The 144,179-nt window shown below is 35.4% G+C and overlaps 1 protein-coding gene across 1 annotated transcript; it reads right to left on the reverse strand.

Moving 5' to 3' along the window:
• Positions 1 to 6,268: 6,268 nt before the first annotated feature.
• LOC138706534 (uncharacterized) lies at positions 6,269 to 118,969 on the reverse strand. Its single transcript, XM_069835932.1, has 6 exons — positions 118,822 to 118,969; positions 69,975 to 70,137; positions 21,045 to 21,222; positions 17,403 to 17,504; positions 9,921 to 10,125; positions 6,269 to 6,830 (listed from the first exon to the last, which is right to left on the reverse strand). Exons 1-6 carry the CDS (start codon positions 118,842 to 118,844, stop codon positions 6,770 to 6,772), a joined length of 732 nt encoding a protein of 243 aa, XP_069692033.1. The 5' UTR covers positions 118,845 to 118,969; the 3' UTR covers positions 6,269 to 6,769.
• Between the last annotated feature and the right edge of the window lie 25,210 nt (positions 118,970 to 144,179).

The raw sequence follows: 144,179 nt of genomic DNA on the forward strand, positions 1-144,179 counted from the left end.
TTGGCGTAGGCTTCCGCGGCCGATGTTCATGGGTTGTAGATTTCTTGCCGCGTCGTCATTAGTTTCTACTGTGTGAACAGTATAGAGCAGAACAGGTTACACAGCTCGCGTGACCTGAGTCCCCCACCTCCGCGAGCATAGCCGGCCGACCGTAAAACCTGTTCTGCTCTAGACTGTTCACCCAGTAGAAACTAATGACGACGCGGCAGAGACCCGGAAACTAGCGAATAGGGATTATAAAGAAAGGACACTGAGCGAATTTTCCTGTGTTTTGTTTCTCTGTGCACCGGTGTTTAGTTCCACTTTCAAGCGCTAGAGGTTAGTGTAATCGAGCATACGCTAAGATAATAATTGAGTATAGAGTTGAGACACGGGATCCAAACATCGCCTACCTTATTGCATCATCCAGTAACGCTTTGCTTCAAATAAATTCAAGTTAACAGCTTTTCCTTATTTCTCAGTGACAAACTAGTTCTAATAATATTGTTTTATATTTCAGATATAATAAATTATATTATAAAATAATATAATACATTATAAAATTATGTATCAAATTCGTTTAATATTTGTATATAATATAATATAGGTATATGGTTTTACTTCTCATAAGAGTTTTGTTTTTCCATTATTGTTGAAAAATAGAGGTATATATATATATATATATATATGATTTATATTAATATAAATCTAAATTATTAGTATATATATATATATATTACTTATATAAAAATATATATTTGTTAAATCTATTTATCAATAATTGGTTATTTAAAATAGGACAGAATTGTTAATAATCGGTATAACTATTATATTATTAACAATAATTCAATGATGACGAGATATTGTACGAGAACTGCTATCAAATCATTACATATTTTAATTGTTGTTGGGGTCAACGTCTCAACTCTCATTATAAAGGAACTTTAGAGTTTAGACATTACAGTTAATGACGGATTTATTATTTTATGGATCCAATTTATTTTATTTGAATACATAATGTACCTAGATGTATTAATTATATGTGTTATATTTCCGCTGTGTCGACTGCTAGTTGGTGTGATGTCAGCGCCAACTCTAGAGAGAAAGCAGAATCTCACGCTCTAGCTGACTTGGTCATTGAAATCAGTCCGGCTACATCAAAGGTATCGACGCGAAGTGTCCATAATTAATTACCTATACGCTGCGCAAACCTACAACCAACGTTAAATAATAAGCCTTGAGTACGGCAGGTCTAACGGATTTATTTTCCCTACTTCTTTATCAACGGCTACTTCTCACTGTTAAGACGACACTATGGAGTTTGTTAAAACTGTTTTCCTATTGGGTTAATTTTAACGAGATTTTCAGGACAAGTTTAGAGTACGCTATATTGAGAAATAAGACAGTGTATCAAGTTTCGAGCTTCATAATGACTGATAATAGAGAATTGTTGGGATGTCATAGGGAAATTGGAGTACCCGGAGAAAACCTTGTGTTGTCTGCATCACAAGCTTGCCCAACAGAATTAACGAGGAGCAAAGTTTCAAAACCTAACATGTCCATTTTCAGAAAATACACTTCAGATGCAAAAGAATTATATCTCTGCAATGAACAAAATATTTTCAGTGGTCAAATATTAAACATTATTTTCTTTGCTATAGAGTCATATAAAATTTCACAATAGAAATATGTTCGTTTATTACAGGTACACATATTTATAGCATTTTCTGAAAATGGACATGTCACGTTTTGAAAGTTTGCTTCTCAGTTTTAAAATTCAGGGTCGATCAATCGGGATTTTAACTCGAGCTGCTGGACTTATAAGTCCAGCGTGCTAGAAAAAGCGATTGCTTTAGGAGTCTTGGCGATACTTTTCTCTGTATCACATGAAAAAGTGAATAGGTACACTGAAGTTCAAAGGTATCCGATTTACAATTTTATGATCGTGTAAGCGAACTTCCCAACCACGGGATAAGTCAGAACCAAAGATATAAAAAAAATTGACAAACTTTGAAAGAGTTCCGCTAGTTCTCAATAGATGGCACCATTATTGCGAGCCGCTAAAAATGTCAGGGAAAATGATTATGTAGATTAAGCATAAATTAGTCTTCTAATAGACAATATCAGCGGTTTCCAGTGAAACTCAGTGTTGTTTTACAATCAGTATCGTGGGATGAAAAATTGAATTCTATAACACGGGTATATTTATCTACTATTGGCAACAGTGACTATTATCTTCGCCATCTATTCATAGAAGTAATAACTACAGAATCCACACTTACACCAACAAATTATCGTCAGTGTACATTTGGTTTCTGCGCATGCGCTTTTCTCATCCTCTTAGCCCTTGTTGCTGGTATGCTATAAAATTTAAACTTTTAATGAGCTACAAGGTTTTCTTGGCATTTTTTTTCATTTCTGCCACTAAACTAATGGTCAACCAGAACTACATAGCAAAGTTTTTCTCTCAAATCAATATGGACACGGGATTCAGTTATTTGCTTGATACGTGTGTGAGGATACAAAACTGTACACAGATAATTCTCATTGTTTTCATCTTATTTCAATATCCGTAAAATGTTCGTCTATTCACAATAAATATTCACAATTCAAACATTATTATACAGTGTTTTCCTTTATATTCGCAAATTAGTGACACCGTATATAGGGTATAAATAAATTGAGGTTATCACCTGCACAGACATATATCGTAAGTATCCGTTAGCTAACTGGTCCCGAATACACTGTACCCTATTGGTTTATCGTGCTTGCCCACATACCTGTAATTTCTACTTAATTTTCTATGTAGTTCACCAGCGATGTAAACGCAGTCTGAACGAAATATAGACCTGCAAAGACATATTCTGTTTACAAAGTAGAGAAATTCATGAGCGAGAAATAATGGTGTATTTCGCTTGCAACCATCGCACTCAGAGAAAGTTTATTTTAAAGGTAAAGGTAGTGTGCCCTAATATATCGTCGGTTTACAAGCAGAATACATGAAATAAAAAATATTACTTCTGAGAGAGAAAAAGGCGCTTATAATGCACACAATGTATGTGTGTAAACTTAGAGTTGGGAAATGAAATACACATAAAGAGAAACAACTTACTAAAAATTATATTTTGTTAAGGATTCCGTTTTGTCAAGAACTTTCAAACGCCTTTTTCTCAGAAGTAATATTTTCTACTTAATGTGTTTTGCTTGTAAACCGACGATATGCTGCTGAGGCTTACAAGCAAACATTCTGATGGGGGCAGATAAAAAGGTTGCATGATAAGGGGACACTTCACTAAAAATAACAACTTTTACCTAATATTTTTTTTCAACCAAATTTTGAGAGTATGTTCACTATGTAAAGGACTAAAAAAATCCAAATTTTGAATTCCTAAATGTTCTTGGCTTTTTATTTTTAATTATTTTCTAGAAGTATTTCCAAGTCCAAGTTTTTAGTACATCATCTCAATTTGTAAGCTTCCTTTTTCTTTGGTTACATTCACAAGACAGAAAAACATTTCAATGTATTCATTTTATTAAATATTTCATTTATTGACTTTAAAAATTATTTTTTAAATCTTTAAAGTGTTATTTTTTCTATAATTCATAAAAAAATATTAATAAAATAAATTAGCATCATTTCTTATACAATAAATGCGTAGAAACATGCAGCTACCTCGTAAATACTTGTAGTAAAAATTTCATCCAGATTGATTAAAATTTGGCATAAAAAAGTTAATGCTGAATCAAGAAAAATAAATTTGCGTAAAACTGGATTTGAAAGAAAAATGAATATTTATACAACACGTACCTATTTTCTCCTTCGCTACATTCATCTAGTAACTTCAGCGAGCCAACTTTAGAACAAAAAGTTACTAGATCTGCAAACAGAAATTTGAAAAAAAAAATGAGAAAATAATTTTGACATCTCTTTAAATGCCACGCCCTCTACAGCCTTTATTTAAAAAAGAAATTAAACATATTTGCAATCAGAATTGAACTGAATCCATTTGAGTTATGAAAATATACATTCTAAAGAAGTAAAATAGCCGATACATTTTTTTTTTTAATTTTAATGATTTTCAGTGTAGTCCCCCCCTTAATGATGTCAAAAGAAGTACTTATACAAATTTTGGCCACTCCACCGCAATTGCGAGGGCCGTAAAAATAAGTTCGCCAGGGGCCGTTAACAGAAAGAAAACACAATTTCATTGGAAAAATTTATTGGAACAGACACAGCAATTGTTGAGCTTTTTTTTTAAACATATTCCCCACCGGAATTCAGACATTTGTCGTATCATGGGATCGACAGAGAGGTGCAGACAGCTGTCAAACGCTGGTTCCGATCCCAGGCCGCTAATTTCTACGAAATAAGGATACAAAAATTGATACCATGGTATGACAAATGTCTCAATTCCAGTGGGGGATATGTTGACAAATAGCGCAACAATTTCTACATCTATTTCAATAAATCTCTCCATGCAAATGTGCTTTTTTTTCTGTTAACGGCCCCTCGAAAAATCACTTTCTGGACGGCCTCGTAATTCTGGTCGAGTGGCCAAAATTGGTATAAACACTTCTTTTGACATTATTAACATGGTGGGGAAAAAAATTAACTTTTTTTTTTATCTGCCCCCATCAGAATGTTCGCTTGTTAGTCCATAGGAGGCGAAAAGGAATAGTTTTCTTTGTTTCTTGATCTCGGCACTAGAAGCTAGAAGAAGGTGACGTTAACATCACGTTTCGTCGCCTTTTACTTCCGACAAAGATATGGAAATTATGACAAAATGAAAAATCCCCCTAGTCACTTGGTTTTGTACTCGGGCTTTCTGTCTGCAGTTTGTGTGTCTATGCATGCAGCTGACTTGGCTTCCAATGTTCCAGCAAATCTGGGAAACGAAACTCCCATCTTCACTGTCTTTCTGAAAAAAAAGTCATTCGATGAATTTTTATAGTCTCATAGAATATACTGAGGAAAGCTCTGTTTGTACAAAGATAATGTATAATCACATTTAAATACAAAAACACACATTAACTTCTAATAATGAAGTATCAAAAACACAAAACGTTTTTAGGTAGTATGGTTGGTGGTTGTAAGTATGCTCTACATAATGTAAAGTACTTAACTACAAATTGCGAGGTATTATTCGGCCATAATACATTTCTTGCTTCTTTCTACTAGTCACAGTTATATTTGACTGACATGTCTCCAATAAAATCAGGAAATACGAAATTTAAAGGTTAGGTGTCCCATGTCATGTATGAAATCAGTTTGACGCAATAAATGAATATGAAAAACAAAATCATGTTTATCAGTTTTAAACATTCCATTTTAATTTAACGTTTTGTAGACGCAAATAACTGAGTAATAGTGAATTCAATTAACATCTATAAGAAAAAATTAGAAAATTAGAGATTTTCTCATCTTTGGTCCTTTGGAAAGAGAAATTTTGCTGAAATCTTTATTTTTCAAAATTATGTGTTCAATAAAACTAGAAAAATTACGATTTTACTACATGATGTACAAAAGTAACATTATGTCTATGTGAGATAGACAGCACTTCGGGGAAAGTTTGTGCTTTATTAACATTCTCATTATCTATTTTCAATCCGAAATGTATTTTCATTTATGGACACAAATAACGTATCATACTGAATTAATTTTAAATCAAGATGAGAAAAATTTAAGTTTTCCTCAGCAGTGACTGTATTCCAAACATTTTTCTAATTATTATGTTTCATTAGAATTCAAGACACGAAGAAGTGAATAATTATAGCCTATTCAAATAGGCCTATATAAATTATAAATTAGTGTCTTTTAATTGTAAAATAATCAGCATTTTACGGAAAATTGTGAATGCTTCGTTTTAAATCCAAAGCGCCTCGATATTAGTGTTTATAGTGAAAAAGAAATCTGTAATACTGAATTTAATAGAAACCGAGAAGAATTAAAAAAAAAGATCATCCTTAGCACATAAGAAAATGCGACGTTACAGGAAAACAGCTCAGAAGCTGTGTATTACATTCAAGAATGACCAGTTTATAAAAAAAAAAAAATGAAAGGAAAACCATTCTTGATTTTGAAAAACTGCGTTAAAAGTTGCTGAAACAAAAGGCCTATATAAAACAAAGTTCAATTAAAATTAAATACATATCGAAAAATTTGTATTCTTAGTCAGTAGTTAGGCCTACTTCTGTTAAGAAAATAGATTTCAAAATTCTTCATTATCTTGGTAAAGCGACTTGTCTTGTTTGATTCCACGCCCCAATAGGCTACCCATGGCTTTTGTGCCAATTCCAGGCCGTCTCTTAGATACTTGCTCCCTTGAACGTTCATTGTGAGGATTACAAGAGTTGGTCTCTTAAAGATGATATGGTATAGTTGTTCCTTGTTGGTACAGCACCAGTAATAACGGTCGCTTGAATTACGGTGGCAGCTGAAACGGGAGATATTTCGAGTGAACCTGCCGTAACAGTCTTCATCCACCACAAATAAAATTACACTTAAATCACCGGGTTATGAATTCTGGTTATTATCACGGAAACTGACGGTATAATCGTTCTGTTTCACACGTTGAAAGGATTTGCAGTGTTGTGTCTTCAACAAAGTCGAGGATGTAGGAAACTGCAGAGCTATATACAAAAAAGATTACAAAAAAGTGGTCTATTCCAAGTCTGTAAACACACACGAATATACAAAAGGCCCCATAGCGGCAGTGATCTGTTGGCAGTCTCTATTTCGATCCAGACTAGATGCAAGGCAGTAAGACGACTCCAGACAGTAGCTCTTTCCTCATCTCTGGGTCAGATTTATCTGCGATACTTCGCAAGACACTCCACCTTTGTCGCAGAAGCTGTAAACAGAATACCGGTATTAAATTTTAAATTGTTTAAGTACTACATGTAGCAGATAAACATTTAATAATAATAATAATAATAATAATAATAATAATAATAATAATAATAATAATAATAATAATAATAATAATAATGTAAAATAGAAAAATTGAAGAAATTTGGAATATAAAAAAATGCTTTAGACAAAAAACAGGCAAATATAGAAAAAACAGTTTAGAAGTATAGTCAAAAGCATACACAGACAGACAGATAGACAGAGCTAAATATAGAAAAGTAAGAGACAGGCAAATATAGAAAGAACAGCCTAGAAGTACAGTCAAAGGCAGACATAGAGAGAGATAAATATATACAGGTAAAAGATATGCAAATATAGAAAAAAACAGTCTAGAATTACAGTCAAAGGCGAACACAGATAGACAGAGATAAATATAGAAAGGTGAGAGAGATAGGCTAGTATAGAAAAACAGCCTAGAAGTACAATCAAAGGCAGATACAGACAGACAGACAGACAGACAGACAGACAGACAGACAGACAGACAGACAGACAGAAATAAATATAGACAAGTAAGAGACAGGCAAATATAGAAAAACAGCCTAGAAGTACAATCAAAGGCAGATACAGATAGACAGACAGAGATAAATATAGACAAGTAAGAGACAGGCAAATATAGAAAAACAGCCTAGAAGTACAATCAAAGGCAGATACAGACAGACAGACAGACAGAGATAAATATAGACAAGTAAGAGACAGGTAAATATAGAAAAACAGCCTAGAAATACAGTCAAAGGCAGACACAGACAGACAGACAGACAGACAGACAGACAGAGATAAATATAGACAAGTAAGAGACAGGCAAATATAGAAAAACAGCCTAGAAATACAGTCAAAGGCAGACACAGACAGACAGACAGACAGACAGACAGAGATAAATATAGACAAGTAAGAGACAGGCAAATATAGAAAAACAGCCTAGAAATACAGTCAAAGGCAGACACAGACAGAGATAAATATAGACAAGTAAGAGACAGGCAAATATAGAAAAACAGCCTAGAAATACAGTCAAAGGCAGACACAGACAGACAGACAGAGATAAATATAGACAAGTAAGAGACAGGCAAATATAGAAAAACAGCCTAGAAACACAGTCAAAGGCAGACACAGACAGACAGACAGACAGACAGACAGAGATAAATATAGACAAGTAAGAGATAGGTAAATATAGAAAAACAGCCTAGAAATACAGTCAAAGGCAGATACAGACAGACAGACAGAGATAAATATAGACAAGTAAGAGACAGGCAAATATAGAAAAACAGCCTAGAAATACAGTCAAAGGCAGACACAGACAGACAGACAGACAGAGATAAATAGAGACAAGTAAGAGACAGGTAAATATAGAAAAACGGCCTAAAAGTACTGTCAAAGGCAGACACAGACAGACAGAGATAAATATAGACAAGTAAGAGACAGGTAAATATAGAAAAACGGCCTAAAAGTACTGTCAAAGGCAGACACAGACAGACAGAGATAAATACAGACAAGTAAGAGACAGGCAAATATAGAAAGAACAGCCTAGAAGTACTATCAAAGGCAGACACAGACAGAGATAAATACAGACAAGTACGAGACAGGCAAATATAAAAAAAACAGAAGTACAGTCAAAGGTAGACACTGACAGACAATCAGAGATAAATATAGACAGGCAAGAGTCTGGCAAATGTAGAACAACAACCTGAAAGTACTGCCAAAAACGGACACAGTCAGACAGTCAGAGATTTTTTTCTAGACAGGTAAGAAATAGGCAAATGTAGAGAAATAGCGTAGAAGTACAGTCAAGACTAACAAAGAGAGACAGAGACAAACGCACACAGGCAAGAGACAGGCAAATAGAGAAAAAATGCCTAGAATTACTGTCAAAGGCAGAAAAAGAGAGACAGACAAGAGACAAATATAGATAGGCAAGAGATCGGAGAATATAGAAAAGCAACCCTGAAGTACAAACAAATGCAGACACAGACAGAGAGTCGGAGATAAACGTAGTCCAGCGAGAGACAGGTAAATAGAGTAAAACAGCTGAGATGTGCGGTCAAAAGCAGACATGTGCAGCCAAAAGCAAACATAGACAGAAAGAGACAAAAATATGTAAGGCAAGAGATAGGCGAATAGTGTTCAACAGCTGAGATGTGCAGCCAAATGCAGACATAGACAGACAGAGACAAAAATATGTAAAGCAAGAGATAGGCGAATAGAGAAAAACAGCTGAGATGTGCAGCCAAATGCAGACATAGACAGACAGAGACAAAAATATGTAAAGCAAGAGATAGGCGAATAGAATACAACAGCTGAGATGTGCAGCCAAATGCAGACATAGACAGACAGAGGCAAAAATATGTAAAGCAAGAGATAGGCGAATAGAGTACAACAGCTGAGATGTGCAGCCAAATGCAGACATAGACAGACAGAGACAAAAATATGTAAAGCAAGAGATAGGCGAATAGAGTACAACAGCTGAGATGTGCAGCCAAATGCAGACATAGACAGACAGAGACAAAAATATGTAAAGCAAGAGATAGGCGAATAGAGAAAAACAGCCTAGAAATACAAAGGCAAACATATACAGACAAGCAGTCAAAGATAAATAAATACCTATATACAGGTAAGAGACATATAGGGTAAAACAGCCAAGAAATGGAGTCAAAGACAGACACAGAGAGCCAATCGGAAACATATATAGACAAGGAAGAGACAGAGAATTGCGGGTATAGCCAGGGAAAGTCAGAAACAGACTGATAGATGGAGACAAATATAGACAGGAAAGAAACATAATTATAAAAACAACGAGAAATGCACATATACACAGACAAGAGCGGCAGGAAGGGAAGACTCATACTGAAACAGGCATATAAAAAGTAGACAGAAAGAGAGAGGCAGCTGATAACAGTCAGAGAATAAAGACAAAGACACGAGACAGGCAGACGAAATGGAGTCGGTGAGAGACACACAGGATATGACAAGACATAATAAGTCATAATTTAACATAAGTAAGTTGTAAACAATGACTAATAAATGTGTGGTCACAACGTACCATCTGTTAACGTGCACACTCTTCCGGAAGCCCTCAAGCTCCTTGTACTGATTGGCTGTGAGGACGCAGCCCCCTGGCAGGGCGATCATCTCGGGCAGTATACGTGCGTGTAACTGCAGGGGCAAAGACGACGCACCCTCTCGAACCCCAACCATCTCGTTCTCTCGACCTTCATTCGCCCGGAATTCTTCGAGCCAGTCATAAGCTGAAATCATACCATATGAATTCTTATCGTTGTGTAACAATGCTTCAACGGACATGAAACAAACATTTCTGCTAGGATTGGGAACAAGATCTTTGTTTCCATTGTCAGTAAATGACTGGTAAAGGAAATCAATTCCGTAGCAAGTTTAAAATAACTGAGATAACCTAGAAAATTAAAGAGCACACTTAGAAACACGATATGAACTCTGTCGCAGCTATAGGCTAATCCTATCTACCCGCCTCAATTTTTGGTCTTTCTTATACACAAACATTTCGCCAAACCTGACATTAATTTTTCAGCGTTGAAAACCTATTCAGAGAATATCCCACTATAGGAATGTGTAACATAAAACGCTCTCGGGGCTACGCGTCACACGCAACTGCCTGTCACCTAAGCAATCCCCCATTAAACTCTCTTCAACCCTGTCACAAACCTTGGCATATCAGTATCATTAGATAATGCTATAATTCTCTTTTCATTCACTCTTATCATCTTTCAGTTGTCACTATTACTATTAATCCTATTACGACGAATCTTAGAGGGAGTCTCTACAACTCATGTGACGACTACAAATCGTCCAAAATAAATTATCTAATACTCATGTTGTGATTACTTCTGATTGAGGTTCTGGCGTTCAAAGATATCTGACCTCCAATTTTCTGATCGTGTAAGCGAACTTTCTAACCACGGGATAAGTCAGAACCAAAGATACAGACTAACAAATTGACAAACTTTGAAATAGTTTCGCTAGTTCTCAATAAGTGACCCTATTATTGGGAAGGGTAAAAAAGTATTTGGGAAAATGTTGATGTAGACTAAGTATAAATTATTCTCATAATAGACAGTATCATCAGTTTCTCGCTACAATCATTAGAGAGGAGAATGACATTTTGAATGCTATAATACGGATATATTTATGTACTATTGGTGACACCGATTGTTGTCTTCACCATCTATTCAGAAATAATAACTAAAGAAGCCACACTTACACGAACAAATTATCGCTCACGATCGATTAGTAGGGGTCAGGTATCTTTGAACGTTAGTGTACATCTGTCAGGCAGTACATCTCACTTGACGATGTCAGAGGAATAAGTACTGTTTGTATACATACATCTGAACTAATATGTGTATTATATTAGTCGGCGATAAATACAATGAAGGGGGAAAGGAACTGACCACCCTACACCTTTATTTCCTGACTTAGTTGCATCATGAGTGAAGCCTTATTGGTGTCACTTATGAAGTTCAAACATGTGTTCGGACAGTTGACTAAATAACAGTAACAACATGTTGTGGTGGACATTTGTGATGTTGAATAATTTCGAGGGAAAAATTGTTCCGGGGCCGGGTATGTTGTGATGTTGCTCTGAAATTCTTTAATTGTACGAGTATTTTTGGGATGAGGGAACCTGTTTGCAGGAATTCACTAGCTCCGATGATAAGATGATAGGCGAATATGACGACTAACAGAATTAATTGAATCGGTGAGTGGAAAAGGGGTAACATTCCAAAAAATGCGAAAATAAACTGAGATAGCAAAGTTGTTCATATATCATAGTCCTACCCATTGAGCAGAAAAAGAGTAATATTCCTATCATCCTAATGCCAATGGCATGACCGTGTTTTGCAGTTGAGTAGAAGAACGGTAACATTCCAGGAATGTTATTTTTATTCCACTCAATAGTGGAGCACTATTAGTACTTTGTTATTACAGGTGTTGCAGGTTATGTTTGATCATTCTTTTTTTTAGTAGATTATTTTAGGACGCTTTATCAACATCTAGGTTATTTAGCGTCTGAATGAGATGAAGGTGATAATGCCGGTGAAATGAGTCCGGGATCCAACACCGAAAGTTACCCAGCATTTGCTCATATTGGGTTGAGGGAAACCCCCGGAAAAAACCTCAACCAGATAACTCGTCCCAACCGGGAATCGAACCCGGGTTTTCCGGCCAGACGCGCTAGCCGTTACTCCACAGGTGTGGACTGTTTGATCATCAGTATTCTGTCTGCAAGATTTGGAAAATAGTTTTTGAAGTTAGTGTCTTCGAGTAAAAAACAACAATGTCAGAAGAGGAAGATAATGAATCAAGATGAAAGAAAGTAAAGGTGAACAAGAATATACATTACAAAAGAAATGGAGAAAATATCTAGGAGTAGGGGAGAAGAGTTTGTAACCTACAAAGGTGTGTTAGTCGAGACCAAAAAAACAACATTGTAACACCGTTTTTATGATTGTTTCTTTTTCCACATTGGAAAAAAGTATTTGTACACTTTTTTACGATAGTTACGCTATAAAGAAAACTTACTAATTGTTCAAAATATTTCTGTTCATTTTAACCAATATTCCATTTGACTGGAAAAAGAGTAACATTCCCAAACTTTAAACAATCAAATCTAAAAAACCAATTTATATATTAAAAAACAAATATAAAGGCTAAGATACTTGTAACTAGTAGTAAATGTGACCCATTATAAGTTTTTTGATTAAATTAAAAATAAAGTCACAAAACAGTTTTCTTTTATTATCTCGAAAGCATGATTTTGGAATGTTACCACTTTTCCACTCATCGATTCAATTGTGGTGCGATGGATAATTTTCGACTGCAGCCCTCTCGTTTAGGGGTGTCATATCGAAATCAGTCATGGAAGTTATTTTGGCAAACATTTTAGATTTCCTTTTACTACAAAATTTTCTCTTTTCACTCGAATTTTCCTCAACGTAATATCTGTCCACAATAAGAACAAAATGGACCTATGGATTCGCTTTCCCTTATAATGGGGATGATAATATGTATCCCCGGAATTTTGGACGTTTCTGCATCCATGACACTGTGCAAATACAGAGACATCTCGCAGTAAGGTTTTATCAAATTGCACATATACTGACAAAAATTTGTAATGATACCCTACTCAGGTCACCAGAGACATACGCAGTCTGAACGAAACACAGATCTGCAAAGAAAATTTGAAGACAAAGCGGGAAGAAGCTTCATGTCACATGTTCTGTGGTGTTGAGATAGTCACAGATATTACTTAGACATGAAGCATTCTTCCCCCTGGTGGCCAACTTTAAAAGCGATTTCATACGACTCGGATCGTTTTACCCAAGGGCTGGGCACATTACATGATTCTGAGAAATGAGCGCTGTGTGCTTTAAAGAGCCGGTCTTGCGAGCGCTGTGACGTATGCATACTGTACGTCATTCAGTTTCGGTGCAGTGGTGACTCTGCAGTGTGACTGCGAACTTTGAAGACGGAGCTTCCGCTCATACACTAAAGCGTCCCGCTACTCCCAATGCTTGTAATGTATCATGGGAGGAGGAGTTCTTTTTGGTAGAGAGCAGTGGATTAGCAAAGTGTTTAATTTGGCATAAAACACTCCAACTGATTAAGAAGTTCAATATCCAACGGCAATATTCTTTACAACATGCTACTGAATATGACAAATATGTTGGTAATGAACACCATAAATTAATACAACTTAAAGAAAATGTTTCTCAGGTATATTATATCAGAGTATCTATTTGATATTTGCATTGCATTATAAGTTATTATACATTTAGTAATATATAATTTTAAATTATACAAATATTATGATATATCATAGCATAGTATATTACAGTTTATGATATATAATATGAGATATATATATGTATATATATTACTAAATGTACTATAATAACTTATAATGGAATATAAATATCGAATAGATACTCTAATACATATAATGTACCTGAGAAACATTTTCTTTAAGTTGTATTAATTTATGGTCGTATATTATATTATATTATATTATATTATATTATATTATATTATATTATATTATATTATATTATATTATATATTAACAGGATGATAATAATGCAATTAGTGAATCGGTTATGAGAATTAGCTACAAAATTTGCCACGAAATTGCAAAGGAATTGAAAACATTCAACGAAGGTGAATTCATCAAGCGATGTTTAATTATATTGGCAGATGAACTCTGTCCACAGCAAGTAGGGGAAGTGGAAGCCATACGCCTTCTCGTAGAACCGTGGTGAGGAGATTGCAGTATGTGCGTATGGGTTATGTAAATAAGCCTAATGATTTGTGTGTGTGCATAGAGCGAAGTTTATTTCATTAAATTAATAAGAGTGTTATAAATTCTGTAATGTACAATGGATTGATGTAATGTCCTTATAAACTATTATGTACTGACAGACTGAATGACTAGAACAACCGTGGCTCTTGTTACATTAATGCAGGGAAGGTAGCTGTAATGCGAGTCCGCCACTGCGTGAGCGTTCTGCTCTGGCTTGGAATTGAAGTGCCTTGCGGAGCGAGAGCAGCTCTGGCCGGCTAAATAGAGCCGCTCTCATGCCCGGCCCTGTTTTACCCTTTCGTGCTTTGGGCAAGTGATAGTGTTCATGCTAAGACACTAGATGGCAGCGTCAGTTCGTTTTGCACCTAAACTGGGTATGAAGCTATTCTCCCTCTTGGTCGTCATTTGTATTTGTATATAAACTTTAAGATTCTTTCATTGCTTTGCTAAGCATCCTGAGACTTTAGTTTCAAGAGCTGTTAACATGTTGAAAAATAGTAATAAATTCATTGCACTAAAATTTTGTTCAGATTTTCAACTTGGTTTGTGTGATTTTGTAAGAGTGATGTATCTTTAATTTTTAACTTTTAACTTATTTTTTTTAACTTCTCTGAATTAAAAAGAATTTAAACATTTTGCTAGTTACTTTTTCTATAAAACGATGACAAAATTTCCCGCGAAAAAGAGCAATTACCCCCGAATTTTTATCACTGCTCTACGCTCGCCTGACTTGAATCTTGTTTTAAGTTTCATGGAAATTAATAAAAACCAATATGGATACCTGTATACGTCACAAGAACTGAACTCGGAATCTTTGAAAGCGTGCGTGTTAATTTTCACTCGAAACAGAGTTGTCTCTCCATGAACGTGTAGGGAGAACCAGACAATGAAAACGCTACTACTGTTTGTTTTCTTCATACAATACAATAGTACTGGAAGAGTGCCCACGACAGTTAAAATGTAAATGACTGTATCTTGTTTGTGTAAGGTTCGTAGAGTGTACAGAATGTTTGAAAATTGTCGCTCGAGAACAGCATAGCAGGACAGAAAGCATAATATCGCTGCTCTTCCATCCAGGAAGTTTGGATTCGATTCCAGGCCTGGTCGTGATGGAATTTGTGATGAACAAAAACTAAGTTGCAGAGAATTTTTCTCAGGTTATTCTCACTCTTTCAATCCACCAACACCCTCACCCTCTCTCATTTCACCTACCATTTGCAACAGTTAAAAATAGGTTTGGGTGAAAGTCTTTAGTGATGGTACGGGTTTCGATGTTGATGTAGTAGGTTCTAAGACTAAGGGATTGAGGCTTCAGGCCCAGAGTTTCTCAGGTATCGTCAGAGTATGGCACCTGATTCTGTCATGGCTGAGGAAGAATGGTCCGCTGTCAGCGTCATATTCATCAATGTCACCCGGGTTACCTGTCATACTTCGGGAACAATCATCGCATATAGAGCGCACAATGGGCAGCTGTGAGCCTCGAAAATCCAGCCGGCCACGACCAACAGGGCCTAATTAATTTAAGTAACTTAGTAGTCCCTCGTGACGAAGATATCATAATTGTTATCAGTCAGTCAAATTAAACATAATCTTGAAACACGTAAAAATGTATTAACAACGCATACATTTTCTTAACTATTCCGTCAGTTCAGACCGAAGAATGAGTTAAATTGACTATTACACTTTTAATATGTCATACTACTTTTGACCAATAAAACGGTACGAAAGGACTCTTTCAACCAATCATGGCTGCTTATCGCACAATTTTATCGATTCCCTAATATTTGTTTAATTTTATCGCTTCCCTAGCATTTGCTTGTTTTTATCACTACCCTAGCATTTGTTTCTTTGTTTGCCAACATTTCGAACTGAAAATTCTTTACGGTACTATAAAACATGCTTTGCGATCGTCATTTGTTTACAGCATAGACAGTCAACTGAAAATGGCAACTCTGTTCAAACGTTTTGGTGAAGTTAACATTAGCGAAGTAAAATTTAAGTAAGTCAATATTTTATTGTATTAGAGTACTTTATTTCTTCTAATGTTTATATACTTTCTTCTAATCGTGTAAATCCCACTCGAGTTTTGATTTTCTCTAGATAAATCAAAACCTGTAGTGACATTACTGCTGATAAAGCACTAACAATGTGTGGAAAATTGAAATTTCTACATCGATACATGATGTGATAATGTACCGAAAGGAAGATGAATAATCAATCTGTAAGAAAAATACCATAAACAATCAAGAAAGTACAGTATGTTAGACTTTTCAGTACGCATTTCCACATACTGTAGAAAGAAAATCTACATAAAAACACAGATGGTGTTCATAACAACGAGAGAAAGGGACCTGGCACACAAAAGCGAAATCCTAGGACGTGTTAGACTGTACCCAAAGACAAGTGAATTGAAAGTTGCAAATATGGAGTTGAAACGATTAGGAAATGAAGTTCTCCCAGCACAAATGTGATCAGAAAAGTGTAGTAAATGTCGAATAGCAAGGAAGAAAGCATAATGAGCAATAGAAATAAAAAAGAAACGTTTGTTTCGAAGTTTCCAAGGAACATCAACCCCAAAGTTTTTGGGACACTATAATGTTTCCAATGAGGATGAAAACAGTATTTTTAGACTTCTTACTGTAACTTTCCGACAACAATTGGATATAATATGTAATGTCAAGTATTTCGCTGTTACTTTGAGACAATTGGATGTAATAGGTACTGTAAAATATTTAATTGTTACTTTGACATAAAAATGTTGGATATTTTACTGTTACTCTGGGATAACAACAGCTGAATATGTTACAAAATATTTAGACATTTTGCTGTAACTTTGCAACAACTGGCTATATGTAATGCTATATATTTCACTGTTACTTTGAGACAACTGGTAATAAGTAAAGGAAAATGCTCCACAATTACTTTGACGAGACATGTTAGATATTTCACTGTTACTTTAGGGTAACAACTGCATATACGACGAAATTTTAGACATCTTGTTGTTACTTCGGAACAACAATTCGATATAATTATATGTAATGTAAAATATTTCACTGTTACTTTGGGATACCAAATAATGTCAAATGAAGAATGACCCTTCTGTTACTGTTACAGATGCTCATGAAGTTTTACAAAAAAAATCTGTACATGAGCGTCTGATAATATAATTTGAAAACATGAGTTCCTCACCAATGGGTGGCTCTAGTTTCTTGGTACAGGTGTGGATACAGCCGTTGTAACAGCAAGCATCAGTGTTTGTCTCGTTCTCTCCTGCTCCGGACCCTTCCGTCCCTGCCAAAAACAGCAAACACAACCATAATCAAATATACTACACTTGATTAAAACAAAAACCCGAGTGGAGGTCAGACCGTCTTGGATATCACAATAATAATTAGCTAATCAAAATTACATAAAACAGATCCAAAACATAACAAACTAGTGCCAGACCTTGAGACTATGTAGGGAAACAAGGTTGAGTTTCATGCATTCTTAACCTACTTTATTCCATTCTATACTACACCATCTCATCCCATTTTCATCTCACTCAAACCAATTCATCTCACTGCAATTTTAACGTACACTAGTCCACACCTGTGGAGTAACGGTCAGCGCGTCTGGCTGCGAAACCAGGTGGCCCGGGTTCGAATCCCGGTAGGGGCAAGTTGCCTGGTTGAGTTTTTTTCGGAGTTTTCCCTCAACCCAATACGAGCAAATGCTGGGTAACTTTCGGTGCTGGACCCCGGACTCATTTCACCGGGATTATCACTTTCATTTCATTCAGACGCTAAATAACCTAGATGTTGATACAGCGTCGTAAAATAGCCCAATAAAAAACGTACACTATACCATCCCGCTACTAGCCCAACACTTTCCATTCGCTGTCGTCCATCCCTTACCATACTACCCTGTAACGCAGCGGTGACCAAAGCGGGTGTACTGAAGGCAAGCAGTGGCGGTATCATGTCGCTCTACAAACTCTGTCTCTACAAGCAGTAAGAGGTGTTTTCGTAAAGAATGAGAAGGAGAACTTTTTTTGTTGTTCTGTCGAACAAAATGTAACGGTTCAATTAGGAGTATATAGAAATATTAATTGCCATCTGAATAATTTATTATTATTATTATTATTATTATTATTATTATTATTATTATTATTATTACTGACCATTAAGTATGTTTTTCTATAATTCTTCTGTACGTGCATGAATATCGATATTTTTAGATCTTTTCCCTAGAAGGATAAAATTATTAGGTTTTATCTCAATTTTAATCTTTAGATGAAGGTAACTATTTATTAATTATTCATTTAATAATAATATTGTAGAAAAACTAATTTAATATTATATGCCAACGAACTGTTAAACGCCAGAAATTGGCATATCTTAAATCATAGCCAGGAAGAGAAAGATGAGATAAATAAATGTAAGGAAGTCAGCTACCTAATGGGGTTTGAAATATCTCGTGCTCTAAAAGCCATTTAATAGAAAAGAATTTCTCAAAAGAGTAATGATTAAAATAGCTTAAATAACTTGTGCATAAGAAGTTTTTAATTTTGAAAAACTAAGAATTTCTCGACCAAGTATCGAGAGAAGAATTTAGAAAATTCCTGATTATATTCAAGAGGAAGGTTAAAAAAAAGAAGCAAGAAAAATCGTATATTATTCACTGGCTCTTGATGACAGCAGTGGCATTACTGATACAACAAAGCTTGAAATTTTTATCCGCGGAATTGATCAAGATGTCAGTGCAGCAACCACCACTGGTTGTAGTTTTCATGCCAAGTACCTTTCCTCCGTCTCCTTACTTCATAGGCTGTTTGTCGCATGTAATCAACTGCAGTTCGAGTTTTGGTCACCGGTGCTGTAATGTAACACCACATGCCATATTTTCGTTTCATACCGACAAGTAATCAAACATTATCCTTGTCTTCCATCGTGGCGACCCGGGTTCGATTCCCTTCTAAGTCATGAAGGAATTTTTTGTAGGTAAAGCGGGCGCCAGGTGTTTCTCGGGGTTCTCCTGTTTTCCATAATTTCTCCAATACTCCACAATCATCCTCACTCTGCGAGATCCGAGCCAGACCGCCAGAACAAATAAAAAATGGCTGAAAGTTGTACACATTTTATGTTTAATAAACACTATTAATGCATGTCATATAAGATGTCATATTGTGGCACATCCTATCACATACTACACGATAATATCATCTGCTACTTGAGTAGGTAGTTTCTTCTCAGTTAGTGATCCAACCAATTTCTTTTTCTCTTCCTGATCAGTTTCAGCATCATTCTTTCTTCACTCACTTTTTCCAACACAACTTCGTTTCTTATTCTGTCTGTCCACTTCACACTCTCCATCCCTCTCCATATCCATATTTCAAATGCTTCTAGTCCCTTCTCTTCACTTCGTCGTAATGTCCATGTTTCTGCTCCACATAATGACACACTCCACACAAAGCACTACACTAGTCTCTTCCTTATTTATTTTTCCAGAGGTCCGCAGAAGATGCTCTTTTTTCTATTATAAGCTTCCTTTGCCACTTCCATTCTCCTTTTGACTTCCTGCCAGTAGCTCTGCCTGATAGGTACATCTACAGGCAGTATATTATCTCACTTGATGATGTATCAGAGAAAGAACAACTGAAGGGCATGGTGGAAGAAGGACCTAACCAGTTTTTTGTTTTGAAAAATATGGTAGTAGAGACTATCTAATATGAACGAGTTGACGAGTTTTTTTGTTATGAGATAAGCCTAACCTTCTTATTTTTATTGCTGAGTATGAGCATATGAGCAGCATAAATCACTGCTTGCCTTCATAGTAGAAGAAGAGTCTTTTTTTCTCAAAAGTTTACAAACGTGGGATATGTCCTTCTTCCACCAATCCCTTTAATTGTTTGTATACATCTGAAGTCTGATCAATGTAATTTGTAACTAGTCAGCGATGTATGCAATGAAAGGGAAAAGGAACTGGTCACTCTACGCTATTATTTTCTGGCTTAGTTGCCTCATAAGCGATGCGTTATTTGTGCCACTTGTGAGGTTCAAACAAGTTGAGTAAACAACAACATATTCTCCAGCGAAAAACCTGTCACAGCGACAAAATCACAGATCTTCAAATCACACCCCACCACTTTAAATTACATAAATTCTTACTTAACAAATTATTTGCTGATTAATATTTATTACATTTAATGAAACTAACATCTGTCCATTCTTATTATTATCATTAATTTATCTAAATAGATTTACAAAACCTCTAATGGCAATTACATTAATATTCTCGTTATAGAAATATATATATATATTTTTTTCTCCCTGTAACATAGTTCTAGTAAGCTTATATTAAATTAATTTTCATCATTTTACTAGCTATCTAAAATATCAAATTAATTATAATTGATTGAATTAAATTAGCTCATAAATTAAGTTACTACTTTACCTTATAGGTTTATCTAAATTTAAATAAATATGTAGTCTACTAGTCGTTAAAATTTAACTGAAGAATATTGCTGGAGAACCTTTTAAGTGTAGTGTAAATATTCGTAATTTAAATACGTATTGTATTGATTAAGGCTGGTTGAGTGGAAGAGAAGGCCTTATGGCCTTAATTCTGCCGGCAAAAATAAAACATTATTATTATTATTATTATTATTATTATTATTATTATTATTATTATTATTATTATTATTATTATTATTATACCATATCGAGTATTAACATACCATCACTTTCCAACCTATACATCCACGCAATACAAATACCGTAACCTATACTACAGTACTACACCGTACTACCAAACTATTGACAGTCCTTGAACCACATGCCACTAGCTCACCTGGATCCAGGACGCAATCCGAATCTTGTTGACAGACAGGTTCGTCGCACAGCGTCGGGTCTATGTGGTGCAGGCTTGGGGGCGGACACAGCGGGTGGGCTCCGCCATTGGGCCTCCATATCGCTATGTCGTCCGAATCGTGCTCCACGAGCCAGCTGGATAACGACTTGAGCTCTTCCTGCACACAACACAGAAATATCACTGTTAAGTTTCTATTATAGCGACTGGATGAATTATTTAATGACATATCTCTGCTATTAATAAGATCAAAATTATTTTGGTAAGAATAAGAATTGGTAATTTCCTGGTGTACCTACGCCCGGTAGTTCGTCACTACCAGCCGAAGGTTACCTAGGGTTAAGGGTTAGTGACCAAGACGCTATCCTTTCATTTTAGTGTATCTAACCTAAGGTCACTATGTCCTCATCGAACCCTATACCTCTACCTCCCTCAGCGACTTCTGACAGCTCAGTAGACCTAATGTCTATTTTCTAAGCTCTCATCAGCTCACCGGATCCGTTAGCCAATGGGAACTAGATTCGTCATTCGTCTTCTGGTGCCCTACAGGAAGTGAAGAAGATTACAAACAATAAAGATGAGGAGGAAGATTATAAACAATGCAAATGAGAAGGAAGATTACAAAATGAAGGTGAGGAAGAAGATTATAAAAATGAAGATTAGAAGGAAGATTGTAAATATGAAGATGAAAAAGATTTAAAAAATGAAGATGAAGACGATTACAAATATGAAGATGTGGAGGAAGATCACAAAAATGAAGATCAGGAGGAAGATCACAAATATGAAGATGAGAAAGATTAGAAAAATGAAGATGAGAAGGAAGATTGTAAATATAAAGATGAGAAAGATTAAAAAAGGAAGATAAAGACGATTACAAATATGAAGATGACGAGGAAGATCACAAAAATGAAGATCAGGAGGACGATCACAAATATGAAGATGAGGAGGATTACAAAAATGAAGATACAGAGGAAGATTACAAATATGAAGAAGAGGATTACAAAAATTAGGATGAGGAAGATTGCAAATATGAAGATGAAGAGGTAGATTGCAAATATGAAGATAAGGTGAAAGGTTACAAAATCGAAGATGAGGAAGATTTCAAAAATGAAGATGAGGAGAAAGATTACAAAAATGAAGATGAAAAGGAAGATTACAAATCTGAAGAAGATCAGGAAGATTACAAAAATGAAGATGAGGAGGATGATTACAAAATGAAGATGTGGAGTAAGATTACAAATATGAACGTGAATATGAAGATTACGAAAATGATGAGGAGAAAAATTACAAAAATGAAGATAAGGAGAAAAATTACAAATATGAAGATGAGGAAGATTGCAAAATTGAAGATGAGGAGGAAGATTACAAAAGTGAAGATGAGGAGGAAGATTCAAAAGTGAAGATGAGGAAGATTACAAAAATGAAGAGGAGAAGAATTACAAAAATCAAGATAAGGAAGAAGATTACAAATATGAAGATGAGGGAGATTATAAAAATGAAGAGGAGGAGGAAGATTACAAAAATGAAGATAGGTACGGTGGGTAGGGGCGGGTTTAAGACGACCCTTTGCACGTCGGCCATACTGAGACATATTGTGCACCTCGAATTTATGAGTTGAATGAGAATGAGAATGATATGTACCAGCCCACCGGCCGCATGTAGCCCTCACCCGCTCAACCAATGGGACCGCCTACCCCCCCCCCAAGCTCATACCGCCAAGGTGACCAAGAAGCACAGGATTCATTCCAACGGCCCTTCCAAGGTGTCGAAACACCCTTGGAAGTGCTGCCAGAAATATTGCGGAAGGCTGGGAACCCAGGAACAGTTGCGGAGAAGACGCAAGCAGACGAAGACATTTGTCTTGATCTGAATATGTCTATGGAATGAGATGAAGATGAAAGATATGAAATCTAAATTCTTTTTCTTCTCGGGAGGAGAAGGGAAATGGACTACGGCAATGAAAATTCCAACCCGGCATTTGCCTAACTGTTAAAAACCATGGAAAAACCACAGTCAAGTTGGTTGGTCCGGGAATCGAACCACGGACCTTCCGAATGCGAGTCCCATGCGAAACGCATGAGCCACCTTGCTCGGTTCCATATATTTTTCTAAATTATAGACATCAGCTCAAAGAATTTGAGTGACCACAAGGGTCCTGAATACAATAAACATGTACAAATGTGATGTGATACATTAAAGAAAAAAAAAGTTTAATTTCTGCATATTTAAAGGGAAAAATTAAAATCCTTTCAATCATATATCATCATAATACACTGCTCTCTTAAATTGACTGAGCATATTGGGAATTAAATCAATGGCTTTTCCAAAACACGCTATAAAGTGTTTCATATAAAACAATTTTTATCTCGAAAAGGAAGCAAACAGGAGCAAAACCGCTTTTTTTTTGTTTGAAATATCTCAAAGAATAACCCCTTGAAATTAATGACATTATATACAGTTCACGCTGTATACCACATTTTTAAACGATGTCAACGTCACTGTTGCATTAGTTTTCCTTGTTTCTGTTTTTTAGACTTAGACAGGAATGCTTAATGGGGCTGCTGTCTGTTAATTTATAGGTGCGAATCGCATTTTCATAATGAAAGCACTGGATCACGATATCTCTCCAGGAGACCGCGTTTGAATTGGTCTGATGAAAAATGAGATTATGTACTATGATTTAAGTGGGGAATTAACAGTGCCTGAAAGTGAGTAAGTGAACAAATATTTATAACTTGCGAGTTCGACTCGGCCAGTTGGCAAGCGCTGAGAATCAGATGGTCTTCAGTAACGACTGACACGCCTTCTTCTACGAGAAAGAAGGTCCTATGGACATTAAGTGTCATTGAAGTGAAATCATTGCCGGAAATGACGTACCTAACTGTCTAGGTAGCCTACAGTGTTGACGTCAAGTGGAAGTACAGTCCCCTTCTTTTCTTGAATTTTGGTACAGAATTGCTTTTGACTCATGCACACAACTTTTATGTCGCATTTATGACGATTAAGTGAATCTACAAAACACAAACTAAGTGTATTTCCATTTTCTACAGGCCGTCCGATAAATAACTCTGGAGTTTTCAATTAAATTGATTTTATGACCCTTTGAAGCAGAAATGTATGTAGGATATATTTTCAAAGTACAATGTATTTAAACTTTAGTTTACGAGCATTTTAAAAATAGCATTTACAACTTAAGAACAATTTTACTTTCTTGTTATCCGAAACATAAATAAAAAGTAATGTGACGCTGTTAAATATCCAATTAGACATTTTTGCGGAAACACAAGTTTTTAGCATTCCTCATACAGAAAAAAAGTGGTTTCGGCAAACCGTCTGATTGTGTGTAGCGATTTGTTCTGTAGTCAGGGCCGGGTATTTATGAAGATCGCGAAAATCATGACAATATATATATATATATATATATATATATATATATATATATAATAGATTTTTACTAATCTTTACGAATTAAGTGATTCTGAATAACAATATGCAGATAAAACAATCGCGACAAATCGCGAAATAGAATTCTGATAGTCAAATATGAACACATTCGCGAATTATTACTACTGCGTCATTTTATAGCGAATTTCATATTGAGTTTTTTTTTCGGATTTTTTTTTCAATTGAATTTGTTATATATCCAAGTAGCTACAGTACATGGTATTCCAGGTATTCTGATTACATTATTGAACTAAAAAAGGCGGAGAATTCAACATTTTACTAATAATTTGAAGACTGCAAGTTTTTTTCGTTTTTAATGAATATGTGTTAAATACAGTCCCAATCCAACAGATATTGTCTATTGGCCATACCGCAGCTTTACCAGAATCCAACGAACCTTTAATGTTAATTATTTGGAAAGTAATATTCATACCGAGTTAATACTCCAATTCTAAAATAATTGTATTTTCCAAAATTTCCATTAATCTCCACCAAGAGTAAAAATCAATTTCCAACAATCTCCGCCGACACCAAAATTAAAAAAACACAAATGATAGAATTAATCTCCATAAATATCTGCCCCTGCCAATAGTAATGGAAAAAAATCATACTAACTGTCAGTTAATTCGGGAATGCTGCATATGATATAAAATATCTAGAAAATTGATAGGTCTTTATTATAAATCTAAAACAATAAAAGAATACATTTTTCGTAACATCTTCAAGCAATAATAGATACAGTAAAACTTCGATAAAACGTACCGTTCATTTTCCCAGGTCCCTTGGCTCATCATAGAACGAATTATTTTAAAATATGTCGCATAAAACGATGCCGCTACTAACACTTTGTTATTTTGTGTTATTTTTTAGGTGTTTATTTACTTTAGCGGCACCAATTGTGGCCAGGTATGGGCCGTGACTTCAGATGAGATCACTCTCTTTCAGGGGAGTGCTACAATTTTGTTTATTCATAATTTCATTGTATTATATTTTTCTGGCAATAAATATTATTATTATTATTATTATTATTATTATTATTATTATTATTATTATTATTATTTCATTTCCATCTTTCTTGGATGAACTGACTCGTATTCAGGGTGTCCCATTTATCTTGTGCACATATTCTAACTTTTTTGTTTGGATAGGTATTGGAATTTTCGTTTTTGAGAGTTATGTTAGAACGAGGGCCTAACATGAGTGTAGAGATTTGGTGCATGTAACTACATTATGGTACAAGATACACGTGACATCATCAATTTTTCAAATAGCACTACATACTTTAATCATGTTACATTGATTACACACATTAAGACGAGTTCAAAAATGTATCACAATGTCACCTTCCCAATCAATAACAACAACAAAACTCAAAATGAATGCCATCAGAATGTGCCGTTTGTTGTGATGCCCCATTCATCTTATGCATTAACTTCCACAAAACTAAAGACGACCGACGTCCGTACACGTCGTGTGTTGTGTGTTTGCTGTCTTAACATGTAAACAAACCACAACTGTCGAAGCCACAATCCACGTAGTGGCCTGCACGTTCTCCGGACCTGTCGCCACTTGACTACTTCCTGTGAGGAACTGCAAAGGACAGTGTGTACCAGAACATTTTGACAACACCAGACGACATGCAGCAACGCATTCGACAGGCTTGTGTGTCCATTCAGCCAGCAACATGCTGGGCAGTCATACGGTCTTTTGGGGAACGCCTTCGAATGTGCATTGTGAATGGTCACCATTTGGAATATCTTCTGTGACTCTAAAAGCATAAAATTATCACATTGGGAGTACAGTTTTGTTTCGTTTTGTTGTTATTGATTAGGAAGGTGACATTGTGATACATTTTTGAACTCGTCTTAATGTATGTAATCAATGTAACATGATTAAAGTATGTAGTGCTACTTGAAAAATTGATGATGTCACGTGTATCTTGTACCATAATGTAGTTACATGCACCAAATTCCCACACTCATGTTAGCCCTTCGTTCTAACATAACGCTCAAAAATAAACATTCAAATACGTACCCAAACAAAAAAGTTATAATAGGTGCATAAGATAAATGGGACACCCTGTATACTGAATATGAACAGAAATACTTCCAATAGCGTGAAAGAAAATTCTCTTACACATACGAATAGTGAATAGATAGACGCATGCCGAAAATTATTTTTCAGTATGAGGAATCTCACACATATTCCCTTTTACAAAAGCTACGAAAAAGTTTTTTTAGTGCAATAATACTTTTCTTATACTTTGTGTCTTGAGAAATAAATAGACTTGTAATATTTTATGTGAAAAAATCATCATAATTAATTATTATTTTCATCGTTCTCATCTAGTCACGTAGGCTTACTTGCAGACATGCGTGTCTTGAACCACAGCTTGAACTGCGGCAAATGTCGAGCAGTTAAACCCAACGACCCTCTCCAAGGCCGTGTCTTGTGGTTTTAGGATAAATTTAACACTTTTATAAAGTGCTGGCTGCCGACACAATGCACACAAAATGCAGAAGTGGCCCAAGAAACCTTCAGAAGCAAAGGAACACAAATTTTATTGTCTGACCTCATTTCTATTAGTAGTGAACCAGAACAAAGTCTGAAAGAAATAATAATATTTTGTTATTACATGAATTTTGAAATAAATTTATCATCACAAAATCTTGTAGGAGGAAAGTAATATGTTTAATATACTATTTTGTATTCAAATTGAGTCAAAATTGAAGTGTAACGGACTTCTTTTGTTTTATAAGATCTGTAGGAGTAAAAATGATCCTTTTCCTTCTTTTTTTACTTGGTTATTTCCAGAAGTAAGTGTAAGTTAAACCAACATAAATTGAATAGTTATATGATAGAAAATTTGTTATTAAATTGTATATTTATTGTGTATAATCACTATTTGTGCATATACTTACTTACTTACTTACAAATGGCTTTTAAGGAACCCGAAGGTTCATTGCCGCCCTCACATAAGCCCGCCATCGGTCTCTATCCTGTGCAAGATTAATCCAGTCTCTATCATCATACCCCAGCTCCCTCAAATCCATTTTAATATTATCCTCCCATCTACGTCTCGGCCTCCCTAAAGGTCTTTTTCCCTCCGGTCTCCCAACTAACACTCTATATGCATTTCAGGATTCGCCCATACGTGCTACATGCCCTGCCAATCTCAAACGTCTGGATTTTAAGTTCCTAATTATGTCAGGTGAAGAATACAATGCGTGCAGTTCTGTGTTGTGTAACTTTCTCCACTCTCCTGCAACTTCATCCCGCTTAGCCCCAAATATTTTCCTAAGCACCTTATTCTCAAACACCCTTAACCTATGTTCCTCTCTCAAAGTGAGAGTCCAAGTTTCACAACCATACAGAAGAACCGGTAATATAATTTTTGTGCATATATCAGTTTTAATTATTAATTTTATGTACTTTTGAACTATTAATTAATAAATAATAATAATACTAAATAATAACAATAATAATAATAATAACAATAATAATAATAACAATAATAATAATAATAATAATAATAATAATAATAATAATACTTGGTTATTTAACGGTGCTGTATCAACTGATGGGTTATTTAGAGTCGATGGAATAAAACATGTAGAATTTAAGAACGAAGAAATTATTAATTACTGAAGTAGCAGTTAAACGTAAAATAATATTATATGGAATGAAATGACTGGTGAATGAAGTATGTTATGCTAAAATAAGATAACTATTCACAAAGAGAACAGAACAAATAACGGCACTACATTAAATTTAAATTGAATCAAGGTTCGAATGAGGGAAATAAATTTTTTGTTCACACCGGCTAACGTGCCAAATCTTAATATGTTGACACTCTGTTACAGTGGGGGGGGGGGACATAATATAACGTTGAGCTACATTATAACACCACGCATGCTCAAATATATAATAACACTGTTGGAGATGAGCGTATGCAACTATAGGCATCCAACAAACAAAACTGAGTGCGCAGAAACCAGCGGGCGTGACTGTCTCGCGCAGGTGACGTATGCTCCCTTTCCCATCATGCTCCCCGTCTCCAATCACACCACCGACACTATGCGCATGCGCACGTATTATCTTCTTGTGCTGAACTGAACACGTGTTATTGCTACAGAGTCAGGGAGTCACATAGCGTTTTATATTAAATATTAATTTAATTTAAATATTTAAAATTTAAACATGAGGGCAGTTCCAGTGAAAATAGATACCGATTGTGACTTAGAAAGAGACGATGTTGACACCTTGCAATGTTATATTCACTTAATTGGTTATTGTTACAGCTGCTTTTTGGGTGCACATGTCCGCAACCGTAGCCGTTATAGCTATACCAGTAGCCGCTTATCAAAGAACCCGCCTACTGCAGGGGGGAGGGGGTGAGAGGGATACAGCATGCGCGGCGCGAGGAGTCTGAGCTGAGTTTTACTTGTAGGATACCTATAATAGAAATGTTGACGCAATCCGTCGTCAATGAGGTAAGTTGTTCTAGGAAAGTAAATTATTGTTTCAGACATTTCCCTGCTTATTGCAAAAAACAGAAAACAAAACATGTAAGGAAATAATAAACATACAATATTGTATATTATATATTGTATGTTTATTATCTAACCCATGAACACTGTTTAATTGACCTTACATGTGTGAGTTAAATATGTAAGGAAATATATAAAGCAAAATCATAATAGCATTTCGTTGTGTAGATAATGTAAATATATTTGTGTCTAATTTGAAAAGACAAATTGAAATTAAGAATTAAATATTATTGTCAAAAAACAAAAAAGAAATTGCATAAAGCAAAAGATTTTGTTGTTTAGATAATGTAATAGTAATATACATTACAAGAGCGGTATGTTGAAGTTTTCATGGTCGAGGAAAAGATTGAAAAAGCGAAACGTAGTTGAGCTTTTTTAATTTCCGAGAACATGAAAACAAACATACCGCTCGTGTATCGTACATTATTTTGTGCGAATATCGTTTATTACATACCTGAAAGACGAATTTCTAATTAGTTGCAATGAAATCTCCATCTTGGTTTCTGTTCAATGACGGCAACTTTTAAAAACTAAAATATCTATCTTCAACATTGTTGCTATAAAATGTTTTCTGTGTTTACTATACTCCAGTAGGCCGTGATATACGTCTGTCTTTTTTTCCCCCAGTCTATAAATGCGAACTTAAAACAAACGGTAAGGTTATGTAATGATTTATTTTTCATTTTAATATTTTAACAATATTATTTATATAACATATTGCAGTAATAACATCGGCATCTGGAATCTTGTTGATTTTTTCACGGCTTCCTTAATGTTACTTGTATCAGGAATGCAATAAGTTTAGTGGAGTAGTAGACTTTACTTAATTTTTGCAAATATTTAAAAACAATAATTAACATTGGAATTTAGGTGAAATTGCAGTGATAAGTTTCCAATTTATAATTATTACTATGTTAAACGTCTCTAAAAATAATATGTTAAAAGCCTAAAACAGTAAAATGAATGTCGCGCTTAAGCGGTAAGAAGAGGGGAATTGTTATGTGTGTTACGTTGGGAATACTGAATGTGGAATTTCACACTTACCGCGTATTGGTTCTGTGCGGAAAATAAGCAAATACACACGATCTCGCACAAAAAAACATATAATATAACGTAGAGCTACATTACAATACCAGGCACGCTCAAACATATAATAATGCTGTTGAAGATGAGCGTACGCAACTAATAGAAATGTTGTTGTTGTTGTTGGTATTATTATTATTATTATTATTATTATTATTATTATTATTATTATTGGGTTATTTTACGACGCTGTATCAACATCTAGGTTATTTAGCGTCTGAATGATATGAAGGTGATAATGCCGGTGAAATGAATCCGGGGTCCAACACCGAAAGTTACCCAGCATTTGTTCGTATTGGGTTGAGGGAAAACCCCGAAAAAAACCTCAACCAGATAACTTGCCCCGACCGGGATTCGAACCCGGGCCACCTGGTTTCACGGCCAGACGCGCTGACCGTTACTCCACAGGTGTGGACTAGAAATGTTAACGCAATCCGTCGCCAATGAGGTAAGTTGTTCTAGGAAAGTAAATTATTGTTTCAGACATTTCCCTGCTTATTGCAAAACACAGAAAATAAAACATATAAGGAAATATATATAAAGCAAAATCATAGTAGCATTTCGTTGTGTAGATAATGTAGGCTAAATATATTGGTATCTAATTTGAAAAGACAAATTGAAATTAAGTAATTAAATATTGTTGTCAAAAACGAAAAAAGAAATTGCATAACGGAAACATTTTGTTGTTTAGATAATGTAAATATATTATAAATACAACTCTCCAATTTTAAAAGACATAATACTGAAATAAAACGATAAAATACACTACTGTGCAAAAGTCTTAGGCATCCTATGCAATACGTATATATTATGTTCTAGTTCCTATAATTGAGAATGAAAGTGGTCTAAAACAAGTTAGAATGAAGTCTTACTTGTGAAATAAGTACAAGAATTCGTCAAAGTCACCAAAACAAAGCTTCATGTAAAACAATGAAAACACCACATTCCTTTACAGATCCATCACACAACCCTCGCTCGGGTATATTGAGTGCTGTGTTTAAAATTGCATATATACAGAATAAGTTGTAGTCAGTGCTGTGTATTAGATGAAATGAATGTGTTTCTTTAAGAATAGAACAACATTGAAGTTAGTAATAGACTGAATCTCTTCTTGGCAGGTTGAACAAAAACTAAAGCACCTATGGTAAAAATTTCAGTTGAAATGAGATACAAAATTTGCGTTTTTAGTGAGCAGTATCATTGTCAAGCAAGTATTGCACTACAAACTGGTGTATCGCGTTGCGCAGTACAGGAGATTCTGAGGGAAAAGCTACAGTTAGGGACAGTAGATGATCGAAAGTGGACTGGCAGGCCCAAGAAATTGACTGCTAGGGATGAACAATATCTGAAAGTGACACCCTGAGAAATAGAGCAGCTTCAAGTGCACAGCTGGCAGCAGAACTTTCTGAAAACAGTAATACTACAGTACATGTATCTACAGTATGACGGTCACTCATCAAAAATGATCTTCATTGACGTGTTACTGCAAAAAAAAAAACCCTTCTTACGGAAGGATAATAGGACATAGCGATTATCATTCGCAAGAGAACAAACTATAGGGAGCCAATAATGGAAACAAGTCCTTTGGAGCGACGAATCAAAATTTAAAATCTTCGGAAGTCATCGAAGGCAGTATGTCAGGCGGACGAAAGGAGAACGATTAAAGGAGGCATGTCTGCAACCAACTATGAAACACGGGGATTGTAGTGTGCAAATATGAAGTTAATGGAGTGGGCGATTTAATAAGAATTGAAGGTAAGTTGACATCTGTTAAATACAAACAAATATTGATTCATCATGCAATGCTTTCAGGTTTGCGATCAAATGGAAGAGATTTTGTCTTTCAAAAGGCAATGATCCGAAGCACACAGAAAATATAGTGAAAACCTACTTGCAGCAAAAACAAGGTAGAGGAGATGTTCACCTGTTGGACTGGCCTCCTCATAGTCCATATTTAAATATTATCGAGTGTCTTTGGGATTATCTGGGCAAAGAGAAGGTGAAAAAACAGCCGAAGTCTGCAGCTACATTGTGGCAGGTGGAGGAATATTCCTGCCACAGTTCTCCAGAAATTGCAAGAAAGTATAGGCATACCTAAGAGAATTCAAGAGATATGGTTGGGTAAAGGTGGTCACACATCATATTAGTGTCATGAACCTACTTAGTGACTCTTGTGTGTGATATTGTTTTTTTTCTGTGTTTTCTAAATACTTTGGTGATGAATACTTTATTTTTCATAGTATTTTTGTTCTTCTTTTTTACAATTTTTATTACCTGCCTAAGACTTTTGCACAGTAGTATATATCTGTTAAGGACAGAAGTTCTTGAGCCACGGACTCCTTAGAAAATCTGGTGGAAGCTATACACTCTCCCTAGAAAAATTAAAAAAAAAATAAGTGAGGTACAATTTTAGATATGCTTCTGCATTTTACGTTGAAATAGTATATTGAATATACATGTTAATCTTTTATGTGACTTTCACGGAGCTCTTGAAACCCATCCAAGAACTTCCAAGAGATCCATGGACCAGCTAAGAACCCTTTCACTAGGAGATTAGCGACTGAGTGGCCGCCACTGAACTCCTTGTCAGCCCAGTACATGCCCACCTCGCCCAGTGCACGCCTGATTCCTGCCCAAGGTGAGCACCTCTGGTGTAGGCTGTAGGGGAGTTCGGAGGCGGCGCGAGCGGGATCTGCGCGCGGGGGGTTAGGGCAGGCATGTCAAAACCCTGCACATTGTGCAGTAGTCTGTGTGCACTGTGCGTTTCCTATTCCCCTACCTGGAGGCAGTGAATCGGCGTGGAGGGGAGCGCGACAGGGCTGTACAGTACGGTACCTGCAGTAGCAGATAAGTTATCGTTCCAGGAACACAGTATATCCTGCAACCCAGAAAAACGAAAATCCTCCAGGCGATTCAATTCCGATTGGCGCTATATATTTCTCAGTGCAGAATATCGTAGAGATGCACAGTGTTTAGTCTCCAAGAAACAAATTATTAAAATTACATTTTGATTACATATGCTGGTTTCCCTTAAATTTATAAATTTTCTTGCATTTTCTTTCCTTATTATTATTAACCATTTTTCAACTTGTTTATGTAGCTAAGTTTTATAAAATTATAAAATCACCTCTTATTCTGATAGGTGGATGAATTATTTGCTACTCAAACACTACCATTTAGTCAATGCGTACTTTTGTATTACACTCGCTCAAAAAACTGTACACGCGCAATTCAAGAGCGATCAGGATTTGAAAATAATTAATTTTCTTAGAAAATCACAAACCACATTGAGTACAATGTAGAACTTTACACTTCTTTTGAGTATGGTGAATGATTGACCTGTGAATGTAAACGGGTTACGAAAAATAAAGTGAGTCCGCAGACATAAAGAAGACGAGAACTCAGGAATCATAGAAAATAATTATTAATTTTTCCTGAATCAAATATAGCTAATAATTATTTTAAAACGGTAGGATTTCATCAGCCCATATCAAGCTAATAATGTTGTGACAGTTTAGATTAGATTAGTAAAGTTTTCAGAATATATTCGACAACGCTTATTTCTTAATCAGTAAGCCTATTGTCAAGGCAAGACAAACGTGAGTTTCTTCTCATAATGCCGTCAAAGGCTAAACGGCTTACGACTTCCGTTTTGATAAGCTGTTAAGTTATGAAACTACTGAGCGAGGAATAACTGTAAGGCTCTTGAGGTTGTAAGGGAGCAAGGAAAAAAACTATTTGCAAAGGCGGAAACATTTTGTGGAAAAATATAATGGCAAATTTTCCATGTCACGCCACTGTATCATGTTGATATACTTCCAGTAATTTATCTTTAATTTTTAATCCAACACCAGAAGCGCAGAATAGATTCTTGTACACCCCTCCAGCTAAGAACTGGTAAGAACAGCGCCTGAATGACGCAATCTGCACAGACAGGCGATCACGCGCACATATACTGCACATTCAGTGCCTCGTTTCTGACATGCCTGCCTTAGGGCATGCACACCATTCCATCCTGGGTAGTACAATGGGCCCATCCGAGCGGTCTGAGTGCGAGGACAGTCCCAGTCCGTGCCTTTTAGAAGTGTGGCAATGGATATGTGATATTGAAGGAGAGTATTTTTGAAAAACGTAAGTAGGTTTTGTCCGTTGTAAATATATATAGAGGGCCAAAAGAAAAAAGGCACAACATTTAAATGGTTATATTCCAGTAGCTAATGATTTCACTTCAAAATTTATTTCACAGGCAAATTTCACAGTCCTTGTAACCGGGAATGTACTGTAATACTTAATTTTTTACCATTTATTAAACATGTTTTATTTTTTGTAAGGCAGTGCAAAATCGATCGTTTATGCCGAACTAACCATTACGGTCCTACGAGTTCAGCAGGCCAAGCCGTTTGTTGTGCTATCATCATTTGTTTTCTTCCGTTTTGAGTTCTCATTTTGTGTCGCTTAACGAACGAAGACAAGATTTTCATTAAACATTTGCACCAATATGATAATTTATCTGCCCGTCAAATTGTAAGGAACTACGCTCAGCAAGAATGGTCTGTTTCAAGTGTACAACGATTGATTAGCAAGATACGAACATGATATCCCTCCTGAGAGATTATTGCGTGAAAGATCGCATTTCTCAGATTCTCTGATAGTTTCCGATGGAGTTTCAAACGAGATCTTAATGCTGTGGACTATTTTGTATGGATTCAACCGCAAAAAGCAGTTTACTACAATATAAGAATTCGTAATATTGAACATTTAAGACAACGCCTTCTTGAGTGTTGGGACCGGTTTGATCAACTACAGATATCCAGTGCTATTGGACAATGGAGAAGACGTCTACAAATGGCTGTGCGTGCAAATGGCGGTCACATAAAGCATCATTTTTAATTTTATTTGAAAGATCATGAATTATTTTTAATTTTACCAACATTCAGTTTCTGCATTTTGAAGTAATAAATTGTCTTCAAAACCCATTTTTCGCATCATTGTATATTGACCTCAATAAGATTTTAATTGAGCTCAAAAAACACAATAAAAAGTCCTGCTCATCTTTAAAGTCTACTCTTTCCAACAGTGTATTCATTATAAATTAATATTATGTATTTCCGAAAAGAGTAGAAATATTGGAGACCTGCGTAACTTCTGTACTGTTATATGGGTGCCAGACGTGGTCTCTTACTGCCAAACTTCGTAACAGTCTCCAAATATGCCAAAGAAAGATGCTGAGAAAGATACTAGGCTTATCACTGAGGGACAGAGTTCCAAACGAAGTGCTACAAAAGATGGCAGCAATTAAAGATCCAGCACTGCAAGCCACCAACACCAAATGGAAGTGGGGAGGCCATGTTGCACGACTTAGAGACGAAAGATGGACGCAGAAAGTCACACTATGGGATCCCCGCATTGGCAAGAGATCACCCGGAAGACCAAGACGAAGATGGGCCGACCTCTTCAGTGAACGAGTAGGAAGCCATTGGTCAAGCAGAGCAAGACATAGGGAAGACTGGAGAAACATAAGAAGACAAGTGAACAGCGACTAAAACCAGTGCGACAGAAACAAGCGAACGATACCAAAGTGTGCAGAATGTGAACCAAGTGAACAATTCCACTCTTACGCGGAGTAGCTCACCGCGTGAGACAAATAGAGCTCTCCCTCTATAGGCGGAGGCCTTTGCCCTTAACGGGACATTTTTTAGGCTAATCATTTCATTTCATTTCCGAAAATAGAGTATTTCTAATTTTGTGCCTTTTTTTTTTGGCCCTCTGTGTGTAAGTTTTGTTCTTAATTGAAGTGTTGCAACTCATTTTCGAATGACCCATGTACAACCAAATTAAATAAAACATTTTGTAAGAGGGGGAAAAAAAGAGTAAAGAGTCTGGGAACTCCGCTTATCTGAGAAATCTAATATCGGAAGTGTTCGGACTTGGATCGCTGCTGCACTGAAGACGAGGTACACAAGAACAACAAATGTGTTGTTCTGTTTGGCAACGGGTGCAGCGAGCTATTAGCGGACATGCAGGGCACTGCACATCCCAATACGTCGGTGGTCAACAAGACAAGGGCATTAGCGCAGACAAAGCATAGCTGCCGAATTGTGAGCATAGCAACAGAGTTATTGACACGCTCGCTAGTTGCTACGGCGACCCAGCATCTTGTTTGGAAAATCTTCGAGTTCCCCACAGTTTTCGAGCTGGAACAAATCCCATTACGACATGTAAATATTTGGACAAGAGGTGGGACTTCTTGAAGTGAAGTCGATACGTTAAAATTCTCCAATTCCGTCTATTATTATTATTATTATTATTATTATTATTATTACTATTACTATGAGGGTTACCATGAGAGGAAATTCTATAGGAGGACATGGAATCTAAAATAAGAGGACATTGCTGAAAAAAGAGGACCTTTTAAAAATTGGTATGAATAAAATTAAAGATAAAAGGGCATACTGGAATTGGTTCCCAAATCTGTGAATCGGTTCCCAGTTAGTTCAAGAGCTATACTCGAGTTGGTTCCAGGTTGATTTCATCTGGTTCCCGCGCTAGACCAAGGCAGAAAAAATTTCCCTTCCCATTTTGTACAGGCTTAGGACTGCCAACTACTATCTACGCCACGGTAGTAGATAGATTAAAAATGATTTTGTGCTTGGCAGACACGCTGCGTCGAATAATTTAATAATGTTATTTCTTTACTGGTAAAAATTTGTAACAAACGTGTCCTGTACTTTCACTGCCACTACTCTGCTAATCACTGTAACTTGTGATCGGTATTTATATTTTAACGTACCCATACGTCTGTATGAAGCCAAGGCTTTCCTGTACTTCCACTGCCATTAATCTGCTAATCACTGAAACTTATGATCGGTATTTGTATTTCAACATAGATAGAGCCACGGTTCATGATCGATTATTGTAGGTGGCATTATAGTCAATAACAACTACTTGATCTCCGTTGTTGATATTTGAACACTGCCACTACTGTGCTACGTGATCAATTGACATCCTGCCTTGGGACCAACTCGCGTTGTTGATATTTGATAGGCAACATGTTACATCCAACCTTTTTCCACAGAGGTACTTACTCATTTGAGCATGAGGAACCTACTCACGTTGTTGATGTTTTGTTTGGGAACCAACTGAAGAACAGCGAGATAAAACAATGGCTCACCTTAGTCAGTTTTCTCAATACTTGCTAGATCAGTATTACATCTGTACCCTACTTATCGGTGGAGCCCACTTTGTGCACAAGAGCCTGAAGAGACAAACTTATATCTTGTACCAAATAACTATGGAACTGTTCACAGGACATGTCCTTGAAATTATATTTCACCATCATGATACCTCTGACTGTCTCCGTTAGCATGCGATTTCGTTCTTTTGTCCACTGAGCAGATATTAGGGAAAATACTCCATTGTGACTTGGGATAGAGAAATAGAATTGACATATTTTTAAGAGTTCTGAGAAAGTTTCAGTGCTCGCAGAACTATTGGAATTGAAGAATTTGCACCATCGTTTATCTGAGCTTAAATCTTTGTCCAAATTAACTTGATTGGCATATCTTTGTATATTGCAGAATAAAATTAATAAAATAGCTTACAATCATGAATAGTGACATTTTTAAAGTGTAAAAATTCAATGAATGTCAATAGGTCATCATAATTTATGTTTTTTCATGTGCTCCAACTTCAACTATTCAAAGCAGTTAAATTCTTTCATAGGTTTTCACCATTTGTTTAGATAATCTATGCATAATATCGTACATTTTTCAATATTTATATTAATTCTAGTTGAAATGTGAAATGCCGGACATTTCAGGACATTTCAATTTTTTTTAAATGCCTGCCGGACAGGATAAAATTATTAAAAAAGAGGACATGTCCTCCTTTGCCGGGCAGATGGTAACCCTAATTCTTCTTCTTCTTCTTCTTCTTCTTCTTATTATTATTATTATTATCATTATTATTATTATTATTATTATTATTATTACAGGCTGATCCGTTTGGGTATGGATAATATTAATGTATTATTATAAAGCTGTTATGATAGTATGAGAAATTTCTTGCTGGTAATATTATACTTAAAAGATGGGAGTTTCCGTACATGGCAAGAATGAAAATCAGCAATGCATATTATGAAATGAAAATCGTAGATGATTTAAATGCCTACTACAAATTAACAGCGGGCACAAATGGCTATTTACAGATGAAGCAACTTTCAATGTCAGCTGGAGAGTAAACAAACACAATACATTATTTGGGCAAGAGAAAATCCACATGTCTCCTACGAGCTTGAAAGATCAAGTTAACGAACGGTGTGGAGTGAGTCGCAATAAAGAGTATGGACCATTCTTCTTTGCAGAAAATACAATACGCAATGGATCTTACTTGGATATGTTGCAGTTGTTTGTGTTGCCACAACTTGAGGCAGACAACAATATGAACATTATATTCTAGCAAGAAGGTGCACCCCCTCACTGGGCAAGGGAGGTTCGTCATTTTCTAGATAGAATTTAGACAAGTATGAATTTCAATTGGACCAATTTTCTACACAGCAAGGAATTTAATCACAGTCCTTTTGTTTCACACGGATATCGGAAACATCAACCGTTTTGAACAGCTATTGTTTCGCTTTTTTGTAATGTATCGCATTGTCGCTCCGTACGATGAAAGTAGATATATCTTGTGGTCACTAATTGAAAACCGCAACATGATGGATCGTCAGGTTTAAAGAAAAAAAAAAGGGGGCATCACTTTCTTACCAACCCACTATGATTGAACATGGTTGCATGAGTTGCATGGGCTGAGAGTCCCCGTACTACAGTTCTTGTATTTTTCATTAGGATCGTCAAAACATGAAAAAAGTAAATGTTAAATTTACAGTTTGCCAAATTATTTATGGTTGTCATTTTCTAAAGAAAAAAAATATAAAAAAAAATGGGAAAAATATATATTTTTATCCGCTTTAACATCTGTGGTCATATCGCGTGTTTAGGATGTATGGATATACCAGTAGGCTGTTGTTACTACTGTTGAGTTGCTGTTTCTGTTGTAGATGGCTTGTGGTCAAGTAACTGATTTTAAATTTTGTTAAAGTCTGTGATATTGATGATTGAGGCGGCGATGAATCATGGTATGAAAATTTACAAACCGGCATTTGCCTTTGTGACTGAGGGAAACCATGGAAAATCGCAAGTCAGATTGGCCGGCCACGTGGTTTGAACCCGGGACCTCCCGAATGCGAGTCTCAAACGTTACCGTCTGAACCGACACGCTCGGTAAAAAATATAGTTGTTTAATTATATACACTGTAGCTGAAACACACACACAGCTTGATATCTACAATAAAATTAATGCTGATGTTGCTTGATTTCTTCGAAAACTAATGTTGAAATTTTATAAAAAGTATGATGTTAACCCTTTGAAGCACAGAACTCTTAACTAACTAATTTGGGGTGGATATTGGCCAAATGAAATAAAATACATAAAATAGAGATGAAATTAGCAAACAATTTGTATTTTCACAAATTTGCATACAAATTAAGTGACTTTAATTGAAGCCACTGTGGCACAACTTCACGACTTTAAAACAATTCAGACTTTAATCACAGTCTAGTATATACAGTCACGAAGCTTGAGTTGTGAGGGTGCTAGGAACAATAGACTGTGCAGGTACTATTTCGCATTGTCTGTAATGAGGCGATAGTAGCGATCCTAGTGGTTAACAACTATCTATGGATGCATATGGGCTATTCCATATGAAATCGATCAGTAAAAAACCTCGCATTTTTTATACTCTAATTTTTTCCCTATTTATACAAGGCGCTGTGGAGAGTGCATTTGCAAAAATATACTATCGAAAGTCAAACGGTTTTCGTATTCTTGAGCGACAAATTTAGCGTATTTTAGAAAAACAGGCCTCTTTCAGCGCTCAGAACTCTGGAACCATTTACTGCAGAACATTGAACGAGAGCTCATTGTGAAGCTGACATTTGGTAGGTTATGATAAGAAGTAATACTTATTTTTATTGTATACAGAGAGACAGATAATCTGATTTTACTTACTTTTAGGCTTTTTGCCCATTTGTAAAAATGTAAAAAAATATTGACAAAAAACTTGCATTATTAAGAGGGATTCGGCATTGTTTGCTTGGTGTCACGGCAATAAGTTTCGAGGGTATTAAATAAATTATTTTCACACGCCTAGACTTGAAAGGCGCAACACAGCACGGACTGGCCGAGAGATGAAGATAAGGGAGCGCTAGGCGTCATTTTACTCCTGTGTTTATGAAAACCTGCGATAAAGCTAGCCCAGCTATGCGCTACTAGACGAAACATCACGTGTTTATGTCTCCTGGCCTTGCTTGCCTAGGCTAGCTCCCGCCTCACAGTCAGCTGGTTAGCTCACGCGCGTACTATTTATTTTCTTTATTTGATTTTTCAATACTTTCTTATCAACGTTGCATCAGTAAAAATACGTGTTTATTTGTACTTTCAATGCGGAATCTAACCATATATTTTAAAAATATTTTTTCGTGAGCAAAGGTGTCTTAATTAAGAAAAATCTAAATTTCTCCATTTCCATAAAGTAAGAAAAACTGTTTACATGTCAATATAAACTTTAACTTTTCAGCATCAAAATAAACCATGATTTTGATCATTGGGTGAAAAGGTTTCGGAGCCACAACAGTTTAAAGTTGCTAATTTTATGAAAATACGATAAATTAAAATATTTTTAATTTAAACACTATGAAGTTCTGATGCCTCAGACTTCGCACAAAGCATCGTACCATAGTTGTCTACGGACAGAGAAAGTTTCATTGTATTTAAAAATTACAAGGTCAATTTTCTCTATATTTCGGTCGATTTGAGATGGAATAGCCCATATGTACTACGTAGGCCTATTGAGCTTCGTGATTGTATATACTAGACTATGCTTTTACCTAGAAACAATACCAGTACTATTATTGGTAAAGATTTATTCAAATGAAGCCACTATGCCTCAAAGGGTTAACTAGTTTCAAACAGACTGTCGCTCGAATGTGTACTAAGCTTTCTGTAATGTATTCACGTTTGTCAAGCGGCTGGTGACGAAGGCGGCCAAGAAAATTAAATGCCGTTTTCATGTTCAGAATGTCTATTTCTAATTCAGAACTGCACGAGTTTGTGTCAACAGGCGGGCACGGCACTTGGTTCATATGCAAGTCTACAAGCTACTAATGGATGTCAGCGAAATGCTGCCAATTACCTACAAAACCCGAATGTGAGGATCCCACGTTAATGGGGGCTGGTTAAGGTAATATTCACTCCGATACGAGTGTGTGCTCACAGGTATAACAACATTTCCTTTCTTTCCTGTACTTGGATTTCATATGCTGATGATACGACCTTCTTTGTCACTGACAAAGACCTGCTTATGGTTAAAAAATCTTGCAATACGGGTAAACTGAACATATAATCATTTCTTTAAATTCTGTAATTAGTTTTAATGACGCTGATACATATAGAAAAGTTAAATTGCTGGGTCTAACGTTCGACAGTACACTACATTAGGAAAAAAACATGTTGATGAAATTTGTAAGAAATTATGCAGAGTAATTTTATACTAAAAACTAAGAACTACTGTTACTCGCGATATATTACAAACTCCATTTTAGGTTACCAGACATAAAGTCCAGGATTATAATGTCCATACGTCAAAATGTCCATGGAATAATGTCCATGTTAAATCGTCCAGAGTCATAATGTCCATAGTTCTATAATGTACACTATATCCATTGTTCAAGGTAGTTATAGTAATCTATGTAAAAATTTCCAAGTACAGTACTAACCAGAACTGAATTTTTTAAGATGGAACGAAATCCCCAGTTAGTGCCATCACAGAAGGGTAAGCCACTTCTTTCTTTTCGTGGGTAACTTTACCAAAGCCATGACTTTAATAGAGATAGGACAAAAATATATTGGCGATGCAGGGAAAGAAAATTTGTAATGCTGCAATGAAACTAACATCAACATGGATAACATTCGGGGATGGCAACAGATAAGCATTTACACATTGCCGATGAAGCAGGTATAGAAGTAAAGTGCATCTTGAACCGTGTTAAGGCAAGAGCAAGAGCGTTGGCTGTACATCATCCATCCAATTGGCGATTTATTCAGTGCCTAAAGAGGGAGGGAAATGGAATTTGGAGACAAATATTGCAAGAAAGAGGGGGGCATACACAAATTAAAGAGCCGGTGAATAAAACGTATTTGACGAATCAAAGAGAAATTCTCCAGATTGTGATAAACTACAACAGGTACAAAGAGAATTGAGAAATTCTCATATAGCAACCTTAAAAGTATTGGTTACCATCTTAAAAGTGGGGCTCCTGTTCCCGATGATTAATAATACTTATTTGTACGAGTTATGGAATAATATTTATTGTGTTCTATTCCAGCAGAATTTTCCTTTGAACTTGGACATTATGGATGTTTGACACTTTGGATATTTTCACCTTACGAACATTTTATCATATGGGCTTTATGCCGTATAGACATTTAGTATATGGACATTTTCACCGTATGGACATTTTGACAATATGGACATTTTGACCTTATGGAGGTTTTATCATATGGACGTTCTGTAGTATGGACTATATACGGTGGAAGCCCATATTATGATTTTTTCACTCAATTTTAATTTATGGTATGAGAGGTAGGAGAAATTCACCTACTGCGGTGAAAGCTTTTATATGGCAAAACAAAGCTATAAGATGTACTCAACGAGATTCTTGTAGAGGGAGTTTTATTTCTTTACAAATTATGACATTGCTTTCCTTTTTCATTTATTGTAATTTGGTTTACGTCTTGGACCATAAACAAGACTTTTTTGACCGTTCTTTTTATCATGGTAATTATGGTACTAGAAATGAGCATTAAATATATCGCAGTTAAGGTTAAGTAAGACAGCAAACAGTCATAAACATTTACAAGTTAAATGCTTTAATAGTCTTCCACAAACTATAACAGAATTACCTTTGAAGTCATTTAGTAAAATAACTTTCAAATGCTTAAAAACAAAATTTTATTATACTGTAAATCAATTTCTGTAATCCTAAGTATCTATTTATTTAATTGATTTATTTCTACTGGCAGAGTTAAGGCCATAAAACCTTCTCAAACTTACTGATTTAAAAAAAGAAAGAGAAATTGTAATGTTTTCATGTGTTACTGAACATTCCTAATTCTTAACCATGTATATGATTAATGGCACAAATAAATTTTATCTTATCTCACTTTATCTTCTTTCTTTTCTTCCTTTCTTTGTTTCTTTCTTATATTTCGTCCTTTCTTTATCTTCCCTTCTTCCTTTCTTTGTTTCTTTCTTACATTTCTTCCTTCCTTTCTTTTTCTTTTCTCTTTTCTTTTTTTTTCCATTTCTTCGTTCCTTTCTTTTTCTTCCCTTCTTCCTCTCTTTGTTTCTTTCTTTTTCTTCCCTTCTCCCTTTCTTCTTTTCTGTCTTTTTCTTCCTTCCTCTTCTTTTCTTTTTTTAATTTCTTCCTTCCTTTCTTTTCCTTCTTTTCTCCCTTTCTTCCTTCCTTTCTTTTTCTTCCTTTCTCTTCTTTTCTTTTTTTCATTTCTTCCTTCCTTTCTTTTCTTTCCTTTCTCCCTCTCTTCCTTCCTTTTTTTTCTTCCTTTCTCTTCTTTTTTCATTTCTTCCATCCTTTCTTTTCCTTCCTTTCTCCTCTCTTCCTTCCTTTCTTTTTCTTCCTTTCTCTTCTTTTCTTTTTTCATTTCTTCCTTCCTTTCTTTTCCTTCCTTTCTCCCTTTCTTTTTCTTCCTTTCTCTCCTTTTCTTTTTTTCATTTCTTCCTTTCTCCCTTTCTTCCTTCCTTCCTTTCTCCCTTTCTTCCTTCCTTTCTTTTTCTTCCTTTGTCTTCTTTTCTTTTTTCATTTCTTCCTTCCTTTCTCTGCTTTTCTTTTTTTCATTTCTTCCTTCCTTTCTCCCTTTCTTCCTTCCTTTTTCTTCCTTTCTCTTCTTTTCTTTTTTTCATTTCTTCCTTTCTTTTCCTTCCTTTCTCTCTTTCTTCCTTCCTTTCTTTTTCTTCCTTTCCCTTCTTTTCTTTTTTCATTTCTTCCTTCCTTTCTTTTTCTTCCCTTCTTCCTTCAATTACTTTGCAAAGTCAATAAGCTAATAACGTTACGAAAATTTTTCCTCAGATTTTTCCGATTTAAAATTTTCGGAAAACGTTTACACTATTTGTAAGTACAGGTCTGGGATTCTTGTGTCAACAGGGCCGCGGCACAGAGGGTGCAGCATGATCAGGCAGCTGGCAGATCCTTTTATATCTACGACGGACAAAGCATCTTTGGGGCCGTTTCTTTTTTCGTGTGAGACTTCATTTTTGCCAGCCATTCACATCATAAAATAATCCATTATCACCACATCACCATCGTATCATATCTGAAGAGCCTCCACAGTTCGAAAGATAAGCAATTACGTCGGCAGTGGTTGGTGTCGTTACAGAGATGCGTGGTTAGGGCGCGCTATAAAACGGACGGTCGACGGGTGATTTATTTGGTGCTGCAGATGGGAGGTCATGACATGAGCAGCGAGACACAAATAAACAATATCCAGCATCCACTTGGCTATTCAACTGCTTTTATGGATTCTCAGAACAAGTAGAGGCATCAGCGTCGAGAAATTCATGTGCGAACCTTATTTCTTGCCGACATCTGCAATTATACAGAAAAACATCGAGAACAAGATAGAGGAGACAGAGAAGAAATTTACAAATAAAACGAGATGTCCACATACACAGATACGTCGACGAAGAGAAAAAGCAAAGACATGAAGAAAACACGTAAGAATAGGAAGAAGGTCCGTCGCTGTTGAGTAATGGTTAGCACGTCTGATCGTGAAACTAGCGGGCCCGGGTTCAAATCCTGGTTGCGACAAGTTACAGTATAGGATATACATACAGTACATGCATAGTGTTCTGCCAAAGGGCAGGTCTTTCATTGCAAATCCAGCTTTCTCCAGTCTTTCCTATTTTCTGCCTTCCTATTAGTCTCCTCATATGATCCATACATCTTAATGTCGTCTATCATCTGATATCTTCTTCTGCCCCGAACTCTTCTCCCGTTTACCATTCCTTATATGTATGTATATTATGTTCCTATTCACTAATCCCCTACAAATAGCTAAAATTAACAAATTAGGTCTACACCGAAACAAACCGAAATAAATGGAATCAATCACTGCATTCCACTGCACCCAGACACCTACTGGCACTTTTGCCAGAAATAGTTTCATATGTGTGTGTGTGTGTGTGTGTGTGTGTGTGTGTGTGTGTGTGTGTGTGTGTGTGTGTGTGAGCCGTTGCGAGCAGAAGTGGGTAAGTGAAAAATGGGTAATGAGGGTTAAAGTAAACATTCTGTAAAATACAGCGCAAAGTAGCAATTGATATTCAATTTATTTAAACTACTAGCCGTACCCGTGCGCTCCGCTGCACTCGTTAGAAATAAATATAAAGTAATTACATAATTAAAATAGGACATTTGATCCAGGGAACATTCGTGTTTGAAAGAAGGATAAATCGTTTAATATGTTACTTAATTTAAATTGTATTTAAATAATTAAAATGAGATCATTATGGTCCAGAGACCACTCATTTGGTGCAATGACAATTCCTTTAACATGTTTCTTAATTGTTATTACATGCATCCATACTTTAATGAAGACTGACATATAATTTAGATTTAATGTGTATACTTTATTTTACTTGCTATATGTTTCCATTGAATTATGATAATAACTTAATTTTAACCCTTGTTTTCTACGTATTCAGTAAATGGCGCTTGGGCCACTATGGTTCTGAACCCTTCAAATAACTTAAATAACTCAAATTATACTATATTATATAATATAATATAATATAATATAATATAATATAATATAATATAATATTATATTATATTATATTATATTATATTATATTATATTATATTATATTATATTATATTATATATAAAAATGTGTTGATAACCGATGTACACCGATAAGTAAGTTTTTAATTTCTTATGGGGGCTCGAATCTCAGGAGGAACAAATTTTATTTTACAATAGCGCAACATAATCTGCTTGGCTCATTACCCAATTTTTTTGCATTGCATTTATTGCATATGTATTTTATGTATTTTAACACGATTCAATTGAGCATAGTTAAAATTTGGATTATAAAATAATGGAATGCTAAGCTAACATATTATTACTGGATACTAAATCAATACACTCTCGTGGTTCGTTAATTCTCTGAGATAAACATTATTTTAAGAAATACAGGAAACGAATACGGTACACAGAAGAACCTATCAAGTTGTTTGTGCATAAGAAGCTTATTTTAATCTTACCTGTCCTCAATTCACTCCGAAGTTACTGTAATAACATTATAGCATTATGTCCATATAGAGAAACTACACTTTCCAATGGTGAAATAATAATTAATTACACAAATCGGTTAATTTAGCTTCCGATATTACTTCATACAAACACAGAAAACATTCTCTGTAGGCTATCTTTCATAGCTTTCGATTGTTGCTGTCCAAGGCCCCTTATAGACGAAGTCATTTGTTTTTTAATTCATTACACGGCCTTAGATGGCAGTTATTTTAATTTTCAAACTAATTTATCTCATTAAATATCAGTCCTATCAAAATTTTTCAAAGAATAAAACTTATCTAAAATGATGTTTAAATAAAGTTTTGTTATATAACATTTTTCATAAAAAGCAATAATAAGCGAGATATTTCGATTTATTTAATTCAGACCCCCTTATAACCCCCCTTTTAAATAATGTATTTTGAATGCCATATAACCTAAAATCTAAGTTACAACGAACTTAATTTATATTCCAATTTTCATCGAAATCGGTTCAGCCATTATCGCGTGAAAAGGTAACAAACATACAGACAGACAGACATACATACAAACAAAAATTTCAAAAAAAGCGATTTTCGTTTTCAGGGTGGTTAATTATATATGTTAGGACCAATTATTTTTGGAAAATCGAAAATTACCAGAAAAATTTCGGCTACAGATTTATTATTAGTATAGATTAGTAGTCAGTGGATAGCACGAAGGTACATATTAATTACTACTTTGCGCTGTATTTTACAGAATTTTTACTTTAAACCTCATCATCCAATTTCGACTTACACCACTTATGCTCTGAACGGCTGTGTGTGTGTGTGTGTTTTAGTTGGTTATTTAACGACACTGTATCAACTACTGGGTTATTTAGCGTCGACGGAATTGGTGATAGCGAGATGGTATTTGGCGAGATAAAGTAGTGGATTCGCCATAGATTACCTGACATTCGCCTTACGGTTGGAGAAAACCTCCGAAAAATCAAACCAGGTAATCAGCCCAAGCCGGAATCGAACCCGCGCCCAAGCGCAACTTCAGATCGGCAGGCAAGCGCATCAACCGACTAAGTTACGCCGGTGGTTTATATATTTATTGCTATTTATACTTCTGACTGAGGTTTTGGCTGATATGTACCTCTATTATCAGGCAGTATTAATACATCTCACTTGACGATATGTGTCAGAGGAAGAACAATTGTTTGTATGCATCTGAAGTCTGATTTTTGGAATATGTAGCTAACGGGCGATGTATGCATTGGAGGGGGAAAGGAACTGGCCACCCTACCCAATTATCTCCTGGCCTAGTTGTCTCATGAGTGATGCCTTATTGATGTTATTTACGAGGTTGAAACCTGTCTTCGGAAAGTTGACTAAATAACAACATATTACTATTAATGTACAATGGATGGAAAGGGCGCTGCGTGTGTAAGATACTAAAACGACCTTTGGCTCAAAATCAGAAATGTCAATAAATAGCAACAAAAACAACAGCAGATCTGTCCTGTGACCGTATCATGTACCGTGGCCATATCACCAATGGGTATGGATGAGGAAGATAGGTTTTAGTCTGAGATGAACTTCCGTGTTGGTAGATTCATATAATATTAACCATCATGAAACAAACTCTCTTTCTGATAGCTTATTCTTTCCCCTTTCGCACAGCTAATTTGCCAGGTCTCGCCTCCTCATCTGTACCTGGTTGATGTTTTTTCCGGGGTTTTTCCTAAACTCATTAAGAACAAATGCTGGGTAACTTTCAGCGCTGGACCCTGGACTCATTTCGCCGGCATTATAATCGTCATCTCATTCAGACGCTAGATAACTACAGCAGTTGGAAAAGAGTCGTAAAATAACCAACTAAAAAGGCAGGAAGACGAAGGCGGCGAAGAAAGTAGGAAGGACGAGGAGACGGAAAATACAAACATGAAGGACAAAGAAGGGGAGAAGGAGAAAGGAAGAGACGAAGAAGACGAGGTAAAAGACGAAGACAAGTAGGAAAAAATAAATAAGAATGACAAAGATAAAGGCGAAGAAGAGGCAGACGACGACAAAAATCTGTATTCGAAGACGTACACGAATAATAAGAGAAAAACGACATAGCCTACCTAATAGCAGGAATCAGGCGATTTTTATACTAGAATTTGATTCTCATGATACTATAACTTCATCCTGCCACGCTACGGACCTTCAAGGACCAACGTCTGACGAGTAATATTTTATTGAACGAAATCCTTTCTATAGACACGTTTTCTCCAACCTCTAATTCTCAACTCTTTAATATTTTCTAATTCTTCCAACCATCTTCCTCGGTCTTTCCACATATCTCTTCTCGCCTATACAATACGTATCAGATTGTAGAAACAATCAGCATGGATGAATACAATCGGATACGAAACTTATTGACTTTGTCCGTCGAGTTATGAAGCGTCTGCCTCCAGATTAGCCGGCTAGGGTTCGGCGGTATCAGAAATTTTCATGTAAAATTCCTACCTCGGCACTAGGAGAGATGGCGGTGCACAACTTCTAGTCACTACATTGTGCACCAATATGCCTGGGTTAAATCCCAAATCTCTCCGCAGTGCATATGAAGAGAGAGCATATGTCACTGTTGATAGTGATTCGTCCGTCGGACGGAGACAGTAAGCCTGGCCGCTCCCTTGGTGCTATTCGACAGGAGTACGCTACGTGCCGGCATCGGGTTTCCCCTTCTCCCTTCCTAATCTTCATTATCATCACTCATTCCAGAACTACACTTACACATACACTCACCCTAGTACACGACATAACTCTCCACAGATAAGCATCATGTACAGTGTGGTCCGCCGAAGTGGTGTACAACTAGAAAAATGAGTCATAGTCCTGCCATTTATCCGCAATATACGGTACCCGAATCACGTAAAGTCAAGTGGGTAGGCATTGGATACATACGTATTGACTTAACCGTTTCAAACGCTAGAGGCGCTAATGTAGACACTGATCTTGCTGCCATCTATTTTTCTAAGGACAACTAATTACTCAAGGGCGCCCGCAGAATCAAATCTCAGTGGTAGCAAGATGGTTAGAAATGTAGAGGAAGTGGATTGACGAGGAGAGAGAAAATTTAACATGAAAAATAGGCAGTTCTGAAATCTAAACTAACTTGTCTGTATTCTGTTCTTTAATTTTTTGTTAAACTTTCACTGCTTGTATACTTTGTGACCTTGTAAAGTGTAAGAGAAGGCCTTACGGCCTTAACTCTGTCAGTATAAATAAAGAATAATAATAATAATAATAATAATTATTATTATTATTATTATTATTAACTTGCGCACACATCCATAGTTAAAGCACTCGCTTTTGTGGAATTGTTTACCGAGGATTTGAGAAAACATTTATGGAGCACGTAGAAAAAATAAAAAAAACGCGTAAAAAATAAAAATCTCCCCTGTGGCTTCCCATGTGGGCGCCCTTGTAATTACTTCATATATCTAGCAGCACACCAACTGGCGAAAATAATAACTAATTATTCCATGCATCTAGCAGCGCACCAGGTGGTGAAAAGTTTAACTATGTGCATAAAATGTAAAACATGTAATCTGTAATCCCCTCTTATTTTGAAACCACCTACATTAAAATTTTTATTACTCACATCATCTTCTACTGAAAATTCATATTCAAGCTAACAGGAAGATGAAAGAGACGATCTATTTTGCACTACCTTCTAACACAACTAATTAAAATAGAAACAAATAGGGGCAGAAAAGAAAACAAAAGATTACATAATTGAAATTGTATTCTTTGGATATTTAGTGTACAGGAAAAGTCAGCAAAAACTATTTACATATTTGAAATTATCATATTACTACCTACTATTTTACAATACATTCAACAACACTATTTTTACAAAGTCCATAAACATCACTGACTAACATACGGGCTCTAACGGATAAATGAAGAACTCTGGCGAACCAACCCATCTGATGTTCACCACCTAACGTCATAGGGCGCTGGTCTCGTTACTTCGTCTGCGAAATGTTAGATGGAGCTGACCTTAGTTTCGAATACTCTTAAATTCATTCGTACTATCAGTGTGATCCCAGTATCTCTAGTGTTTTTCAGCAGTCCTATTGCGTTCTGATATATTTAATCTCAGATATCTGAAACTATCTGTTCTTTGAAAATTATATACTCTGATTTGCATTTTCGTAACACACTGTGACTAAAACGTTAATAAAATTTTTAGCTACAGAATCGGCGGACCATGGTTCGAATCCTGGCTGTATAGAAGATATTTATCTCGTTTCCACATGCCTCGAATATGTCTGTCTTGTATATTTCTTTTGTCTTTAGAGATGGCATTGTGCCAAGCTGAAAACATGACCGGCAGTCAGTCCACTACGAGTATTTATTTATTTTATTTATTTAACCTAGTAGAGATAAGGCCATCAGGCCTTCTCTTCCCCTCTACCAGAGGATTACAACTACAATATTAAGACTACAATTACAATTATAATTACAATTAATATTGAATTTACAAATACAATAAAAATCAAAGTAGGCCTACTAAAAGATTAACAGACTAATAAAAGCTAGACAGTTCATTGTAAAAATTAAGAAGAGAGAATTTTTTTTTTATTAACTAAGTAAAAATTAAACCTACTCTACGCAGTAGGAAAATGTTCAATAAGTTTGCTTTTGAACGCTACTAAATTCCGACAGTCTCTGATGTCACTGGATAGGGTATTCCACAAGCGCGAAAGCGAGATTGTGTATGATGATGAATACGATGATGTCTTATGTGTTGGTATGGCTAGTATGAGGCTATTTTGCGTGCGTGTGAGAAGTTATGATATGATGACAGGTAACTGAAACGGGAGGCAAGGTAGGTAGGTGTAGAGGTGTGAAGGACTTGGAAAAGGAGAACAAGAGAATGAAAATTTCTACGTTCGTTAAGCCGTAGCCAGTTTAGAGTTTGGAAGGATGGGGTAATGTGGTCAGCGCGACGGACATCGCAGACGAAGCGAACACAAGAATTATGAACACGTTGTAATCCTTGCGACTGGTTGACATTGAGGTCGGTCAGTAGAGAATCACAATAATCGAAGTGGGGCATTACTAGTGTTTCCACTAGTATTTTCTTGAGTGATAGCGGGAGGAATTTTCGAATGTTGTTTAAGGAATGTAGTATGGAAAGCACTTTTTTGATAATATGGGCTTCTTGATAATTCCAGTTTAAATGCGTGTCAAAGTAAACTCCAAGGTTTTTAACACAGGAAGAAAAACGGTATTTGTGAATGCCTTGCGTTGGTTCCCACAAGGATTCAATCTTTGAAAGTAGGTGATATTGCTAATAGTGATGATGATGATTGTGGTTATGGGTATGGTGGTGCTGGTAACGCTGGCAATAGAAAATAATGATGGTGCCGGTGTAGCGAAGATGAAAATTGTGATGGTGCAATTCTATCTTCTGCTGTCCCTTGCACACGGGGCTGGAACTGAGTCAGAATGCCCACCCTAGCAGAGCATCCCTCGCGTGTTGTTCCGTAGCAACAATAATCACTTTGTTGTCGTACTTCCTAATGGGAGGACGGCCTTCGCCCATTATCTCAGACTCATTTGTCTGTTTTAGCTTAATTAGCTGTCGCTTCCAACACGTGTCGCTCCACGTGTATTCTTAGGCCGCCGCCAAGTGTTCTGCCTACTCCATTTCATGAGTTGCTTCCAGTACTTGTTGTCTGACGATATGTTCTGATAAGTCTGTAATTTTTGTCATTGACACTTGTAACGTATGAATATTACTTACTTACTTATGGCTTTCATGGAACCCGGAGGTTCATTGCCACTCTCACAAAAGCCCGCTATCGCTCCCTGTTCTGAGTCAAGATTAATCCAGTCCCTAGAATCATATCCTATCCCCCTCAAATCTATTTTAATATTATCCTCCCATCTACGTCTCGGCCTTCCCAAAGGTCTTTTTACCTCAGGTCTTCCAAATAACACTCTATACGCATTTCTGGATTCACCAATACGAGCTACATGTTCTGCCCATCTCAAACATCTGCATTTAATATTCCTAATTATGTTAGTTTGATTATCAGTGGCGTAGCGTCAATGTAAGCTAAAAAGCTTAGCTTCCCCAGTTAATAATAATTTCATAATAAACCTGCAGTTTATGGAGAAAATTATTTATTAATTTTAATAGAATTTATATTTACGCGTTAGATATTGTGATGCGGCAGCTCAGGATTATTTGTGATGCAGCAGTAAACAAGAAGCCTGCACACACCAGCTTCCAAGCAGACCGGTTTCTTCTGTGTAATCCACCCCGCAGATTTTCCATCCCTTTTAAACTACCCTAGTCGCAAGGCTCGTAAAGAAGCTAGCTTTAACATTTAAAATAAGTAGTTTCCGAATTATCCCTATTCGTCATTTGTGTTCAGTTGAAGTTTTAGTGTGCACTGTGGCTGATATAATAAATAATGAGCGAAATAACAGTTTCTGACACTAATTTACTTGAATTTTTCAGGACAATTGTATTATCAAGACTGACTTACGAACAAAAGTGTGATTTAAAAAACAAATGACCGACTCCCTTGCTGTCAATGAAGGACACAACCAAAAGACAGACGCATACTTACGTAATGATACTAATATTGTGATTTCTCTAAGTATAACAGGGAGTGAGCTAATGTTATACGTATACGTGTCTATTTGTTAAGAGATATGTGTAAACCGTGAAATCATATTTTACTACGTATCATTTGAGGTCAAGCCTTATTGGTGTTACTTACGATGTTCTAACCAATCTTCGACTGCTGACTTGAAATTGACTACTATTTATTTTAAGACTGTATTTTTGTAATACGTTTTCTCATATTGCATGAAAGACAACTTGAGTTAGCTTCCCCTGCTCAAAATTTCATGCTACGCCACTGTTGCTTATATGAAGTTATTAGCAGAAGAGGAGGTAATACTAAGGGATATGCTACTGGAGCTAAATGACAGCTACAAGCAGTATGGGATGAAGATAAATGTAAATAAGACGAAGACCATGATCATAAGAAGAAAAATAAAGAAGGTAAAGTTGCGAATTCTAAATCAGGCAGTAGAACATGTGAACAACTTCAAATACTTGGGGTGTACTATAAGCAGTAACATGAGCTGCTGTCAGGAAGTCAAAAGGAGGGTAACAATGGCCAAGGCAGCTTTTAATAGAAAAAGGAGCATCTTCTGTGGACCTCTGGAAGAAGAACTAAGAAAGAGACTAATGAAGTGCTTTATATGGAGTGTGGCATTATATGGGGGCAGAAATATGGACATTACGACAAAGTGAAAAGAAGCGAATAGAAGCATTTGAAGTATGGATATGGAGAAGAATGGAATGTGTGAAGTGAACAGACAGAATAAGAAATGAAGCTGTGTTGGAAAGAGTGGGTGGGGAAAGAATGATGCTGAAACTGATCAGGAAGACTAAAAGGAACTGATTTGATCACTGACTGAGAAGAAACTGTCTACCGAGGGATGCACTAGAAGGAATGGTAAACTGGAGAAGAGTTCGAGGCAGAAAAAGATATCTGATGATAGACGACATTAACATATATGGATCATATGAGAAAACAAAGAGGAAGGCAGAAAATAGGAAATATTGGAGAAAGCTGGGTTTGCAGTGAAAGACCTGCCCTTGGGTAGAACACTGAATGAATGAAAGTATGTTAGGTGAAGAAAACAATGCGTGCAGCTCTGCGTTGTGTAACATTCTCCATTCTCCTGTAACTTCATTCCCCTTATGCCCAAATATTTTCCTAAGAACCTTATTCTCGAACACACTTAATCTCTGTTCCTCTCTCAAAGTGAGAGTCCAAGTTTCACAATCATAAAGAACAACCGGTAATATAACTGTTTAATAAATTCTAACTTTCAGATTTTTTGACAAAAGACTGGATGATAAAAGCTTCTCAACCGAATAACAACAGGCATTTCCCATATTTATTCTGTGTTTAATTTCCTCCCGAGTGTCATTTATATTTGTTACTGTTGCTCCGAGGTATTTGAATTTTTCCATCTCTTCAAAGGATAAATTTCCAATCTGTATAGGCTATTTCCATTTCGTACAATATTCTGGTCACGAGACATAATCATATACTTTGTCTTTTCGGGATTTACTTCCAAACCTAGCTCTTTACTTGCTTCAAGTAAAATTCACGATTTTCCCTAATCGTTTGTGGATTTCCTTCTAATATATTCACGTCATTCGCATAGGCAAGCAGCTGATGTAACCCGTTAAATTCCAAACCCTGTTATCCTGAACTTTCCTAATGGTATTTTTTATTTTTTTTTTCTAGAAATAGGATTTTCACTAAGAAAAATAAAATACAAAATAAGTTTAATTTTTTCTTAAAGTGTTTATGAGAAAAAATTAAAATTTACAATGTGTGATTATATTAATTTTCAGTAAAAATGTCTGCCCCCTAACTCAAAATCGTGGATTTTAGAAATTAGGTCTGTAGTAAAGCATCGCCTTGAAAAAAGAGGAAAGGAAAGAAGAAACAGTAGAAAAAAGGAATGAAGAAAAGTGAGAGGACAAAGAAAGGATTAACGCAATATTGAAGAAGAAAAGAGAAGGCACAAATGGGCGGAGTTTCGCAATAACAGACCAACCGACAATTAAAAAAAAATGATATATTTGCACAAATCTGTTGATAGCAAGCTAATTTAACTCAGAAAAAGTAAAAAATGCGATATCTGATTTTGCTGCTATTTATAAGTAAAAATTCGTTTATTGCATAAAATTTATTTATTTATTCATTCATTTATTTATTTATTTTGCTTTGAAATATTAATTCAACTGCTGGTCTTACTAAAAATCGGTTAGCCTTTTTTGGTATAATTTGTGCTGTTTTTTGTAATAGTAATGTTATAATACTTCTTGAAAAAAAATGTTTTATAAAAACAGATTTATTTCAATGGCCAATATCTCGAAACAGGTTTTTGGCACTTGGTCTATTATTGCGTAACTCCGTCCAAATGAACGTACAGTAAGTAAAACTAAAGAAACGGGAATTGAAGGAAGGAAATAAGTAATAATAAAAACAGGAAAAATATGAACAAGCGAAAAATATTATATTATGAACTATCTAAAGCAGAAGAAAGAGAGAATTCAAATGGAATAATGTAGTGATAGTATATCGCTATTTTAACAAGTAGCAAAGAAAACGAACGTGCTTGGAGAAAGTCTGCTCGTTACTCTTTGCCCACCAAAAATCTGTGAGAATCGTGCAAATGGATAAGCTGCGACAGGAACAATTTCCTATTAAAACTTGAAGCGACAAACGCCCTCGTAATAACGGGATGAGTTAATTGCGCACAACAGAATTCGCAAGCAGATAAAATAACAGACTGCCGACACTTCGCCTTGCAAAATTGCTTCATCAGAGAATCCACACGCCCGCTGCAAATGCGATCCACACTTGAAAATTACAAAGTAAAATTACAATGCTATACAAAAATGACAGCAGACAAAGCCACTGAGGTCAGTCACCATGGTAACAGACGTGAAGAAAACAAAACAAAAGAAGTTGCAACTGCAATGTCCTTCAACTCTTAACCTGAGACGTCAGAAACGAAAAGTAAAGGTTAGTCCCCGAATTATATGGCTACTGTAATTACACAGAGTGCTCCAGATTGTGAGTAAATTTAAATACAACGTTAGTGAAGAATATGGAATTCTGCTTGTAGCTTTCCTATTTTTAATTGTATAAAGAAACTCTTTATACAAAAGTTCTAAGGGGAGAAGATGAAATATTTTTAATTAACATGTTTTTTTTTCTATAAAAGGAATACCAAGGACTCTTTTATTTAAATGACACTATAATTAACATTTCCATATTTGGATTCTTCAGGTCTGACATCTTAACATAATCATATTTGATGAAGGATCGGTGGAGCGGAGAAAAATTCTCTCCGGCACCGGGATTCGAACCCGGGTTTTCAGCTCTACCTGCTAATGCTCTATCCATTAAGCCACCGATTCTTCATCATATGATAACCAGAATTCCTGCACGGAAATATCATATGTACTTCGGTATATCATAATAAAATAATATTTATTACCATTTACGAATTAGACAAGATTAGGCAGAATTAAGGAAGCTAAGGCAATATAAAACAAAATTAGACAATATAGGACAAGATTACACAGTATTAGCCAGCTTAAGAAAAAATTAGACAAAATTATAGACAGATAGATGGATGGATGGATGGATGGATGGATGGATGGATGGATGGATAGATGGATCGACAGACAGACAGGTTAGATAGATAGATGGATGGATAGATGGATCGACAGACAGACAGATTAGATGGATGGATGGATGGATGGATGGATCGATGGATAGATAGATAGATAGATAGATAGATAGATAGATAGATAGATAGATAGATAGATAGATAGATAGATAGATAGATAGATAGATAGATAGATAGATAGATAGATAGATAGACAGACAGACAGACAGACAGACAGACAGACAGCCAGACAGACAGACAGACAGACAGACAGACAGACAGACAGACAGACAGACAGACAGACAGACAGACAGACAGACAGACAGACAGACAGATAGATAGATAGATAGATAGATAGATAGATAGATAGATAGATAGATAGATAGATAGATAGATAGATAGGCAGGCAGGCAGGCAGGCAGGCAGGCAGATAGATAGATAGATAGACAGACAGACAGATATAGATGGATGGATGGACGGACGGACGGACGGACGGACGGACGGACGGACAGACAGACAGACAGACAGACAGACAGACAGACAGACAGACAGACAGACAGATAGATAGATAGATAGATAGATAGATAGATAGATAGATAGATAGATAGATAGATAGATAAATAGACAGGCAGGCAGGCAGGCAGGCAGGCAGGCAGGCAGGCGGATGGATGGATGGATGGACGGAGGAAGGACGGACGGACAGACAGACAGATAGATACGCGTGTAGTTTTTGATGGTGTGTTGCATGTTGTCCTCTCGTATGTAGGCGCCAACTCTATAGCAATTCTTTGAGTCCTTTATGCTCTATAGTGGACGTAGGGTCATACATGTAATTAAACAATAATAAACAAGCGTGAGAAGATGCAGCCGTCGTGTGTACAGAGGGGGATGACGCCCCTTTAGTTCATTAGAGTGATGGGGAAGAAGTCGACAGAGACGTCCAACAAAGTGAGTAAAGAAGAGCAGAAACCTGCCAGACACTCTTCAATGCTAACAATATACGTATTTTTTTTTTTTTTTACTTAAGATCTGTTAAAATGCACATTCTCCTCCTTTCTCACCGCCAGTCTTTTGCTTCGTCCTTCTCCCGTTGCCTCCCCTTCCCATCTGCTTCTTAGTCTCCCTCTTTCGTTTTTATCGTCCCCTTATGATCTTACTCTCCTCAGATATGCTCTATTTAGCCTAGTTTGTTCTTTCGTTCCCTCTTTCTCCATTTCCTTGCTTCTTCCTATTTTTTCAATCTGTTTTGTCCGCCTTTATCTATTTCTTTTCCGTCCTTATTTTTGTCGTATTTTACGATGTCTCATAGGCTATACATTTTTCTTCATACATTTTTCATATTACAGTACCTGTCGTTCATCTGACTTTCCTGTTCCCTTCTTCTCTTCATTCTCCGTCATCCTTTTCTTCCTTCTCAATTCTCATTTCTTGAGTCTTTCTTTTTCACTAACATTTGTATTTTTTCTCCCCCTTTTCATTTCCTATTTTTTACATCTTCTTTGTCCTTTATTTTCTTCCTCTTCTCTTATATCATCCTATCTTCTTCTTAATGCCCCCTCTACATTTCACTCATTCTCTTTTCTTCGCTTCATATTCTTTCATTCTCTCTTTGTTTCGTTACATTCCTCCTGTTGTTCTCTTCCCATCAAGTCTTAGTATTCTAGTCAACATTATTCAATTTGTATCTTACTTTTCGTTGTCCTCATTCTCTTCATCCATACTATTTATATCTTGGGCATTTACGTCTTTCATTGCCCAACATTCTCCAATCTTCCCCTTGGGAAGAAAACCATGAATGAATGTATCTATACATATGTTCAATCATAATAAATACCAAATGTTAACATTTACTAACAAATATATGTGTTTTAATATAGGCTTAGACCTCCTTTAGTTGTAATTAACTATATAGGGTGAACTGTCATGTCATTAATTCCAAGTGGATATTCTGTCTCGTGACCAAAATATTGTACGAAATGGAAATACAAAAATTGGAGATTTAACCTTCGAAGAAGTGGAAAAATTCAAGTATCTTGCAGCAACAGTAACAAATATAAATGACACTCGGGAGGAAATTAAACGCAGAATATATGCGGGAAATGCGTGTTATTATTCGGTTGAGAAGCTTTTGTCATCTAGTCTGCTGTCAAAACTCTGAAAGTTAGAATTTATAAAACAGTTATATTACCGGTTGTTCTTTATGGTTGTGAAACTTGGACTCTCACTTTGAGAGAGGAACAGAGGTTAAGGGTGTTTGAAAATGAGGTTTTTTGGAAAATATTTGGGGCTAAGAGGGATGAAGTTACAGGAGAATGGAGAAAGTTACATAACGCAGAACTGCACGCATTATATTCTTAACCTGACATAATTAGAAACATTAAATCCAGACGTTTTAGATGGGCAGGGCATGTAGCACTTATGGGCAAATCCAGAAATGCATATAAAGTGTTACTTGGGAGGCAGGAGGGAAAAATACCTTTGGGGAGGCCGAGACGTAGGTGGGAGAATAATATTAAAATGGATTTGAGGGAGATGGGAAATTATGATAGAGACTGAATTAATCTTGCACAGGATAGGGACCGATGGCGGGCTTATGTGAGGGCGGCAATGAACCTGGGAGTTTCTTTAAAGCCATTTTTAAGTATGTAAGTAAATGTATTCTTTGAGATATTTCAAACAAAAGAGTTTTCCTTTCGAGATAAAAACTGATTTATGTGAAACATTTCATAGCGTGTTTCGGGAAAGCCATTGATTTAATTCCCAATATGCTCAGTTAATTTCAGGGGGCAGTGTGTTATGATAATAAATTATTGAAAGAATTTTATTTTCGTCCTTTAAATGTGCAGAATTTTGATCCGACTAAATGTAGCATTTTAAAATTTCTTTACAGAACGAAAAGTTACATTTGTTCGGATCAAATTTCTGTTTATTTAAAGGGGAAAAAAACTGAAATTATTTCATTCATTTATTATAAGACTGATCAGATTGAGAATTAAATCAATGGCTTTCCCAAAACTCACAATGGAATATTTCATATGAAACAGTTTTTATCTCGAAAAGGAAGTAAAAAACGGAAAAATGGTATTAAACTTTTTGTTTGAAATATCTCAAAGAATAACCCCTTGAAATTAATGATATTACCGTTCCATGCAGTAAATAGTGGGCACAGCCGGCATGTAGACATGTTAGTAAAGTCCTACTTCGAGTACGGAACAGCTGACCAGAATAAATCAAGGAGGAAAACAAAACGTGAAGCAGATACAAAATACTGCGGACGAAGGATTAGGGAAACAGCTGGAAGTGTCTGAGGTCAGGAGCATAGACAAGACTAAGGCCCGTAACACACTTGCAGAGTTTTCGCTAGCGAGAAATGTGTTGCGAGAAAGAGGCGAAGAGCCTTCCTCCACACACTTGGCGAGTTCTCGCTATCACAGATCACATCTCGCTATGATCATCTATGCACTGCCTTCATGCAGAAAGCATTTTTCTGATTATAGTAATGACTCGTTGGGGGAAATATTATAGGTTATGTATTTAAGTATATTGTCGTACTTAAATATATAAGCTGTAAGTGTATTGTCGTACTTTACAAATTACGTACGAACGTTATGTTGAATCTGAGTATTCAGATGATGAGGAAATGGAGTTACATGAACATATTTTGTTAATGAAAAGACAAAGTAGATCTAAAATTAAAGCCAGAAATATCTGAAAATCACATGGTATCTTACGAAAATAAGGACGAGTTTTGGACACTGGTTTCGATTTGAATGATGATACGTTTAGGCATTATTTCAGGTTGAATGGAACACAGTTTTTGCCATTCATTATATGATAGAGGATTCTTTGCTACGTTCTGATTAAAATTATGTAAACTGTTAAGACATACAGATACATTATTTCAAATGTTTAATTAATATTATTAAATTTCATCAAAATAAAATATAGCCCTATTTATTTTCAGATAATCTGATATTTGTCTTCAGATTTCTTCTTTAAGTTTCGTGTTTTTATAGTTCATACCGCATATCCTATAAATAGGCCTACGGGTGACATCGTACAAGTTCAATAAGTTTCTGACTGCAATTATCAGCCATCTTTCCTCATTTTCAAATAAAAACAATACAATTCATCGCCACCTGTGATATCTTTTTCTACATTCAATCGTCATAAAGAGTATAAATGTCAAACATCTTTGATAAATGCGTCAAGAAAATTCGCTGAACTACCGATTCCAGCGAGAAACTCGCGCGAGGTTTTTGCCTCGAACGAGAATCTCTTCCAGTGTGTGGACGTCCATTTGAATCCATGTTATCAATTTTTTAATTTTCTCGCAACACATTTCTCGCTGGCGAAAACTCTGCAAGTGTGTTACGGGCCTAAAGGAGGAAATGCAAGAGAAGACATGAGAAGAACGAGTGAAGGAATGAAGCGACTACCAGATATTAGTGATTGTGAGGACAGAATAGATAGGGCTTTGGAGAGGTTATTAGCGGAGAAGAAGAGTGCTAAAAAGTGAGTGCAAGAAATTTAGGGGTGGCAAAAGTGTAAGAAAAGGAACAGAGAAGAAAGTGTTAAGTGTAAGAAGATAGGGTAAGAGTGTAATAAGACAGACTATCAAACAATGAATACAAGATAATTAAAGTGAAAAAAACATCTGAACAAATGTGAAGTGGAATGAGAGAGAAATTGCAAGTGTAATTAAGTGAATTAGATATTTCATGTTTTTCAATGTTATGGGTTGGGAGTAGTATCAAGGGTACTATAACTGTAGGAGTATTATAGAAATAAATATATGGAAAGAGATAATAAAATAGGAAATTTAGGAGTGAAGCGAAAAGAAAGAGATAAATATGTAAATAAACAGAGGATAGAAAAAAAATAAGTGATGTAAGTGTTGTAAAATAGAGTAAACGGAAAAGTCAGCAAGTAATGTAGGAGAAAATAGCGGGAAAACAATGATTAAGAGTAGGTAGGATTTGAGGGGAGAGAAGAAAATAAATAAATAACGCAAATTATTAAGGAAGGAATATGCAATATTTAATAGTTGAGCGAGAAATGGAAGGGAGACAGTCTAGGTAGGAGGGAGAGAATAGAAGAGGATAGAGAGGGAAGAACATATAGCAATTCAGTTATAACAGAACATTAGAAAGTAATCAAGAAATACTCGGCAAAGAATACATTAATAGAAAAGAGTTATATGTATTAAAGGGATGGTGGATCGAAAAACAGAAATGTGAAGGTCTACCATAACTGTGAATTGTAAAGTTCACTGACAAATATCATATCATATCATATCATATTAGTAAAGTAAGTTAACGCACGAATATAATCACAAAAATCATATTCTTTAAACTGACCGATAAGATAAACTCAGACAAATAGATGGACGGACAGACAGATATGCAGACAGAAAGTCGGTGGAACGCTAAGATGTATGTGCAGAGAGACATGTAGACAGACAACTGTGAATTCCCTGCGCGACATGGTTAATGTTTCGTCTCGAATAATGCTGGAAAGTCCCGAAGCCTAGCAGACGCACTACTAGCGGCTCTTCCATGCATAATGAATGGCGTGGGCGTGTCGAGCTCTCTCAAACTGTTAATAATCGGGTTTTAAAAAGCAGGAGTGACACCAGCGCCCAAAGACTCCGTGCGGAGGCGTGGAAAGCAAGTCTGCGCCAGACTGAGGTGGGTGGTCGGCTTTGGGAACGACAGGCTGAACGGGGTTTGGATTGGAAACGGTACATCGAGCTGGATGTATAATATACCAGCAGAGTAAGAAAAAATTACACAAATATGTCACTAAATCACAATAAAATAACATAATACTACAAGATTTTAGGCTTCCACCTAGTGATGAAAATTTTTCCCATAAACAATTATTATTTTAATCTTATTTATTTTTCAAAGTTTTATAATCTATTGTACTAATAAAATTACAAACTTCCCTGAAAACATTTCCTTTATTACGCATTTTTTTATATTCTTAAGTTTTATAATATTGTAGCGATATAGCCTACTTATAAATTTTCCTGAAAATGTTTCCCTTGTCAAGCAGTTCTTTTGATTTCTTAATTTTCTACGATTTAGTGTAAAAAATAAATTGAGAATTTCACAGATCCTAAAGGAAGCGGAGAATCACGAACCACAGGGCATATCAATAATATTTTTCTCAGTCAGCAGTAACTACAATTTACCAATTTCGTATACTTTATCAATAAAATGTAATATTTGTTTGACAAACATTTTCATGTATTTGTTGTTCCCCTCTTTAGGCTTATATAAATCTATAAATATTGTATAATGAAATTATACTTATCTAATAATAATAATAATAATAATAATAATAATAATAATAATAATGTGCAAAATAACTACTGAACAATAATACTAACTTACATCATGTACTTTTAAAGCTAAATTGCTATGTAACCTGAAATTTTAACATGTAATAAATTATATGACCTGAAGATACCGAACAATAAATAGAAGGAAACGTTTATCAAATAAATATTATATTTTATTAAACTTAAATATAACAGTTAATAAAACGAAGACCATGGTATTCCAAGGGAAACACCCATTACGTGCAAAAATTGTAACAGAAAATTAAATTTTATAACAGGTAAGACATTTTAACTACGTATTTAGATTATGATATTAAACTATGATAAAGAGATAGAGACTGAACTACATCGATATAAAATGATATGTGGAACGATTAAACGAACGCTAAAAAAACACGAAAGGACACACAATTAAAGTTCTATAAGGTGATGGCGGTCCCCTCCCCTCTTTACGGATGTGAATCATTGACAATCAGACAAAAAGATTTAAAGCATATCGAAACAACGGAAATGAAATTTCTACGATCTGTAAAAGGCTGCTGAAAGATAAATTCGTAATGACGATATAAATAATGATTTAAACATATTTAAAATTAATGATAAAACGTTACAATACAGACGAAAATGGAAAGATCATTTTGAGAGGATGGATGGATCAATAATACCAAAAGTAGCCTTAAACCATAGACCATCGGGAAGAAGAGAGGTGTAACGCCTTAGAATGAGACAGAATTGAGGCTGGAACAAGACCAAAAGCCTAAATCCGTGTGAGGCAGAAGAAGAAGGTTGATAAGTTTTTAGACGGGATTGCTTAATGTACACATATGTGAATAAATAACTGTGAATTTTATCTTATCGGAACCACAAAAATGATTATCATAACAACAATAATTATTATCAATGATTATTTATTTTCGATCCAAATTGTGAAGAAAATAGAGTTGTTTATTAGATTAGTAAAGTTCTCAGGAATTATATTTGGCCACGATTGTTTTTTTAATCAGTAATAGTGGAATGGCAAAACAAACGTGATAATGGCGCTTGTTTTGTCAGTACTGACATAGCCACCAAAGGCTAAACGTCTTACGACTTCCGTCTAGTAAGCTGATGGCTAATGAGAGTAGTGAATGAGCAATACACGAAGAGTTCTTGAGGCTGTGAGAAAGAGATCGAGGAAAACAGCAATTTGGTGAAACGGAATTTTTTTTTCGGAAAAACACCTGGGAAAATTTTCTGAATTTTCGTTCTTTAATGATTATTGTGTTTAGCAAATTTTAGAGTGTTCTACCTTGCGCTAGGATTTTAGGCTCGAATAGGATAGGTTGCAACAATTTTATATAATAATCCTTAAATGTATGCAACACGAGAAACTCTCGAGCGATGATATTGTCTAAAACTAGGTGCACTGAAGAACATATGTTTCCAGCGTACGCTAAACAAGCCTAAAAATCCGAGGTCTTATTATGTTACAACTTTAGCTATTGTTTACAGTTTTGTTAAACAAGCCGACCAATACTAGACGTTTATATAAGTAGGACTTTTTGGCCATGTGTTCACACATTTTACATTTTAGAGCATTGCACCTTGTGCTGGGAATTACCATCTCCAACATGAAGGTTCCACTATTATGTTCTGACCTCAGTTTTTAGGCTCTAATAGGATAGGTTGCAACAATTTTATATAAAAATCCTTAAATGTATGCAATACGAGCTCTCGAGCGATGATACTGCCTAAAATTAGGTGCATTAACCACTTCCCTGATTAATCCGAGTTAACTCGGGTTGCTAACTTCCGTCAAAATTTATTAACCTGAGTTAACTCGTGTGAATCCCATTTTCGCTGCTAAGGATTATTATCCCGAATATATACGTTTCCATCCTTTCATTAACCTTTTCCTGACTAGATGGCTACAGAAGTTAGTGATATTGCTACATCGGGTGGTGGGATTCCTACGTTTGGTATACGATATCTGAAGGCAGGAGACACCCTTTGACTATCGAATGGTGGTAATTCGTAAGATTTTCGAAAAGTACACCCCGAATGTCCTATCACTCAAGGCAGGATGGCCAGGAAAATCACCCAACCCACTTCGGCTTACAGGTAGATATTTTCCAGAAGTTATTCCACGAACTTTGAAGAAGAACAACCCAACCAGACAGGATTTCATATGTAGTATTGCGAGAGACTCAAAATACAAAATAATTCAACACAAGAGCAGATACTACTGTCCGGAATGCAATGTGCCACTGTGCGTTAATACCCTGCTTTCGAGTCTATCACACGACAAGCAACATTTAACGCCTTGATAACAGCACTGGTATTGTACCTCATAAATTAATCCATAAAAAAAACATAAGTTGGTAAATAGTTCAGGAGAAAATCAAAGTGGGACAACTACCAGAGGTGGAATCAAGGTACACGAGATAACTCGGGATAATAATTCAGGTGTCTATTTCATAGTGATTTTTAGGTATGTAAGAAAATTAGTGATGTACAGTGATTCTGTAATATTAAATGACGTCTATACAAAAATATGATTCTTTTTTTCACAAAATTGGTAAAATATATAGTAAAGGAAGAGGTTAAAGAACGTATGTTTCAGTCTACACTAAACGAGCCTAAAAATTCAATGTCTTATTACATTACAACTTACTGTTTACATATATTATTTTAATGTACCGAAGTACTTATCATATTTCCATGCAGATATTCTGCGTCATCATACGATGAAAGAGTAATGGAACGGAGAAAAATTCTCTCCGGCGCCGGGATTTGAACCCGGGTTTTCAGCTCTACGTGCTGATGCTTTATCCACTAAGCCACACCGGATAGCCACCCCGGCGTCGGACAAAATCGTCTCAGATTACGTTCCAACTCTTGGGTTCCCTCTAGTGGCCGCCCTCTGCACTACGTCATAGATGTCTAAGAACGTAGGACTGAAGTCCACACGTGCTGAGGTGCTCTCGTTATGAGTGACTAGTTGGCCGAGATCCGACGGAATAAGCGCCGTCTTAAATCACGAAGTGATTTACGCATATCATATATTATTTTAATGTACCGAAGTACATATCATATTTCCATGCAGATATTCTACGTCATCATACGATGAAAGAGTAATGGAATGGAGAAAAATTCTCTCCGGCGCCGGGATTTCAACCCGGGTTTTCAGCTCTACGTGTTGATGCTTTATCCACTAAGCCACACCGGCTTAGACGGCGCTTATTCCGTCGGATCCCGGCCAACTAGTCACTCATAACGAGTGCACCTCAGCACATGTGTGGACTTCAGTCCTACGTTCATAGACATCTATGACGTAGTGCAGAGGGCGGCCACTAGAGGGAACCCAAGAGTTGGACCTTAATCTGAGACGATTCTTTCCGACGCCGGGGTGGGTATCCGGTGTGGCTTAGTGGATAAAGCATCAGCACGTAGAGCTGAAAACCCGGGTTCAAATCCTGGCGCCGGAGAGAATTTTTCTCCGTTCCATTACTCTTTCATCGTATTACTGTTTACAGTTTTGTTAAACCAGCCGACCAATAATAGACATTTATATCAGAAAGATATTTGGCCATATGTTCACACGACGGATACACACGAGATGGAAATAATTCTTCGCTTTCATACAAGTCATCGATCTCGGATTCACTGAATCGTGAACCGTAAGAAGATAGCTTACTAACAAACCGTAACTTTCGCAGCTATCCTCTCATATCTTCATTGCACGTAGGCTATAATGGATGTATTTTACCCATACAGGGATTCGACCCAGGTGTGCCCGGACAAACGGACGGGGTGAGGGCTCAGCGATGCCCCCTACATAATTTGTCTCTTCACAATCGCAATTTATTTATTTCGAGCATGCGCACAGTGTTCGACAAACGAACTGATTTGTGGGCGCCTTTAACGTACATAAATTGAATCCTCTTCACCAAATAAACATTAAATCAAAACAGAGCTGTAATTCTGTAAATATTTACCTTACAGTTGTAACAACATGCATGCAACTAATAATTCGGCAGTGACAAGCAACAGGACGGAAGCCACCTGTGTGCATCGCGTTAACTCATGCATACAGGGTGTTCGAATGTTGTGGAATGTTGAGGCAAACGTAGGCACAATAAAATTACTAGTACCTACCCCAATTGCACAGGATCCACCCGTTTATGTTAAATAGAAATCTTATTTAAGATGTGCCTATTTTTCTTTCTTTCAGTCGATAATCCGATATGCCCTAATTTTCTGGGGAAATGGAACCGAAGCGTGTTGATTTTACAAAAGAAAGCCATTAGAATTTTATGTAAATCAAACTATCTGGAACATTGTCGGCCACTTTTCAGACAATCACAGATTTTAACAATCATAAATTTGTATATATATGATCTAGTACTTTACACTCGACCAAATATCGACAATTCCTCATTAGTGGCCAATATACATGATCATGAAATTAGAAATAGTGAACAAATTAATATTCCATATTGTAGATTACACAAGAGCAACACAAACTTTTTAATTATGGGGATGAAATTATATAATAAGCCCCCAAGTCAATATTATAAATTACCAATCAATAGCTTCAAAACTAGACTTTATAATTAGTTATTAAATAATCCTTTTTATTCTGTTGCTGAGTTTTTCAACACAAATTTGTATGAAATTGCATTTTAATAAATAAGTTTAATTCCAATTTAGTTAGTTTTCTTTAATCTAAAAGTTTCAAGTTACTTCAGGTTTTCATTGTATTATTTAAATTTTACTGTGTCTTTTATTAGTGTTTTTTTAAATGTATTTATATGTTTTTCAATGTATTCTGACGAAGCCTAAAACTGTATGTCTAATGGCCAAATAAATTGAATTGAATTGAATTGAATTAAAGAGCACGAGATTTGGCCATACAAATTTTGTCTGGAGAACTTTCATACAGCGGTAAATTTCTTTTACAATAACGACATGAATCTTTCTATTTTACTTCAAAATTTCATTAAATTATAAATCCGAAGGAAGAACTCCCCATAACCAGATGGCAGTTTTCTTTATGTGGAAACAGGTCTAACGCCTAAATCCTTGAAGTTGAAGTTTCAACTATTAGAGTAGTTTTTTTATCTATATCAGGTTCTAGGTCCTTATAAGAATAAGATAATTTTGGAAGTTTGAATGATATTTTTGTCTTAATGATTATTTAATTTTTGTTCATTCGCAGTAATAAGTTTTGTAAATTTATGGGAATTTGATTTGGTAATTTTTATTTATTATTGGTAAAATTTGTGCCGAGGCTTATTTGAAGGATTCGTAACAAGCTGTTTTTTACGGTGATGGGGAGGCCGAGACGTAGATGGGAAGATAATATTAAAATTGATTTGAGGGAGGTGGGATATGATGGTAGAGACTGGATTAATCTTGCTCAGGATAGGGATCAATGGCGGGCTTATGTGAGGGCGGCAATGAACCTCCGGGTTCCTTAAAAACCAATAAGTAAGTAAGTAAGTAAGTAAGTAAAATTTGTGCCAGCATCCGCGGTTATACAATGAATATAAGTGAATTTAGTTATTATTTTATCTCCTTTTTCAAATCGGTCGATTCTAGTGCATTCTTTTATGAATTTAAAGTACAGAAGTGGCAAAAAAAAAACCGGACCGACCCTTGTAGCTGATACAAAAGAATCCTGTGCTGTGTATTATGTCAAACTCTAATAATTTAAATATGGATAGTATATGTACTGTTATTTAATGTAAAAATACGCAGCTATCTTTGCCGAATAGGGGTAGAAATGTAATATTGATGCCAGATGAAAATAAAACTCTCAAAGTTTTTTCGTCTGTAAGTTTGAGGCACTGAAGGAAACAAAAGACGGTAAGAATCGAATAAATGCAATAACTTTCATTGTTACAATTAATTCGTGACCAGAATATTGTACGAAATGGAAATATAAAAATTGGAGATTTATCCTTCGAAGAGGTGGAAAAATTCAAATATCTTGGAGCAGCAGTAACAAATATAAATGACACTCGGGAGGAAATTAAACGCAGAATAAATATGGGAAATGCGTGTTATTATTCGGTTGAGAAACTCTTATCATCCAGTCTGCTGTCCAAAAATCTGAAAGTTAGAATTTATAAAACAGTTTATATTACCGGTTCTTCTGTATGGTTGTGAAACTTGGACTCTCACTCTGAGAGTGGAACATAGATTAAGGGTGTTTGAGAATAAGGTGCTTAGGAAAATATTTGGGGCTAAGCGGGATGAAGTTACAGGAGAATGGAGAAAGTTACACAACACAGAACTGCACGCATTGTATTCTTCACCTAACATTATTAGGAACTTAAAATCCAGACGTTTGAGATGGGCAGGGTATGTAGCACGTATGGGTGAATCCAGAAATGCATATAGAGTGTTAGTTGGGAGACCGGAGGGAAAAAGACCTTTAGGGAGACCGAGACGTAGATGGGAGGATAATATTAAAATGGATTTGAGGGAGGTGGGGTATGATGATAGAGACTGGATTAATCTTGCACAGGATAGGGACCGATGGCGGGCTTATGTGAGGGCGGCAATGAACCTTCGGGTTCCTTAAAAGCCATTTGTAAGTAAGTAAGTAAGTTACAATTAATTATACAAGATGTATTTTGTGACTAGCAAAATTTGAATTTGTGACTCTGAAATCAGCTACAAGGGTCGGTACTTTTTTTTGCTACTACTGTACAAGCCAACCCTACTGCTATATAGGATCATCATTATAATTAAATGTGAGACACAAAAACATACTTGGATATTACTGTACAAAGTTGTGAGCCCCCAAATGTTTGTTCATTCTCTACCTGAGCTGTCATTTCCATATCTTCTTCCAAATCGTAGTCTGTTTCTGCAATTTCTTCCTTGTGCTGCATATGGCGTAGGCCCCTCGTTCTATGGCCGTGATGTGGTACACAGACTGCACTGCCTACCAGAGCGATGAAAAGGACCACTACGCAGTAAGCGTCCCTGAAAATGAGAGATCAAAGGTCTCAGTATTAACGGGAAATGTTACATTTAAACATCAGTAGGATTAGGTCAGTGATGTCAAAGTAAGCGCATTTTTCTGACCTTGACGTCGTGCGCGGGCATCAAGCGCTAAGTATGGAAAGAGGAAGGGTTGTGTATATGAATAAGCAACCTGTTGGATTAAGAAAACAATGGTGCACAAACTTCAAACGGAACGTGAAATTTTATGTCGTTATTTTTATATGGCTTCTTTCTGTTTAATATTACCTATATTGTCTGTAAAATAAAAGTACTAACACTGATTTCTTAATATTGCACTTGTGTTTTAAATCTTAATAACATAATAGAGAGTTAAGGAGGAATATTCACTTAAATTCCATAGTAGGATGAAACAATCATTCATAAAGAAAGTGATATTCCAAAGAAAGGGATTGAGCATGACATGATAAGTTGGAATTTATATTGATGGTATCTGTAGCCTTACAAAAGTAATCAATAAACTAATCAAAACAATATTACAGTACAAAGCAAAGTTACCTAGGTACTGTATCTGTTTCAAGTGTAACTAATATTACATAACAAAACTCTTATCGCATTATGCTTTTAAGGTGATATTTGTGAGCAACTTCCTGTCATCAGAATATTAAATTATTTTCTCGAAATCTGCTGAAGCTATAGAGTATAGAGCTGACATTTTTACAACAAATGGACACGTATCTTTTGCTTATGATGTAACAGTAGTTGCTTTGTTAATTAATTTCCTTACAAACAATTTCCATGCGAATATTTTCAAAATTTTCAATACACTATCTTCAGTAATACGTATATACGGTATATTAGATTTACGAAAACATTCTGCAAGGCTACTAAATAAATAGGCCTATACCTGAAAATTTCACTTTTTTATACGAAAAGTTGAGAAAATATTTCTTTTGAATAAAAAAAAAATCAAACTTGTGAAAAATGAGCATTAAAATTAAAACTTACATTCTTATAATGCACTTATACTTCTCAGGCAAATCTAAGAATTAACATGGATACAGTTTTAATAAGTTCTCTTCCCTTTATCTATTGAGTCAGTGCTGGCCATCCCTGTATATAGCTCGACCAAGCGGCATATACCACCTCTTTCGTCTGTCTCTTTCCTTTCCGCTGTAAAGCGCTCAGGCTCTCCTGGGCTCTAAAGCGTGCGCTTACTCCTATGGGCATCACTGGCCTAGGTTATAGTCGCTCTCATTTAAGATGAACCGAACAACATCTGGAAACCTAAGTCATGTAAGAGTGACAAAGCTTCGATACAAACTAGTTCATCAAAACAATTCAGCAGGAAAGAATCCCTTACTCCTTTTCCCCATCTGTTACGTAAGTTATTAGGTTACTGCATGGGCAAGCTCTTCGGTTCAATCCAAATCAGGGCTGAGCACCGAGAGCGAATCCAAACTATAAACGGAGACGCTTAATATTCATCCGTCACTACATCAACGCTGCGCGGTGTTCGGCAGGGAAGAAAGGAGTTGAAGAGAAGTCATATGGCTCCCCGTGAGAAAGTAGTAATCTCTCTTGGTGTCCAGCCCTGCCCTAGATGAAAACTACTTTAGTAAGGATTCTATGGTCCAGAGTAATTTTTCACAAGAGGTCTGACATTTGCAGATAAATCCACGAGCGAAGCGAGAAATTTGGAAATTTCAGACCTCGAGTGACATTTATTAGGACTATTTCGTGAATAAAATAAACATGTAAATAATATATCCCTAAAATTCGCTCATAAAATATTAATAATTGTGTATTTACGAATACTTGACCTATTCAGATACTGTGAAGTCGAAATACATGAATAAACGATTACGGCAATAAAGAAATTGAATGTTAATGAGTAGGCCTAATCCAATTGAGAGAAGCGAAATACAGGTTTACAAATGTTAATTACATGTACTGCGCTTTTCTCTTGTTATTATAACAGAAATATGTTTTCATTATCTGCTGAAATCATAATTTAATTTAAACATTTTATGGTATAATTACAAATAACCTGATTAATACATTATTAATCTTCATACCTTTGGGGAGGCCGAGACGTAGGTGGGAAGATAATATTAAAATGGATTTGAGGGAGGTGGGATATGATGGTAGAGACTGGATTAATCTTGCTCAGGATAGGGAACAATGGCGGGCTTATGTGAGGGCGGCAATGAACCTCCGGGTTCCTTAAAAGCCAGTAAGTAAGTAATCTTCATACATAAAAATCGTAATAAATTCAAATTGTATCATCATAAATATGGAACTAAAAGATCCGATATTATACGACTAGAGAAATCAAAGTGTTTTACAAGCACAGCTCTGAGCCATGGTACCTACTTTGGTCCAAGGTTATACAATAAAATAATTGATAAATACCCAAATTTGGAAAATTTTAGTATCAGAAATTTAAAAAATAGCGTTAGGAATTTAATTTTTAAAGAATTTATATTGATTTAATATGTGTATATTTGTATGACTTAAATTGTTAAAATTGAAATTGAATATTTAAATTTACTTTATTCCTGTATTTTTTTTCTTGACCCAGTTTGTGTCAAATAATTATCTTTGTGTTTATCTTTGTGTTTAGATATCTCCCTGAGCACGAGTTTTTACTCCTTCAGGGAAGAACTAAGATTGTATTTTTGTACATGTTATTTTACTAGCAATAAAAAAAAATTAAATGAACAATTGGTATAAAGGAGTGTAATTTTCTTTACATACAATGGACATGGAATTACAAGATGAAGATGTAGATGTGGAAGTAGGACTTCGTACTTTATTTAGTACAATGGATTCATGCTCATCGATTTACGCGGAAACAGTTGGCGACACTGACTAAACAAAAGAACGACCATGCAATAAATTGATAGTGATAAATCAAGCTGCAGAAATTATCGCGATGTATGACTGTGATTGGTTGGAATTCAAAATTTTATTACACTTCATTGACCGAAAATGGAATGACGTCATATGAACGAAATAGTCATAGTAAAACCACTAATATGTGCGTTTAGTTTGTAATGAAAATTTGTGCATATGAAACTTAACCATTGTGAAACTGATCTTTTTCATGCACTATTTATTCTGATTTCCTCTTAACATGTTTATGCTTAATCTGAAGTTAAGTTTGATTGTTGCATCACGAAAATATGCTGTGTGTTTAATAAAACATGCAAGATAAAAATAAGCAAGACCCGGCAACACAGCTTTGTGAAGTACCGACACACGTGATTTTCGATCCTTGTTTTCTTTAAGCTAATTGACACAATTGCAAACATTGGATCAGTAAACAGACTTCCTAAGTTGGCAAGAACTATACGGATAATAATAGGTTTTCCCTTCGTTATGAAAGCAGGAATATGAGCTACGATTTCATCACAGGTTGCAGTCACACAAACTTTAGATAAGTGATTAAGTATCATAATTAATTATATCCTAACTAATTAATGAACATGAACAAGAAACTTGCAATTTTAATCTAGAGTAAATAAAAAAAACAAATCAACACCTCTAGCCATACCTAAAAATCATTAAATTTAATAAGACAAATTTTTTAAATTTAATTTTGAATTGTGGTAAAGTCCGGCAGTCCTTGACGTGATTAGGTAACGAATTCCAGAGGCGAGGTATTTCTACAGTGTAGGAGGATGAGTATAAAGACGTTCTGTGATGAGGGATAGAAAGAAGTGCTTGGTGCCGGTTTCGAAGAGTTGTAAGAAATTTTATTGAAAGCGCGATAACATAATTCGGAGTATAAATATGCTCGGGTACGGCAGTTTATATTACAAGACAATAGAGCTATAGTGAAATAAACGTAGGGAATATCAAAATAATTGGCAAAAGGTGTTATTTTATCCTGTACAATCTGTCGGATTGGAAGAAACTGTAAACGGAATTTAACCGCTAAAATAATATGTAATTTATTAGGAATTGATCGTAAAATTGCATATGAAAATAGAAAATATCAACTTCAGTCTCTCTGGTAAGAAAGTGTTAAATGAACGAGATATAGGTGGAGCCTCCGAACATGTCAGGACCTGCAGACAAACACGCAAACAAAGAATCATAAAGACAGACAGACATTAGGGTATTTTTGTTCAGTCACGGTCATCTGCTAGCCATACGCCGCACCTTACGAATTTTGACAGTTTAATTTATAGAATATAACAAAAGAGAAACGAAAACTTGATTCGAGCGTGCGCATCCACTTACATGTCAACGTAACCATGACATGGGCCCCATCACTCACAGTGACATCTATACCTAAAAATGCACATGATGTCATTCTACATGAAATTCGGTTGCCATTTTCTGCTGACGCAATGGTTCTTTTGTTCCTCCACTTAGTACCAGTTTACATAAATAAATTGGCATGAGGACACAAAGTCATTATAAGTTCCACGTGCAAACACTTGTCGAATAATAAGATCTTGTGACCAGGGCTGTCCAAACTCATGCATTTATTATCCGGGTATTACCAACACAAGAGACTGTGTTTCTACAACTTTCGTTTTGAGTTTTGAAGGTCATTGAGATGATAATAATTATAACCATTACGGAGCAAAATCGGAATGAAAATAGCGAAGTAAAAAAAAATACGAGAAAACTTGGTCCGAAGTAAGTTTTACAATATAAAGCAACGAGAAGACACGATGAAGGAAGGCCGACAAAAAGAGAAGGGTATTGTAAGATTATGAAGAGAAGAGAAGAGAAGAGAAGAGAAGAGAAGAGAAGAGAAGAGAAGAGAAGAGAAGAGAAGAGAAGAGAAGAGAAGAGAAGAGAAGAGAAGAGAAGAGAAGAGAAGAGAGGAGAGGAGAGGAGAGGAGAGGAGAGGAGAGGAGAGGAGAGGAGAGGAGAGGAGAGGAGAGGAGAGGAGAGGAGAGGAGAGAAGAGAAGAGAAGAGAAGAGAAGAGAAGAGAAGAGAAGAGAAGAGAAGAGAAGAGAAGAGAAGAGAAGAGAAGAGAAGAGAAGCAATATGAAGTGGCTTGATAATTTTAATGCGTGAGAACATACAGAATAATTTCGTTAATCTTCGATGCTACTTACCCATTAGAGTTCTATGAAATGTTTATTTGGCCATTATTCAGTCTATCATTCAATATGGTATAATTGTTTGGGGTGGAAATAAAAAAAATAATCTTAGTCCGTTAAATTTACTACAAAAACGAATAATTAAAATTTGTTTGAAGAAACGTTTCGATTATCCAACTAAATTAATTTATTCTGAATTTAATGTATTTAATATTGAACAAATTTATAAGTATACGCTGTTAAAATTTTATCATAAAAATCGTAATAAGTTTGTATTACAGACACACAATTATGACACAAGACGAAATATTAATTCAACATTAGTAGAACCTAAATGTCTCACATCTGCTGGTCTAAAGCATAGTATAAATTTTGGCCCTCGGTTGTACAATGCTTTAACTAAATTACACCCAGAACTTCTAACATGTAACCCACTAACATATAACAAGAAAATTAGAAACGTGTTAATATCTTCATTTTGATTAAATAAATTTATAGCATATGTGTATGAATTAATCAACCTATATTATATTTGTATTTTATAATTTTGAAATATATATTAGTCCTACTTTTCACGTGCGATATTTATTCTTCTCTAGTGTTAATATTATATTATATTATATAATTCCATTGCCGCTGTAATTATATTTTAGTTCCTATTTTATTTTACTTATTTATTTTTATTATTATTATTATTTTTTATTTTAATATTATATCTGAACTGCGACCGAGGACGAGCGCTGCTCATTCGGTCTCAAATTTTGTTAATACTACTGTATCTTCTTTTTATATTGCTTGTATTATTTTATTTCTATTTCTCTTGTTTGTTTTGTAATTATATTCTTTATTCTGTATATTTAAATTTAAATAAATAAATTAAATTAAATAAATAAATAAATAAAATAAATAAACGACCAAGATGTTACAAAACTCATCTTATTCCATATGAAAAACTAATCGAAAGATATGTGCAAAAAAATCCTTCTGCGGTTAAAACATGAAGGGGTGGGAATGGACGACAGCGAATACTTCCATGACAATGCGAAACAAATATGATAGGCCTCCTCCTGCTGAGCGAACGACGAATATCGAACTTCACCACATTCAACAAACTCGAGCCGAGCATGACGTCTGCAATGCACGGCGCTAATAGACGTCTTTCTGAAAATAATCACTTATACTCAGAAGTCAACAATATGTGCATGTCCTGTCAAGTCAGGGAAATAATTATTTCATACTTACTTATGGCTTTTAAGGAACCCGGAGATTCATTGCCGACCTCACGTAAGCCCGCCATCGGTCCCTATCCTGAGTAACATTAATCCAGTCTCTACCATCATATCCCACCTCCCTCAAATACATTTTAATATTATCCTCCCATCTACGTCTCGGCATCCCCAAAAGTCTTACTTCCTCCGGCCTCCCAACTAACACTTTATATGCATTTCTGGATTCGTCCATATGCACTACATGCTCTGCCCATCTCAAACGTCTGGATTTAATGTTCCTAATTATGTCAGGTGAGGAATACAATCCGTGCAGTTCTCCATTCTCCTATAAATTCATCCCTCTTAGCCCCAAATATTTTCCTAAGCACCTTGTTCTCAAATACCCTTAACATCTGTTCCTCTCTCAAAGTGAAAGTCCAAGTTTCACAACCATACAAAACAGCAGGTAATATAACTGTTTTATAAATTCTAACGTCCAGTTTTTTGAGAGCAGACTGGATGACAAAACTTTCTCAACCGAATAATAACAGGCATTTTCTATATTTATTCTGCGTTTAATTTCCTCCCGAGTATCATTTATATTTGTTACTGTTGCTCTGATATTTGAATTTTTCCTTTTTTTCAAAGGATAAATTTCCAATTTTTATATTTCCATTTCGTACAATATTCTGGTCACGAGACATAATCATATACTTTGTACTTTCAGGATTTACTTATAATCTATCTCTTTACTTGCTTCAAGTAAAATTCCCCCGTTTTCACTAATCGTATGTGGATTTTCTCCTATCATATTCACGTCATCCGCATAGAGAAGCTGCTGATGTAACCCATTCAATTCCAAACCCTCTCTGTTTTCCTTGACTTTCCTAATGGCATAAGCTTACTCTAGAGCAAAGTTAAAAAGTAAAGGTGATAGTGCAGTCTCCTTGCTTTAGCCCGTAGTGAATTGGAAAAGCATCCTACAGAAAGTGACCTATACGGACTCTGCTGTACGTTTCACTGAGATATATTTTAATTAATCCAACTAGTTTATTGGTAATACCAAATTCAATAAGGATAATATAAACAACTTATCTCTTAACCGAGTTGTATGCCTTTTTGAAATCTATGAATAACTATGTAGGCCTACTGTACCCTTATACTCCCACTTTTTCTCCAATACCGGTCGAATTCAAAAAATCTGATCAATAGTCGATCGCCTAAAACCACACTGATGAACCCCAACAATTTGATCTACATATGGGGACAAAAACAATAATAATTCCAGAAAAATACAATGAAAATAAATTGTAAATTAACAAAATTCTAGCATTCCCCCGAAACAGAGTGTTCTCATGTTCAGGGGAAGATTCGATACATAATAAATTTACATTAATAAATTACAATAAAATAACATTAAAAATTAATAACTACTCATAACAAACTGCTTACATATAATGCTACAATGCCTTCATTATCATGTACAAACACCAGAAATAGCCTTAGGATTCTGTGTTTATAACGAAAACGAAATTAATACGAGGGATGTCGGCGGTTCGGTTGATCGGTCATAACATTTCCGACGGACATATTTTATCACTCGCAGCTGTTTTAGCGCGCGTCTCACAGGAGGCGCCACAACCGCACGTATCCATGTCGGAGTGTAACCACAGGCGACAAGTGAATGTCGTATGGTTTCATATCCCTACCGGTAGGGGGCTACACATGCATCTGACACTGTAATTACACAATCGGGTACTATGTAAAACATTACCGCACCACCAAGGTGTGCCTGTTATCAAGTACTTGTGTCAGTCCTTGTAAGAGAGAGGTCGTGGCCTATTTCAGTGTAGTAATGGCAAAATTGCCTGCACATAATTTTGGTCACCAATATCTTCCTTTTCCATACCGATTGTCGAAATAAATTTTAGTTATAATAACAATAATACTAAACTGCCCCCCATTGAGGGTACCCCTTACGGACTCAGTATATCCTCAAAAAATTATTATACATATGTAAACATAGATATTAAATTTTAAAGAAGGGAAACAAAGAAAAGGGCGTGAAAAATTACAATTGCTATTAATGTGGCACTATGTGATTAATTAGGATTTGGCACGATTTTTTTAACACAATTATCACAATGTTATCCATCAGAGATGTTGGCAGAGCAAACTGGCGTCGAAATTCTTCGAAAAAAGCTGATATAGTCCCTCGAGCACCTATGAGCAAGCCGAATACCTCAACGTGAATTAAGGCATATTTCAGCTTGAAATAGTTGACTGTAGGCTCATAGATCGACTTCTTCTCAAGATGGACCTCGGCTGACTGATGACATTCTAATTCAAAACGTATCTTAAGGTCCACAATGATGCCCTGTTTGGTGTCAGCATTGTACGCTAAAATATCTACTCGTCTCGTTGACCCATTTTCAGCCAGACAGGAGATCTCTTCTTCTACTATCCAGCCCTTATTTCTTAATGCGGCAGCAATTTTGGATCTTACAAGATGATGTCTAGAGTTCCTCAAGAGCAATCCCTGTTCACAGAAACCCAAGACGTGTGCTAATGTTTCAATCTCCGGGCAGCCATGTCTGCACCGGGTACCGTCGAGAGATCTGCCGGGAACGGAACGAACAGCTGCTAAATTTGCTGTCATTTTCTGGCTAGATATCCATTCACTAGTCGAAAGTCCTTTCTTGTTTGCAATCCAACTGTTGGCGGCTGTTACTTCGCTATACATCTATATACTTTTCAAGAGTTTGGTATTTTCATTCTCTTTCTCAAGCAAAAATTTGGTCTTACAACACTCCTTTCAGATCGCAGTGCTGCCAACTTAGCAGTTCTATGGCTAATCTAGCATATTTAGAGTGGCAGCCAAACATATTTAAAAATGCGTAAGTATAGTCTGAAATGTATCTTATTTTATAATAATTATAATTGTCTGGCCAGAATCTAGCTTTCTCACTCCTATTCTGCAAGTGAATTTATGACATTCGGCAACGCTGCATCAATATTTCTGTCTTGTATTAAGCGATATATACGTAAAGAAATGTATTATATAATAATAATAATAATAATAATAATAATAATAATAGAGGTATAGACCTCAGTGGCGTATACTGGTTAAAGGGTTTGGGTTACCGCTGACCCTATTATTACACAAAATATATCTAACAATTACTTTAATTTTAATTACTATGGTAAAACTAATAATACAAAATTATTACATTATGTTATATTATAAACTTTTTCTTTTGTAATTTCCTTGGGCTACCGCCGGTAGCCCCGGTAGCCCGCAAAATACGCCTCTGATAGACCTGCTTATTGGACGGAACATGGATATTTCCTTAGCATTTCAGCCCAAATAACATTTTTGTGCACCCGTAGTGAAATGAGTTGCGTGCCGACTGTGCTGCCCGCTAAGCCGGTTCCACCATCCGTACACCACGCATTCCTCTCCAGCCATCAAATACGTGTACCATAATTCTGATGGTGGTCTTCCATACCTTACAAATCTACACGAGTTGTCATATCTCTATTATGGAAGAGGTTCTACAGGGTTTCGGTGACTTTTATGCGATTTCTGAGACGTCTACAGTAGCGTGCAAATTAATCCGAACAACGTAATTACTTATGCAAAAACACTCAAACGGGATAAAAAAAATGATCTAAGACATACCTCAGTAATCTATGTGGCCTCTCTTGTTCCTAATAACAGCTCTGAGACGATTTGGCACGGATTCCACTAATTTCCCACAAATATTCTTCATTTCTTCATCGCTAACCATACACCAATGAGGGCAGAAATCATCTTCCCCTTTGTAGAACAATCCATTTTTTGCATTCTTCTTTTGCAAATTGACCACAAGTTCTCAATGGGGTTGATGTCGGGTGAGTTGCCTGGCCAGGGGAGTACCTGAATATTCTTCTTGTTGAAGAATTCTGTAGTTTTTCGAGACGTATAGCATGGTGCCAGGTCTTGTTGGAACACACCTCTGCCATCCGGAAATGATTTTTTCAGCTGGGGTACGATTCTGGTTTCCAATAAGTGAATATATTTGTCAGAATTCATCATTCCCTTGATAGGTATTAATGCTCCAGGCCCTTCATGTGCAAAACAACCCCAAAACAATACTTTAGGGGGGTATTTGGGTGCTTGTTGGAGATGAGCTGCTGTTACTTTTTCGGATCCTTTCCGTACGTAAGAAACACGGTGGCCGTGGACCTCGAAATGAGACTCATCGGAAAGAAGTTCATTCTTCCAGTCATTCACTGTCCAGTGTTGATGTAATTTTGCCCACATTAAGCATTTTTTGCACATAACAGGGGTTAGCAGTTGCTTAATAGGCTTACGAGCCCTTCGTCCAGCTTCCAAAAGCCTACGCCGCACTGTTGTGACGTGAATATTCGCCCCAGTGTTAGCCATTAACTCGCGGGTTAAGTCGACAGCAGTTAGTCTAGGATTTAATTTACTTTTCCTGACAATTAAACGATCATCTGCAGGTGAAGTCTTCCTTTTCCGGCCACAGTTTCCTTTTTTCTGAGGTGTGATGGATCCAGTCTCCCTGTATCGTTTTATGATCGAATTAACAGTAGCCAAACCGATGTGACATTCTGCAGCAATTTGCCTCTGTGTCATAGAAGAATGCTCTGCTAATGTTATAATTTTAGACCGTTTTCGTGGAGTTGTATCCATTTGTGAAGACGACAGAATGTACACAGGATTGCAGTATTAAGTCTTCAACACAACTGAAATGCTTATAGGGGAGAGTCGGGTGGTATCGGACATCAGGTAGTATCGGACAGTGCGTTTCTTTCATCTACAACATATAGTAGTACCTGAATGGCATGGTTACGTTTCTCTATGCGACATCACAGAAACGTAACCATGTCAATCAGGTACTATCATCATGTGGTAGATGAAAGAAACTCACTGTCCGATATTACCCGATGTCCGATACTACCCGACTCTCCCCTAAGTACAAAACGACAGGCAAAATGTCACATATTATAAAAAAAATAATGATAGACCTTCAACAATGGAATTACACGCACTACAGATGTCAATTAAAGCGGCATGAGCAGCTGTGAGGCCAACAATGACAGAAAATGTAAAAATATCTCGTGTTCGGATTAATTTTCACGCTACTGTATATTGCACACCACTGTCATCTACCAATTTTTGGAAAAAGAGAGAGGAAAACCCATTGTCGAGATTTTAACTCAGGACCGCGGTCCTCACAAACCAAAGCTTTATCAACTGAGCTACCAAGAGGATATGATAGTGATGATTGCAATTATGATTATGATGGTGATTAAGTATTTTACACAAATCATTTCTTATTTCTGAATTCATGATACAATTGCCATCTCAGCTCTCCTGACCTCCATATTGAACACCGGTTGGTAGGAAACGAACTGAATTAACACTGAACGCGGCGTAAGGAAATAACCTATTAAGTTCATTGGTAAGGAAAAAAAATAAAACGTTGCTATGCGACCAAGCCCGCATGCTGTAACTAGAGTCCGTATCAAATGAAAGCCATACGCTACCGCACTCTCCATCGGAAGTGTTACCAGCGCCACTGACGAGGTATTCAGTGGCCATTTCACCTCTAATTGGCAGTGGTGACACTTTAAGAATTCGATCTTTCATACAGGTGAGATTGGAAACACTGATTGGGTAAACTTCATCATAAAGTCAGATGACATGCACTTCAGCAGCAAATACAGTGATGTTATTGTACAGGGACATCATTTTATTTTTACTTGCATTTTTATTGTACCCGCATTTCTGAATGTACTTCACTCCCACCCCTTCACTAATGTCCTTGCTCCCGTCAGACACACAAACTTACGGCCGCTGTTGTATTCAAAGTCTCAAGCGGTGAAGTAAACACTGCAGTGTATAGTGTGTTTCAGAAATATGATTGCGTTTTCTATAGAAGAAAGAACCTATATTAATAATATCGTACTAACAAATTATACTCAAGATACGATAAATTCCATTTCAGAGAATATGCTTCAAAATGTTTTTAATAATATGCGTAAAGAATTGAAGCCTGCATTGTAATGAACGGCAACCATTTTCAGCAACTTGTTTAAAAATTCAGATTAGCTTATTTTGAATTGAGGTGGCTAGAAGCAAAGGAATGCTAGTGACATTTGTAATAACATGAGTTAAGTGCATCCAGTGTAAGCTAAAGTATCTAAAATTTTAGTGTCAAAGGGGTATTTTAATCTCATCACACATTAAAATTTAAATAAAAATTTCACCGATTTTACGAAAGCTTAAATATTTAAACCCCATTTTCTCAAAAGTAACTTAAGTGCACTTACAGCCCTTTACTTATGACCCCCTCAATTTAAATGCACCCTCTATATTGTATGTTAACATCAATAATTAATATGCTAAATAAAGTAGACATTACATAATGAACATAGCCGCCTGAAAAGTTGAGTTTTTGAAAAAAAAAAAATGTTACTACTCTACTGTATTTTGATAAATTCCATAAAAGTGATGATCAAACTGAAAATCGTAATATCGTATTTCCCTACAACATAAATGGATACACTACTTTTCTCTCCTCCTATACTAAGTAAAATGATTTGTTTACATATTGCACTAGTAACATCAAACTTCTGTAATGGAAGGAGCAACAGTGTTTCCGAGTATAGCCAGGTTAATGTTAAAAATGTTGGTAAAAATAAAGTGATGTCCCTGTATAATACATGGGTCATAAGTTAGGAGTAAAATTTGCATTGGAGCCCATACGTTAGAACAGGTAAACTCATTTAAATATTTAGGTTATAATTTGACATATTTACGTGTTACTGATATATCTGAAAATATTCAACATTTTAATGGAGCCTTAAGAACCATCAACCAGGTTTTCACAAAAGCATATAAAGTTCTAGCAAGATCTGTCCTCATGTATGGTAGTGAGGCCTGGACTGTCCGAAACTCAGATGTTCAACGCCTAACAACTGCGGAAATGAGATTTCTAAGGAGGACTGCCGGCTACAGCTTGCTTGACCACAAAAGGAATGAACTAATTACAAAAGAATTGAAAATTACACCTATTTATGAACATCTCAACCACTATAGACAAAAATGGCTTAACCATATCAATAGGATAGACCGTTCCAGACTCCCAAGACAAATTCTCCGCTATATACTGTACCACATGGAAGACGATCTTTGGGACGCCCCCTGAAAAGATGGATGGAGACCGTAACAGGCCACTAGGCCTAATATCTGCAAGGACGATGATGATGACATGGGTCATATGGTGGGAAAATCGGTAGGTAAGGAATTAAAAGGAGTTCGTCAAAATAAAATTAAACATAAATATCCCATTCTCTTCCATTTCTGAATCCAACTTAATCTATTTCATGCTACTATAACCTATTTAATCTCAATTTAACATATTTCAACCCAATCTAACGTATTTCATAACACGCTAATTCATTCTATCCTGACCTTTTCCATTTAATTATAACATACAGTAACTTATTTAATTATTTTTTTAACATATTTCACTCAATTGTAACCTATTTCATTACAACCAATCTTAAATTATTATGTCCCACTGTTAGAAATTCTTTTCATTGTAACCTATTTCACCCTACCTAACTCAATACGTTATAGCCTTTTCTCTCCAATTCTAATCCATTTCATCCAATTCCATTCTATTTCATGCAGTGTAATGTGGGCCTACTCCAACTCATTCTAATGTATCATCCCATTATAATCTATTATATTCCATTCTAACATAACATAACCAATTATAAAATATACAATGCCCCCTAATTATAACTTACTCCATTTCATTCTAACCTACCTATCCTAGCCTAATCTATTCTAACAAAATACAGTCTATTCCATCTGTATTCTACTACATACAATCAGTTAAGTATGATTTGGGGTTTGGATTTTGGTTATTAATATAGCCAATTTTAAAATGTCATAATATATCAGTGATAAATGATCCAAGGTAATTATTAGTTAGGCCTAAATCATATTATTTATATGTATGCTATGCATCATGTGCGATATTCAAATTTTTGTAGAGATATCTTTATTTTTTTATTTCATGTAATATTATTATTTTCTTTTCTTTTTTTTTTTTTTGTTGCTTACTTTCTTCTTATTATCAAACTATTTTTCGTTTATTACTATATCTTATTTGTTCCATTGTATTATAAATTCATTGTATGTAGCTACTATAATTGAAGCTTATCTCTGTTGTAGCACACATTTAAAATAAATAAATAAATTGTAATGTATTGAATTACATTTTAATTTATCCTATCCAATTCTAATGTAGGCCTAATATATTCTATTCTGAACTTATTCATCTCATTCTGATATAATTTATTCCAATCTAACCAACAATAACTCATTATAATCTAATGCACCCAATTGTAACTCATTTCCTTCAAATCACACACATTTCATTCTGTTCCAGCTTATTACAACCCAATATAACGTATTCCATTCCTACCCTAACCTATCCCATTCAAGTATAACATTTTCCATGCAATTATAACATATTCTATCCTATTATGACCAATTCTATCCAATTATGAACTATTTAAATTCAATAAAACCTATTCCAATCTATACTATTTCATCCAATTATAATCTATCATTTCTCTTTCATACAATTATAACGTATTCATCCTATTGTAATCCATTCCATTCAATTGTAGCCTATACCACACAAGACATATTCCATCCAATTATAACTTACTCCATCTCATTGTATCCTATTCTATCCTATGCGAACCGATTCAATTCTTGTCGAACTTATTCGATCCAATTATAGTCGATTTCATATCATTCTAATCTACTCCCTCCCTTTCTATAATCTAATCTGATCCTATAATCTATTCAATCGAATAGCATCACATCAAACTTTATTTCATCCCGTCTCATGTTATTTTGTGCGAGATCGTGCGTATTTTCTTGTTTTCCGCACAGAACCAATACGCGGTAAGTGTGAAATACCACATTCAGTATTCCCAACGTAACACACATAACAATTTCCCTCTTCTTACCGCTCAAGCGCGACATTCATTTTACTGCTTTAGGCTTTTAACATATTATTTTTAGAGACGTTTAACGTAATAATAATTATAAATTGGAAACTTACCACTGCAATTTCACCTAAATTGCACTGTTAATTATTGTTTTTAAATATTTGCAAAAATTAAGTAAAGTCTACTACTCCACGAAAGCTATTGTATTCCTGATACAAGTAACATTAAGGAAGCCGTGAAAAAATCAACAAGACTCCAGATGCCGATGTTATTACTGCAATATGTTATATAAATAATATTGTTAAAATATTAAAATGAAAAAAAAAATAAATCATTTACATAACATTACCGTTTGTTTTAAGTTCGCATTTATAGACTGGGGGGGAAAAAAAGACAGACGTATATCACGGCCTGCTGGAGTATAGATATTTTTGTTTTCTAAAGTTGCAGTCATTAAACAGAAACTAAGATGGAGATTTCATTGCAACTAATTAGAAATTCGTCTTTCAGGTATGTAATAAACGATCTTCGCACAAAATAATGTACGATACACGAGCGGTATGTTTGTTTTCATGTTCTCGGAAATTAAAAAGCTCAACTACGTTTCGCTTTTTCAATCTTTTCCTCGAACATGAAAACATCAACATACCGATCTTGTAACGTATATTACTATAACCTTATTAACTCGTCGAATTCTATCTAGTCTCATCCCACATCATTCGATTTCATATTTCTTTTATTTTTGAAATCCAAACTCTGATATCATCATTACCATCATCGCTTTCCATTCTATGCCAAATCCCTCTCCTGGTATCACATCAAATAGATTTATCTTTCCCTGCCCTCTCTGAAGATAGAATAGATACGTTGCCCCCAATCGTTGGATGTTTTACACCAGCCGTGGCGAAACTGTGATCGTGCACCGAGTCACTGTGTAACCTGCAACCTGCATAGCATCTATGGAGGGAGTAGGACACCCGAAGGGGAAGTGAAGCGACAGTATGACTTTTAACGGATTTTCATTTTCCTTACCTCATGCACTTAAATATAATTTTATACAAACTAATGTTTAGTACGTGTAACGAAGAAAGAAATGAATAAGAAAACTTAGGACACATTATCACAATCTAAAATTAACTGTCTTCAGAATGTCTTTGCGACAGAGTTTCAAAATCAGGAATTATGTCACTTACTGCAAGTCGTAGTTGATCACGAAGGTATTTGTCTGTCAGTCGTGATCTAAATTTGGTTTTTATTATTTTCATTGTTGAAAATAATTTTTCACAAACGTAAGTTGTAGCGAACATAGCTTTTAACAGAGCAAGCGAAAGAACGAAGCTTCTGATATTTATTTTTTGGCAAAGATTTGAAAAGTTCAACATTTGTCAAGTCCTTACATCTAGCTTTCATTGTAACATTATATTGTAAATCTGTGAGTTTAAATTGAAGACCTAAGCGCATTATTCGTACATCTGCTGAAAAAGGATCGAAATAATAATAATAATAATAATAATAATAATAATAATAATAATAATAATAATAATAATAATAATAATAATAATAACACTTAACTTTTTAATGTTTCATGAGTAACATGTACTGTAGTATAATGCTGTTTTATGTTATACAACCGTTTTCCTCGTAATACTTGTGAACAAATCATACATTTAGTATTCTCACCATATTGGCAGCAAAAAATGCGTCCTCCCATCCTACTTGAAACTTTCGTTTTAGAGGTACATGGTTTCGAGAGAGACATTGCGACGATACGCCACTCGCAGATGAGAGACAAATACAAATGGAACGGAGTTCGACTCCATTGAGTGAGAGGATGGGGGTTGGGGGAGCAAGAGACATGCACAGCTATCATTGCGAGGCACAATGTGCTCGTGAGTTACATTTTCGCCACGGCTGACTTACTCCATCTCATTGTATCCTATTCTATCCTACGCTAACCTATTCAATTCTTGTCAAACTTATTCGATCCAATTATAATCCATTCCATATCATTCTAATCTACTCCCTTTCTTTCTATGACCTTCTAATCTGATCCTATACTCTATTCGATCGCATAGCATGACATCAAATTTTATTTCATCCCATTTCATGTTACTTAATCTTATTAACTCGTAGAATTCTATCTTATCATCATTCAATTTCATTATGTTTCTTTTATTTTTGAAATACAAACTCTGATATCACCATTACCATCATCGCGTGCCAAATTCCTCTCCTGGTATCCCATCAAATAGATTCATCTTTCCCTGCTCTCTCTGAAGATAGAACAGATACGTTGCCCCCAATCTTGGATGTTTTTACACCTATGACAAGGTGCAAAAACCCAAAAATCTCGCATCGTGTTGAACTAAAATAATATTAGAAGAAAACTGGCGAACAGAGACTTCGTCTATCTTATCACAACGCTCACAAGTTGTGCTCGAATAGTATTCAGGTCTCGTTTGGTGGGAAGCCATCAGGTAAGCGAGTTGTGGCTGGGACCAGTTGCAAAGCAGACGTCCACGATCGGCGGGGACAGCTGATTGATTGGATTGGATGTACGACGAGGCTTTCCGTGTCGCAACTGTGGGACATTGAGGTCAGCCAAGCCCCGTCTGCTGGCCACAGGACTGGTGGCAAATTAAAAATCGGTCTAATAGGGACAGTTCGACCTGGTTACTGTACTAGACACAGGTTGCCGCGGTTACCACGATGACCGTTGAGTCTGACATTTGCGGGTTCGATCACCGCCGACGGTGATGGTTTTTAAATGACTATTACACTCTTACTACGTCATACTATTTTTGACCAATAAAACGGTACGAAAGGGCGTCTTTCAACCAATCATGGCTGCTTATCGCACAATTTTATCGCGTCCCTAGCATTTGTTTAATTTTATCGCGTCTCTAGCATTTGTTTAATTTTATCGCGTCCCTAGCATTTGTTTCTTTGTTTGCCAACATTTGAAACTGCGCTGGTCTGGACGTCAAAAATATATATAAAACTACAAACCACTCCAGTCGATGCACAGCAGTTTCAAATATGACTCGCATTGGCATTCAAGAACAAGAATTAATCAAAATCACTGATCATACCTATGCATCTTCTGAAATCCGATTTACAAATAAATAAAGAGCACCATTCGGAAATCCTGAATAAGTTGAATAGGCCTACACCATGTAGGCCTAAATCAACGAGTTCCACTTCTATTATGCACACGTCCAATATAACATCAATTGAACCACCAACCACATTCAAATTTGAAAATTGTACATTCAATAATTATTCCTTTTAAAATTATTCATTCGGAAATTCTGAACAAGTTGAATACACCATGTAGGCCTAAATCAACGAGTTCCACTTCTATTACGCACACGTCCAATATAACATCAATTGAACCACCAACCACATTCAAATTTGAAAATTGTACATTCAATAATTATTCCTTTTAAAATTATTCATGTTTATTTTTTATGTCATCGTCGTTAATTAAAACTTTTCTAACACTTGTGTATATTAGTTAGGTTATGTTATAGCTCCTGCTATATGATATTATGGATAGTCACGTATCAGAGATTGTTTAATATTAAGATTTATTGAAAATCATCTGTTAAGTGACGTTGATTACTGGGATTCGGATAATTGAAGTGGAATGTTGCATTTTAATAAAAATGAAACTGAATCAACAAAGCCTTCTTGACTAGTAACATTGCCATCGTGTATATGTGTAGATCGAGAACTTCTCGACGAGGAGGCATTGCTCACTACTGCCATCTGGCATGCATCTAGCGTAATATTTGTAATGTTGAGATGGTACAATAATACATTTGAAGACAGTTGCATTTTCGTAAGTCAATTAATATTTTATTGTATTGTAGTACTTCGTTACTTCTAATCTTTACATACTTTCTTCTAATCGTGTAATAGTCAATTAAATCCCACTCGAGTTTTGATTTTCTCTAGATAAATCAAAACGTCTAGTGAGATTACTGTTGACAATAAAATATTTAGCATGGCTTGTTTCGGGAGGGAAGTAAAGCTGTGGGTTTTGTGTTTATACTTTAAGATTTAACTGAAACGCTAACGTAATAGAACAATGCTACATTACACTACCTAGAGTAAACCGTGCTTCACAGGAGCAAATGTGTACTCTTCAAGAGACTCAAGACAAATTACTTAATCCCCAGTTCAGTCTGACCGGTAGGAACATTTGGTTGAAGAGCATTTTAAATGGATGTTGCCTGGCTATAGTAACGCATTTCATTAATAAGACGTAAGAGGTATGCAACTAATATGAGAAAATACAGGAAGGATGGTGGCAATAAATTCTAGAAAAATTAACTTCAAAATCGAATAGGATATAACGTAGGGCCTATTAACCTATTAGCATGCAACATAATTTAAAAATACATTAATACAAAGTGCTTCAAATACTTGGGGTGTACTATAAGCAGTAAGCAGTATTATTGAAGCAAAGAGATTTCAAATAAAGACACATTTTCTGGACTGCAACACCGAATACAGGACTCCACTATGTGAAGTGATCGAAAAATCTTGTTGCTACAGACTTGCTAAACTTTATCTTTAAAAGACTATAGATATATATTTCACCATTATCTGTGTAAAAATAAGTAGTATAGATAAGTAATATACCGTATAACAAAACTAAAACCCTAGCATACCACTTGGTGAATTAGGGTTATTTTCCACGGATATTTAATAATACTATAAGCAGTAACATGAGCTGCTGCCAAGAAGTCGAAAGGAGAATAGCAATGGTCAAGGAAGCCTTTTAACAGAAAAACGAGCGTCTTCTGTGGACCTCTGGAGAAAGATCTAAGGAAAAGACTACTGAAGTGCTTTGTGTGGAATGTAGCATTGTATGGGGCAGAAACATGGATAACTTAGGCCTATTACGACGAAGTGAAGAAAAGCGACTAGAAGCATTTGAAATGTGGATATGGAGAAGAATGGAACGTGTGAAATGGACGACAGAATAAGAAACGAAGCTCTGTTGGAAAGAGTGGATGAAGAAAGAATGATGCTGAAACTGATGAGAAAGAGGAAAAGGAATTGGCTGGGTCACTGGCTGAGAAGAAACTGCCTACTGAAGAATACACTGGAAGGAATGGTGAACGGGAGAAAAGTTCGTGGCAGAAGAAAATATCAGATGATGGATGACATTAAGATTACGAGGAGACAAAGCGGTAGACAGAAAATAGGAAAGACTGGAGAATGCTGGGTTTGCAGTAAAAGGCTTGCCCTTGGGCAGAACACTATGAATTAATACTAAGTTCGTGGCAGAAGAAGATATCAGATGATAAACGACATTAAGAACATGGATCATATGCGGAGACTAAGAGGAGGTACATCACAATAATAAGAGGAGGCAGAAAATAGGAAAGATTCAATGAAGAATGCTGTGTTTGTAGTGAAAGGCCTGCACTTGGGCAGAACGCTATGAATGAATGAATATAAAATTATTCAATCTTACTACATTTATTTAAAGGATAAGACGCGATATAACAGGCGCTATGGCTTCCCACACTAACATTCTTTCCTGTGTTGGACACATTATTATAGTCTAACACAATTGAAGAGATGGATTTCAAAGTGTCCTGTCCTTTTCTTTTTTTCTTGCTTTATTCACATTTTAATTTATCCCTTTCAAGCCTATAAATGTGTAAGTTTATTTAACAGACTCTCCTAAATCTTCTATTAGATCCGTTTGAAAAAGCATAGGTATTTAGAAAATAAAGACATCAAATTCGTTTAATCAGTTTTTGTCACTTTTCTCATAACTTGTCATTTGAACTTAGGCCAGTTTGGAATCAACCTCTTCAACTTTGAAAGAGATACCGATCTGTCACGTGTCTCACGGATCAACAAGATATTACAAAAAGTTTATACATGAAAACTTTATAAACATTTCATTAAAATCACGTAAATAATCTTTCATCGTATTCATACGTAATTAAATGTAAACTAAATAAAATAAAATGTTTCGGGATGGATGGTAAGCTTATATAGATCAAAAGGTTTATTCAATTCACATTTTATAAGTATTATTAACGGTATGTCATACAGGCTTGTTTCCGAGATTTCTTATGCCTAATCGGCTGATACCGGCCTACTCTAAGTACTGAGTGAAAATATGAAATGGGCTCCAATCATGGCACTATTATTTAAAGCATAAAGATCACCGGTATTCTAGCAACTGACCATAAAGAATATCGATTGTAATTTCAATTATAATTTTAAATATACACCAAAGTAGTTCCGACTAAATGAAAACTAAAGTGGATCAAGGCCTATAGGAACAAGATGCCAAATATGTCACTCCCCATCCGTCATTTGCAAGTAGTTAGATCGATGAGAATGTGGGCTGAGGTACACAAGTAATTTGTACGGTTGTCACTAGGACTGCCATATGAGTAGCGCAACAAAACAAGTCTCGCTGCACTATTACCCAATCGTCAGTTAATTCATCTATTCATCAACACATCCATGCGTCTATCATCCATCCATCCATCCATCCATCCATCCATCCATCCATCCATCCATCCATCCATCCAATTAACCAACCGACCAAGCCAATATCCAAACAAGCAACAAACCAAGAAAGCATTCGACCAACGAAGCATCTAACAAAACGTCCAACCATACAAAACAAGCATGCAAAGTCAGCCAAGCATTCGAACAATTTAATCATTCAACGAGCAAAAAATTTGACTACAAATATGACTAGTTAAATGAAAATACAATGAAACGACTGAAGTACCAAATATCTAACAAACAAATCAACTAAACATCCAATAGTCCAAGCAATTAAAACAATCAAACACAGAAGCAAAATAACCAAACAAACGTCCAAACATCTAACTTCAATGGAAACATCCGGCAGCCGTCCAGACATCCAAAGACCATCCTAACAATCATAAACTAATCGTACAAGCAATCAACCACAAAATCACCATCTAGTCAACCAACTTCCAAACATCCATCTTCAATAGAAGTATCCAAGTACCATCCAAACTTCCAACCAACATTCTAATATTCACCAAAACATATAATCAACCACTCAATCGCTAAGTTAATCGTATGTCCAATCAACTACAAAACAGCAATCAATCAATTAATCAGCCAAACGCTGAACCAAACGCCAGTCCAATCTACTAACCAAATATCCAACCAACAAACTAACTGTCCGTGTAACCAACTAATCAATCAACATTAAAGGCACCCAATTAACCACCTATCCAACCAAACATCCAACTAATCATCCGTCGTCCAGTCAAACAACCATAACGATAAGCTCTCGTTCCTTCTAACCAACGAACCAAGAAATTGGCAAATCGTCAAAACATCAACCGTAGGAAGATAATGGCTTAACTCTGTCAGTAAAAATAAATAATAAATGCAATGAATGATGAATACATTAAATAAATACCGGTAAATAAATAAATATCCAATAAAGTATACACCAACCTACTTATATACACATCCGTTTATTTCTTCCCATGGCGCGACAGCCTGTGAAGGGTCGAAGCCGATCAGTCGGCTGCTGGTTTCACGTCCACATGTCTCAGTAGAAGTGAACGATCATCTAACCAGTGCAGCTCTTTATACTGTATTTATGTTTACTTCTTTGGTCATATCTTTGTTGGTATTTTCCATTACACTGGCAAGGCTTACTCAAACTCATGTTTTGGACTTTTCGATATACCAGTACATAGAAGCACCGTGGTTCATACCCCGGGACGTGGGATCAGCAAAGTGTCGCGACTTCGCCTAAGACAAAACTGGGCACGATACTGAAAATTATAAATTTGTACGAGCAATAAGGGACTCAAACCAATCATTAATGAACAAAATGTATCTCCCCTACAGATTTCTACACTCACAAAGTAGTTTCACTAGGCTGCATTTGTCAGTCTTAAGAAAATAGTGAAAATATGTTGTTGCTTCACGATTCATGAATCATCTTGGTAGAACGTGAGAGTTGCGAGGTTTACAGCAGACGTCAATGACTTTTATTTCAACCTGTGGGATGGGCCGCTCTTCCACCAAGCAATCCAATCAAATACTCATTACAGCCATTTCCTTTTACTACACATACGATACACACAAAGACCGCTCCATGTCTGTTATGAGGAAGTTATCGTCACTAAGTCACGTGTTCTCTCAGTAATACATCGTACCGATACTGTCTCATTTCTAGGAGCGTAAGTAATTTTATTACAGTTCCCTCCCATTGTGAGGCGAGCCGACTGCAGTTTACAGCATAAGAGCATCGTTATATAGGAGTCATTCTCTGCTAGTGGGAACCTCCCAACATCTCTAAGGAGCCAGGTTCTGTTCAGTTAAAATCCTATCGAAACGATGGACACACAAAACTGATTCTAGGGTTTACTTTAACTGTTCATTAATAAATAATAACAATCCGTTCATTTCAGTGTAGAGCAAAAATTAAAGGAAAAAGTAGCTAACATTATTTAAAAAAGATCCTGGATACCAACAGTTTCGCGATGTTCGAGATATTCTCGAAAGAAAATTCTCCATCACACTAAAATATTTATCTCCGTGTGAAACAATTCAAACATAATCACAAAAAACATAAGAATACAACACAATAACACAAAAAATACATCACACTGACATACAAAAACAAAAACACACACGATTGTGACCTCATTCAAGAAATTAAATTACAACATCGCATACAGAACAAATATTTTAAGGGCAGGCAGAGGTGAAATTTTCGAACAAAACTGAAGAAAAAATGAAAATTTGGTTTTTTCCATTTTTACTATCTTTATTTTCATATTCCGATGTTAGTTTTTGATTTTGTGCCCTTAAAAGTACGAAATTAAAACCAAGATAACTGTATTACTATATTATTCCCATAATAAACTAATACTTAGCATTATTTATATACCTTCTCTAATAAAAAGAAATATTGAAAATTTCTTACAATATGGTGCATGGAGCATTTTATATCAAACGATATAAAGTTTTATAAAATTATTAATATTTACAGAACTATTGTTCTTAGAAAGTTGAAACGTGGTATGTCCATTACTAATAACATACTTAGTATCCACGATCAATTTCAAACAAATCGGATAAATTTTGTGGATTTGTAAATATTCACCTCTGCCTCCCCTTAATACTCTACAAAAACATCTCAACACACATACAACACAAACAATATACAACCGCACAGGCGTATACAAACTCAAATGTAACACCTGAAACAACTTCTACATAGGACAGACAGGCGGATCATTTCAAACACGTTACAAAGAACACATCACAGCCATAAACACAGACATGGAAATTCTACACATCCAACCAAAAATCCAGAAACTAAACACACTAGAACAATTTACGAAATATATAAACACATAAAAACACATCCAAATGAAATTCTCAACACACAACTCAATTTCAGAACACACACACTCTTTGACTCCACATTACCCTACACAAACACATCCCCACAGGAAACGAAACAAAAGGCACCAAGATCAGCAACGACCAGTTCTGATGATGGCCGATAGCAGACCGAAACATGTTAACAAGGTAACAGAAAATTTAACACGTGTATGATATATAATACGCTTTCCAAAGTGATATGTGTAATCAAGATGTATAATTAACATTATTTAAATGCCTCAGTAACCTCATGTAAGTTCACACTCATTAGCATTCGTACTGTTACAGAAAATCATTAGTAGTGTATAAGCTATTTACGGTATTGGCATATTATGCTATTTTTAAGGGCATCAGGGTATGTATATTTAGTCTTTTTCGGGCATGAACTTCCGGGGCCCATTGATGATAATGATGACGATGATGATGATAATAATAATAATAATAATAATAATAATAACAATAATAATTTTTATTTTCCCTGGCAGAGTTAAGGCCATCAGGCCTTCTCTTCACTCAACAAGGATCAAAGCACATACAGAAAAATACATACCGGTATATAAGTATTAACGAAAAAAAATAATAATAAATAAATAAATAAAATAAAAGAATAACTTTGAGGTTCAAATTTAGTGTTGATAACATAATAATAATAATAATAATAATAATAATAATAATAATTTATTTTAGCTGGCAGAGTTAAGGCCGTAAGGCCATCTCTTCCACTGAACCAGCAAAAAGTATATATACATATGCATGAACTTATAAAGAATTCAACAATTTGATTTAGATGAGAGTTACATGTAATACAAGAGTTATTTACGAATTAAACAACAAAATACGAGTACTATGAACTATTAATTAAACACTGAAATAAACTGTGTAGCAGAATTAAAGTAAAAATACATAGAATGTTAATATATTTCAAATAATATTAAAAATAGAAAGAGATTATTATGAGACAATTTTGAAAATACAGCACTATCAGGATGATGTCTAAAGAAAGAAGTAACAATGTAGTCAGTGATAGTTTAAATCTGTATGATTGGAGTGAAATGCTAATAAGTTTATCTTTTAAGCTGTTTTAAAGGTGTTTATTGTCTTGCAGCCCCTCATACTTTGTGACAAGGAATTCCATTGACGCGAGGTGGATACTGTAAAAGATGATGAATAACAAGATGTTCTATGAAGAGGTATACTTAGCGTGCCACTGATAAGTGATCTGGTGTTTACGTCGTGGTTAGAGTATAGATAAGAGAAACGAGACGAAAGGTAATTTGGTGTTGAGGTGTGCAGAATTCGAAAGAGTAAAGACAAAGAGTGTAAAGTTCTGCGTTCTTTAAGTCGGGGCCACGAAAGACTTGCGAAGGACGGTGATATGTGATCATATCGTCGGATGTTGCACACGTATCTGACGCACATATTCTGAGCTCGCTGTAACTTGACTGACAGTTCAGAACTTAGGTCACTTAACAAAACGTCACAATAATCGAAGTGCGGCATTATTAAGGTTTGTACTAGGGTAAGTTTTAGTTGCAGGGGCAAGAAGTTTCTCAAGCGATTCAAACAGTGAATGGAGTAACAGATTTTTTTTATCGTTTCTTTAACTTGAAAATTCCAACTTAGATATATGGACTTACCAGAGATTTTCTTCTGCCACTTCATTTCGTAGCCTAGCAACAATATTTTAGTTAGCAGACTGGTGATAACATGAGACTGACTGGGTGGTGTAAACAACATTCACTCCCATTTAAGCGTCTCGCAGTGTTTTGTTTCATTCTTGGTCGCTACGTGACGAGCGTTTGAAGTTCTCCGAAACTCCGGGTTCAACACTCGGACGATATGTTTGACTGTGCCGTGCCGCTCTGTAACCAGACTCTTGAATGAAGATAAACGGATCTCATTCATCGATAAACAATCAACAATGAATGAGCTTCAGCTGTGGAGTATCGCACTGCAAAGCGTTCTTCTTTCCTGCCTTGTGATCTTTATGATCATTTTCTTCCTTTTCTGTTTCCTTCTTCCTTCCTTACTTTTTTCACTTCTTCTCTTCTCTTTTCTTCTCTTCTCATCTCTTCCTTTATCTCATTTTAATCTCCTCTACCATCTTTCTCCCCTTCTTGTTCCCTTGAATAGCTCATTCTATATTTATTTAATTTCCTTTCTCTTATTCTTCCACTCGTTACTTTCTTTTTTCCATTTATTTTTTCTTTTCTTTCACAGTTCTTTTCTTTCTTCCACGATTCATCTGCAATACTCGTAAATTTGATCATATAACACCTTTCCTCCAGTTACTTTCATGGGTGCGTCTGAAGGAACGAAGAACAATACATTCACTGTCTCTTCTATTTAGAATCACGCATACTTATACTCCGAATTATCTGTTATCGCGCTTTCAATTTATTACAACTCTTCGAAACCGACATCAAGCACTTCTTTCTATCCCTCATCATAGAAAGTCTTTATACTCATCTTCCTATACTGTAGAAATACCTCGCCTCTGGAATTCGTTACCTAATGACGTCAGGGACTGCCGGACTTTATCACAATTCAAAATTAAATTGGAAAATTTTGTCTTAGTTAATGTTTTTTAGGTACCGTATTGCTAGAAGTATTGGTTTGTGTTTTTTTTTCCTTTATCTTTTTAAATCTAGATTAAAATTGCAAGTTTCTTGTTTATGTTAGTTAATTAGGATACAATTAATTATGATACTTAATCACCCATTTAAAGTTTGTGTGACTGCAACCTGTGTATATTTTTGTGTGGCTTTACTTTGTTTATAATGTTTTTTTCTCTCCCTCTTTATTTCTTTTGTAGCTTTACTTTGTATGTAGTGTATTTTTTCTGTTTATTTCTATTATTGTATTTGTATTCCTGGTGTTGTGGAAGAGAAGGCCTGATGGCCTTAACTACACCAGAATGAATGAATGAATTAATAAATAAATAAATAAATAAATAAATAAATAACTCTTTGTACAGTTTCAGAAAAAAATAAATGAGCCGCCTAAATTTACTTACAAGCAAACATTCTCACGGGGACAGACACAAAAAGTTAATTTTTTTCTTCCACCATGTTAATTTTTTTAAAATAATGGTTTATTTAACGACACTCGCAACTGCAGAGGTTATATCAGCGTCACCGATGTGACGGAATTTTGTCCCGTAGGAGTTCTTTTACATGCCAGTAAATCTACTGACATGAGCCTGTCGCATTTAAACACACTTAAATGCCATCTACCTGGGCCGGGATCGAACCCGCAACTTCGAGCACAGAAGTCCAGCGCTACACCGACTACGCTACCGAGGCCGACGCTTCAGATTATATTATATATTATATATACCGAAGCCAGGAATCAATCGATCAGTCATACAGAATACCTGTACGTAACGATCCCAACAGTAGGTTTTTTCCTTTCTCTCCTTCTTTCCACCTGAAGACGAAGAGAGAACCACCCTTCGAAACGTTGTCTTAATTTTTTATTGTGACAACCAGCAATGGAAAAAGTCCAAACCCCTCACCTAAACACTTATATCTCTATTCATTCAAAAATATAATCGTCTCAAACCCCACCATGACTTTTGGGACACACTGAACTTAACATGCTTTTAAACTTTAAACATAAAATTACGTATTTTGATATCATTTGCGTATATTTCGCATTCATCGTAATTGTGAAGATGCACCACCTCTACTAATGATTGAGACGGCCGCCCGCCGGCGCGTGGACGTGTGGAAGCCATTCTGTAGCTGTGGGATCTGGCGATGAGGAAGTGAGTCTAGCATAACGGGCTGTCAGCTGGTAACATTAGAACTCGCAACAATCAGCATCTGCTGTCGCTATGGCAGCGAACTTTGTGCTGTCTCGACAAGGACTTCCCATTCATGTACCAATGTCATGTTGTCATCACAGCCTCGCCCGTGCGTTGTCATGGTAAATGTCACTAGAGCTTTGTCTTGGCAAAATTCATTCTTAAGTTCTCAAAAGGTCTCTCAGACTGATGAACTGGAACTATTTGTCCAGGACAGTGGAAATGAAATATCGGGGCTTGGCTGAAGTTAACAATCAGTATATTTTTTATATAGTGATGCCTTGCTCTTCTATTTCAGATATTATTATTATTATTGTTATTATTATTATTATTATTATTATTATTATTATTGTATTATATTTTGTTAATTGTCTGAGGATAAGTTTTAACCTCGTGACACCAATAAGGCATCACTCATGAGGCAACCAAGACATGGGATAATGGGATAGGGTGGTCAGTTCCTTTTCCCCCCTTTGCGTACATCGCTTATTAATAACAGATTACACTATCAGATTTCAGATGTATACAATTGTTCTTCCTTCTTCCTCCTGCTCTTCTTCTTCGTCTTCTTCTTCTTCTTATTCTTATTCTTATTCTTATTCTTATTCTTATTATTATTATTATTATTAGTAGTAGTAGTAGTAGTAGTAGTAGTAGTAGTAGTAGTAGTAGTAGTAGTAGTAGTAGTAGAAGTTTGTGGAGACCGAAACGTAAGATAGAAGGAAAATATTAAAATGGATTTGAGGGAGGTGGGATATGATGGTAGGGATTGGATTAATCTTGTTCAGGATAGGAACCGATGACAGGCTTATGTGAGGGCGGCAATGAACCTCCGGGTTCTCTAAAAGCCATTTGTAATAATAGTAGACCTTTGGGGAGGCCGTGACGTAGATGGTAGGATAATATTAAAATGGATTTTGAGGGAGGTGGGATATGATGGTAGGGACTGGATTAATCTTGCTCGGGATAGGGACCTATGGCGGGCTTATGTGAGGGCGGCAATAAACCTCCGGGTTTTCTAAAAGTCATTTCTAAGTAGTAGTAGTAGTAGTAGTAGTAGTAGTAGTAGTAGTAGTAGTAGTAGTACGATCGAAACTCGAATATATAACTTATCTGTAGTCTGGATATTCTAATATATAGCATCTTTCCTTCCTTCTTTCTTTCTTTTGTTTACGTTATTTCCCACTCTTACGTGTTTTATATATACAGTGGATACATTTTATGTTTCGACCCTCACATGTGTACAGCTGCGCTGTGCATTGCCGCTTTCCCTCTACTTCGGCGAGCGTGGAAAGATAAAATGTATGCACTATATATTGCATCAATGTAAGCCACCTATAATAATAATAATAATGATAATAATAATAATAATAATAATAATAATAATAATAATAATAATAATAATAATAGTAAGTGAAAGCTTTCTTCTGTTGCGGTGAAGTTTGAACAAATAAATAAAATCATTATCATTCCTAGAATATGGATTCTTTTCTTAATTTAGCGATGAGTTTACTGATGGGATCACACCCTAAGAAAGTGGCAGTGTAAATTCAAATAGGAAAAAGTTCACCTCTATCACAAAAATATTAACAGAATGTTTCAAGCATAGAACTCGAGTCTATTCGATGAAAAAGACTGTCAGTAAGGCTAGGCCAAACACGACACATGATACGGTACTAGTAAAGTAATAGTTGAATGAAATGACAGACTGAAGCACTAACAGACCACCTGTCCCATAGATCTACTTATTCCATTCGAGAATCTAGTAATTATCTACAGGGGAATGAAGCATGATCCAACAGCTGAATACGTTACAGCTTAGGTCTCATACATGCATGCATAAGTACATGCACTGTGCATCCATCAGTGATTTGGAATTAAAATAAAAACTCTGATCTCGTAATTCATGTAAGGTCGATAGCCGTGTGGTGCAGAACGTTTATAGCAGAGGACAACTTCGAACTGCTATTCAGCAGGATTCATATCCACGTGTAAACAAAACTGGCAGGTGTCGAGCACACATCAAGTCGGGCGTGATTTACTCCAGCCCTATTTGTGGAGTGACACGCCCCTAAAGTACAGGTGGACTGAGCCCCTCGTAGGCGAAAGCCGGATATAGAGAGCATTGTTCGAGAACAAACAACAGCCATATGCGTTCATCGATATCTTCAGATCGACTCACTTGCACGTATGTACACATAAAAACACTAACACACAATCCCTCATGAGTATAAATGACAAGCACAAACATACAAAATATACAAATACCAAGGCCTATATTACACTATCAAATTTCTGTGTCACAATAGTAATATGCGTTACAAGAGCGGTATGTTGAAGTTTTCATGTTCGAGGAAAAGTTTGAAAAAGCGAAACGTAGTTGAGCTTTTTTAATTTCCGAGAATTGAAAGAAAACATACCGCTCGTGTATCGTACATTATTTTGTGCGAAGATCGTTCATTACATATCTGAAAGAGGAATTTCTAATTAGTTGCAATGAAATCTCCATCTTGGTTTCTGTTCAATGACGGCAAATTTGTAAAACAAAAATATCTATCTTCAACATTGTTGCTTTAGAATGTTTTCTGTGTTTACTATACTCCAGCAGGCCGTGATATACGTCTGTCTTTTTTCCTCCCAGTCTATAAATGCGAACTTAAAACAAACGGTAAGGTTATGTTATGATTTATTTTTCATTTTAATATTTTAACAATATTATTTATGTAACATATTGCAGTAATAACATCGGCATCTGGAATCTTGTTGATTTTTTCACGGCTTCCTTAATGTTACTTGCATCACGAATGCAGTAACTTTAGTGGAGATGTAGAGTTTACTTAATTTTTGGAAATATTTAAAAACAATAATTAACATTGAAATTTAGGTGAAATTGCAGTGGTGAGTTTCCAATTTATAATTATTACTATATTGAACGTCTCTAAAAATAATATGTTAAAAGCCTAAAGCAGTAAAATTAATATGTAACTTAAGCGGTAAGAAGAGGAAAATTGTCATGTGTATTAGGTTGGGAATACTGAATGTGGAATTTTACACTTTCCGCGGATTGGTTTTGTGCGGAAACCAAGCAAATACGAACGATCGCGCACAAAATATGATAAAACTTTTGATGAGATGTATATGATCAAATGTAAGATTTTGAGTATATTACACTATATCAAAGCATTTATCACATCTTTTATCACAGTTCTAATAATGGATCCACAAGTCTAGCATGTTGCAACTGTAGAGCTGCATCTACATTGTTCAATTTTCCATGTGTTTACGCATTCAATACGGGAATAATATTGATAGAATCAAGTTGAAATTGAACGTTGAATTAATATGCATGAAGATTTTGTGTCTACACGGTGTGCCGTTTTGTACGTCATCTTCACTATTAATAAATATTAATTAATATTAAATATCAATCTTGCATGCATTGCTTGAATGTGTAAAGCTGAAAGAAAAGTAGAACTTTGTAGATGTACCTTAAGTAGAGTAATGGTTATTGCATTAAACTAAAGAATAAACCAAAGAAAAAACGTATTTGGGTTAGAGAATGGGCAGGGAGAAAAGCTGCAAAAATACTCCATAAAACTCTACTGAGAGAACTTCAGTGTGAAAATGTGAAATTCTATACTAAGTACTTAATACTGGTAATGGATGATGAAACATTTCATGTTATTCATAATGTGAAATTAAAAGTTTTGTAGTTTTCACAGACCATATGTACTTCATGTCCGCCATTTTCTTTCTTCTTAGTCACAGATTTTATCAAAGGTATGATGATGACTAACTTTTATCACAGAACTATGTCACAGCTGGACGTGATAAAAGATGCTATATTATGCTGTAAAAGATTTTATCAAATATATTTTATCAAACTTCTGTGACACAGAAATTTGATAGTGTAATATAGACCTAACACATACTAATACGGAAAACACAATCTCACGTAATAAATACCAACACAATATCACACACGGATACAAGGCATATAAAGGCCTATACGGCAAATGAAATAACCATGTTCCTCAATGAATAGGGCTCCGGAGAAAATTTACAGGTCATCTGCTTCTGGTTCTACCGATTTCCTGTACTTTGCATACATACAGTATGTATCTGAGAGCCATTCTCGATAGATACTGCAGATATTTCTCACATATGAGGCTGGAAACAAAATACAACACAAAACACGACGACTAGCACAAAATGTAAGTAGGTTGCTATGCATCCTGAGACTGAAAGTTGAGAACCATTGAAACAATAAAGGAATTAATATTTAATATCGTTCAAAATGGGAAGCAAAGGCTAATTGGGATTTCCCGGTCTCTGATCGGGTCAAAAAACCCTGACAGAACTAATATTTACCCTTGCGGTGAATTTCAGTGAAGTCCGGAGGGCCTAATCAGTCAAATCCATTCTCCTCACCTCCACGCTGGGGCCCTTTTTAAGATGTGAAAGAAAGTGGTGTGCGGAAAGCAACTGGAAGCTACTGCATTTATCTTTCCCAAGAAAAACTGCAAACATGGCATGATGAGTCTTTCCACGGTAAAAGATTCCGGACGTTTAAATGCAAATAAGACGAAGAGCATGGTCATAGGAAGAAATATACAGAAGATAAAATTGCGAATTCTAAGTAAGGCAGTAAACTCAAAATAAATAATCTAAAAAAATATATAAAATTGCTCACATTAGCTGTCAAGAATCGACCATGTCTTCCAAAATAAAAGCAACCCAAGTAACAATACGGATTCCTAGAATCTGCACCAAGTTCACACCTCTGGAGTAATGGTTAGCGCGTCTGGCCTCGAAACAAAGTGGCCCTGGTTCGAATTCCGGGCGTGGCAAATTACCTGGTTGAGTTTTTTTCCTGGGTTTTCCCTCAACCCAATTTGAGCAAATGCTGGGTAACTTTCGGTGTTAGATCCTGGACTCATTTTACTGGCATTATCACCTTCATCTCATTCAGACGCTAAATAGCCTATGATGTTAACTCTTGATGTCCCAATGTCACCTACAGGTGACGCTCCCTAATAAGCTGTCCAAAATTACCAATAAATATATTTAAACATAAATCGCCGTCGACAATGCCTTAATAGACATTTGGTAACTGAATTTCAACCATTTTTGGCGACTAGCTCGTAAATCTGCAGCAGTAGAGAAGAAAACATCAGCGTGGATGCAGAAGAATCTCAACTTTGTGCGCATTTCACATAATGGCTTGTGAAAATAGAACTAAGAGTTAAGTAGTTTTATTTTTGTTGCCAGATATACATTACTAAACTATTGATATTTTATATGCAATTTTCATAAATAAGTAAAAAAAAGGTGCATATAGTGTATATAGGGACTACAAAGTGTCATGTCACCTCCAGGTGACATTGGTCAGATATATTGAACGTCCGATCTCATTATATTAGTATAGTTATGTTACTTATTTTTCTTCTATAGTCTGACTGTATGAAATACTGGAGATTATGGACGAAGATACAGTTGGAGTATCGTCTGTAAGTGATATTACCATATTTCCAGCAGCTGATTGACCAGTTATCGATTAGGAAAGTGGTGACGAAACAACTAGTGACATCAACTATCTTCCAGGAAGAATACTCAGATCTACATTTGAAGTCAATGTTACTTCTGCCAATGACGTACTAATAGATAATGATGAAGGAAATAACCCGAGACCATCAACAGTTGACGAGATAACAATGTCCAATTCTTATATTGAGGAAATAAACACTCAAGTTTCAACAGACAAAAACAAACTACCGAATTCAGATATGAATATACATGGAAGAAATAATTATGGTTTACGAAAGAACACAGTGTTATTCTAACATTTTCGCGATGAAAGACGATCTATTTCTAGTATTAGACTTCAGCAGAGGAAAAAAAACAAAATAATCTACTTCTAATATTTCTTTTCGTAATAAAGAGTGGTCTGACAAAGAAGAAATCTTTACTTGTAAAACTGGAAGAGGCGACGTAGATGAAACATTTACAGATTATAAGGAATCAAAACTTACTCCTGTCTAATGTTTCGAGCTCCTGTTCAGTGAAGAAATACTCGCTGTCATGTGTAAAATGTTAAAATTTTATGCCCTCCAAAAGAATCATTCTATTGAATTGGACAAAAATGATATAAAAAGTTTACATTGCCATTCTCTTACTGACGGGCTACATGTCTCCCCAAAGCATAACAATGTTTTGCGAAACAAAATCAGATGTACGCAATGAACTTGTATCCAATACCACGAGGAGAAGTAGGTTTACAGAAACCATAAATATTTACATCTTTCGGACAATTTCAATCTTCCTCCTAATTATGAATTTGGTAAAGTCCGAAGATGCTTCGAGATTCTAAATGATAATTTTGTCCAACAGTCTGAAAAGGTATGGTCGAGTCACAAATCTATTCATGAAACAATGTTCCCTATTATGGGAGACATATTGCCAATCAGCATATTCATGGAAAGCCATTGCGTTTTGGATATAAACTATGGTCAGCAGCTACACGTCTTGGCTATCTCGCTGCGTTTGAACCATACCAAGGATCTAAACAGGCCAAGCAGAATATGGCTTAGTAGCTGCTGTTGTGTTGGAACTTGAAAGCAGATTACCGGCAGCTTTTTCACCTTAGTTTTTACTTTGACAATTTCTTCACAAGTCTCAAGTTGTTGACCGTTCTTACTGAACACAAATAGAGGAACAGGAACCATTAGAGAAAAACCCAGGGGGAAGTGTGTGGTTGAAAAATGATGCTAAGCACATGAAAAAGCGCAATCGTGGTGCAATATCTTTCGTTGTGATACAGGATGATGCTGTTGTTCGATGGCATGATAATAATATTGTCACTCTTGCTTCAAACTGACACAATGTAACTCCAATTTTGAAAGCAGATCGAGTCAGTGTTATTGCAGGGAAACGAAGCAAAATTCAATTGGATTGCCTTTCGGTTATTGAATAGTTCATCAAATACATGGGAGGAGTAGATAGATTTGACGAAAATGTTCATTCTTTGAAAGTGAGCTTTCATGGAACGAAATGGTGGTACCCAATTTTGCATTTGATCTCGATGCAGCCTGTCATAATGCGTGGTTAGTATCAAGAAGAGATGCAATACAAAAAGACTTGACATATTGTGAATTCCGGCGAAATATCGTGCGTATGTTGTGGCTCTATGGGAAAGATCCATACAGACATCCAGCCAGCGATTCAGTCTCATCCAGTAGTATTATTACATATATGCTATTTTAAATATTCTCCACTGAATAAAATATGATATTGCAGTCATTAAATGTGACAATAAGATTTATTGCCCAATGTCACCTACAGGTGACACCCCTACAGTCCGTTTGTAAATATGACTTTCCATGAATTCTCAATAAACAAGACTTCTATAGGCTATAATTAACATTATTTAATCATTTATAAACAATTTGTACATCTGTAATGAGTTTGGGCTAAGACGGGTTTACAGCGGCGTAAAATAACCTACTTAAATAAAACCTGCACCAACGCCTAAGTGAAATGTAGGTATAATCCCAAGCGAATGTTTCTCAGCCAATGAATGAGCTTATTGACGCTACATCGACCGATGAGGATCGAACTAGACTGATAGTTAAAAAAAAAATGTGCTGTCCAAAATTAATAAGTGATAGATTGTTTTCTCATACGTTCATTTGTTTTATTTGTATCGTCTCTGTTTCAATGTATCAGCAACCAAACGTTTACGTCAGACTTGCAATCTCAACATGCAACAATAATACAATAATTGTATAATTCATTGTTATAAGTAAAAATGGTTTACAGTTTAAAAGGTTCAAAATTATGTATAAGCAATGATAAAAGAGTTCAAATAAAGTGTTGTTATATATCCTCAAATGTTCAATTGTTTGTATTCCAAGGATTCCTATCATCTCTGCTTCGATTCGACTATTTTTCTTGATCTTATTAATCTTATTATTATAACCTCGAACGTTTAGTTGTTCACAATAGTTGTTCGCATTGTGATTATCTCGCCAGATACGATTTCGTGATAGCTAATAGTTATCCTCCGGTCTCAAAATAATAAATTATGACAAAAACGCTCGTTAAGTTCAATTAAATTAGCGGAAAACTATCAGCACTCTTATTAGAAAAGATAATTCCAGCGAAATGAATCCAGGCTCCAGCGTCAAAAGTTACCCAGTATTAGCTCCTATTGAGTCGAGGAAAAACCCAACCAGGTAACTTGTCCCAAGCAGGATTTGAACCTGGGCCCGCTCGTTTGCCTGAGTTAAAAAACGTGGTACAATGTTACTTATAATGTAGCTGAATATGCCCGTGAAGTAAATATTTAATAGACACTTCGCAAAATGTATAAGGTAGAAAGTTATGAGCAATATACACTGCAAGCTTTATTTAGAATTCGTGTTATAGGTAAATGCTTGACTTGAGAACTTCCTGTCTTCTACATTATTTTTACAGCAGGTTAAATATCCAAAATCTTTCAACTTTTTTTACGTGTTGGTATATATACTGTATATAACCGTCCGCTGTTGATATTCAACAGCTGAATGAAATAAACAGATAATACGAACCTCAACTTTATACTATAAACTTAAGTTTCCGGTTTCTGCCTAAACGTTTGTCAACATCTCGGTATACCTTTCAGAATGTGGCGCTACCTACAGAAATAGAAAACATATTTACTGATCTCCTTGGATTACTGTTATGACAGAATTACAGAGCAAAGGAAGGTTGTTAAACCGTAGAAAACTTAGTCGATTCTTACATCTCTCACAGTTGTCAAGTAACTTAAACACCGCTTTTTGACGGTGGGGATCCGAGTTCAAAACCTGGTCACGTCTAAGACAAATTTCTGACAAAGGTCGGTATAGAAGAATGCTTTCTTGGAGTGTTTTTCCTCCTCTCTGTCCTAACTTGTAACAGCGGTTACCATCACAGAAGGAAGGTAGAAAACCACAGGGACAGCTCAGTAGCGGCCGCGTTTGCTGCTAATCCGGAATTGCACTCGAGCATGGGTTCGATTCTCGCTTGACTGATTACCTGGTTGAGATTTTTGCGAGATTTTCCCCAACCGTAAGGCGAATGTCAGGTAATCTATGGCGAGGACTTCATCTCGCTATCACCAATTTGAAGCTAAATAACCTAGTAGTTGATACAGCATCGTTAAATAATTAACTAAAAAACTGAGAACTACTGCATGAAACTTTTTTCTCAGAACAACACTATGGAAGGGACTTAAGTTATCATACTGTATCAGTTATGGATGTAGAGATATCCATCGGTTCTGTGTAACATAGTCAGAAGAATACAGTGGGTGATCAAATTATTAGGGACACTTGGTAAAAGTAGGAATTTCATCTTCAAGTTCACATAAAACACAAGTAATTTGGATTGTCTCAACTGGAAAAGCTTTATTAATCTAAATAACAATATTATTACATATTTAATTGTGTAATAATGAATATGGAATGAAATAAACAAGAAAACTAATATTTTGTCACACATCCCTTTGCAGCAATTACAGTTTTAACTCTCTTTGGCATACTAGAAATGCATTGGATACAATTGTTTTTAACTTCTTGGCCGTGATGCCACATATTGCTCAGTTTTCTATTAAAGGTTGTTTATTTGTAATAATTTCTGAATGAATTTGCCCCTTCATTAGCTCCCAAATATTTCCAATCGGATTAAGGTCTGGAGAGTTACCAGGCCAATCCAGAACCCTAATTTTGTTATCAGACAGGAATTTTGTCACCTTATTTGCCTTGTGACAGGGCGCAGGGTCGTGCATGAACACAAAATCACCATCTGGAAACCATTCACGGACTTGTGAAAGAAGCCGTTCCTTTAGAACTTTTATGTATTGATATTGTTTCATCATTCCTTGAACAAAATACAGGCGACCAGTTGATGATCACTAATCACAAACCACACCATGATGCTTAGACGATGTTTAACAGTCTTCTACATAGAAAAGCGCCAATGAGAGATGCTGGAATCAACATATCTCCTATGACAACCCGACGGAGGATCAAAGAGTTAGGGTTTTCATGTCGCACTCAAACCAAGAAACCATTCCTGAAACCATACATGGTGAAGAAGCGTCTCTCTTGGGCAAAGCAGCATCAATCTTGGACTGTGGATGATTGGAAAAAAGTGAGTTGTATGTCATTCACATGATTTCTTTGTTAGTCACAATTTTAATTTGTGCAAATGTGTTTTATGTAGGCCTACTGTTTATTTCTTTTTTCAGGTGTGTTTCCAGATGAATCTACCAAACAGATACTTGCTGACAAATCTGTGTTCGTTAGAAGGCGTAAAGATGGAAAGTACAATAATGACTGTATTATGAAGACTGTTAAACATCCTCTAAGCCTCATGGTATGGTCTGTGATTAGTGGTCATGGTCACCTGTATTTTGTTCAAGGAATGATGATACAATATCAATACATAAAGGTTCTGAAGGAACGGCTTCTTTCACAAGTCCGTGAATGGTTTCCAGATGTGTTCATGCACGACTCTGCGACCTGTCACAAGGCAAATAAGGTGACAAATTCCAGTCTGATAACAAAATTAGGGTTCTGGATTGGCCTGGTAACTCAGCATCAATCTTGGACTGTGGATGATTGGAAAAAAGTGAGTTGTATGTCATTCACATGATTTCTTTGTTAGTCACAATTTTAATTTGTGCAAATGTGTTTTATGTAGGCCTACTGTTTATTTCTTTTTTCAGGTGTGTTTCCAGATGAATCTACCAAACAGATACTTGCTGACAAATCTGTGTTCGTTAGAAGGCGTAAAGATGGAAAGTACAATAATGACTGTATTATGAAGACTGTTAAACATCCTCTAAGCCTCATGGTATGGTCTGTGATTAGTGGTCATGGTCACCTGTATTTTGTTCAAGGAATGATGATACAATATCAATACATAAAGGTTCTGAAGGAACGGCTTCTTTCACAAGTCCGTGAATGGTTTCCAGATGTGTTCATGCACGACTCTGCGACCTGTCACAAGGCAAATAAGGTGACAAATTCCAGTCTGATAACAAAATTAGGGTTCTGGATTGGCCTGGTAACTCTCCGAACCTTAATCCAATTGAAAATATTTGGGAGCTAATGAAGGGGCAAATTCATTCAGAAATTATTACAAATAAACAACCTTTAATAGAAAAACTGATCAATATGTGGCATCACGGCCAAGAAGTTAAAAACAATTGTATCCAATGCATTTCTAGTATGCCAAAGAGAGTTAATGCTGGTAATTGCTGCAAAGGGATGTGTGACAAAATATTAGTTTTCTTGTCTATTTCATTCCATATTCATTATTACACAATTAAATATGTAGTAATATTGTTTATGAAACACTATTTAGAGTAATAAAGCTTTTCCAGATGAGAAAATCCAAATTACTTGTGTTTTATGTGAATTTGAAGATGAAATTCCTACTTTTACCAAGTGTCCCTAATAATTTGATCACCTACTGTACTTTGAGTTACTGTTGATTACTATGGTGGTGGTGGTGATGGTAAAAAGGCTGTCAAACTTGCTAAATAATATTACCGCCAGTTTAGGATACACATGCAAGTTTGGATATACAGAGTGAAAAATATGTACAAAAGCTCGATTCAGCGTTAATGGCCCCTGTCCTTGGTTGTTTGTCTAGTGAGCGAGTTGTGTGTTGCGTCATAAGAAAGAAATTTAATCACAAATGTGCATAGGAGGGGAAGAGGAAAGAAGAATAATGAAAATAATATCTACTGTTCTCCAACCAGGAGATCAACCGTGAAAGGAATGTGCTTATTATTGCGTCATCTATTGGAACGAAGTAGATAAATAATATTACGATTATAACGCCAGTTTAAAAACCATGCGCTCTCCTGCATATGTTATTTCCTGTATGAAGCGATTAAAAGACCAGGAGATTAACAGTGATCTAATTTTGTAACTAGGGTAGTATCAATATGTCTGTATCAATGTTATGGTTTGTGCTGTGAGAGCTAGCCAATAGAGATAAGAGTACCCACGTGTGTGTGACCTTATGACATCTTATGACATCAACATTCATTCACAGCATTACCCCCCCCTTCGTCTCATCCGGCGGAGACTTTCTCTTGGTTGGGGCACAGTATGCTCGAAGCTGAGGAACACTCATGTCAAGAAAATATGTTATCATGACATTTTTTAGTCAACAGACGTAGTGGTTATAACGGGACGTGTGGAAGAATATTGTGTTTTAAGACGGAGTGTACCGCGACATGATAAGAAGGAAGGTGCAAATTAAGCTTTCAGGAATAACTCCCTGTAAAGTTCATTTGAATAATTTCGAGGGAAAAATTGTTCCGGTGCCGGGTATCGAACCCGGGACCTTTGGTTAAACGTACCAACGCTCTCCCACTGAGCTACCCGGGAACTCTACCCGACACCGATCCAATTTTTCCTCTATATCCACAGACCTCAAAGTGGGCTGTCAACCGTCAAGCAACCAACATTTGAGTGCACACTAACTCTGTGTGACTTAAAATTGTGGTTTTCTGTTACATACAGTGACGTGTATTATGCAAATTAAGCTTTCAGGAATAACTCCCTGTAAAGTTAATTTGAATAAGTTCGAGGGAAAAATTGTTCCGGGACCGGGTATCGAACCCGGGACCTTTGGTTAAACGTACCAACGCTCTCCCACTGAGCTACCCACTGTGGATATAGGGGGAAAAATTGGATCGGTGTCGGGTAGAGTTCCCGGGTAGCTCAGTGGGAAAGCGTTGGTACGTTTAACCAAAGGTCCCGGGTTCGATACCCGGCCCCGGAACAATTTTTCCCTCGAAATTATTCAAGAAGGAAGGTGTTATGACTGTGCGGCCTGACCTGTGTGACCCAGCCCGCCAGCAGTGATGAGTAACTCGCTCTTAGTCTATCTACTTATTTTTTACAGGGACCAAAATCCCTGAATCAAGCTTTTACAGTCTTAGAAAAACGTTTTGTCGCACAGATACTGTACTTTGTAAGTCCCAGAAAGGATGCAGTGCGCATGATCAGAGGACGAACGACCTGGTTCACAAGAGAATGACTAGTTGAAGTAATAAAATTAGTTTTGTTTAGTTGTGTGCCTGATCATGCGCACTGCCTCCTTTCTGGGACTTGTAAAGTATTTGTGCGACAAAACATTTTTCTAAGACTACATATCAGCCAGAATCTCAATCAAAGAAAATTATTATTATTATTATTATTATTATTATTATTATTATTATTATTATTATTATTATTATTATTATTATTATTATTATTATTATTGTATAATTTTTAGAGAAATTTTTAAAAATCATTTTCTTAGGGAATGCAATGGAAGTGGAGAAATTATCACACCTTGCTGCAGTAAACAATGCATGACAGAGAGGGTATGCGTTTAGCTGCAAGGTGAAAAGCCTGCCCATTTCTATGCATATACAAATCGTAAACTGCTCTTTTCAAAACATTAAGCCTTCCTCACCTCAGCTTAAGCTTCTCAGTCCTGTGGAAAATTCTGGGATTCAGACATCTATGAAATTTTAATATAGTGTTGCAAATAGACTGTGTATTGAGGAAAAATATTAGGGGAAAAAATAAGTAATGAAAGTAACTCAAAAGTGATGTATCCTATAGGGAAAGTAACTCAAAATTGATGTATCCTATAGGAGACCTTGGAACTCAATGTATTGTAAATTAATTACATTAACTTAGATTGAATATTCAGTTTAATTTTATAGTATGTGACACAAAGTAACAATTTTTACTTTAAAATCTAGAAGACTGACGTCTCACGTAGGAGATATACTGTATTTCTCAATTTTAGTAATATGTACAAATTTTAAGGCACGAATCTTATTGTGCCATCAAACAGAACTATGTTTCATTTAACCCATTCAATATATTACTTATTTAATTTTGTAATATTATGAACAATCCAGTGATTTACCTACGTTTCATCCCCTTCTTTCCAGAAACAGCCATCTTGGAGCGTGTGTGGCCGGTATATAAATTAATTACTCTTAATTTGGTTAAATTCATATTTGTGTGGTGTTGCCGTCTCTTCTAAACATCGTCAAATAGTTTCAAGATAATTTAAAACATTCTTCTAGAGATGGCGGGATTTTAAAAGAAGTACTGTTTAATGTATCCCATAAGAGACGCTAGGACTGAGGAGGTTAAGAGCTTCAATTAGCACTTCGTTACCTTTTCACTGTACGTTTACAATGTATTACTTATTCTCCGTGTTGTATCTTGCTCATTCTAGCGTCACTAGTATATTTATTTCTATTCACGATTGACTGTTGCGGAGTAGTAGTAGTGGTGGTAGTAGTAACAATAATAGTGGAGGTAGTAACAATAAAAGCACCAGTGGCAACAGTAAAGTAGTAGTAGCAATAATAGCAGTGACAGCAAGAGTAGTAACAGCAGTAGTACTAACAGGCCTAGTACCAAAAACAGTAGTAGCAGTAGCAATAGCAGCAGAAATAGTAGCAGTAGTAATAGTAATAATAATAGTTACAGTGGCAGCATTAGCAGCAATATTAGTATGAATGATAGTAATACTAATAGCATAGTATAACAGCAAGAGTACTAGCAGCAATATTAGTATGAATGATAGTAATACTAATAGCATAGTATAACAGCAAGAGTACTAGCAGCAATATTAGTATGAATGATAGTAATACTAATAGCATAGTATAACAGCAAGAGTACTAGCAGCAATATTAGTATGAATGATAGTAATACTAATAGCATAGTATAACAGCAAGAGTACTAGCAGTAAGAGTAGTAACAGTAGTAGTAATAATAGTAACAGTGTCAGTAGTAATATAATAGTAATAGTACTAGTAGTAACAGTAGTAATAATCACAGCCAAGATACTTGGGAGCATCTTCATAAGGAGTTAGAGTTCTTCCACATCTTATTGAATCTGCGTCTAGGAATCTCAATCAAGTACTAGAGGGGCAAGGACATTGGATGGATTTTTAGAGTGATTGGGATCAAAATATGAGTAGCTGTAGTAATAGTAATAATAATAATAGCAGTAGTTGTAATTGGACCAAGTGTTAATTATAAATGTATTAGTGATAGTGGCAGTACGCAGTTAGTGGTTGTAGTAGCACCAATGACAATAGTACAGTAGTAGTAATAGTAGCAACATTAATATTAGTAATATTAATACAAGAGGGTGGAAGTGCATTATATAGCGAAATTTATAAACTTGTACTTGCTATTTGGGAAAAGGAAATTGTACCAGAACAATGGAAGGAGTCCATAATTGTACCTATTTTTAAAAAGGGGGACAAAACCAACTGTGGTAACTTTCGAGGAATATCACTTTTGTTGACGTCGTACAAAATTTTGTCCAATATTCTTTTGAGAAGATTAACTCCGTACGTAGATGAAATTATTGGGGATCATCAGTGCGGTTTTCGGCGTAATAGATCGACTATTGATCAGATATTTTGTATTCGACAGATAATAGAGAAAAAATGGGAGTATAAGGGTACAGTATATCAGGTATTCATAGATTTCAAAAAGGCATATGACTCGGTTAAGAGGGAAGTATTATATGATATTCTTATTGAATTTGGTATTCCCAAGAAACTAGTTCGATTAATTAAAATGTGTCTCAGTGAAACATACAGTGGAGTCCGTATAGGTCAGTTTCTATCTGATGTTTTTCCAATTCACTGCGGGCTAAAGCAGGGAGATGCACTATCACCTTTACTTTTTAACTTCGCTCTAGAATATGCCATTAGGAAAGTTCAGGATAACAGGCAGGGTTTGGAATTGAACGTGTTACATCAGCTTCTTGTCTATGCAGATGACGTGAATATGTTAGGAGAAAATACACAAACGATTAGGGAAAACACGGAAATTTTACTTCAAGCAAGTAAAGCGATCGGTTTGGAAGTAAATCCCGAAAAGACAAAGTATAGGATTATGTCTCGTGAACAAAATATTGTAGAAATGCAAATATAAAAATTGGAGATTTATCCTTCGAAGAGGTGGAAAAATTCAAATATCTTGGAGCAACAGTAACAAATATAAATGACACTCGGGAGGAAATTAAACGCAGAACAAATATGGGAAATGCCTGTTATTATTCGGTTGAGAAGCTCTTATCATCCAGTCTGCTGTCCAAAAATCTGAAAGTTAGAATTTATAAAACAGTTATATTACCGGTTCTTCTGTATGGTTGTGAAACTTGGACTCTCACTCTGAAAGAGGAACATGGGTTAAGGGTGTTTGAGAATAAGGTGCTTAGGAAATTATTTGGGGTTAAGCGGGATGAAGTTACAGGAGAATGGAGAAAGTTACACAACACAGAACTGCACGCATTGTATTCTTCACCTAACATAATTAGGAACTTAAAATCCAGACGTTTGAGGTGGGCAGGGCATGTAGCACGTATGGGCGAATCCAGAAATGCATATAGAGTGTTAGTTGGGAGACCGGAGGGAAAAAGACCTTTAGGGAGGCCGAGACGTAGATGGGAGGATAATATTAAAATGGATTTGAGGGAGGTGGGATATGATGATACAGACTAGATTAATCTTGCACATGATGGGGACCGATGGCGGGCTTATGTGAGGGCGGCAATGAAACTTCGGGTTCCTTAAAAGCCATTTGTAAGTAAGTAATATTAATAATAATAGCAATACCAATAACAGTAGCAGTGATATTGGTAACAGTAAAAATAATGTGAATATAAAGTATCCACCAGCCACTGAACGAATATTGCACACTTTTATCATTGCCAATGTAGCGCCATAAACCAATTTTCAATACTTTTATCACAACCACAACACATTTCAATTCTTACTGTACTGTATATATGATATGATATGATATGATATGATATGATATGATATGATATGATATGATATGATATATGATATGATATGATATGATATGATATGATATGATATGATATGATATGATATGATATGATGTGATATGATATGATATGATATATGATATGATATGATATGATATATGATATATGACATGACATGACATGACATGACATGACATGATATGATATGATATATGATATGATATATTTCGTCACAGCACTTCTTTACATATAATGGTGTACCTCACATTTCTGTATCCGGTGCCACCATTAACATATTATTACAATAACACATTATTTGCAGTACACGTCTACACCAATACTCCCAATTACACTATGTACCTTTTTTCTTATTTGGTCAAACTCCCCTTCAGTATTTCTCCTATATTTCATTTGCTATTCTCTATTTGTTCCTTAATCCTAATATATCTAATATTCTATACTACTTTCACACCCCCTTTATCCTTTAACTACTATTCACTAAACTCTCAATTTCAAATTATCTCTATAAATTATCATATTGCTCAGCACCCATACATTTAATTATTTGTCCTATTTGTTCTTTGATCTTTTCTCCTATCTTTCTCTTATATTAATTTACTGTTCCAACGTTCAAATGTTAGTACTAATTTTATGCTGTCACTTGTTCACTTCTCTTAACCCTTTCTCACTATTTTCTCTCATTCCTATTTGCGCTCACTTTCACTTTCTCACTATTCTGCTTACACTTAATCCATTGTCACTATTCTCACTTCCTATAAATAGCCTACTTATATTTTATTCTTCACGTCTGCTTATACACTTTCTCTCTCCCCTGTACTTCTCGATCTTTTCCAGTTTCACTTTATTTGCACTTTTTGATCACATCCACATTTTTTTAAACGTATCAAATGTACTGTATATATAGAATTATTACCTACTACATTAACACATTTAATATATCACAAAATATACACTGGGCGAACTAAATGTAATTATTATGAAAGTCGCCATATTTCCTTTCTCGGTCTCGAATTACGATCCACTTCCACTATATGGCTACCGACACGAGAATCAGGGCCGGCAATACATGCAAACGAAATTATATTAAATGTGAGGAATGTTACTACAGGTGTGTAGTATTATGTGACAGGTTAGGTTAGGTTAGGTTAGGTTAGGTTAGGTTAGGTGTGTACTGTCTGACAGGTTAGGTTTGATTAGTGTATAGTATTATGAGAGAGATTAGGTTAGGTTTGATTAAGTGTGTAGTATTATTAGTATGTTGGCGATACTGAAACCCACTGTTACATTAAAGAAATATGATCGTATTCTTCATTCACTCGCGACGATTTTCGTAAATAAGGTACTTATTTTAGGGCAGGTTGAGTGGCTTACAGCTCTCCCAATGATCACATCAATTTCTACTAATCAATACTATAAATCCAAGGCATTTTCGCGGTATTTTATCAAGTTCCTATACTGGTTGGGACATAAGTAATATTCACCAATAATAATAATAATAATAGTAGCAGTGGTAGTAGTAATAATATAATAGTAGTTGTAGTAGCAGTTCGCAGTTTGTGGTTATAGTAGCACCAATGATAATAGTAGTAGTAATAGTAGCAGTGATATTAGTAATAGTAATAAAAGTAGTAAAAGTAGCAGTGATAACAGGAACAGTACTTTATTCGACGTTTTTAACTGTAGGGGTCATTTAGTGTCTAAATTCAACTTGGGTGAGAATTGGTCGATAAATTTGCCTGGAGCCCTATATTAGAAAGGGTTATTTTTATATGCTGTAAATCTACAACACGAAACTCACAGAACTGACGTAAGTATTATTATTATTATTATTATTATTATTATTATTATCATTATTATTACGTATGCCTACCTATACAATTATTTCACTGGTTTTAATCGCAGCGGAAAGGTGTCGGTTAACTCATTATTTAACAACATTGTAGTGCAGTTTTTCACCGTGTATTTTACATATTTTCATGTTCTGTTCTCTTTTAGACAATGCTACATTGAAGCTATATTTTAACTTCATACATTTTAATAACATTCACAGTTTCATAACTGTTTATAACTTAGCTTCAGTAGTAGTAGTAGTCATTCGGCTAAGGCGCTTGCCTGCCGATCCGAAATTGCGATCGGGTGCGGATTCGATTCTCGCTAGGGCTGATTACCTCGTTGGGTTTTTTCCGACGTTTTCCCCAACCATAAGGAAAATGTCAGGTAATCTATGGCGAATCCTCGGTCTCATCTCACCAAATATCAGCTCGCTATCACCAATTCCATCGACGATATAACCTCATAGTTGATACAGCGTCGTTAAATAACCAAGTAAAGAAAACGTAGATGTTATTCAGAATCGAAATTCAACGTGGTTGAGAAATGGTCGATAAATGTTGCCCGGAGTACCCTATTACGAACAGGATTATATCACAGTCTACTATATACAGTCACGAAGCTTGAGTTTTGAGGGTGCTAGAAACAATAGACTGTGCCAGTACTATTTTGCATTGCCTGTAATGAACCGATATTAGCGATCCTAGTGGTGAGCAACTATCTAATGTTTGCATATTTACTATGTATAGAGCTTCGTGATTGTATATACTAGACTGTGATTATATCTACAGTGCTTGGGAAAAGTAACATAAGTCATTTTCCACAAACCTTTTTTGATAATTTATTGACAACTTACACTGGTTTATGTCGATTTGATTTTTTTCTGTATGAATTATTGTAATGGGAGGAATACCTATGTATTTTTTCCAAGCGAACAGATGTTTCGTAAGTTGTCAAATTATCAAAAAAGGTTTGTGGAAACTGACTCGTGTCACTTTTCCCGAGCACTACAGATATACAACACGTGCCAAATACCTACGACACGTGAATCACACTTTTACTTATTCTTCGGAAGAAATTTTGATAAGAATTTTATCGTCCTTTGAAATCCATGACTTTCGGCCGGTTTTGAACCCGCGAAACTAGAGTTCGAAGTCTCGCGATGGTAACCACCACAGCACCAAATAAAAACGTCTAAAACAAACTTCAGCACTAGATTTTATGTAATTTCTGTGTTTACTAGTGGAAATTCCCTAAAATTTGGCTTTTTAAGTCACTTGCTATAAAGTTCAAGCACTGTTTTTTCGAATGAAATATGCGATGAAAAGAAACAATGGAACACGTTACACCGCTGTCACACAAAAGATTCACACATATCAAAAATTAAATAAATATGGTGATTGGAGACAACTAACTCACTTGATGGCTCGATGTCCGAACATGTCGACCGGCAGAACACACAGACACGCTGCTGCTCTCTTCACGTGCACATTGTGTTGCCACAGCAACCGCCCGCGTCCGACTGACTCAACAGCTGAGCGCTGGGCGACCAGCGTCTAAGCAGCGCGTCTCAGGGCCGTTCCACCTGCAGTCGGAGAACGACACGCAACCCGTGTTTACTTATGCACTGCAGCATGTATGCTCCTATTTCCTATTGTGCTAGCTATGTTATAACTTTTCTCTTTCGACTTGCTTTTCTTAATTTCCGTTAACTTCCTTTCCGTCGTGTTATTCCCCTTTCGTATCTGCTAATCCGTTGCTTCTGCAGTTTCTGCTTCTTTATTCTATTTCCTCTTCTATTTCTCGGATTCCCTTTCTACATCCTCCTCTTATATTCGCTCTTCTTTTTCAACTCTCCTTTCTTTTCAACTTCAACTCTTCCCTCTCATTAAAGTTCAATAAATGTATAATTTTTCTTCTCGAACTCTTAATGCTCCAAATACTTCCTCTACTTCCATTTCTGCTTCTTCCTACTCTCTCACTTCTACTTCTTCCTCTTCTCCCACTTCTACTTTTTCCTCTTCTTCTACTTCTACTTCTTTCTCTTCTCTCGCTTCCACGTCTTTCTCTTCTTACATTCTACTTCTTTCTCATGTCACAATCCTGCTTCTTCCTCTTCTTCCACTTCTGCTTCTTCAACTTCTACTTCTTTCTCTTCTTTCACTTCTACTTCTTTCTCGCACTTCTACTTATTTATCTTCTTCATCTTCTGTTTCTTTCCCTTCTATCACTTCTACTTCTTTCTCTCCTTCCACTTCTACTTCTTTCTCTTCTTCCACTTCTACTTCTTCCTCTTCTTCCACTTCTACTTCTTCCTCTTCTACTTCTATTTATTTCTTTTTTCTCACTTCTACTTATTTATCTTCTTCCTCTTCTGTTTCTTTCTCTTCTATCACTTCTACTTCTTTCTCTTCTTCCACTTCTACTTCTTTCTCTTCTTCCACTTTTACTTCTTCCTTCTCTATTTCTGTTTATTTCTTTTCTCTCACTTCTACTTACTTATCTTCTTCCTCTTCCGTTTCTTTCCCTTCTATCACTTCTACTTCTTTCTCTCCTTCCACTTCTACTTCTTTCTCTTCTTCCACTTCTACTTCTTCCTCTTCTACTTCTATTTATTTCTTTTCTCTCACTTCTACTTACTTATCTTCTTCCTCTTCCGTTTCTTTCCCTTCTATCACTTCTACTTCTTTCTCTCCTTCCACTTCTACTTCTTTCTCTTCTTCCACTTCTAATTCTTCCTCTTCTACTTCTATTTATTTCTTTTCTCTCACTTCTACTTATTTATCTTCTTCCTCTTCTGTTTCTTTCCCTTCTATCACTTCTACTTCTTTCTCTCCTTCCACTTCTACTTCTTTCTCTTCTTCCACTTCTACTTCTTCCTCTTCTTCCACTTCTACTTCTTCCTCTTCTACTTCTATTTATTTCTTTTCTCTCACTTCTACTTATTTATCTTCTTCCTCTTCTGTTTCTTTCCCTTCTATCACTTCTACTTCTTTCTCTCCTTCCACTTCTACTTCTTTCTCTTCTTCCACTTCTACTTCTTCCTCTTCTACTTCTATTTATTTCTTTTCTCTCACTTCTACTTATTTATCTTCTTCCTCTTCTGTTTCTTTCTCTTCTATCACTTCTACTTCTTTCTCTTCTTCCACTTCTACTTCTTCCTCTTCTACTTCTATTTTTTTCTTTTCTCGCACTTCTACTTATTTATCTTCTTCCTCTTCTGTTTCTTTCCCTTCTATCACTTCTACTTCTTCCTCTTCTTCCACTTCTACTTCTTTCTCTTCTTCCACTTTTACTTCTTCCTTCTCTATTTCTGTTTATTTCTTTTCTCTCACTTCTACTTACTTATCTTCTTCCTCTTCCGTTTCTTTCCCTTCTATCACTTCTACTTCTTTCTCTTCGTACACTTCTAGTTCTTTATCTCCCAATCCTGCTTCTTCATCATCTTCCAACCCTGATTCTTCTTCTCCTTACATTCATACTTCTTCCTCTTCTTCTACTTCTTCTCCCAACTTCTTCTCGCACTTCTACTTCATCTTCTAATTCTTATTCTTCTCCCCATTGTACTTCTTCCTCTTCAACCACTTATACTTCTCCAAATTCTACTTCTTTCTCTTCTAATACTTCTAACTCTCTCTTTTCCCCCACTTCTATATCTCTCCTTCCACTTGTACCTTTTCCTCTCCTCTTCATTCTACTTCTTCCTCTTCTCAACTTCTATTTCTTCTCAAAATTTTAGATTACTTCTTCCTCTTCTCACATTTATCTTCTATTAGACCACATTTTCAATAAATTTTGTTTTAAGCGTTAACTCCTATTGTTTTATTGATGTAGACTGTAGAGAATGCCTGAATACCAGATAAGTGATATGGCAGTGTATTATCTCTAACGTTGAATAATGTTTATTTAACGAGCCTACTCTTAGACACAAAATGCAAGTTACACTCACGCGTAACATCGTTAAATGCCAGTGACTCAGTACCTACCACTTAAAGATAGAATTCACAAGCCTGTATGTAAATTAAAGAGTAAATAAAAAGGTTTCTATCTATGTGATTTCTTTTCCCTAACACTTCCTAATAAATTAGCACGTTACTGTGTTAATATCTAATGCACAAAGTTATCCTTAATATTCATGTTACCATTGCTAGAAACAAAGAGCGGATATTTCAATTTTTGTTGTTTCAGTTACTACATGACGTAGCGACAAGAAGTGGCTTTTGTAGGGCCTAAAATTTTATCCACTCGTTCCTAACTACACTAACATGAATAATAATAATAATAATAATAATAATAATAATAATAATAATAATAATAATAATAATAATAATAAATTTATTGCTAAAACAAAGATAGTTATTTTTATATATTAAAAAAAATCTCTCTAGCACCACCAGACAGAGTACTACTCGTGCTCTGGACGCATTCCACAAAATTTTAACATAAATATTTTATTAATCACTAGAATAAAAAGTAAAAAAAAAAAAAGAGAAAAGAAAAACATAGATAAACAATACTTGAAACTTTATATTTTCTCTCTGATTCATTCATTTAGTGTTCAGCCCAAGGGCAGGTCTTTCATTGCAAACCCAGATTTCTCCAATCTTTCCTACTTTCTGTCTTCCTCTTTGTTTCCTCTTATATCTTAACGTCGTGTACCATCTGATATCTTCTTCTACCTCGAACTCTTCTCCCGTTCACCATTCCTTTCATTGCATCCTTCAGTAGGCAGTTTCTTCTCAGCCAGTGACCCAACCAATTCCTTTTCCTCTTTCTGATCAGTTTCAAGCATCATTCTTTCTTCACCCACTCTTTCCAACACAGCTTCATTTCTTATTCTGTCTGTCCACTTCACACGTTCCATTCTTCTTCATATCCACATTTCAAATGCTTCTATTCGCTTCTCTTCACTTCGTACTAATGTCCATGTTTCTGCCACCATACAATGCCACACTCCATACAAAGCACTTCATTAGTCTCTTCCTTCTCCAGAGGTCCGCAGAAGATGCTCCTTTTTCTATTAAAAGCTTACTTTGTCATTGCTATCCTTCTTTTGACTTATATTTAAAACTCATAATTATACAAAATAAGCTTCTCGTCTACGATTGCCTTCAAAACAAAATCCAGAATATGTTTAGACTTGAAAATGATATCATAGTATGTAAATGTATCGAGTAGAGAGTCTAGATATGAGAAGCTACTTTCTGAAAAGCAGGAATATTTATTGCATTAATTAGCTTAATATATATATATATATATATATATATATATATATATATACTTACTTACTTACTTACTTACTTACTGGTTTTTCAGGAACCCGGAGGCTCATTGCCGCCCTCAGATAAGCCCGCCATTGGTCCCTATCCTGAGCAAGATTAATCCAGTCTCTATCATCATATCCCACCTCCCTCAAATCCATTTTAATATTATCTTCCCATCTACATCTCGGCCTCCCCAAAGGTCTTTTTCCCTCCGGTCTCTCAACTAACACTCTATATGCATTTCTGGATTCGCCCATACATGCTACATGCCCTGCCCATCTCAAACGTCTGGATTTAATGTTCCTAATTATGTAAGGTGAAGAATACAATGCGTGTAGTTTATTATTATTATTATTATTATTATTATTAGTATTATTATTATTATTATTATTATTATTATTATTATTATCGTTTCGTATTTTATACTAACGTTTTATTTTGACTTACTGTTCACATTTTATCATGCCTTTTCGTTTCTTTCTATATGTTACATATTATGTCTCATTTCTACTCACTTGTTTACATTGTATCATGATTATCTCCTTCAGTTTTTTGTGTGTAGGGCCTACTGTATTTTGTAAATTTGTAATATTTTTTATGTCCAGTTTTACTCCTGGTTGAGTGTTAGAGAAGGTCGTATGGCCTTAACTCTGCCAGATTAAATAAACCATTATTATTATTATTATTATTATTATTATTATTATTATTATTATTATTATTATGTTATTATTCTATGATATGGTAAGGTAAAAAGAAAGATGAAGTGAAACGGAGAAATTTGACGCAAAGACTTTTTTAATTTTGGGGGAAACGGAAGAACCCACAGAAAATCCTCATCTTCCCATTTTATTGACCACAAATATCACTACAATCAACGCTAAGAAACGAACCAGAGTCCGCGGGATAAGTCCACGTTCTGCGACTGGGATATCACAAGGTTCAACCTGGTATTTTATCACAAAATGAATTTCGTCTGCTTTTCAACACAAATGAGAATACTGCAACGGAAATCATCTGTAACGGTACATGAACTATCGACCACACTGTACTACGCATACCACATTCCATGGTGGTTAGAGTCACCACCATTCCAGAGCGATGCGTCTTAAATACTACACCAATACAACTAACGCATCAGATCTCTGTGGTCTGGTAATTTAATGCTGTTTGGAGGAACGTCGCAAAATTGAGCCCGCAGCGAGCTTCCTGGAATTCGTAATATTCCGCTCAAACTATTCATCATTATGTAATTTATCATCCGTCACGTTGGCAACAGCGCATAATTCAAACCTGTTAGGATTTAACACCACTTCGCACTCCTGTCTTCATAAGCGTCGGTATTCCCGTTCGTTTGTTCCTGTGTTGCTATGACCACTCACCAATTAGGGCATTACAATATAACCGGCAAAGAGTTGGGGTCACTCAGAAACATTGAAAGAAATGGGGTGTATACAGAATGAACCGTAAGCGATGTCATTAATTTCAGGGAGGTATTCTTTGAGATATTTCAAACAAGAAATTTTAATACAATTTTGCTCGTTTTTGGTTCCTTTTCGAGATAAAAATTGTTTTACATGAAATATATCATAGCGTGTTTTGGGAAAGTAATTGATTTAATTCCTAATATGCTCAGTCAATTTAAAAGAGCAGTGTATTAGGATAATAAATTATTGCAAGAATTTTAGTTATGTCTAGACAGTGGATGCGGGATGACTTAAGGAAAAGTGAAGTTGTTTCGTACCAGAGCATATAGCACGTGCCGCGCCATCCGTCTTTTGTGTACCTGGCGAGTACAGCAGCGTACAAAACCAATGAACCCCGATCTGTTCATAGTAACATTGCAACGCAATGTGTGCAGCTGTGTTATCCTGCTCAAGTATTTAGTACGCGTTGAATATGTTGTGCTGATCCAATCATAATGGCAAAACGTTAAATTCGCTCAGAGATACGAAATGCAATTAAGAAGTATGAGAGTGACATTTTATGTAGTAACGAAGACAATATCGTGTGTAATGTATGTAAAATTGAAATAAAAACCAGAACAACTCAGGCTATAGAGAAACATTGCAACAGTACATCGCACAGGAAAAGCGTCGAAATGAAATCTGAGGAACCATCTAAGTTATCATCTATATCATCATCATCATCATCATCATCATCATTTAGTTGTGCGGGTCTAACGACACGTGCAACATGATGCTTAGTACAAATATTCCTCTAAAAAAATTGAGTGATCCCCATTTTAGAGGTTTTCTTCAGAAATTCTCTCGATGAAAAAACTGTTTAAGCGATAGGCGAAGACGATTCAGCTTCGATAACTTACGAGAATATATCGTCGTTTACTGCAACTCTGGTAATTGCATCAATGATGACGAGGACTGAACCTTGCAAGGTATGTACTACAGTACGTTATTTTTCTTTTCCTTCTGATTATACCGAGATACAGTAGCATGTTGACGTCGTCTGTTTACGTTTAAAACCTGTTGAGCCAATATTCTTAATGAAAAAAAAAAATGTAACATATAGTAAATGTGCACTTACATTCAACGATAAGTCATCCCGTATCCACTGTCTAGTTATGTCCTTTAAATGTGCATAAATTTGAATCGAACAAATGTAACATTGTAAAATGCATTTGCAGAACGAAAAGTTATATATGTTGGGATAAAATTTCTGTATATTTAAAGGACGTAACTAAAATTCCTTCAATCATTTATCATCAATTTATCATAATACACTGCTCTCTTAAATTGACCAAGCATATTGGGAATCCAATCAATGGTTTTTCCAAAACACGCTATGGAATGTTTAATATAAAACAGTTTTTATCTCGAAAAGGAAGCAAAAACGAGCAAATTTGAATTAAACTTTTTAGTTTGAAATATCTCAAAGAATATCCCTTGAAATTAATGACATTACTTATGGTTCAATCTGTATAAAAAAGAAATGTCATTTCGTTCACGAAGGAATGATTACTTGTAAAAAAAAAAATCAGTAAACTTATGTAGAGTTCTATGAAAGCCGTTTTGTTTTTCGATCAGTAAGTAATAGGGCGTCCTCAATGTTCTATATACTGTTTTATTATTTCTATGCTCTTATGACGACTTACCAATCAGTATGATGTGAAATAAACTCAAAACGAGCAAAATATTAAATTTTTTAAATTCTGGGAGTGAAACCGGATAATGGGAACAAAAGAAAGAAGTTGTATACAGTAGAGATGAACAACGATCGAGAAAGCAAGATCAGCAAGACTAAGTCTGGTATTCATAGTCGACACTTTATATCACCACTTTGCAAAGTGACACATTTGACAAAAGTGGCTCTTTCATATTAATGCTATTCATAGACGATTGAAGAAGTGCACTTCACAAAGTGTCACTTTACGCCAGCAAAGTGTAGAGTTACAATTTGGTTGGTAATAGAAGTCCCACAATGCCTTTCAAAACAAGTGAACAAACAATAACAAATTAATGACGTATAATCTACAAATTACAATGCTTGTGATTTGAATTGGGAGCCTATTGATTGCGCGAGGAAGAAAATATATATTTAAAGTTGTTTTATTTCAGTTTCTAGTTTTTGTTGCCGATAGTTTAGATTATTTCAGTCAGTTCAGATATATAACATTTTATTAAATAGTCAGTAATACTGCTGGTGAAATTAGGTTAGGTTTTGTACAGTACATAACTGATCCATTAATTTATATAGTTAGATTAGGTCCTGTACATATCTTTTTCATTGATTTATGTCGCTAAGTTAGATTTTGTATGTATCCGTTCCACTGATTTATACAGTTGGGTTAGATTTTGTAACCTACATATCTTCTATTAGTTTATATAGTTAGGTTAAGTGGGACTGAGTAGGTTAAGTTTTGTGTGTGTATATATATATATATATATATAATCATTAAATTTATATCGTTAGGTTAGGTTTTATACGTATCTGCTTCATTGATATATCGTGTTATTTCCGTTATTTTCATTTTTGTCTTTTTCGTGAATAGTGAATATAAGTAAAAAAAGAATGAGATAAACACATTACTACTGCTATTATTATTATTATTATTATTATTATTATTATTATTACTACTACTACTACTACTACTATTTTCTCTCTCTCGTTTCCATTATTGCCTGCTCTTCAGGAATATTTTGAATGCCAAATGTTTCTACAATGCAAAACAAAATAGGTCTAATAGTATGAGATCTCTTTTCATGGTGAGGTTATGACTGCATATGAACTAGAGACAGTAGATATATTGCTTACCGGCGTGAAAATATATATTAGCGGTATCAAAACAGTAATGATTATATCAACATCAAGATAAATCTTATCTCAAAATACAGGTAGTCAACAAACATCAAAGTCATTTTAAACCCAATATAATTATGGAATCTGCTTAGAAGGCAGGCACGTGAGGTCTCTCAATGCTAATTTAAGATAATTATGCCAACATTGGATTGAAGTTAGTTTAATATTATTTTAGTTAAAAAATTCGTTTCAGTAATAAAAATAGGTTACATAGGCATAGGCCTATCTACCTACATATCACTTCATCGAATTGAGGTTATAAATATACGAATGTTACTACAGAAATACCTGAACTATAATATTATATATATTAATGTATGGTACATATCTGTAGCATAGAATTTTAATGCAGTCAATAACTGTATTATTGGAGGCTCTGGCAAACGTCTATTATTCGTTTTTGTCAACCAGTCATCGAAAATATGAGCAATCTCAATAAGTTTCTTTATCAAATCGGAACCGTTTTTTTTTAAATTCTATAACATTATAAAATTCCACGGGATTGTCTTTAGGCCTATCTCTAATTTGTACATTGTCCACTAATTGTGCCATCTCTTCAGCACGTTCTAATAATTCGACAACTTCCAAGACGTCGGCCATTTTTCCACAAAGTGCCACTTTCGGTTCAAAGTGTGGTCGGAACTACACTTTCATCCAAAGTGTTCCTTTGCATCAAAGTGTCGACTGTGCAACGGAAAAGTGATACTTTGCGTCTTCCAAAGGACACTTTAATCGAAAGTGTCGACTATGAATACCAGCCTAAGAGCGCTCGCAAAGCCGAAAACCCGCACGACAATGTTATATACGTCGCATCGCGTCGTTGACGTAAAGACTGCTTCTGAGTGTTTCGAGACTCGAGATTGATCACTCCCTAACTCTCGAACGTCAAGCAACCTTGAATCGCCACAGCTGTTTATACCTGACTGAACTTTTATCTACTTTGGCAACTGTTATATATGTACAGGGACATCATTTTATTGTTACTTCAATTTTTATTGTACCTGAGTTTTTGAATGTACTTCACTCCCATCCCTCTACTAGTAAACTCCAAGCGTCCTCCACACAGAACCGAGGCCGTGTATGCAGTACTGAGTTAGTGAGTACAGTGCGTTCCAGAAAAATATTCACGTTTTCCAGTGACGAAATAGCTTTCAATACTGAATCATATTTTCGCTCAGGTACTGTCGTCCGTTTGCTTACGTCGCATCCCGATTTCTCCCACCTGCTTCTGTTCGCCCTCTGTAAAGTCTAGTAGCTGGGCTGTCTTAGCTCTTTTCTGAAAACATTAATTTCTGTTAGGAATTGGACGTCTACGTAATATTATGCAACTATTTAAAATAACTTAAATAAAAGGGCCTCGTTAAGTAATTAACTGTCACGTGATTTCCCCCCCCTTGCTACGACCCTGCGACAAAACAACTTGAACGGACAGTAGATAGCATTTCTGAGTAATTTTATCTTTTCGGATCGGGCAGAAGTGAAGATTGAATTTACAGTACGTAAGTTACTCTTTTAAAGAGTAGGTATAGAATTATTTCAACATGAGTTACTCGTACGAAGAACGAAACTGGTAATTGGAATTAGTCTATAGTGCGATAATATGCACAAAAGAACTGAAGCCTGTATCGAAATGAACGGCCACCATTTTCAAAAATGTGTTTAAATATCCATATTATGATTATTTTTCAATTTAACTTCATTCTCTATATTGTACGCTAATGTGCTGTAACAGTACAATATACACTGCATAATTAATACGTCCGAATGGATAGTTCAATTCGTGAGTAAAAACACTAAATATTAATACAGTACTGTATTTTGATTAAACAAAAACCTAATGAAAATTATCAAACTCAAAATTGCGATATTTCCTAGTTTACATAAATGGATTAACTACTTTTCTTCCCTCCTATACCTAGTAAAGTGATTTGTTTGTATTTTACGCCAGTATCATCGAACTCCAGTCTTGGAAGGGGGAGCAAGCGGTGTTTCTGGTTCTTGACCTTTAATCCAAGGATATAGCCAGGTTGATATTAAAAATGTTAGTAAAAATAAAATGGTGTCTCTGTATAAAGAATCAAGTAGCCTATTTGAAACCATCTCTACCTTTCACTGTATAATAATCCGTTCCCCAATCTTTATTTAATTACTAGGCCCTTATTAAAAGGCTAGGAATTTTCTTTTCATATGTTAGAGATCAAGTGTGCAATCTCAAGTAAAAGGATATTAACGTTATGTTTTATGTTTCTTAGAAATGCAAATTTATTTGACAATTTTTTTTATTTATATAATCATAGGTAATATCATATAATAGAACCATTTAAACATTTAAACATTTATAATGTTATTTATTTCAATGATTTGTTATTCAAAGTTGCGAAATCTTTCCACGCCGACCAAATGCGATTTCGAGAATGATGAGTGAGACTCGAAGCGCACGAGAATGACGAGACGAGACTCGAAAGACAAATGCAACGAACACAGCGAGCGAGAGCGGCAGTTAGTTTTGTTCATCTCTAGTATACAGGCTGATGACATATGAAGAGTCCACTGCAAGAATGATGGATGTTACTTTCTTGTCGAAAATGAAACAAGACTGTCAATGCATAGCTTAAGACATATAGAATTTACATATGGCATTAACACTGATAGTCATTGTCCAGTACTGATGGGAAAATCACAGTTACGCTTTGAGCGCTAAGCATTTCAAACTTTCAATTTTATTGCTTCTCTTTCAAAATGTACTCCAAATGACATCCATCATTCTTGCAGTGGACTCTTCATATTTAAGATAAATGTGAAAGGATATTCGATTGGGGATAAAATCAAGAATATGGAACAAAGCCCTTTAGCATAATCCCAGAGGAAGAACAGTGGTAAGACCTTGGAAAAGCTGCACTCCTGTCTTAAGCTTAGCCAGCATAGGCTAATTTTATTGAATTAGTCTAACCCATGTAGTTGATGCTGATCAGAGATGGTACATTTTAATAATTTAAAACTAAAAATTTAGCACTTTACACATCAAATTTACATTTTATAGCATTTTCTATGTTAGAATTTAGCATTTTGTACTCAATTTCATATTTTATCGCTGATTAAAAAACTGCAGTAATATAAGTTACTTAACATGCTTTTGAACATCAACATTTTTTGACAGTATTTGGGCACATTTCGCATTTATCGTGATTGCAAAAATCTACCGATGATGATGATGATGGTATTTATAAAAGAAAAGAATATCACAATTTATTTTTTATTGCAATAGCCACTGCTTGAGATTTTACTGGCAATGCATATTATAAAATGCATTTGTAAAACGAACTGTTAGCTTCAAACAACCTGAGCCAGCCAGCTAACACGCAGTAGGCTGTTTTACATGGAAGTTCTCGCGTCTGAGAGAGTTCGGCCTCGTAATTAGCATCAAGCCAGCACCTTCCGACCGACCGACGGGTCCATGGGGCACGACACCTTCACCTGCAGGGACCTCAGTCTTCCAGGGATCGGAAATAGCAGCAGTGGCGGCTAGTTACATTGAAAGCTCCGGTTTTAGAATAGACTTATCGGAGGATTATGTCGTGCACAACATTCTTATCGCTAGTAAACTATTCCATTCTGATATTCGGAAAGATGTACAAAATACTAGGCAGTGGCGGCTAGTTACATTGAAAGCTCCGGTTTTAGAATAAACTTAACGGAGGATTATGTCGTGCCCCACATTCTTAGCTAGTAAACTATTCCATCCAGATATTCGCAATGATGTTCAAAATACTAGGCAGTGGCGGCTAGTTACATTGAAAGCTCCGGTTTTAGAATAAACTTAACGGAGGATTATGTCGTGCCCGACATTCTTATCGCTAGTAAACTATTCCATCCAGATATTCGGAATGATGTTCAAAATACTAGGCAGTGGCGGCTCTTACATTGGCGTTCAGTCTTTTTTAGAAAGGTTATTTTACGACGATTTATCAACTGCTATGATTATTTAGCGTCTGATGAGTTCAGGGTCCAACGCCTAAAGTTACACAGCATTTGTTCTTAATGGGTTGAGGGGAAAACCCCGGAAAAACCTCCACCAGGAACTTGTCCTAACCGGAATTTGAACCCGGGCCCGCTCGTTTCACGGTCAGGCATGCAGATCAGTCTTTTAGATTTATGAATCAGTGGCTGCTCTTACAATGGTGTTCAGTCTTGCAATAGACTCTTGAAGAAAGAGATATTAATCTCCAGGGACTTCATTTTCCAAAAAATCTGGAACTGACGTAAGTCAGTAGCGGCTAGTTATACTACACATAGACGGTATATTTTCATTAATATGATCATCTCTGGAGACCTCTCATATCCTTTAAAAAGAAACAGAAGCTTAAAAAACCATTAAAAACAATTTAACAATGTTCTGATTATGTCACGTGTTGATATACGTTCACAAAAGTTGTTCAGAACAATCTCTCAGTCACTACCAAACGATGCATGTGTACCTTTGAATTTATTTAACTTCTCAGCAACATTGTTCGGTTGATATGTTTTATCTCATCCTAATTGTTTGTTTTAACTCTTCCAGGTCTTGTGGCCGGTCCTAGTAGACCCTCCACTTCAAATAGCCCCACAAGAAAAAATCTAATGGGTTGAGATCAGGTGAGCGTGGGGTGTTCAAGAAATATTTTAATTCAATAGCGTTTTATTACATTTTGTGTAACTTATCATTATTATTTAATCCTTGGCTCCCTTATTCTCCAAAGTGATAAATGTGACAGACTGAAGCATTTCTCTTTGTTACGTATACAAACAGTACATTTGAATCATAAATTTGAAGCAATTTTTACAAAATAATAGATCATAAATAGAGTCCGAAGACAGGCTGAACCCCACAAGTGGTACCAAGAAAGCACCACTTATGAGGCAACTAGGAGATAATGGGATAGGGTGCAGTTCCTTTCTCCCTCCATTGCATACATCGCCGACTAGTTACATATTATACTAGTCAGACGCCTACATTCATTATGACAATGTAAATAGTAAAAATAGAGTATTAAAATGTAAATAGTGCAAAGGAGCTGTCAGATATCGACTACTTTCAAAAGCCGATTGTCAAAAACACTGGTTTTCGTATCTAGAATATGATATTTCATCAAATATTACTTTTGTAGAATGTGATTTTTATTTTTAATATATCAATTTTCCTCCCTATGTTCATCATTTTTGACCCAAATTATTTTATTTAACACTAAATTGTAATTGTTTAGTTACATGCAATTCTAAAAGTTAAATAAATCTACATTTGACCTTACTATAATAATAATAATAATAATAATAATAATAATAATAATAATAATAATAATAATAATAATAATACTTACTTACTTACTGGCTTTTAAGGAACACGGAGGTTCTTTTCCGCCCTCACATAAGCCCGCCATTGGTCCCTATCCTGAGTAAGATTAATCCATTCTCTATCATCATATCCTACCTCCCTCAAATCCATTTTAATATTATCTTCCCATCTACGTCTCGTCCTCCCTAAAGGTCTTTTTCCCTTCGGCCTACCAACTAACAATATATTATTATTATTATTATTATTATTATTATTATTATTATTATTATTATTATTATTATTATTATTAATTATTGCTATGTATTTTATACTGGTTGAGTGGAACAGAAGATTCATGACCTTAAGTCTGCCAGTAAAAATAAATCAATTAAATAAATTATTTAAATTGTAGGAACGATTATCGTAGTATCAGTCTTTATCACTATAATGCATTGTGAACAGTCTGCGAGATCTAGTTTTGAATCACGAACAGAACATCAACTGCAGCACAAACAAGACGCAAGTGTTCCCTGATAGTACTTGTGCCACGCGGCAAATAATGACGCCACATCAATTTAGTCTATGGACAACTAATCTTACCTCCGTACGCCCTGGGCCATAATTCGGTCCCTAGACATTACTGTCTCTGCTCAAGGAAGGCGTCAAACTACACTACGTCCTCTGTTGTGAACTACTCTTAAGGAGAATGGGGTGAGGGGCAGCATATTTTGAACTTCTCATTTTTCAGATCCCTTTGTGCACTATGATTCTTTTTTAACTTGTTTGTTGTCCGTAGCGTTAAACGGCACAAGAGTTCACACTCCGATGATCGCGACAGTCTGTGTTCGCCGCCCAAGATATTAATTTTGCCAGTCAGTCTCTGATATTGACAAACTCTCGTATGCTTTATTTATGTATAAATATGACGCTGTTATATACCAGTAGCCCGGGGTAATGGTATGCGGGCCAGAAGGAAGCCAATTTATCAATCACGAGAAACATAAACGCCAGAGGAAAAGAAGGTAGAGGGGAGAAAGCTTTACAACCCGAATCCTACAGTCACGAAAACACGAGACGCATGCATCAACAAAACACGATCGGGTCGCGTAATACAGAGGGTCAAGCCTTTGCTATCTAAATTACAGGGAGCAGTAAGCACTTAACTATAAGGTATAGAAATCCGAAGGTAACAAAAAATATATATCGGCATTGGAGTTTTTCCTGGACAACCTACATCGCCATAAAATCTTAATAGTCTATTCTGTTCGGTCTATTGAGCCAGGAATTTAAGTATAGACCGTCAGGGTCGTCGCCTGTGGCCACGGCCACAGGCTGTATAGGTGGTACTTTCAAACGCATTCTCCTTATTCTATGATATCGTGCAATCTAAATGTAAATTCATTTAACTATAAAGTTCAGCCTTTATAACTACGTAAAATACGACACAAATAATATTTAAATAACGCCTCAATATGCAGTAAAATCCCTACAGCACTTAGCTGCAGCTATACAATTTAATATATGAATTATAATTTTTTTACGAATGTTAAAATGGTTTAAAATACGTAAAGATATTAAAGTACATTCTTTTAAGTATAATATTTCATGTATTTTTACGTTGAATACGTTATTCATAATATTATTATGAATTAGCCGTACCCGTGCGCTCCGTTGCACCCGTTAGAAATAAATATAAAGTAATTACATAATTAAAATAGGACATTTGATCCAGGGAACATTTGTGTTTGATAGAAGGATAAATCGTTTAATATGTTACTTAATTTAAATTGTATTTAAAATATTAAAATGCGATCATTTTGATCCGGAGACCACTCATTTGGTGCAATGACAATTCCTTTAACATGTTTCTTAATTGTTATTACCAATTATTTTTGGAAAAGCGAAAATTAACAGAACAATTTTGGCTACAGGTTTATTATTATGTTTATATTATATTATATTATGAAAAAGTGTGTTGATAACGGATGTACTCGAATTAGAAAGTTTTTAATTTGTTGTGGGAGCTCTTGAATCTCAGGAGGAACAACTTTTACAACAGCGCAACATAATCTGCTTGGGTCATCACCCAATTTTTTTGCATTGCATTTATTGCATATGTATTTTAACACGATTCAATTGAGCATAGTTAAAATTTGAATTATAAAATAATGGATTGCTAAGCTAACGTACTATTACTGCATACTAAATCAATACACTCTCGTTGTTCGTTAATTCTCTGAGATTAAAATGAGTGTACATAAATATTATTTTAGGAAATACAGAAAACGAATGTACAGAATAGCCTATCAAGTTTTCTGTGCATAAGAAGCTATTTTAATCTTACCTGTCCTCGATTCACTCAGAAGTTACTGTAATAACATTATAGCATTATGTCCATTTAGAGAAACTACACTTTCCAATGTGAATTAATAATTAATTATACAAATCGGTTAATTTAGCTTCCGATATTACTTCATACAAACACAGAAACATTATCTGTAGGCTATCTTTCATAGCTTTCGATTGTTGATGTCCAAGGCCTCTTATAGACGAAGTCATTTGTTTTTTAATTCATTACACGGCCTTAGATGGCAGTTATTTTAATTTTAAAACTCATTTATCTCATTAAATATCAGTCCTATCAAAATTTTTTAAGGAATAAAACTTACCGAAAATTAGTTTTAAAGAAACGTTTGTTATGTAACATTTTTCACAAAAATCAATAATAAGGGAGATATTTCGATTTATTTAATTCAGGCCCCCTTATGACCCCCCTTTTAAATAATGTATTTTGAATGTCATATAGCCTAAAATCTAAGTTACAACGAACTTAATTTATATTCCAATTTTCATCGAAATCCGTCAGCCATTATCGCGTGAAAAGGTAACAAACATACAGATAGATAGACAGACAGACAGACATACAAACAAAAATTTAAAAAAAGCGATTTTCGGTTTCAGGGTGATTAATTATATATGTTAGGACCAATTATTTTTGGAAAATCGAAAATTACCAGAAAATTTTCGGCTACAGATTTATTATTAGTATAGATGATTTCGATTTAGTCGTTTGAGGATATGTTGAGAAGTTGCCTCACAATGGTTCTCATTTACTTCTTTAAAATATATATCTACTGTACCATATTCTTATTAACTGTTATATTAAATTATTTCCCATTTTCGTATTTATTTCGCTTTTGTGCATTATAATTTCACTTCCACAACTTCATTCTACGTGTTTACTCTCATCAGTGTATTACATTTTAACATCATATTGTAAATAGAATCAATAAAGAGATCATAATTATCTTCCTACGAGCATTTAAAAGTTCAATCCTCATTTCTGGTTTATACAACCAGTTCTAGCCGAAGCAATTACAAATGGTAGTAATTTAAATATTGTACAACAATTTATGTATAATTTTGGTCAGGTGTCTTTCAAACGGTTTACTTTAGCTTTAATACTGCACTTCACGATTTGTTTTAGTTTCAGCGAATCGTGTTTCAGATAATATGGATGAAAGAAAAATGTATTCATACAAAGCTTTCTTCTTTTTATCTCTTATAAACGCCGCCCTTGAATCATAGGGCATAATCATAAATTGCTATATAATTAAAGTTTAATTCTTAAAAAACAGATTTAATTAAGATAAAGTATAGCATGGATTTCAGTAGAGAGAGAGAGAAAAATAAAGATAAGTGGACTGTGGCCAAATGTCACTTTATCAGGCAATAAATATCACAAGACTAATGGCTAGCTATAAATTAAAAAATTGTTTCTCCTAAAGCAATTTCCTGTCTTCACATCTTTGTAGGTCCACATATTTTTCTTGGCACGTTAGCTATAAAATTAACTGCGGTTTATATCCCACCAATCGCGTAGGCGACTTTCGCCATACACAGTACAACTCCTAAAAACACAAATTTTATTTGTTTAACATCGTGCCAAACCAGGAACTTTTTAATATTAATTTAGTGTTTAGAAATGTAATTATAATGTATCGGTATTTTAATTTTGAAAATCCTCGAATAACTTCCTGGAAGATATAGAAATATATTTTTGCACTGGTGTGTAATGTGTGTTTTTTTTTTTTCATTCGACTTCATCTGTTGCCACTTCGCACAACTATATCAACACACACCCTACAATTTATAGTCATTCATGTTAAACTGAAGAGTTTTCAACATTATAATATATTAATTCGTGCGGTAAACACATAAATATCAGATGAAGATGACTATTTATTAATTGGTAAGTACGGTAGGGGAGACTCTGCTAATTCCACAATATTAAGAACTAAATCTATCATATTTTTATCAAAATGTTTACTGAAAAATATTATCAAGGTATGTAGACATGTACGAAACCTTTCATTACCAAATGAGATAAAGAGACCTATTAAAATGCAAATATATTTAGTTGTACATACATTACAGTTGAAAAAGAACAACTCGGGTAATTCCGCAACAGTGTGGATAAATCCGCAATAGGACTTGGCTAATTCCGCAGTCGTAAATAATTATGAAATACATTATGAAAGTAACATAAAAGGGACAATTTATATATAACAATGCTCACTTTCTACACGGCTGTGTAGCAAAACACGAAAAATAGCCAACTTTCGATGTTTCACTGTATTGCCGACAGAGGTGTTGGCCAATTCCTTGATTTTTTTCTACAGCACTGCAGAGGACATCCCTCCTGTTGACAGCCTCTCAAAACTTACGTTCACACTATTGTAAAGCCGCAGTAAAATCGTATATGCACTACTGCGGAATTACCCGTACTGCGGAATTAGCCGAGTTTCCCCTACTATCTAAGTTAATAACAGTATTTATTAATTAATTGAAAATTGGAAAGAATAATAATCGGGAATAAATGATCCTAAATCTCCACGAAAAATTAAAAAAATATTCATTAAATTTTAATGCTTATGAGAAGCTGTGAGAAGAAAGTTGCCTAACAAGAAGTATCGTATCGTATACAATAGTTAAAACTCCAAATTCCGGTGGATCCAAATGGAATTTGTGGTAGTTAAAGATAATCTTGGGAATATTTTGTCATTTCATTTCTGCGTCATATGTAATCATTCCATAAATTCTTAATCATCACTTCTATTTAAAGGAAGTGATAGGTGAAATTTATATGCACAACATTTTTCAATCTACGTCCTTGAGTTTTTGGACACATAATCGCGATGTGATAGACAATGATGTGATGAAGTTTCATTTCTGTGAGTCAATTAGTTTCTGAGTTATTAACAAAAATATTCAGAAAAAATTGTATATTTCAAAATTAAATGTGTCGCTCAATTTTTTTAGTGAAATGGTTAAATTTTTTGCAAGATCAGTGGCATATTTAGGAAGACATAATTTTTCCCAGTCTTCACTACAAAAGGGAGGGAAAAATTCATGCCGACTGCGTACCTAAAATAGAAATGTTCCATTGTCACTATAAATATTTAATTTTTTATTTGAAAAAGTATTCATTTAATCATAAACCCATGTGCTATTTTGTTAACCACAGTGTATAGGACAGGCAGTAAAAATTTCACGTTCCTAGCATCAAAATTGTAAGAGCCTTTACACTTCGAACCTGACTAAATGTCCTGAAAAAAGTGTGAGAAAAGAGCTTGTGAAATCTGCATCTGCAAGTCTATCGTGTTATCAAAAAAGAGTGCGTTATATGGCAGTAAACATTTTTAATAGCCTCCCTATCGATTATTTAGGGCCAAATTAGATAAGTACCTAATTTCTCACGCCTTCTATTCTGTAGGTGAATTCATGATATTCAACAGAGCTTCATGAAGTTGATACTAAGACTTTGTGTTGCACTAGTAGACTATATTGTAAACCTTTTCTGTATATATTTCAACTAGACTGTGACTATAAATTAAAACTTTATAGTAGCATTAAATTTTTTGACTTGTTCCATATTCTAGCTGTGAAGCAATGTACGAATACCATGGAATGTTAATAAATAAAATACAATACAATACAATATTCATTAAGTTATCAGGGACTGGAATATTATCAGGGATCGGAATGCTTTACCTGTAGACTTATCAAAGGCTTACCAATAACTAAAAATGTATTTAAAAATAGGCTTAAGGACTTCATTAATAGACGGTAGTATATTATACACAGTATTTAAACGGTGTAATTGATATTTTGTTATTTGAAGTGTTGTATCAGTGAAGAAGTGTATTGTGTCAGTGAAGTGTGTTGTGTCAGTGAAGTGTGTTGTGTAAGTGAAGTGTATTTTTGTCAGTGAAGTTTTATAGTTTATAGTGGCAGTGCAAAGTATTTGAACAGTGAAATGTTTTTGAAGTGTTAGTGAAATCAGAGTAGAATCAGTGAAATTTGTCGTAGTTCCAGTGCAGTGAGTGAGTTGTCAGTGAAATGAGTGTAATGCTGAAGTGCAGGTATGAACATATCATACTCGTGGGTTTTAGTTGAACTTAGGGTTAAGATACAAATTAGATTTACTTTAAACTCCGCTGCACTTATTAGAAATAAATATAAAGTAATTACATAATTAAAATAGGACATCTGGTCCAGGGAAAATTTGTGTTTGATAGAAGGATAAATCGTTTAATATGTCACTTAATTTAAATGGTATTTAAATAATTAAAATGCGATCATTTTGCTCCAGAGACCACTCATTTAGTGCAATGATAATTCCTTTAACATATTTCTTAATTGTTATTACATACAAATAATTAAAATATGATCATTTGGTTCAGAGAACATCCGTTTTTGATGCAATTTGGTCCCATCAAAATTTTGCTTGGAAGGAAACGTATCGGAAATCATTTTTAAAGAAACTTTTGTTATGTAACATTTTTCACAAAAATCATTAATAACGAGATATTTCGGTTTATTTAATTCAGGCCCCCTTATAACTCCCCTTTTAACTAAAGTATTTTGAATGCCATATAGCCTAAAATCTAAGTTACAACGAACTTAATTTATATTCCAATTTTGATATAAATCGGTTCAGCCATTATCGCGTGAAAAGGTAACAAACATCCAGACAGACAGACATACAAACAAAAATTTCAAAAAAGCGATTTTCGGTTTCGGGATGGTTAATTATACATGTTAACACGAATTATTTTTGGAAAATCGAAAATTACCAGAAAAATTTTGGCTACAGATTTATTATTAGTATAGAAGATGTTATTTTAAGTGATCGTGCTTCATTTAATTTAGGATGCTCCCTATTGTTGCTGTTGCTATTGCTATTGTTGTTTTTGTTATTATTATTGTTATTAATTGTATTTTTTATTAATTGTGTTTATTATTAATTGTCATTATTGAGTGTACTTAGTTACTACTGCCACCGTGTATATACCCATTTGCAGTGTGAATAAATACATACAATACAATACAAATACAATACAATACAATACAATACAATACAATACAATACAATACAATACAATACAATACAATACAATACAATACAATACAATACAATACTGTATACCTGTAGTCGGAATAGCAACAAACACTCTCTAGGAATAGCTAGCCTAGTGAGTGCCGGTGGGAGGCCTTAGCCCTCAAGGGATGTTATAGGCTAAATTCATTCATTCATTCATTCATTCACTGTTTACCTACTTATACTCTCCCCCATATTGATATAATATATATTACAATCATTATTGCATTACGGTCTTACTAATAAAAACTCTATATATAGATGTTTAACTGTCTTATACTTATACAATGAGTAGCTCGTTTATAAGTCGTGTGTAAATTCCTTACTAATAATCACTACATACGTCGTGTATAACAGTATAACTATTAACGCAGCTACGTCATAGTTTCGTCATTACTTCGTTACGAAAGGTAATAGAATATCTGAGGTTCTCCATTGCATCCGGTAGAGTGCTCTACTGTGGAGTGTGAAATATCGATAGTGCAACTAGCTCTAATCGATTACACACTATATTTTGGCCAAAGAGTACAAGCTACAGCAATATTATTCTACTTATTCTGTGCTCTTTGGTGTGTTCTTCTGTGGTTACAAGGCATCCATCATCATAAAATGACAGTCGATATGAACAGCTGTTAGAGGGGCGGCCATTTTTTTCTCTATATACAACGCTTAAACAAGGGCTTTCGTATATATAACTACTGCAAAGCAATTCCCATTGTATAGTTACAGATTGTTTATACATCCATCGCTTATGCATGGTTTATTAGTAACGTTTTCTGTCTCAACTCTGCATAAGACTCGTATAAAAACTATACACGGTTTATTAGTAAGACCGTTATTGTATACCTACTTATGCGTCCCCCTGTATATCGCTATACATTACTTTCATTCTCCAAAGTAACCGCACACAATATTTTCAGACACAGTGTATAAAATATTTAGTGTAAAATATTACTACAGGTTTACGATGGCAGTTTAAACCATCACAATAAAGACTATTTCTCTTTTTTTTTTTACTGAAAAATACGTTCGCACTCTATTCAAACACGCTGTATTATATATTTTATGTAAGGTATTACATAACTTTTGTTGAAACAGGTTTATACGGGAGCTTAAATTCTCAAGATAAAAGGAATCCAGAACAAACGCCTCGACAGTATGAATTAGAGCCAGAAGATGCATCTGGCGCCACATTCTCACTTGTCGGATCACGTGACTACTTGCTTGAATTTATCAGCCACGGATGTAATTGCTAAAGCCACAAATTATGTCAGCCCCAGGTCTCAACTGCCTAACACAGACGCAATTTATCCTATGTGGACTTCCAAGCTCGATGTCGTGGATTACGCATTGGCGGAATAGATGTGGCGTGCGCTACAGTTAGTACAGCTGTAATTTTGAGTGGAAACTATGGTCTTGGGTTTGATTCTCATTGTTACGGCACAAACTTCAGTGTTTCATTAACGGGTTACATACAGCTAAAAATTGTTTTTTTCATTTTTATTATAGTAATTTTACTTGACGCAAGTAAAGAGATAGGTTTGGAAGTAAATCCCGAATAGACAAAGTATATGATTATGTTTCGTGACCAGAATATTGCACGAAATGGAAATATAAAAATTGGCAATTTATCTTTTGAAGAGGTGGAAAAATTCAAATACCTGGGAGCAACAGTAAAAATATAAATAATACTCGGGAGGAAATTAAACATAGAATAAATATGGAAAATGCCTGTTATTATTCGGTTGAGAAGCTTTTATCATCCAGTCTGCTGTCAAAAAATCTGAAAGTTAGAATTTATAAAACAGTTATATTACCGGTTGTTCTTTATGGTTGTGAAACTTGGACTCTCACTTTGAGAGAGGAACATATGCTAAGGGTGTTTGAGAATAAGGTGCTTAGGAAAATATTTGGGTCTAAGAGGGATGAAGTTACAGGAGAATGGAGAAAGTTACACAACACAGAACTGCTCGCATTGTATTCTTCACCTGACATAATTAGGAACATTAAATCCAGACGTTTGAGATGTGCAGGTCATGTAGCACGTATGGACGAATCCAGAAATGCATATAGAGTGTTAGTTGGGAGGTCGGAGGGGAAAATACCTTTGGGGAGGCCGAGACGTAGATGGGAGGATAATATTAAAATGGATTTGAGGGAGGTGGGATATGATGATAGAGACTGGATTAATCTTGCTCAGGATAGGGACCAATGGCGGGCTTATGTGAGGGCGGCAATGAACCTCCGGGTTCCTTAAAACCCAGTAAGTAAGTAAGTAAGTGAGTGAGTAAGTAAGTAATTAAGTAAGTAATTTAATATACACTTTTAGCTCTATATTCATTCATTGTGTCCACGGGCAGATCTTTCACTGCAAACACAGAATTCTTCAATCTTTCATATTTTCAGTCTCCCTCTTTGTCTTTGCATACGATCCATATACGGTACCTTAATGTCGTCTATCATCTGATATCTTTTTATGGCCCCGAAATCTTCTCCCGTTCACCATTACTTCCAGTGCATCTTTCAGTAGGCAGTTTCTTCTCAGCCAATGACCCAACCAATTCCTTTCTCTCTTCATAATCAGTTTCAGTCACCCATTCTTTCCAACACAGCTTCGTTTCTTATTTTGTCTGTCCATTTCACATGCTCCATTCTTCTCCATATACACATTTCAAATGCTTCTGTTCGCTTCTCTTCACTTCGTCGTAATGTATATGTTTCTGAACCATACAATGGCACACTCCGCACAAAGCACTTCAATAGTCTCTTTCTTAGTTTAGCTTTATATCTGTGAAAGGAATTCTGAGATATCTATAAAATTGATCGTTGTTTTGCCGTACAAACACAATACCAGCCAGCAATCTGTAAGTTTACCGTTGACTTTCTCAAACATACACTTCTGAGGGTAAAAAAATATATTTCTTATTTATCTTATAATAATTTAATATGAACTGTTAGCTTTATATCTGTAAAATAAATTCTGAGATATCTATAAAATTCATCGTTGTCCTGCCGTACAAACACAATATTTTATAGCTTATTTCCTCGAATATATACCTTTGAGGGGGAAAAAAAAGATTTCTCATTTATTCATTATTTTCAAGAATGTTCACTGGAAAATCTAGAAAATGTACTTGTTAACACATTGGTGGCATTGAATTTGTACCACCAAATCTTACAGAATAAGTGTTCTAATCGAAAACTGTACAAAATGCTAAATTGTAACATAGAAAGAGCTATAAAATCCTAATCCGTTTTCTAGAGTGTTAAATTTTTTATTTTAAGTTGTTAAAAGAAGAATAATAATTACTAAAAGGTGTTTAAAGTCTTGGGAGTACATATTTTTTTCAAAAAACAGTTTGATACAAATTTCAAAATGAAAGTGATGGTACTGTACATGGAGATGAAAAGTAACAATGAATTAAACAAACTAATAAAGAATAAAAATATTATAAATCACATAAAGTCCTTAAGATTATCATGGTCTGATCACACCAACAGAATACAAGAACAGAGATTGGTTCAAAAAACTTTATAAATGGAAACTGACTGCTACTAGAAAATTTGAGCAGACCAAAAAAACAGATGGGAAAATGATGGATGATGTAAACGATTTGAAAGTGATGAAAATAATTAACTGGATGAAAATTATACAGGATAGAAAGGAAAGAAAGAAAGTTGTTGAGAAGGCCAAAACTCTTAAGATAGAGTTGGTCTAGTAAAGAAGAAGAAGAAGAAGATAATCTACCATCTCTAATCATCGTCATATCTAAATGTGAAAGGCGTAAGAAATAAGTACAAACATAAGAAGTACGTAACAATAACTTATTCGCATTCTGATATTTTTAATCGGTTGTTAATGACGCTGTATCGTATAAGGTACACGTACCAAATAACGCCACCTTAACACTTAAGCCAATGTTACTCTGGAAATAAGTTATGTACAAACACAAAAATTATGACAAAGAAACTTTAATATTATCTTTAGAAAATAGCACAATGAAAATGGTGAAATTATATATTGGAAAAGAATTACAACTCAAATAGGAAAACTTTGTACACTGGCGTTATTAGGAACAGCTTGTCCAATTAACGCCACCAATTTTCTAGTAACCTATACACTTATAGTTATTAATGAATTATTTTTCCTAAGCAAAACATATTGAACTAAGCAACTACATTTACGTTTTCTATTAATAAAAGGTATAAAATCACTAATGAAATATTCTTGATCTGAATATCACCAGATGGATGAGGAAAATATGTTTTGCGGTAACTCCTTACTTTAAAAAAAAAAGGGACAACGAGACATAGTAGAAAGTCATAAACACAAAAGCATTAAGCTTAGTTAAATACAAGTAAAACAAAAAAATTAAGAGTTTGAAAACAATTGAACCAATATCATCGCTGTGCACATTCTGAACATTTATAAGTTGAAAGGTTTGTG

The sequence above is a fragment of the Periplaneta americana genome, chromosome 9 (assembly GCF_040183065.1).
Source record: "Periplaneta americana isolate PAMFEO1 chromosome 9, P.americana_PAMFEO1_priV1, whole genome shotgun sequence".
Lineage (NCBI taxonomy): Eukaryota > Metazoa > Arthropoda > Insecta > Blattodea > Blattidae > Periplaneta > Periplaneta americana.

Excerpts from the sequence above, each read along its gene's own strand:
- LOC138706534 (XM_069835932.1), bottom strand. The coding sequence starts at position 118,844 with ATGTTCGGACATCGAGCCATCAA. Across the intron at positions 17,505-21,044 it reads GGATTGCGTCCTGGATCCAG|GGACGGAAGGGTCCGGAGCA; the intron begins GTGAGCTAGTGG and ends TGTTTTTGGCAG. Across the intron at positions 6,831-9,920 it reads AGTGTGCACGTTAACAGATG|CTTCTGCGACAAAGGTGGAG; the intron begins GTACGTTGTGAC and ends TTCTGTTTACAG.